This window comes from Cygnus atratus, chromosome 1 (genome assembly GCF_013377495.2).
Source record: "Cygnus atratus isolate AKBS03 ecotype Queensland, Australia chromosome 1, CAtr_DNAZoo_HiC_assembly, whole genome shotgun sequence".
NCBI classification, from domain to species: Eukaryota; Metazoa; Chordata; class Aves; order Anseriformes; family Anatidae; genus Cygnus; species Cygnus atratus.
The window spans coordinates 183187941-183331653 of NC_066362.1; the positions used below are offsets into that span (position 1 = coordinate 183187941).

Genomic DNA, 143713 nt, shown 5'->3' on the forward strand with positions numbered 1-143713 from the left:
TGTACTCAAATGAGAGGGGCCATACTTGAATAAGTGCCTCAGCCTGAGCACATAAATCTGTTTCAGACTGATACGCCTTCATGCCATTTCTCTGAAACAGCACAGGAAAATGAAAAACAGCTTTCCAATTTTCTGTTGGGACAAGTGCATCACTATAGCTACAGAAGTCAGATACTCTATTCCCATGAACGCATCAAACACACTAATCAAGCAAATCTCTTTATAGACAGTTAAACATTATGAATGAAGGTTTGTTATCGCTAAAGAATAATCCAATTTAGATAGATAAACAATGAGACTGACTTCTCACCTACACAGATTTGCTTAAAGCTAAAAAAAAGTTCCCATATTTTGATCTGAAAATTCTTGAACTGTCCCTTTCTGGCTTATATTTTTACTGTTATACACAGTCAGCAAAGTGAAACATGCATATTAAAAGTTGGTTTCTGTCTAAGAAATTTTGAAAAACACTAATTTTTAAAATCTAATAATAGACATCACAGACTCAGAGTGAGTCTTTCACTGATTTTATTATAGATATCTGAGCTCACTGTTCCTTGTAATATATGTGGTTTATAAGCAAGGACATCATAGAAGGTTTCACAGCAGCTGCTGTTGGTCTCTTTTGTGAAAGCCATTGGCTTGTATGATAAATCAGGCTGGAAGGGACCTGAAGAGGCCAACCTCCCATCCAAAGCACGGTCAGCAGTGGGGGTACACCAGGGCTCAGGGCTTTGTCCATCTGGAATAACAGGTAAGTAAGAAAGCGAATTGACAGAGTTATGGCTCTTGTCCCAGGAAGGTACCTGAAGCTGCAAGTGCAGGAAATTATCTTTCCGAGTAAATGGATTAACTTTTCCTCAGATTCAGAAGGGAACAGAAGAGACATTGCGAATACTTCTATCACAGATCACCCTCCAAAATAGCCTTGCAGCAGCATAGCTGTTCCTGTTCTTCCTGTGGGCTATCAGCTGATTTCAAAGCTGAATTCAGTGAAGAAATAACGCTGAGAGAATTTAGAAGTGTCAAGTGTCAAATGTGAAGTTCTGTCAGTACGACAGAACAAAACCAGTTTTGCAGACCCGAGGCAGAAAAACCATACCACACTACAGCTGAAAGGAATGCAGGAGGGATAGACCTGAAGGGGAAGTCTGTTCAAATATGAGAACTTAAAAACAATGATCAACAAACCTGTATTATCATTCCAGATTCCAGAAGTCAGTCTAAGTGATGGATCTCCACTGCAGAGTCTTTTATGTAATCAAACTAATTGGCCTGTAGAAGCATGGGGCAGGTGGAGACTAATAAGTTCATCTTATCTGTTACACCAGACAGGGTACTTGACTCAAACAGATGAAAGGCTGAGGTCTGAAAGGGTTATGTTGCTACAAGGAGAAGGAATTTGGGAGACTAAGTGGACAACAACTCTTGTTCAGTTGGATTTAATTCAAGTTGCTGTGTTGACTAGAGCCTAAGAGCAACAGATAAGATTGTAGAAGTTGCATTTGCTTGCGCCCATCTACAGAGGACTCCAGAGGACTCATGACTGGATTGCCTTAACATGAACTTTTTGGAGTAAATGAGAATCAAAAGGAAGGAGAAAATTGCCATTTTCCACAGTGAACCACTAGGGATCTGCAGGAATCTGTGGTATTCAACACATTCATAAACAAGCTGGGTAGGTGAGTAAACAGCAAGGTGGCAAAAATATATAATACCAAATTATTACTCAAAAGGGACTGAGAAGTAAAATTGCAGGTGAAAACCAACATAAATAAAGGTTAGTTTCAACCCAAACTTGGAGGATCTGAATCTGAAGGAGAACCTTACCCTGGCTTTTCAGAAGCTGAAGATGCCAAACATGAAAAGCCTGGAAAGCCTGGTCTTTAAATTCAGCTACTGCCTTACATTTACCTCACAAATTTGAACTTAGGCCTTGTTAGCAAAAAAAAAAAAAAAGGACAGTAGTATAGAAAAATGGTGGGATCTTGCAGATGTGAGAGTACAGAAAAATCAGTGCTAAAAGGGCTTGCAGCAAATGAAATATAGAATGCCTGTTTTCCCCAAGGCCTTCCCTTTACAGTATAAACACAGCAAAGCAAAGCTAGAGCCGAACCTAGGCCCACAATATTTGAAATGGCCCATCCTGAAATACTGTACTGGGGCTGTTCTCAGCTAATTGGCTCCAGAGAAAAGGAATACAAAAACACACATATAAAAAGGGAGACCTGAATTAAAGCATGAAGGGATGGGGGAAAACAGCTTTAATTTTTATTATCAGCATTCTCTATTCTGAAGGAGAAAGAAAACTCATCATTTGGTAGCATGAGCTTTTGATGAAACTTCCAGTAAACTGTAATATGACTCATAGCATAATTTCTTGGGCAGCATCTGTCTTCAAACGCTCTGGATGCGTAGGAGGAATGGTAATCAAGGAGTTTTAAAAGATGGCTTTTTAAATGACACATGGTGCACAAAGGAGAAAATAAGATGAACAAATTTAAAGATAGATGGAACAAATTGGAAGGCAGTGTGGATGGACTATCAACCCTTGGGACTAATTTTCCAGTTTTCTCACTGAAAATTTTGTAGGTTTTTAGATCAGTTCCATGCCTCCAGCTTTCTTTGAACACCTAGGTTCAAAATCTTTGGGCTTTTCAACATGGATTTAGAGACCACAGTGAGAAAACAAAGACAACTGGATTAAGCTAAAGGAAATCAAGAAAACATGACTTGATGTACGACATCTTAGTTTATGATTTCCAAAGGCTCAAGTAACTGGGGAGGACAGGCTTCATAATGAATCTGACTGAGGGCATTCAAGTGGGAGAAGACTATTCAGAAGTTCATATTTCAAATTATCTCAGCCTGATACTCAGAAGGCTTCAGAATGGAAGAAGGTGGTCACCTAGCCCAATGAATGGCTAAATGATAAAGAGAACAGGTCTGGTGATCCACAGTTAATCACTGAACTCTGGAAAATATCCCTAAATGCAAAATCTCTTATTCTAAACAAGTGTAACAAATGCCAGAAACATACGGCAGGATTTTTATCTCCATGACCAACCTTCTCTCTCTCAAAACTATCATCACAAATCCTGCAACCTTTTCAGGAGGATCTGAGCATGGATAAAACTCTCAAGGGATTCTTGCTACACAATTACAACAGTCTTTATCATTATAATCACTGTACAACAGTTCCCCATATGTTCATCATTTATTCCATCTGTGTATAATAAGGAATACATACTGATTTGTTTCTGGTGATGGGACAAAAAGAGCATAAAGGAGCAATATGTTTACAGAGTATACAAAACTTTCTGTGATTCTAAGACATCTAGCTCCTCTCTTAGGAAGAAAGCTTGTTTCCAAACCCAACACTGAGATGCCTTTGTAAACAAAGTTTCACCCTGAAGTAGCATTAATGTGCTGGTTCTCACCCACAGCAGTGTTATGTTAGGCAAGCTGAAACCCACACACAGATGGGGCCAGATTGTGGCCAGATCCTCAAGTCCAGATATAACCTAACTTGGAGGCAGTGCTGAGGGAAGGTTGTAGGCCCTCCAGAGGGCTCAGCATAGCACATTTAACTGCCTAGGGCTGAGAAGAAATTTCTGCCTTGGATATAAGCTATTTTGGGGAGTGTTATTGCAGATCATGATTGTGTATAACACCATTCTTGAGAAATTAGATTGCCTCATACCAGCCTGAACTGAAATGGGGAAAAAAAAAAAAAAAGACACGCAGAACATGAGCCCTCATATGACTTTTAGATAGTAGTGATAACTGAGAGTAGTAATGGGCAAAACATGGACCGGACATTGTCTAAGAATGAAATAACTGTGAAGAATTTACAATGTAATAATTGTGAATACTATGCGTTGTAGTAATGTGGTGAAGGGACAAGACGTAGAATGTGTGTAAATTGTCCATTTTGTTGGTGTTGTGATGATGTTATATTTATTTTGTTGTGTTTCTTTCTTTCTCCTTCCTTCCTTCCTTCCTTCCTTCCTTCCTTCTTTCTTTTCCTTTTTTCTTTCTTTTTCTTTTTTCTTTCTTTCTTTTTCTTTTTTCTTTCTTTCTTTTTCTTTCTTTTTTCTTTCTTTCTTTTTTCTTTCTTTTCTTTTTCTTTCTTTCTTTCTTTTCTTTCTTTTTTTCTTTCTTTTCTTTCTTTCTTTCTTTCTTCTTTCTTTTTTCTTTCTTTTTTTTCTTTCTTTTTTCTTTCTTTCTTTTCTTTCTTTCTTTCTTTCTCTTTCTTTCTTTTCTTTTTCTTTTTCTTTCTTTCTTTTCCTCTCTCTTTTTCTCTCTCTTTCTCTCTCTCTCTCTCTCTTTCTTTGATGCAAATGAACTTTGTGAAGATTTTGATGATTGCGACGTAAGAGTATATTTTATTGATAGTTCTTAAGTATTCTTTTCACAGAGGCAAGGGGAGGAATGTATTGGGTTTACATGACAAGGATTTGGTAGTGGGGGGGCTGCTGGGACATAAGCAAATCTGTTCTGATCTTTATAGAGACTGGAAACCTTTGGCCTACAAAGGTTTTCAGGCATGTTACTGCCAGGGCTCCATTTTAGGACCAGTTCTCTTTAATGTTTTCATAAATGTCTTGGATGCAGGACTTGAATGCATACTAAGTAGGTTTGCAGATGACGCTAAATTAGGAAGAGCTGCTGACTCCTTTGATGGTAGACAGGCCTTGCAGAGAGACCTGAGTAGCGGCTGAGGCCCCTTGGTTTGTTCAGCCCAGAGCAGAGCAGGCTGAGGGGAGGCCTCATGGCGGCCTGCAGCTCCCTCACGAGGGGAGCGGAGGGGCAGGCGCTGAGCTCTGCTCTCTGGGGACAGCGACAGGACCCGAGGGAACGGCACGGAGCTGGGACGGGGGAGGGCCCGCCTTGGAGGGGCGGGGCGTCTCCGTGCCCCCCCCCGTCTCCATGGCGACGCCGCGAGTCGCTTCCCTCCCTCTCCCCCCCCCCTCCCTCTCGTCTCCACGGCGACCGCTCCCTCCCCTTCCGGCGCCGACCCGGAAGCGGCGGGGCGGAAGCGGCCGGGGGGCGCCGCGGGGGGCTGAGGCGGGGGCGGATGAGCGGGCGGCGGGGGCCGCAGCGCGGCGGGCAGGCCCCGGGGCAGGCCGGCCGGCAGGTAACGGGCCCGCCGGTAGCGGGCCCGCCGCACGCACCGCGACCGCGGGGGGACGGCGGGGGGCTGAGGCCGGCCGGGAGGGCGGGGGCGGCCCCCCCCGGCGCCGTGGAGGGCCGCGGGGGTAGAGGTGGGGCGGCGCGGCCTGGCCCCGCTCGTTTACGGGGCCGGGCCCGGCTCTTGCCCGGCCGCTCTCCGCCCGTGCCGGCCGGGCGCCGGCCTGGGGGCTGGGCTCAGCGTGCGGCGGGGTGGGTGGGGGGGGGGGCGGGAGGCTGCTCGGAAAGCAGCGGGGATGGGGGGAGGCGGCTGCCAGCAGGTCCCAGCCGTGCCCAGCTCTGAGTCACTCCGCCGGTGTTGTCTGGAGAAATCGGTACCGCGGCGAAGGAGCTGAGTAAAGGCTCGGGGAGGTGGGAGGGAGCAGGCGGTGGCACCTGAAGGCATCCGCTCAACCCAAGGCTGATGTGGAGGGCAGATGCAACAGAAAGAATTTCCCCAAATTGACATTATGCACGGTGGGATTACTTAAGTAAACGTTTCACATATACTGGAGCACTGTAACGTTCAAATTTCAAAGTAAAATTGACTTCAGTTTTCCCCGTCTCTTCACTGACAATGCTGCTAAAGACAGGATTTAAAAATCAGAGCTTGTGACCTGTTTCTTTTTCTTTATACTTTAAAATGAAATGGCATAGGGACAGTATCTGAGGGCAAAGGCATCTAAGGGACACACTGGTGCTGTGCAAATTTGATTCGCTTTCTAATTGACAGCCTATTGTGAGTCAGTATTAAAATAACATCTCAAAACAGTGCTAGGAGGCACTGCAGGTGGAGGTGTTGTCTGTGGAATAATACCTTCATAAAAGCAAAACAAAAAAACTAATAGGGTATGCTAAATATTCTGGCCAGTTGTCATTAAAGAGTCAAGCATCTCTGGATTTGATGTTAGGGGTGTCTAGGTAGGCTGCTACAACAGAAAAGTGTTCTTGGCTATGGAATTTCAATTAGTTACTATTACTTCAGTATAACTAGCATAAAATGGTTGTGCAAATTAGTAGCAGCCATTAGAATAGGAACCTCTGTGCTTAGACTGAACAGAATTTTCTTGCTTTTGGAGGAGAAGATGCTATACGGATGAGATTTAAGTGCAATGAACCATTTAAGATGTGTTTGAATAAAGTGATGAGTTTTGTAGTGATATTTTTTTCTCCTTGATCTTTCAGTACCCCAGGTGTGACCATAAAATATGATTCTTCACCAACTGCACCAAACTTCTTAAGTACTTCTTTTGCCACTTGGTCACCTGGCTTCAACTACAATGGTAAGTTATGATTCAGAGAACGTATTTTTAGATCTTTTCCTTGTAGCCTATTACCTGTCTGCCTGATGAAAAGAAAGCCATTAACGTTTGATTTTCTTAAAATTCCGATTTTGCTTATCACTTCAGAGTTTTGTCACTTTTTTTCGGTGATGTTATCTTTTATAGCTCGTGAATACTTTTCCTAAATACTTACTCGTTGTTCATTGTATCACAGGAATCATCACATAGAGTGATGTGTTTTCAGTCATGTATAGTGTTAGACAGCTGGGTACAAAGTGCACATCCTTCTTCCACACCACTTTTTTTTAGTATTCTTCTATTGACAAATACCAGTATTACCATGGATTTTACCTGGCGTTAAGCAGTCAGTGAATAGAATGCCTGAAATCATGCAGTTATCCAATGGGCTTATATAGCAAATGTGTTTGTTTAGGTGTTCAAATGAAAATGTCACTTTAAAAATGCCCTGTGGTGATAGGTTGCAGTGAGTAATAGCACATCATTAAGTGCTTTTTTTTCCATGGACGGGGAGGAAATTTTGTGTTAGAGATACTGTAGGTGAATGGTAAAAAAAGCCTGAGTAAGTATTTTTCGAAGACACCACAAAGGAGTTAAATCCGTTAAAATAAATGCTATTGAGTATACTATGCCATGGGATATAGGGAAGCTTTTGCCAGGATGTTGGTGTGTTAGGTTTAGGCATATTTCTTAGCCTCTCTTGGAGGATATCTCGGAGCGGAGACTCTTTGTTTTCAACTACCTAACAGTATGTAATAAGAAACTCTTCCTAAATTGCAATGTTCTGAGTGCAAGATCTTCATTTCTGTCTTGTAGAAAAATGCCTGATCTTTGGCATCCGTGCCTATGCATTAAATGTTTTCTTCCTGAGCTGCCGTTCAGGAAAACTTTGGTCTAACCTTTATGTGGAGTTAGCAGCCAGCTTAAAGGAGGACAGATTTTCTATTTTTTTGTCTGTAATTATTTTGATTAATATTCATCATTATCTTTATTAGGCATAATTCCTATTCCCACTTTTAATTCTAGCTGCCTTTCATTGCTCTAACATTTCATAATGTAGCCAAAACTTTGTAAGTGTGGATGCTTGGTAGCGGGATTAATTACTGCTAATGTAGTTACACAAGGTTTCAGCTGCTAGGTTTAGTATCTCTGAAAGAATTTTTGAGCCCATCTTCTATTAATTCATATCAGTAGTAATAGAGGTTTTTGTGGTGGCTTTTATGTACGAGATTTTTCAGCTAACATTCTTAAAAAAAAACTGTTTATAATTTTTGCAGCAACAAGCTTTAGAACTGGCATTGGATCGTGCAGAGGTAAGGAATAGTTATTTGCATATAATGTGTTGGGCTCACACTTAAGAAATATAAAAATGCAGCTAAGAAAAGCAGGAGGGTGTGTTCATGTAAATGTGTGTGTGTATAAATAATGACCCATACATGTAACACTGGTTTTGCACAATTCTCACTAAAATTGGTAGGCCAGGTCATTGTCTGTTACCCATTGAACTGAGAATGTTGTCAGGTACAGTGATGATAAACCTTGCAGCACTTAGGTTTTCCCCTTTTGAAACAAACAAATCTGTGTGCTGTGAAATAAACAGAGCAGTACGGTGGTGATTGCTCTAAATTCAGAGACAGCTGGCAGAAATACGTGGTAAAATCCTGTTTGTGTTTTTAAGGGTTGCCCAGTTGGAATGAAAAGGCAAGTGCCTTTACTTTTCATGCTGACATCTGATGTAATGGCTGCCTGGAACACTATTAGTATTTTTTAATTAAAATTATATTTGTAATATGCAGGTCTATAAAATAGAGAAACCTGGTATAAGTGCAAAAGACAAGGATAAAATAAAAAACTCCCTCAGCTAGTTATATTGGGGAATACTTGATATGTAAATATTGTCAAGCCAGTACACATGAAATTGATTATATCTGAGCAAGTTAGCTTCAGTATGTTAGCACGTTAACTTAAGCAAATATTAGCTACTCCAATTATAAAATGTGGATGTAAAATCAAGATTTTGCATGCAAGCCATGCTACAGCCATGAAATGCAGTGTTTCACTGCTAAAATGAGATTCTTCCTTGTTACTAAGTATAGCATACAGTAGATCACATTTAGTACATTTTTAGTCATTTACCCTGTTAATTATTTACAGTATGCGTAGAACAATGTCCATTCATGATCTAAAGTTGCATGGTAGCTAGAATTACATTTCTTTGTAATTTATGTACTATATTTTAGTTTATCTCTTTCTTTTTCTTTTAGTATATCATTGAAAGTGCCCGTCAGAGACCTCCCAAAAGAAAATATTTATCCAGTGGAAGGTAGTAAGAGTTTTGGTATTTAATTTTTAAATAGTTTTTATTTGGTTTGATTTTTGGTTACGTTTTAAGCTTTTTTTTTTTTGTTGTTCCAGAAAATCTGTATTTCAAAAACTCTATGATTTATATATAGAAGAATGTGAAAAAGAGCCTGAGATAAAGGTAAGTGGAAATTGCTGAACAGTTTTTCATTGCTGTCTAATGGGGCAAGTTCAGAATAGACTTTTTCACTTGATTCCTTTATTGAAAAAAAAATAAAGGCTGGTGCCTGTAGTAGTTACTGAAGGCTAAGACTTCAGTAACAACAATTAATGACTTTTGTGGACTAAACTGACTGTATTTCATAGCATCATAATTCAGTTTGAAATAAGAACATGGTGCTGGGAGGGCTGGTGACTACCTGATAAACCTAAATCTGTTCCTAAAGGTAATAAAGTAGAATGCTGGCATAGGCTTGTGACAGTTTTACTCTTGAGTTGCTTTTTGTTATGTGAAAAAGAAATTTCAAAAGAACAGTCTAGAATGGAGAGGTGTAAGAAGTTTATTAGGCAACAGATAGTGCTATTAAAGAAATTGGGTAATATATGAATAGTAAGACCTAGTCTGGCTTGAGTGACCTGTTTATTCTGTTTCAGTCCTGCATCACTGACACATTTGCAAGCAAATGTCAAGCATTGTTGTCAGTATCACTGTTTCTGAATCATTTGATTAGCATGACTGCTGTGGAAAAAATGTGCAGACAATTTTTTGAGAATCTGTGCTCTGTTGTAAATTCAGTTGTTTTTTTTGTTTGTTTCATGGGATTACCAATGAACTGGTAAAGTGTTTTGTGAAATCTTAACTTAATCAAGGAAGCCTGACTGTGCTTAGCTACAGTAAATCAAAGGTGTAAGATCTGTGAGCTTCTTTGCTGAATTGTGAATATCAAATGGAACGAGAAGAATCAGCTGTGGAATCTGTTGTGTTGCTGCTTCCCATGGTGAAGTAAAAACCTATAGGAAGAGAAGCGGGCATGAAGTGTTACAATTATTGAGAAGCTGCCGTTCTTTTAATGGTTCAGATATTGTTAGTTTTATTTAGGGTATGATGCTGATTCATATCACAAATGTGAGTAAGATGTTAAGCAAAATACAGAGGTGAAAAGATTAAACCATCAACAGCAAATAAGTAACAAGATATTTGAGCAGCAAGGAGAAGATTGGGCTTGCTAGACTGGAATCTTGGAAAAACATAAGGTTTTGATACTATAGTTGTTGCTAAATCAGAAGGTGCTCAGCAAACTTACCCAACTCTAATAAAATTAAAGTAGTGAGGAAAGTTTTAGCACCACAGTAGGTGAAGTGGATAATTGCTGATAAAGATCTGAATTAAAACTTGCTTAATCTTTATTTAGTGGCTTATTTATTGAGGTATTGGAAGCTTATGATAGCAAAAGTTTCTATTTAGACCCCTTATTCACAGAACTAAGATGTGGATAGTTAACCAACCAAGATAGTTATCTTGGTCATATGTTGTGGATTCTAATTACTGAAAATGAGAAGCTCAAAGATTGAGGTGCAAAGTTGGGAAGACAGTGCTATTGTGAAACCTCATCCATGAGTATAGGACTGCTCAGTCATCTCAGTTTACAACAAGGAAATAGTATTCTGACTAGAGATTGGCCAATGACCTTATAGGTTTTGATATACAGAACTGTCAAAGCTTCTGTTCCACTACTGCATCATTTTGATGATACAAATTCTAAGTATGTTGTCCATTCAGAAGCAATCTTTTCATTCATACTGAGTGTTATTTTTCGGTTGTATCTTAACTCTTGTAATGCGACCTTTCTCCCATGTTCATGTTTCCTAGCCTGCAGTTTATTTGGTCATTTATATTCTTGTTTGCTTTTGGTGTGCACAGGGAACACCAAATTTTCCACACTCATTCACAGAGGACTAATAAATTACTCATCCTCTATTAGTCCAGTCTTCCCATTTGTTCACATGCATGCTAGTGAGAGTAGTAGTTATGTTGAAGTGATTCTCTAGAGCAATTTGTGTCCTTTAGATTCCTGTGCAGTATTGCTGTACCTAAATGTTGAAATAAATATAAAATAATTTTGGAATTGTTGTAAGCACGAATGTGTAAAGAGACTTGGGCTGTGGGCTGGAAGGATTTAGGCTAGGTGGGTAGTTGCTACTGTGTGGACCTGTTAGAGGGCAACATCAGTGAGCAAGCATGAAAATATCTCAAAGTAATGAAAGTTTCAGAACACTGTTAATGAAAATCACTGGAATTAAGTCATTTGATTTCCATGTTGGACTAGTACAGAAATAACAAATAGTACATCTGCTACTTTGCTGTAAAAGTGCTCCTAGGGACTGTTCCCCACACTGGCAGATGTGGGGAATGAGTAACAACGATACCTGAATAAAACAAATGGTGGTACATAATGGTGAGGGCTTTTTCTTTGTTTTGGTGTTGTTTTTTTCCTTGGTTAGTCTCTAACAATAATGATGCACACTGTTGGATATATTTGGGGAATTGTGTAAAATGTTATCATCTTATATATAACTAGCACGTGTGAGGTGATGAAACACTTGGCGATGATAATCTACTCTGAAGAAAACCAAACCTCATTAGTGTGAAACAGCCTTTTTAGATCACAGCATTCCTCAAGTTTGATCTGTTAAAGCTGATCTTAGGTGTTGCTTATGAAACTGAAATCTTTTGTGGAGATTCTGTGGGCCTTGTCTTTAATAGCTACAATAATACTAGTCTCTGCACTTAGCTAGTGGTTGCAGTCTTCTCTAAGAATCTGATTTAGATTCAATGAGGTCACAAACATCCTTAGGCTTCAGTATACTCCTTGTGTTTTGTAAGCAAATAACAATGCCTCCACAAAAGAAGGCATCTTCTGAATTGTAGGGTTGGGTTTTTTAGTCAATATATACAAAACTCTGCTTTGCTCTTTCAGTTTTCTGAAAGAACAATGCTTGTCACGGTTCACACAGTTAATTTTCACGTAGTTGATACTTCTGTTGAGGTTGAGAGAAAATAAAATTGTGATCTCTTTGACTCTGTTGAACAAACCATGCGAAGAGAGGAAAGAAATTGGTTCTGAATTTCAAGCAAAAATAGTCATATGTTCTTAGATGTGAAGAGATCACATATGTTTTACTAATGTGAAATTTTAAATTTTGAAGAGTTATTTAAAAAGTTGTGATAATCTTTAGGTTATAATAATATTATACTTAATTTCTTTATGTTGAATGCTTAATTCTCTGATTAAAATATATAATTGCATATTTATGTAAGAGAACAAAAATACTAAATAATCCTTGTTGCTCTTAGATCAGAACCTTGTCTCATGCAACCAGTCATATTTAATCTTCCTTTATGTGTAACAGTGGCCATGTAATTTCCCCTGGTAATTCCTGCACTGAGACTGACTTGTAGTTAGCTACACTGCTGCCATACCTTAGGAAGTCTTTAAGTAATGCCACCAGGGTTGGGCATCTTATGATTACTCTTTTTCCCCTCAAAGAATAATTGTAGATTTCAGTATATGGGTTATCCTAAGCATTCTGAAAATGGTAGACTTCATATAAAGCCATCAGAACTGCATAATTGTGGAATGAGTATTTCAATCCATACCCACCACCACCACTGCCTCTCAGTACCTGAGAAAAGAACATCTATGACATAAGAAACGTATGTGAAAACTAATTCTTAAATGTTTACCCTAAAGGAAGTATTCTGAAATAATTTGAGTATAAGATTTGTGATTTCACTTTGAACAAATCTTGACCTCTCAAAATTCTTCCTTAAATTATCTAACAGAAGAAAACACTTAGAAGGCATCTGCTCCCTGAAAATAGGAAATACTGGATACTCACTTTAAAAAAAAAAAAATCAAAAACCTGAGTCTGTCTGCTGTTTTTTTCCTCAATGCTACAGATGAAAGGAACAGAACAAGACAGAATTTTTTCAATTTTAGAATAGAAAAGTCATAGAATCGTAAAGGGTGCAAGAGACCTTCAAGATAGTCTGGTCCAACCATCTCCCTACCGCCAATGTCACCCACTAAACCATGCCCCTAAGCACCACGTCCAACCTTTCTTTGAACACCCCCAGGGACGGTGATGCCACCACTTCCCTGGGACAAGATACATACAGTGACATCTGTAACCCTCTACGGTTTTGAAAAAGTGATGGCACCAAAGTTATGATGGCTGTTCAGCAAACTTGCCATAAACTGATGACTCTGTGCAGTGAAAATAACAGACATGAAAAACCTTGAATTCTGTTTTTCTCTAATTACTGAAAAATCAGAGAAACTATGAACTCATGAGTTTATAGAAGATTATGATGGTGAGCACAGACAATCTCTTGTTAATAGCCAAGTTATTCACTTGTCAGGCCCTGCAGAGAATAAAAGATGTTGTGCAATCTGTTCTTGCATGTTCTATGCATTTGTAAAGTGATGCTGGGGTTAATGAAATATGTCAGAAGTCAAGGGAAGAACCTGGGGTGATGGGGTTTGAGGGGTTTTTTTAGGCCTGCATTTCATAAAGATGGTAAATACCCGCAAGAGCTTTTTATGGAGATGATCAATTTGAAGAATTGGTCAGAAGCTGTAAAACAGTCACGCAATGAAAAATTGACTTAAGATGTTATAGTGAGAGACAAGAACAGCAGCCATGATAAAAGATAAAATCAGAATTTTGTGCAAGAATGGTGCACTGTCAGAGGATAAGTTATTAAAGCTATGATACAAACATAGCTATGGATGGAGTAATAGCAAGCATAGCATAAAAACACTGTCTCGGTCTTCTTAGAGAGGAGTCACTCAGTATTCTTTATTCAGTGGTAGTCTTCATAAGTCACTGGAAGAGAAAGACAGCACCTGTGTTTTCTCTGTGCTGCTTCCCACCCATTCCACAGTCACTGCAGTGTGTTCACAGAGGGAGGAGTGCTGCTTTTCTGCTGATTCAGAGAGGGTTAGGAGTGTTAGCTTATTAGCTGATGCAGCCAAGGTAGTAAGTATACCTGCCGTGTGCCTCTGTGTCTGAATCCTTACAACACACTGTGGTGAACGTTTGAGAAATTTAATACACCTCAATCCAATTCTTGCTCTTTAAAATGGTTCCAGACAAGATGTGAGCTTAATACCCGCTCTGAGCTACTAGCTCCAAAAGCCAGCTCAAAGGAGAAAGGTCCTTTTGTGGCTATTGCCATCTTCATGCTTACTGAAAGGTAATTTTACGTGCTAATTATTTTTGGTATGCCATTTTTTGTACACCAAAACCACCAATTTATTCCAATGTCTTGGAGAAGCATTATTATTTTAAAACGTGCCTAGCATCCATCTTAAGAAATTTAGTTTATATGAATGCAGTGCCAAAAATGTTCTCAGGTCTGTCTGATTGTCCTTTCCTTTTTCTGGCCTTCTGTCATCCTTCCCCCCCCAAAAAAAAAGGGCAAGAAAAAACCTGCCAAGCCATAATTGGCTAACTGTTACTGAACAATAAAAATAAAATAAAAGTAAACCTAACATGTTGTTCACTGAGTAATATGATTAGCTCAATGTAATAATTTTTACAATTGAATTACCATTATATGTGTTACTTATCTTAGGTTTAATGAGCAGAGGCCTCCTGTAAAAATAATTTTTTCCTATTTCTTGTACATGTGAACAAATTTCTGGGGAAAAAAGGTAAATTGTTCTATAGAATTTTTTAGTGATTGCTAGACAGTTTAAATAATTCTGGGCCTGTGATTTCATGGAATAATGTCATTAGTTGAATAATCTTTTTTTATTAAGCTCATGAAAATAAAGTTGTATTAGAAATATTAACAGTATTATTAATAACTTCTAGAGGCTGTTTTAATTCTGTCCCAATGAGATCCAAATTGATTTATTTTTATTTGCTTTTTAATTTTTAAACATAATTTTACAACAGATAATTTTCTTAACGTGCCTTACATAACCTGGTGATCTTTTTTAAATCAAGTCTTACGTAATTCACAAGTCCCTTTCTATTTCCTTCCTAATACCATTGCACAACTAAATATGAAATGAGTGATCTTTCCAACATGGAAATGGAAACTTTTCCATCAAAAGATGACAGTATCTCAATTGTTAAGAATGAAGATATCAGAGGAGTTGAGAGTTGACTTTGTTTTCAAAGGGCAGTTACTGTATCCCAGGATATTTCATGCTAGGTGTAAGTGAAGAGGCAATAGCTCTACTCTGTACTCAGTGATTTTTCTGAAAATTGAAGCCGTGCACATAACAGAGGTGCTCCAGCCCTCTGATCATCCTCGTGGCCCTCCTCTGGACTCGCTCCAACAGGTCTATGTCCTTCTTGAGCTGGGGGCCCCAGAGCTGAGCGCAAGGCTCCAGGTGGGGTCTCACAAGAGCAGAGCAGAGGGGGCGAATCATCTCCCTCGACCTGCTGGCCACACTTCTTTTGATGCAGCCCAGGTTACTGTTGGCTTGCACTTGGCCTTGTTGAACTTCATGAGGTTTGCACAGGCCCACCTCGCAAGTCTGTCCAGGTCCCTCTGGCAGGCATCCCTTCCCTCTGGCATGTTGACCACACAGCTTGTTGGCAAACTTGCTGAGGGTACACTCAATTTCTTCATTGTCCATGACTAAGATGTTAAATAGCTCCAGTCCTAATTCTGACCCTTGAGGAACACTGCTCATGGCTGGTCTCCACCTGGACGTTGAGCCACTGACCACAACACTTTGAGGGCAACCATCCAGCCAATTCCTTATCCACCAGGGATGGATGGAGTGGTTCATCCATCAAATCTATCTCTGTCCAATTTAGAGACGAGGATATCGTGCTTTCCTTTGTGGTAGTTTGCATGATTTCTAAACTGTAAAAGGCAGTAAGATTTTAGTCTGGAAAAGGAGTATTTGCTTGTTAGGAATATTTGAGAGTAGTAAATACTTTGTTGTTGTTATCAAGCAGTGTATAATGTATAATAATGATACCAAATAAAATTGCACCATAGATTTGCAACACTGTAAATCTTAATCAAGGACCATTCTTACTAATTGTTTTGTGTGCACTTAAAATTTTTTGAATTGAAATGAGTGATTCTAAAAAAAAGGTGCGTAAGTATGTACAGCAATACATAATACATTGTATTGAATTCTGCTAAATTAAATTTAACTGGGCTTGTTTTGATACATACTTCAACATTAAAATAAATATTACTCAGATTCTGGCAACTGTTTTTAATGCTTCTAATTACTTGATAGTATTATGTTCATGAGCAATGTTTACTTTTAAAGCAGAAGCTGAGGCGAAATGTGAATTTACTTGAGAAGCTGGTTATGCAGGAGACGTTGTCATGTCTGGTAGTGAACCTCTATCCGGGAAATGAGGGTTACTCACTTATGCTCAGGGGAAAAAATGGTTCAGGTAATATTTTTGCTATTTAATTTTTAAAACTATTCAGAATACTTTGTAAATAGTTGGACTGTGTTGCTGTTGCATATATTTAACTGTTGATAATGCAATTCCTTGTTTAAAAATAAAACACCTGTACTTGAACTGCAAATCTGCATACAGCTGTGAGGCGCTTGTAAACAGTTTATAGCAGTGTACTATAAATCAATACGTATGAATGTTTTTGATAGCTTTCCTCTCTTATTTCCACCTAGCTTTGTATCTGTTCCCATTTCATCCTGAGTTCCTTATCTGAGTTTCTCTCACTTCATGTACCTTCTGCAAGGAAGAGTGAAAGAAATTATTTAAGTCTAGTGAAAGGATAGACATTCCATTTTGATTGCGTCTTCACGCTACCTGGTACTGTAGTAGGCAATAAGAATCTATAGTGTCTCACTTGGGAGCAAAAATTTGTTCCATTGAGTTATAAAGGAGCATTGCTATCTAGCTCAGTAAGAAAAAAAATCGTGTTCTGAGAACAGAAATGGATGTAAAAATTAATATTATGAAAAAAAAAGCAGCAATTTTAATAAGTTCCATAAGCCCTGCTTTGTTCTGTGGCAAGCTTGTTTTAGATTTCACATTGTTATAGTCTGAACTTGAAAGGCAAATGAAAAGCAATATGTTTTGTTCAAATCCAGATTCTGAGACCATACGGCTGCCTTATGAGGAAGGCGAACTGCTTGAATATTTGGATGCAGAGGAGCTACCACCAATTTTGGTTGATCTTTTAGAAAAATCTCAGGTTTGAAAGTTTTGTTTTTAAAAAATAAATTGTTTTGTACCTAGATAGACTTTGAACTACGAATCCTTCACATACGTGATTCCAACAACAAAACATGAAACACTTGCTCATTTGGAACCAAAATATTTAATGCCCCAAATAAATACTTGATTGATAACTATAAAAAGGTAGTTCATAAATACTTATGAAAAGGAAGAAAGGAAGGTTATGAAAAGAAAGGAATAGAAGGAGTTGCTATTATTTAGGCTGCCAGACAACTTGGATTCTGTGTTCTAGCAAAATGTCCTTTGTTCTGTTTTGTCATGAAATATTTGGCATGGGAATTTCTTAAAACTACATTGCTGATATATGAAAACAAAGCATTTGAAGTTTGTATGTTAGGTCTGTTTAGGTATGTTGACCTATGATCTTGTCAAGACCTACGATTTTGTCAAAATTAGTAGTTTTATCCATAGTATCAATAAATACTATATAATATGTAACAAACTGTACGGAGGCCAGGGCTGAGGCAGATGAGTAAATATTTGGGTATTTACAAGTTGCTCTTTGTTTCAACTAGGTTAATATTTTTCATTGTGGATGTGTCATAGCAGAAATCCGTGACTATAGGCAGTCTGGTAACATGAAATCTCCAACATACCAAAGCAAGCACATTCTTTTGCGTCCTACAATGCAGGTGAGAAGTGTTTTAAGTCATTTCTCAGTGTTACAGTAGTTTCCAGGCTTGATAAGAGCTGTTACTGAATATATATTAAGAACTCTTCCTACTTTGTTGAAAGCTAACTACAATTATGTCTTTCTCATCAGACTTTAATTTGTGATGTGCATTCTATAACAAGTGACAACCACAAATGGACACAGGTGAGTCAACAGTTATTTTAATACTTTACAGTGATGTGGTGAATGTACTTAATTTCATAAAATCTGATAAGCAAAACTGATATTCTGGATTTATTCAAACCGCTAGTGATGTGCGCAGTGGTGCATGCTACATGCACCAGAGAGTTGCTTGTCAGTAGTGTCTTTCCCTGAGATGCCACAGAAAACAATAGTTGTTAATAGAATTAGACCTTATTTTTTGGTAATGCAGAATGACAGTGTTGCAGGTACTCTAAATAGTTTACCTTACTTCATTTGTCTTCAATATAAAGCTCCAAAGCAGCAGTTATTGTCTAATTGCTCCTCTAGTCCTGCAGTTGCTCCTCTAGTGGCACTTTCCTAATTATATTATTATAGTAAAGAGAATCTTGGTAACTAGGATTGGAAAATTAGAGTTAGTTAAATGCTGAAGAGCATGGTGCTGGCAGTGTACTCATTGGTCTTTCAGACCCCCAATCTTGCTCAAATCCATTTCAAATTGTAATCTAAAGTTCCAGGCAGATAATCTTAATCGCACTGTTGCTAGTCCATCAAGATAAATCACTAAGAGAAAATTAATTTTGTTACCACTACTGTTATTAAAAAAAGAAAGGAAAATAGAACCTACTGAAAAATATTTTTTTTTGTTAGAAACCCCCAACCAAAGCTCTGTAACTTGTAATAACTGTTAGTGATACTTAAGTTTTGACTATTTTCTGTTGTTGAGTATCAGCAAATAATTTCTTCTATTTCTTTAAGATAATGTGCGTGTTATGCATAGGTGTATATTAACTTAATGTAAAAGTCTTCCTATTTTTACATTTATTAATAATTCTATATATTACAGGAGGACAAACTTCTACTTGAGAGCCAACTTATTTTGGCTACAGCAGAGCCTTTGTGTCTTGATCCTTCAATAGCAGTGACCTGTACTACAAACAGACTCCTGTACAACAAGCAGAAAATGAATACTCGCCCCATGAAAAGGTATTTCGCAGTGTGAAGCATGTTGAGACTCTTTCAAGTTTTTATGGGGTTGTTTCAAAGAAAAACATAAGCACTGCTCAATATCTACTTAAATACTTGGAATACTGGAACTAGTGAGATTATCTTATTTTCAAATGTTCAGTTTTGTAGTGTATTTCACTTAGTAACAGAAACTGCAGTATGCTTATTTTTGTATATCAAAAGCGTGTATGTTATTTTAACATAATACATAATATGGCAGTTTCGATCTTGTCCTTTTGCTTAGTTCATATGTAAAATGAGTCAAATGGCATCTCAGTATGAAGTATATAAATGGATGTGTTGCATGTTGTCTGATTCTTTAAAAATTATATAAAATTTTAACGCTAAACAATGAAATCAAAGGAATTATTTATTTTTGAGGTTTATAGGCTAAACAGAAGTGTTGGCAGATTAGAATCTTAATAGATTTATAAGTAATGTGGAACACGCTATGTACAAAATGTTGAAGTTGTTTAACTTCTGTGCCTGGTGGTTCACTTTTTTTTCCACAAAAGCTTGAAATGGTTTATTTTTTCTTAGTAAAAGAGGTGCGTTCATTCTGTGGAATGAAAAGTACTAATGGTCTGCTAGAATTACCAAAATATATTTAAAACTAGAACGCATTGACATATTATCCTAATGTACAGCTAGTGGTGCTAATTGTAAATAGACAAATTGATCAAGCTGCTCTTAAAAATTAGAGCATAGCGGTCAACAAGCATTCCATTAGAAAAGTACGCAGAGGTGTTAAATGGATGTCCCGGATAGCATTAATGTGCCAAAGGGTTGGGTTTGAGACAAAGAATGAAGAGCAGTTCCTGTATTTATAACTTCCTAGTCACGTAAGCAGTACATGGATCTTTTGGCAAAACTAAAATCTTCGGTAATATACAAATCTTATAAGGTCAGTAGCCTTTCATATAGTTAATTATTTTGACAATGTAATTATGCATTTCAAAAATAACCCCATTCTTAGCACTGAAACATATGAACAGAATACTAGTCTATTATTCTCAAAAATACAAAATTGAGTTTAAGTTGTACAGTCAAGAATTGTGATTTTAAATGAATATGGAAAAGCTGTTTTCTAGTCTCAGTGTTAATAGTATTTCCCTGCATGTTTTTGTGCTTGTACTTAGGCAGTGGGAAATTCAGTTTTGATGTTTTTACAGTCTTATCTGTTATCCTACCTTAGGTGTTTCAAAAGGTACTCAAGGTCATCTTTGAACAGGCAGCAGGAAGTAGGTCACTATTCAACGCCACCACAGCTCAGAATACTTGACTACTTACAGAAAAGGAAGGAGAGGAAAGGCACCCAGCAGTATGACCTCAAAATTTCTAAAGCTGGAAATGTAAGTGTTCTGAGACATAGGTAGGTGAACTTGTTAACTGTTTATTTACAAATTTAGTACACTAATACCACTTTATTTATCTTCCAGTGTGTAGATATGTGGAAGCGGAACCCTTGCTACTTGACTGCACCTTCTGAAGTGGATGTAAGTTTGGTTGTTATCTTTAGCAATTATTAGCAATTGTATTCAACATTGTATTGCATGAAGAAGGAAGTGACTGAAGACTATCCAGGATCAAACAACAAGAATTTTAAAGAAGATTTTAACATTTGAAATGAATTTTCTGTAGTGTAAGATAAAACACAAGCTAAGGTACACTGGAATACATTGCAACTGCAGTGTGATAGTTTGGATAAGACAAACAGGGCAAACTGACCTTTAATATTGTTGATCTGTAGGATCAATGTCCATTTGAAATTCTGTTGATAATACTCTTTTTTTTTTTTTCTTTTAAAGAGTTAAGGAATGTATTTTAAAAGGAGTTACTTCTCAGCCTGGTAGAAATTTTTCTTGACATGCTATTCTATAGGACATGTTATACTATAGGATACTATACTATAAACTATTTTCAATAGTTTAATTTTTTATATGGAGAATTCTAATTGAGAATTCTTCTGATTAGTCTGTGTGCATTCAAATCTCAGGGATGTGCACCTTGTTTTTTTGGCACTGTCAGAACATATACTGCTACCAGACAGTAGCGGTCAGTGGATTAACTGAGTTTGTAGGTTTGGGCTTAATAGGGGGTGGCAGGAGTATACATTACACATCGAATGATGCTGTAAGTTTGCATATGCTTTCTCTCCCTTTGTGCTTCAGCAGTGTTGTGTTTGACGTAATCAGAGTCTGGAGTTACTACTATTGTGAAATTCTATAGCCGTTCCACACTGCAGGCAGTGGTTTAAATATGTACTCTTAACAAAAGTGTGAAACGTAGCTTAAGTTTCATACATCAAGTACGATGTAACAGAATAAGTGTAAAGTCCTGAAGGTTCTCCAATTCACTTTTTCTGAAAACTGCATACAGAGATGAGGTTTTAGTCATTTTTGAAGACTCTCCTGTTAGCCACAGTTTAAAACAAGAAGCTGGACTAGGTTGACATTAACTCTGGCCCAAGATGACCATTGTTACTTACTTTTTGTTTTCTTTTTCAATCATCGTTTTCTTTAAGGTGGAAAAATATGCCAAAGTGGAAAAGTCTATCAAGCCTGACGACTCACAACCAACTGTTTGGCCAGCACATGTGAGTAATTTAGACCTTTGCCCAAACTTTTCTATCTCTAGTTAGAATGTCTTGTATTTCAATAAAATCTAAATAACATGGGGAATAGTCTTCCTTCGACCAATTGAATTAACCTTCCATGTATTATATAGACATAGAAAGTTTGTTACAGAAACTTGTGATTTCATGCAGTGATCAGTGTTGTAATTTTGTCAAGTTTTCCAGAAATGTAATGAAAAACACCTTTCTCTCAAGTAATCTCCCAAGTAACGTGCTGTCACTGTATAGTAAATAAAACAGTAATTTACAGGGAGCAAGTACTCTGATCAATAAATTGCTTTCCCCATGCAGGTACTTATATAAAGATTAACAGAAAAGGGCAGGTACTCATATAAAGATTAACAGAAAAAGGCTTCTGTCAAAATCAAAATAGTAAATTTTGAAAGAAATCATGAAATATTAAATACAGAAAGCCCCTTCTAAATTGTTGTAGTCAAACCTTAAGATTTCACACAAATGGAATGATTTGATAAGGAGAGGTCATTTTAATGTAATTAGACATACATTAGTTCATTAATTCTTTGTAATTTCTGAATTGATTTATCATTTTTATTAACAACATGTATCATGATATCCCTGTAGTTTCATATTACCAAAAAGTAATACTTCCCCATAGAACTCAATTTTCATCTCTGACTTTTTTTTGAACATTTTTGGCACTGCTGTAACTTATAGAATTCTATATATGTTTACCTAGTCTGGCTTTTGGTATCTTCTAACATGATTGGTTTAAGTTTTGCAGTACTTTTGGATTTTTAATAGATGGTAAACTTCTTTCCTCCCATCTCTTCAGATAATTTCTTCTCAAATAATTTTCGTTTTAGCAAATACACCCCATCTTTTATTTTGTTATTTATCTTTTGTATTGTATAGAACTGGCATATTTTACTAGCTTTTTCTCTTACTGCTTTTGTAAGACTTATTTGGTTATTTCCTTCTTCTAGGAAATAAAAGACGATTACGTGTTTGAATGTGAAGTTGGTAATCAGCTGCAAAAAACAAAGCTGACGATTTTTCAGTCTCTTGGCAATCCGTTGTACTATGGTAAAATTCAGACACTCAAAGGTGACGAGGAAAGTGACAGCCTATTAACTCCATCACAGTAAGTTATATGTTCTTTTAAAATGTGGTATGATGCAATAGATAAAAGAAGACAACCACTACTTACCATTTTCAGGTATAAGGATATTCAGGAGCTATAAATCTGATTTTAAGAGGTTTTTTGTTAAAAAAAAAATAAATAAATAAAAAAATCAGATGATAAACCTCAATTTTTTTTCTAACAAGAAAAAAGACATTCAACCAACATCATATCTTAAATGTTCTTTTACAGTAAATCTAAATGTTCTTTTACATCAAAGCAATATTTTAAGAAAATCTCATCGTGTGAAAATCTTAGTGTCTCATACTGCAAGACATTGTTAGCATGTGTTTTCCAGTGGTACTCATAATTTTGATCATTGCGTCAAAATCTGCCTGAAGCTGTAAAAAAATTAGACTTGATTATATTGCATTTACCCTTATGTAAAGAACTTTAGGCTAAGTAAATAAAGGAAAACAAGAGGTGCAAACAAGTTACCTCCTGTTCAAACTACTGTTTTGAATCCGCTACTGTTGGCTGCAACTCTATGAAGATTCTCTATTCTTAACTCTTTTTGGTGTGTCTGCCACTTCTTTGTGTGGAGGAACCTGTGCAGCAGGGTGTACCCTATAAATTTCAGTAAGGCGGGAAGCAGTTAGCCTGAGCAAACTGTAGTTCTGTTAGCAAAAAATTATTCTTATTGTTGTCTGGTATGTAATTCTTATATATTGTTCTTATTAAAATCTAAGGATCTTATACTTAGAGTATCTTATCCCTAGCATCTGAGCTATTTTACTTTTTTTCTGTACTTATTACTGATCTACTTAGAACAGCAGTGCTAGCTTACAATTGTAATAAGGCTGGGAATTAAAAGGAATATAAAGCTCTTAGCTGGTTTGAGGAGTTGTTTTTTATTGTTTGTTTGTTTGTTTTTTCAGGACGGGGGTGTCACTGTTCTAGTCCATTGTTTTTTAAGACATTACCCGTTGATGTACATCAAAATTTTTCTTCCTCACTATAAAACCATATCATAGGAAGTGAAAGGTGCAGAAGACGTCATTGTCTTACTAAAAATTAATACACATTTTGAGCTGGAGAAACTGAGAAGTTCTGTAGTGTTTAAAAAAATGATGATGATAATTTGAAAGCCATAAGAATTAAGCAAAAGAGAAATGTTTAGTTCTGGAAAAGCGTGAGGAGTTGGAATTTGGACAAGTGAAATCAGACAATGGAAACTAAATGTTTAAGTAATACAGGTAGGGCTGGTTTTGACATACCCACAGGACACTTATGTTTGTATTTGTGGGTGAGCAGATTGGCATCTTGATTGATGAATAACTTTACCATTGCTACTTTTCACAGTAGCAATGCCGTAGCAGTTATTCACTTCCATTTTTTGAAAATAGAAATACAAGAATTCCATATTCTGCCTTTTGTAGGTAATTTACTCTTAAAGGAGTCTATATTAGACAACATGTATATTGTGCACTGTTATTAAACCAAGTTTTTATTTCAAGTACTAAATACTCAGTCTATCAAATGAATCAAGTGTCTCTTGTCAGTGGGCAGATCTGAAAACAGAACAGCATTGATGTTCTTTCAGTTTGTAATTATAAAAACATTATTTTAGTACGATCCATGACTGAAAGTGTGTTATACTTTCTAAATTTCAGGTTCCTCATTGGTTCCAAGACTGATGCTGAAAGGTAAATTAATACAGGATATAGAACTAACTGTCTTAATGCCAAATAATAAATTTTGTTCCTTTTAGCTATTATGACTGTTAATGTTGTGGTTATGGAAACAGATGCTGAACAGATAAGAAAAATAAGAGGAGTTAATTGTTATAATAAGAAGTGGGAGATAATGTGCAATTCCTACATTTAGCAAGCAGGGAAGTATATAGGAAAGCAAGTATGTAAATACAGCTTGTCCCACTACCTAAGTCCTAAGCATGTTGTTACTTAGCTGCACAGTTATTCTTGATTATACAAGTAATTATAAAATTCTGAAAGCACTTAAGAGGGATTTCATCTTGAGATTTTGTATGGTAAATTGGCAATCATGGAATTGTTAATTTGAGCTCAGTGTGATATAGGACTTTTTCTTTTTTGTATGCTCTTCATTTTTGACTCAGCTTTCTTAAAAAAACAAATCAGTTTTCTAGTGTATTTAAGTCATAGAATAATTAGGATTAGCAATCCTGGCATAACTGTGTGGTGGCAAATTTCTTCAAATATTTGTCTGTAAGCATCATGTTACAGATACCTGTGTGCCTCTGCACATGAGAGCAGAACCTCTTAAAAGCACTCTCTTACAAAGCTGCTCACATGTTTTTGCCTTCTTAGGAGACTTCGAGGTGATGTACATGCCATAGCCATTCCCCACTACGTGGTTCTCTCTTCTTGTGTGCCTGGCAGGGAGATGAACCCTTGATTTGGTCAAAATATCAGTATTCTCTGTTCTAATAGATAATTTTGATCAATAAGTTACTTGCTTATTTTTTTCTCCTGCTTTCTTTGTGGTGATACAGGCTTTTGTTGCTTGTGCTGTAAGCTAAATTAGGGAATTGGTTGGCTGAAAACCAGTGCAACAGTAATATGGGGTTTAGTTTTAACTGGGATTCATTTCCTGATCATATTTGCCACTCTACACAAGTCCTCCTATCAGGAAAAGTAGGTGGGTTTCAGGGGCTAGTTCAAGACGTATCAGAGGAGGAAGGAGGGCAGCAGCACCTTTCTGAGTGCACAGCACTTTGTTACTCTGATTCCGCTGTAACTTTAAATTGTCTAGATCCTATGTACTGGAAAAGGCACATCTTGGGACCCTTGCCTACGGCAGCATATTACATCAGTGCTATACTCACATTTAGGTGCAGACTAATGGAAATACTCCAGCAGTTCTTCAGGCCATAAGCACCAGCTCAAAGGTCTTCAATTTGATTTTCAGGTCTGCTAGGTTACTTTACCACAGCCATGAGCCAAGTATACAGTTTTCCCTCAAATTACTAGAGATGTAGCGTTGGATTTCTTAGAGCAGTTCTGCATTTGTTTGCCTGATGCTGTTGATGCTTTACACTCCTGGGTATGTCACTGCTTGCTAGTCTCCTGTGATAAAATTCTGCTGTCCCAGTGCTCAAAGAAGAAAGTGTGGTCACTTGTGCTGTGATAAGTGGTTTTTGGATATACCTTCACTATGAACCTCCCCTGCTCTAAGGAGTCTTCATCTGACATAGACTTCAAGTTAAAGGAGGGTTGACTGTTCTATAAGGAACATAGCACAGGGGACACAGCTTTACAAAGGATTCTGGACTCATGTGGAGGAAATGGCTGGCTGACATCCCAAAGAACTGTACTGTCTTTTGGGAAGGGAACTGTTAGGTCTACTGTTTTGCATATTCCTCTAAAAGAGTGTTTCTTAAACTTAGATAAAGTAGTTTGACCGATTCAAGCCTACTGCAGGAAACTGCTTCATCTAAGCATTTGCAGTTGGCATTATCAAAATCAGTGGTTTAAAAAACAAAGAAACACAAAACTTTAAAACAGAATAAATCCAAGCACAGAACCCAGGAACATAAAGTAGAAAGATGGATATATAAAAATACGTTCTGTGTGTTTATCTAGATTTTATACAGATGTATATTTATAGATATATATTTTATGCATAATTATATATATATATGTTTATGTAACATCTGTAGTTAGTACATACATATATAGGTTCAAAGTTGTTGATCTTTAACTGTTTTTATGTATTTGTTTGTTTCAGAGTGGTGAACCAGTATCAGGAGTTAGTACAAAACGAAGCTAAATGTCCTGTGAAAATGTTTCATAATTCAGGTGGATCAGTCAATCTCAGTCATCTTTCTCCAGGGAAGGAAATGGAAGTGAGTTTATCGAGCTATGTATTTCTTTTATTTGCCCTTGTCGAATTATTAGAATAATCCTTGTTGTTCATATTTGAAAGTAAAATAACCTAAAAATTCATTCTGAATTAATTTTTAAGCACGTTGTCGTAATCATTCAGGGTGAGTATATCAGAAAAGCTAGAGGAAAGCACATTTCTTTTTGCTGTTGGGATGTTGTATCTTTTAGCCATGACTTCTTTTTTATGGCCGTGTATAGTACAGTTAGCTCCAGGGTTTTGTTAGAGCATTTTTCTCTGTTCAGATAAACCTTTCACGGAGCAGTATAGTAAAATGCAGCCATGCATTTTATAATACACATCAGTAAAACAGAAGTAGATGTAATAGCTGAGCTTTTCTTTTACCTTTATAATTTATTTTCCCCTTAATTTCAAGAGGAAAACTTTCAAAACAAACAAAACTTTTAAAGTGTATATGTTTTTGTATGCATGTGGTAGAAATTTCTGAATTCTCATGCTTGTGGTATTGCGCTGTGTTTTACTTCTGCTGGCTTTCTTGATCAGATTCAGTACTGTAGTGGTCAACTGTATTTAAGCTCCAACTAGTAAATGAATTTGTGACAGCTGGGGCTATTTGCTTTGCTGTGTCTTTGCTGTAAATACATCCTCTGAAGTGCTGTAACCTTGCTCTGAAAGAGGTGGTTCTTTGCGTCAGCCAGAAGAACAGTATGTTGAAGACTAGTTAGAGAGGAATATGAATGTTTGTGTGTGTACATGTACACGCATCTGCATGCGTGTCTATATATACTATACACACACAACATACGTACACTGTGTACACACACACACACACTGTAAAATCACAGAATAACTTAGGTTGGGAGGATACTTCGAAAAGTTATCTTGTCCAGCTGTGCAAGTCCCCACTGAAAGCTGGACCAAAGTTACTTAATGACTTTGTTTAATGATCTTGTCTCTTCTCAAATGGGGCATTTGTTTTTATTCTGAAAATGAAGAAGAGTTTTTCATAGAAGAAGAAAGAGTTAGTCCTCAGAGTCTTTTTTTTTATAAGAAAACAACTAGAAACACGTGGAAGGAGTTTCTCTTATTACTGAGAGTCAGTGGAGGCTAAGCTCTCCAGAAGGATCAATTCTGCACAGTAGTGGATGCTCTGATTTGCCAGCCCATGTTGATCTAAGTTAGGTTCAGCACTGGAATATTCTATTTGCTATACAGAGAGCCTGATTTTCTAGTTTCAGACAGTTTGTAGACTGCATGCTTTAGACACTATTTTCACTTATGGGATATATGGTTTATATGTGAAAATATAGTCTGTAATGGTAAATGTGTTTCACTGAGTCTTTTGATGATGTGAGCTGTTGAAATTATGAAATTATGTTGAATTTAGGGTCTGTTCTGAGTGACTAAGATTTACAGATTTGATTAGCTGAAGTTAACTTGTGTTTAAACATCCTGATAAGTATGTTATAAGAACAAACAATAAGGGAATACCTTTAATTTAAAGAGATTAAGGAAATTCTAATCCCATTGAAGTCAATGAGAAAACAAAGTGATTTGTATGCATTGAGGATTTTCCTGAATGTATTCAAATTCCCGCTCCCAGAATCAGGGTTGGAAATAGCAGATGATTACAGTTGGTGAATGAATGGAATGGTGTATTTTTTCAAGACCAAATTGTTATGTGAAGTGCATCTGTCACTTGCATTTGTGAAAAGTTACTAAGAAGGACTTCAGAATTAGGAAAAACAAATTCCTTAAATGTTTTTACTCAGTTTAAATTTTACTGGAACTTTAGAATTTCTTCATAAACTATCATGATCTAAAAAGAGTTAGTCCTAGGTTGTTTTTCAGATATGTACAAATCTGAAATATTTCAAGGTAATTTTGCTATGATTTTGAGAATTATAACACAAATTAACTGAATGATGTCTTCTGTCAAATATATGGAAGCTCGCATTATTGCTCTGGTAGTGTTAATTTCTCTTTCCTCCTAGCAGCCAGAAAGTATATCAGGCTCTGTTCAGTCTTCAGTACTGGGGAAAGGTGTAAAACACCGACCTCCTCCCATCAAATTACCTTCAAGTTCAGGAAGTAGCTCTTCAGGTAATTATTTATCGACTTGAGCATCTCCTTTCTGTGTTCTGCTTATTGTAAAGTGATATGCTGACTCTTCAGTAAAGTTTTATTTTTAAAAAAGTCAGTGTTTTATCTGCGAAAAGAGCTTTTCAAAGTATCACTTTGTTAATTTCTGACTGTATTGTTGTACAAATATGTATCCTAAAAAATACTTGAGTTAACTTGTATTCACAGAACAATAACGTACTGTAATTATGTTTTTTTTTCAGGTAATATTTTTAGTCCACAGCAGTCAAGTGGCCATCTAAAATCCCCAACTCCTCCTCCTCCTCCTCCTCCTTCTAAGCCACCTGGTCTTTCTCGGAAGCAATCTATGGATCTTAATCAAGTTAGCATGCTCTCTCCAGCTGCCATGTCTCCTGCGAGCTCTTCACAAAGTGAGTCACGACCTAAATTCTCCATTAAATCTTAGGCTTTTGCTTAAATGCTTCCTGAGATAAAACTTCTTAACCTGTGGAATGATGAAATTTAAGTGTACAGTGTACCCTAAATTGTATAAGTTGTGCAGCTTTAGGCAGGTCTCTTGTTCACTGTATGTATTTTTATGTTTATTGTAATTGTGTTCGTTTTTCTGTATATATGTATGCACCCTTTGTGTATACGTTTCAATACATTTTATGCAATTAGTATGATCTCCTCTTTATGAAAGGCTGGTAGATGATGTGATAAAATTCCAAAGTGTAGATTTTTCCTCCAGTGTACAAACAGTATGTTAGATCAGTTTGCCTTTACATAATTTAAGCATCTGGTTTTTTAAATGTTATAGGAGCTGGTGCAGTTGTATCTCTATGTATGTATATAATCTGATTAGTCCCAAGGTGGTGATACAATAAACGATAAGATGATTTTTTAAAACACTCCTGCACTGTTTTACAAATCATTGCTGATTGCAAGTGTGGTGGTGATGCTGATGATGATAGCACCATATTCTCAGGTGTTAAAAATGTAAATTTCAATAATAAATGACATCCTAGTTTAATTATTTTCATTAATACTGACAGGATCGTTGTAATCGTAGCTATAGATCATATGCAGTCTTTAAAATATGTATGTGTCTTGAGACGTTTTGTGAAAAGATTTGTACAAAGAAATCACAGCTGCAGTTATTCAATTTTTAATGAATTATTGTGTACTGCACATTCCAGTGTCCTGCACAGTATTATAATATGCTTTTTTCATTAAATAATTCAAAATCTGGATAGCTCAAAAGGTGTAACTTCTCTGCCTTCTTGTTTTGCACAAAGAAAAAATAGAAAGCTGACAAAAGTTTTCTTCTAACAGATTTACTCAGTGCTTATTTTAGTGCTATGGATTGTGTAAATCTACTGCTCACAGTTGTTCCTTTAAGTAAGGCCCTTATCACAACAGCTGGACATTCACATTTCTTTCCTTTCTTTCTGCAGGACATGAAAGCTTAAAAAAAAAAAGAGAGAGAAAAACACTTTGAGCTTTTTGCTTTTTTGTTTTTATTTCATTTTTGTATTGATGAGCTGTGCTTACTGCATCCACAACAAATACAGCTATACATACTACATTTAAGTAGACGGCACTACACAGTAGCTTTTAAAGATGCAGTATTATCCTCTGGTTCTTATTTTTAAAAGTTATTCTTTTTATTTGATCAAAATTTGGCAAATGGGAGTTTAGTTATCTGATAAAAATTTAGACTGACCCCCATGATTACTGAAATAGTATCTGTTCTTTGTTGAATCTGTTGTTTTCCATGATATGTTTTTTAACATGGTGCTATTGTGCAGGCAGTGCATATAGACTATGTGTTTAACATTTTAGGACAGAAACATTAATTAGGGTAAAATGGTCACTAAGAAATGGCTTTATTTTGGGTTAAGTATTACTGAATATAGAGTTATGACTTACTGTACGATAAATTATGGAAGAACTTAATGGAGGATGCAGAACAGTGTTTGGCTTAAAGAATTAAGGTTGGAGAACGGGTTTTTGTGTGATTATACTGCATCCTTAACAATGAGTGCGTGCTGCAACACTTGTGTCATGTAGAAATTAACACTTGCAGTTTAAGAAATGGGACAAATTGTCAGTGCTGAATAAGATTCCATTAACCTTATTATACAGAAAGGGACTGGCCTTTTATAACAAACTAGCACTTTTTATTTTTCTCAATGAGCAGGGTCTGGAACTCCTAAACCATCTACTCCTACTCCAACCAACACCCCTTCATCGACCCCACACCCTCCTGATGCTCAGAGCTCAACTCCTATTACCCCTTCTGCCACCCCTACTCCCCAAGATTCAGGCTTCACCCCTCAGCCCACTTTGTTAACCCCGTTTGCTCAGCAGCAAATGTCTCTGAGCCAGGCATTGCCTGTAATGACCATTCCTCTTTCCACCATGGTAACATCCATTACTACAGGAACAACCTCCACCCAGGTCATGGCAAACCCTGCGGGACTTAACTTCATCAATGTAGTGGGCTCTGTGTGGTAAGTGCTTTGTTACGACGGCTTCTTAATTTGTCCTGGGTGGGTTGGTGGTTGGTTGCTGGATTTTTTTTTGGCTGTACAGAATTGTTCAGCAGCCAGTAGGGTAGATATTTTTCAGAATCTGCAATACAAAAAGACCATTCACCTTGTAGTTCTGAATTGAAAAGCCACTAGAAGCTACTTACATTTCTCGAAGTTGAAAGCATCTAGTATGAGAATACTGAAAGAAGTCTATAAAGAAAATTGTACTTTGAGCTTTTCAGATGCATATAATTTAATTCCATAAGATGTGCCTCGATGTAAGTGTGTTTTAAGATTTTGCTCTTTAATGTTGAAAACTTTTTATTAATCAGAGAGAAGGTGGAATGTTGTATGCAGACCACTAAATGAAAAATGGAAAGAAATTCATTATAAATGTTCTGTGAATAAAGGTGTGTGAAATTTAAGAAAAGAGCAAATATGTTTTCTAACAATTTAATCAAATACTTAGGTTAAATATTCTTTGTAAAACTCATTTAGCAGTTTTAGAAAATAATGCTGCTGGCAGGTGTAGATTATATGGTATAAAGCGAGCTGCTTTTAGACTAAATAAAATTCTGTGGTCAGTATAAGATGCTCAGTGTAAGACACATGGTGTGCTTCAATGCAGGTATCAGGCACTTGATTTATTTAAGATGTTCAGCAGTTGATTTCTGTTGATTAATTGAAGAGACTTTTATGACGCAAAAGGAAAACACCAACCTGTTCCTTAGCTTTTTATTACTATAGCACAACCGTTTTGAAGACTGATCTTTCAGTGTTTCTAGAATAAAAGAACCACTTAAGTTTTATTTTCAGTGGATTATACTAAACAATCATTTGAGAATACGAATGTACATATTCGTTTTACACTAAGCATAATGATCTTTTAAGCTGCTTTGATGCTTTATCCACAATCCTACTTGCAGAAAACAATTAATTTAATTAGCAAAAGACAGAGGACAAAAACATAGTTACTCAGATTTGCTTGTACCACTTGGATTTGATGTGTTGTCTTTCCTCTTCTACAGTGGAGCACAGACATTGATGAGTGGTTCAAACCCTATGTTGGGGTGCAACACTGGTGCCATAGCCCCTGCAGGTATAAATCTGAGTGGCATTTTACCATCAGGAGGTCTGGTACCAAGTGCACTGCCCGCTGCAATGCAGTCTGCCTCTCAAGCAGGTTAGTGTGAATAAGTTGAAAAGCCATCCTTCAGAGAGGGACAGTGTAAAAAACCTACTGTGAGGACAATGGACCAAAGTGGCCATTGTGTGAATGGATTATTGTTTGATGACTTGAACTTAGGAACAACATAAATATTTTTGCAATCTAACTGTAAGCTATGATTGAGATTGTTTCTCTGAGAAACTGGAGTGGGGAAATGTACTCTGTACCCAGATTTGGTATGCCCAGCAGGATGTTTGAGATAAACTCCAAATTCAGATGCAATTTTGATAATGATGACTGCCAGAAAAGACATGGTTGAATTTAGAAAGAGGCCTCTGTTTTTAAATGTGCAGGGTATTTCATTCTACCACTGGTACTCCTTTATTCTAGACGGACAAGTAATTAGTTTGTTATTGCTTTTAAATATGAGTATATTAATCTGTATGTTTCAATATTCATTAAAGCAACGTTTATATTCTTTATTACATTTTCAGAAAAAAAGTAAACTAAGACAGAGAACCCTAATACATGATTATTGAATCAAAAGGATAGAAGGTACATCAAGGTATCCATCCCTTACATTCAGACAGTCAAATCTGTCTAAACCCATACTAAACTCTCGATAAATACCTTCACTGGAGAAGATTCCAGTCTCGTTCAGTAGCTGTTTGGAGTAGTTCATTATCTGTGTAAAATGTTTCCCCCTAATCACAGTGCATCTCCTTAATTGCAAATTAAATTATTTTTTCTCCTATTCCTTGCAGACGTGAAAAGTAGTTGCTCCCTATTTCTCTTTACTTTCTAAGTATCAGAAACATGCTGTCATGTCCCACATTTGTCTTCTCTTTCTGATAGGTTGTATTTTTCAAAACTTCCATAATCCTGTCACTCTTTTCTAGACTGTCCAATTTGCTCACATCCTTCTTAAAATGTGATACCCAAAACTGGACACAAGCCTGAGCTTGGCTGATTTACCACTGTGGAGCACAGCAGAATAACTGCATCTCATCTCTTTCACAACATTCCTGTTAACATTTCCCCAAGTGAGGTCTGCCTATTTTTATTCATATTTTTTTGCAACAGCATTACATGAACCTAAGAAGGGCTATACTGATTTAGGCCAAAAAGTCCATCCAGTTCATATTCTGGCTCTCACAGTGGCCCATTAGAGGATGTTTAGGGGAAAATTTAAGTCCAGGCAAATGTAAAGCAGTACATCCCTTGGTATACAGCTGTACCTCTTCTGGCAGTCTCCAGCTTTGAGACTTTCTCAGCTGAAGAATACCCATGTGGATCTTTTTGCTTAATAACCCTTGCTAGACTTCTGTTCTGAGGACTTGTCTAATTGTTTTTTAAGTCCTTTTGTATTTTTATTATCTACAGCATCTTGTGACAGTTCTATAAATGTAAACTGTGTGAAGAAGTTCTTCTGTTTGTTCTCTAATTTGTGGTACGGGTGATTCAGATCTGTTTGTGACTTCTGTAATTTCTCACATCCTTTCTTGCTGTGTAGATGCAAAGGGAGTTAACTCAGTTTTGTACTTGTTTGTCTTTTTGGAATTCACTGTCTTTGATTTTGGACCTTTTCTTCAATTCTTTATGAGCACTTCTAGTTCTAATCCTGTCCTTTCAAGCATTATCAACCCTTACCAGTTTTGTCACAGATTTTTACCCCACACTGTCATCCACATAACAAATGGGAGTAGGGAGCCGATCTAGGTCTGTGGCAGACCTCAGTGGGGATTCTGTTTGACAGCTACAGTTTTACTGGAGCATTTAAATCAGTTCTGTACCCACCTCACAGATAATTACATATACATCTTTTTAGTGTGTCTTTGAGGAGTGCTGTGTGGAATAATGCCAAAAGCCCTACAAGTCAGATGTCTCTTTGCAGGCACCCTTGTAGGGGAGTACAGTTGCTAAGATTTTGGACAGGGTTGGTTGTTTGTTACAATGATCAAGAAACTGGGAACCTGCTACTTCATTCTGTCCTTGGACATTTCTAGGTTTACTGAACAAACAGTAAAACTTTTCAAAGCCAGAAAGAGAATTGCTGAAAAAATAACTGCCACGAAATTCTCCATGTTCATCTTCATAGTAAATGCATACACAAGTTACAGGTTACATATACAATGTTTGACGGTGATAGTTTTCTTTCTGCTCAGTCAGCTCTTTAACTTTGAATCTGGATAACTGTGAACTTGTCAACTTCATGGAAAATGCAGCATTTGTGTTAAAGTACAAAATTTAAGCTTGCCAGTTTTCCAGCTTCCAAATGTTTGAAATAATCCCAGTGGAAAGGTGTATTAATTGCAATACACATATATAATTAAGTAAAGACTTCCTACTAATAAAAAGATGTTTTCTTTAACAGGCAGCCCTTTTGGTTTGAAAAATGCATCAAATCTTCGGCCCTTAAATCTTCTACAGGTAATTGATATACTTGGACACAATAATAATAATTTCTTACATTTCTTTAGAGACATGCTTAGCACTGCTTACAGTATTGGCTGCCACAGATCTTTGAAGCCAGTTGATCAAACCATTTACTGCAAATTTCATTTGCTTTTTTAAAACACTTAAAATGAGGAAAAAGTTACTTCTGTAAAGATATCAGGTGGAAATGATATTCTCAGCTCACAACAAAGCAGCTAGTTTTCAGTAACAATGTAAAAATGCTGACATTTGAATTCAAGAGATTAATCATAAAATACCATCTTCAGTTTTCTGGATTTGCCTAAGCTTTTATTGCAAATCATTCTTGAAACTAAAGTTGTGATATGAAAAGCACAAAACAGTACAGCAGAATCACTCAGGGTTACACATCCAAGGCCTAAAAGCTAATCTGAATTGCACAGGTAGGTGCAATAATAACTTTAAAGAGCTGCTGGTAATGAAAGTAGAAGTTTACATAAGATAGGATGTTCAAAAAGGCTTTAAATGTTTTATTTCCTCTAAGCATACATACAAATAGAAACTTGAGCAGAGGGTGCTTATTACGTTTGAGCTCCATTAAAAAGCAGAACAGGGAGTGGAACTGGGTGTAATTCCTGGATCTTGAAGTTGCCTGCAAGTTAGAGCTGCAGAGGTGCAGCTTCAAAATGCCACAGATGTTGCACCATGCTTCAGAAAATTGATATCAGTAAAAGATCATCTGTAGCTTTGCTGCTTCGTCCTGCCACTCCTGTACACGCCCTAGAAACATGGGAAAGGACAGGCACAGGAGGCAGTGTAGAGCTCTTCTTTAAAATGAACTGCTTGTATTTATGCGATTCCAAATTGAAGTATGCCCTGTCAGGCTACCTCTGATACTCAAAAGCCAACAGTAATTTGGCTGGAATCACTGCAATTAAAATGGGTTAAGGGAGAGGAATTGAGACTTTTTCACTTTAACGGTTCTTGCATCAGACCTTCAGCTTATTTTTTGGAAGCATCTATTAAACTTCAGTGACATACTCAGAATGTGAAACTACTATACAGTGCTTTTGAAGACTATCCTTTACATTTCCAGTATCGGTACAATCTCTGCTATTTTAGTTGAAATAGAATAATTAAAAAGTATTTTCCTGTTTAAAAAAAAAAATCCAGCTACAATTGATGCAGATTTATTTTGAGCATGAGGCTTCCTCACACAACAGCTGTTGTAAACCGATTCATTTTAAAGGATTTCCAAAAAAGAACCTCCAAGGAATACATCATTATCAATGTCACGTTCATCCTAGGACAGAGGGAAATGCAGCAGTTTGATTGAATTACGCCTTTTGTTTTTAATCTTCAACAGCTTCCAGGTGGTTCCTTTATTTTTAACCCACTCCAGCAGCAGCAGCAGTCTCAGCAGCCTACAACCTGTAGCCCTCAGCCACAGGGAGAAGAGGTGTGTTGCTAACAGCCCTCAGTCTGGGGTGCATGGAGGAATCAGTTTCTCCTGTTCTCACCATCTCAACAATAAAGGAGCCTTTATGCAACAGATCTGTAACAGAGAGGGAGGAAAGTCTTCCTCCAAAACCTTGTTGAACTGCAAAAGACCGCAGTGGCTTTGTTGCCATGGCTGGAGCTGGGTTATACTCCTTTATTTTTATCCTGTGTAGAAGAGCTGTAACAAAGCAGCTAAGCACTGCCTCACTCCAACATTAAAAGAGACGGCCCACTGTGAGTGGTGTAAAATTAGCCTAGTCTTGCTCTGTTTATCATAACTAGCAGATACCATAGACAAACAGAGAAGAAACACAGACAGGATTACCACTGAGTAACTAAAACTTCGTAGCTCACAACTGCTATGAGCTGGTGTATGATCTTCACTCCTGTAGTGTAACAAAACTGCTCTCTCTGCACCAGAGAAATAAATACATCAGTTGGCTTTAAAGTTATCTTAAGACACTTACCGTTCTGCTGCCTGTAATTAGTGTTAAAGGTGTTAATCACTGAAGCCTAAAGACTTGATGGAGACTGCTTTATTCTCAAAATGAAAAATTTTAAGTGGTTAGTTCTACCTGTGCCTAAAGGTCTTTCCAGCACTGGTGCAGCAATTTGGGAAAACCAGCTGCTCAGCTTCTGTGCTCTTTACAATCACAAGCTCTCGTCTTCCCAGACATGCAAGACTTTTGTTTACCAAATTGTCTCTATGGATACACAACTCGCTTTGTCGTAATTTTGCTTGTGCTGCTGTAGATTGTTCATAAATAAGATGACTCTTTAAAACATTTTCACGGTGTATAGTCTCCTGTGTCACAGGCCTCGTTCTGAAATGTGTGACGGTTTAATAGGAGACTTCCAGACTTATTCTCAGAATCCAAATGTCAGTTACTAGTTGGATTAACAAACTATACACATACATATATATAATTCAAGCTCATATTCTAGTGTTTTATTTTCTACATGCTAACTTTAAGGATATTTACACAAAGGCTGATTTGAGCCTAAGTCCTTTCTGTGGCAGAAAAGTTTTTGTGGAAGAAATCAATCTCTGTATTGGCTAACTTGCCATAAGGAATGGTTTTCTTACTACATGTTATAGTCCAGGGTTAAGGTTGTTAGGTTAAAATGAGCTATTATGAATACTAGATTCCTTAACTCACTCTAAGGACAAGAACGTATATGTTCACAGTGCTATAATCCAAGTGCTTAGTGGAAAAAACTTTAGTACCAAAAGACAAAAAAAAATTCTGTGCTACCACTAGTATACTTACTTTGTTCGTACTTAGGGTTGTTTTTTTCCAGATGCTGGTTCTATGACTTTGTTAGTCTGTCTTCATTGTCTTCACCAAGATGATGATGTATGTCTTGATGTTCAGTCTTTTGGCCGAGTTTACCTAGATCTTAGTGGTATTATTTCATGTGGTCATTCTAAAGAAGCATTGCAATTCCTGGAAATGCACCAGCTCAAAAACTCGTTTGTTTTTTTTTTTCCTCCTTATGACCGATAAGCCATGCAGTTTGCTTAAATCATGTGTAATATTTTATTTCTCTGCTATTTGGATCAGTGCAAGAAAAGGTCGTAATTCAGCACTCTTAATGTCAATAAACCCTAGATCAGGCTCCAGTAATTCCATTTAGTGTCAGGGCTACTTTGTTCTGAAAGCAAAATTTTAAAAGCAGGGTTCATTTTTTTTTTTTAATGACATTCAGGCATATATGACAATCTGAACGTGTGAATGTAAGTTTTCAGACTTTTCACGTTTTGATTATGATTAGGAACTTTGCATGTGGATGGTTTCAGGTGTCACCTGAAGGCTTTGCGGGTGGGGAGCAGGAGAGGAAATGCGCTAAGATTACAACCATAAACTGTAATCTCTACTGACTGACAGCAGGGAAGCAGATATCTGCATGGTACTTCTGAGTCACTGCCATAATTCTGTTTCTGCCAAACAGCTGTTTGGAAGCATTCGGCATCCCTTTGTTATACTTCAGTAGTGGCTACGTTGTAGCCTGTATCTACATGCACTGTAAAACGTAGAATTAAATGTTTTTAAATGGCACTTCAGAAGCTTGTCGTCACACTGGCTTTACTTATTTATTGGTACTGAGTTTGGTAATAAGGATCAAGCTTTTCATTTTTGCTAGGGGTCTGACCAAGGTCCATCCAATCAAGATCAGGCATTATCTGCCCAACAAGCTGCTGTTATTAACCTGACTGGAGTAGGGAATTTTATGCAACCTCAAGCCACAGGTATGTGCTTGCTGAGCCTCCTTTTGTACTTAAGTGTGTATGTTGATAAATTCACATTGAAATGAAGTTTGGTCTTACAGAAGTCTTAAAGAACAACTTGCTATTTATTATCAGCACATGAATTATACCAGAAATACTTCACTTCCACTACCAACGCATGCACTTCTCTGCTTTGTTTGGCGGTTAAGTGTAATAAATTGGTTATATCGCATGAGTAACTCACACTCGATACGATAAGAAAATACAGGAAAATTCCATGCCAGACTTCATTGAAGAATGTTTCTTTAACTGTGTGCTTAACATTCAGTATGAGAAACCTCTTTGTGTCTCCACGAGCACTTCATAATCTAATTATGTTCTAACTAACCAAGTATGTATATCATGTATATTTTATTCTGCACTGTTTCCAATTTTACTTAAACTAATTCTGTTGATCCTCCCTTTCCGTTACACTCTATTCCTATGTCTTCCTTTCCCAACCCTGACAAACTCAACCTGACCTCTTTGATCTGCCTGCTTTCCCCTTCTCCTTTCTTAGTGTTGTCTCAGCTTGGCTCTGCCGTGAACAGACCTGGGCAAAGCCTTCCTCAGCAGAGACTCCAGCTCTCTTCTGCCTTACAACAGCAACAACAACAAGCCTTGCAGCAGCAGCAGCAACAGATACAAGTAATCCAGCAACTTCGCTCTGTTTAAAAAAAAAAAAAAAAGAAAAGAAAAGAATTCTCAGCTCCAAAACAAAAAATCTCCTTTTTTTTAAAACTGTCTTTACAGTCTGAAATTAAAAAAAAAAAAAATTCAGACAAACTATCATGAAGGACTTGAAATCTGTAGTTTTCTCAGCTTGGAGCACTGCCTTTATTTTTATTCATTTAAGCCATCCACCTTCCTGATTTGATAACATTCAAGGAGTGCTTGTGGCACATTACTAAATAAGCTCTGCCAGGTGCCATTAGGATTGCAAAATAAAGACACTTGAAGCACCTGTAAGTTCCAGTGTAGCACAGCTACAGTCAGTATATACAACATCTCTGACAAAGCATTCCTTTAGCATTCTGTTATTCAGATGCTTTATGAAAATATTAAAATACTTTTAGCACACAGTCTTCTTGTGATACACAAAGAAAACACTACATATACAGAAAAGGTACGATGCTAAAAATGTACTGTCACCAAATGTTCACTGAAGTTGCTGAGTTACTGCAGTTACTGCAATGGAGAGAAAGGGCAAAGAAACAGCTGTCTGAGAACGTGTACAACGTTAGATATGCCCTCAGCAGGCTTCTGTGCCACTGGTGCTGCTTGACTGTACTCATTGCCCCAGTACATGATGTATTCCTTTTGTTAACCTAGTGCCTCCTCAGTTTATTTTTTTTCCACCTTCCTGTCATTCTTTCTGATGTGAAACATAGCTTTATAGCTAACACTAACAAGCTTTTTCTCCCCCTTCTCCTTCGTGGCAGCAGTTGCGATTCTTGCAGCATCAAATGGCTATGGCGGCAGCAGCAGCAGCACAAGCAGCTCACCTGCGACATCAACAGCATTCAGGCAGCCACTCAAAAAGTAAAAGGAAAAGAGGCACACCAGCCCCTCCAAAATCCTGAGACTTGCATTTTTTTTTCTCTATAAAAATTATTCAAAGGTGATTTTTTTTTTCCAGTTCAAAAAGGAGAAAGCTTAAAAACAAATCAGTGTTTTATATTACTGGTGGGAAACCGGCCTTTTGACATTACACTGAAATAAACTGGTTTTGGAAGCTACCCCTATATAACGTGGCGACTTCATTGATAAAGCAGCTAGGGTCCGGTTTCCTTTTAAGTCACTTAATTTTTTAACAGAATGTTTTATCTTGTATTTTTTACCATTCAGCAGCATTGTACATAGTATAAGGGTGAAAAGCATTTTAGAAAAAAATGAACTTTGTAAATGTAGTATTGGTATTTGTTTATTTAGTATAAAAAGGCTTGTGAACACTGTAACAAATACAATTTTTACAAATCCACTTTTGAAAAGATCTTGCCTTTTGTTCAGTTCGGCTTTATGCTTTTTATTACTTTGTCTATCAGCTTCTTTACTTCTTTGTGTCTTGTTATGGCTCTGGTGATACAGTCCTGAAGCTTGGCTCCTGTCAGAGGACTTCCACCTAAGAATCGAAAGGAACAATTTGATTTTCCACTTATGCTTCAGTTAAGTATCCTTACATGTGTTTTCCAAGTCAAGGTATTAATATAGTAATTCTCTCAACTAACTTTCACCTGAAGAGAGTATACAACTTCAACTATAGCCTCAGGCACAGAAAACAAACACGCTGAAGCTAAACAGTAGGCACGCTCAAGATTTGTCCTTTGCTATGTGTAGGATAAGCTATGACTTTTAAACATCAGTCATACCACCTCTTTCAAAATGAATTTCAAGAGTAAGTGGTTTAATCATTACTTAAGCAATCTGTTGTCATAAAATGCACACATTTTACAAAGAAAAGCAGCTATATAGCATATAGGTCAAGAAAAGACCATCTGCTTCATAGGTTCCTATGCGATGAGCTTGGAAGTACCTGGCTTATGGACGGAACAGAGTCTGTCTTCTTCATCAGTTACAATAGTTACTGTTCCAGTTGCTAAGTCTTCTTCTTCAGCAGTTGGATCAACTACGAGTAATGTGCTTTTGAAAGGAAAATATATGCAGACGTTAGTACATGATGTTCCTTAAACATGGCTGCAAAATACATTTGCTAATTAATTTTAATGTAGTGTTATAAAATAATTTTAGATTGATTTAGTGTTCAAACTCATCTGTGTGTTTTTTTTTTTTTACCACAGTGTACTAGTTTAAAAAAAAAGGGAAATAGTGTATATGTCTGTTAAAATACCAGCTGTCAAAATACAATAATAGTTTTATAGACCTGTGGTATTGCAGGAAAATACTGTTAAAACTGTTATTTGCAGTATGCAACCACTTACTTCATAGTTAAGCAAAGATGATGTTTTTAGGTGTAGCCTTCATTAATCTATAGCAGACCTTAAGGCAAAATACATTTCCTACTGTAAATTCACCAAAGTAGCTCTCAATTGTTTGTCAGAGAGCTCTAACGTCACTCAGACTGTGAGTAGTTCAAAAATGGTTACTGGGTACCTTAAGGAAATCAAAATAAGCTGTCAAATACATCAGACAATGCAGATCATTAAAGTAGAAAATACTAGTTTTCAAGTTAAAAATTGAGCAAACCAATGAAAAAAGGATATCAACTAAAAGACAACTTTGCACAACAAGAGCTTGAACTTCAAAAAGCCAAACAACAACACCCCAGGCTTAGTTTCTCTTTCAAAAACAAAACAAACAAAAAAACTGGTACTACAAACGTTTTGCTTCTGAGTTACGATATAGCCAAACAGACTATACCTGAAGTTTTCATGAAGCCTCTGTTCACGTGGGTTAACTAAATTTTGTGTGAGAGATGGATGTAATCAACCTACCAGCTACAGTGCACCTAGACTGGATGATTATGGCAAGTTTGGGGGGAATAGCAGTAAGGCTATATGCCCATTAAATAATTGGAATAATTTTTTGATTTAAGCTCATGGAGCAATGCGTAATTTTTAAAAAGTTTTCCTGGGTAATTTACACTTTAACCAACAGTTTCAGATTGCCCTTTTCAGCGCAACAGTGTAATAAAAATAACAGTCCTTAGCTATGCTACTCAAAAATGCTACTTTTTTATTCTACCCACACACGGTGTGCAGCATCAGTCCTGTGCAGCATGACAAAGGAAACCTGAACCCATCGAGAGTTGGATGCATCAGACCTGGCTCTTCATTTATGTACAGGTTGACTCCGCAGTGGTCATGCTGTGGAGCTCCTCAGTGCTCTGCACCAGCGCACCTGTAACTTTCTGCTTTGAATTCATTTGGTAATTACTTGATCAGCATTGGAGCTTAGCACTCCCCTCACCCCGTCCCACAGGTGAATCAAAGGGCCTATCAGTAATTTCTGTGAATACAGCTAAATGTGCCATAAATGCCTGACGTCTCTAAATATTTAAATGGATTGATAGCACAGTAAATATCGTATTTTTGATTCTCTACTTTTCTTCTATGCAGCAACAGAACACTTAAATAACATACTTACACTAATGAAGAGCCAATAAACAATTTCAGGTGAGGAGTCAAGTTATCAGATGGGATTATTTTGACTTCTCATAATCAGATTCTTTACCTACAGGAACAATGACTTAAGAGTGCTGGTCATACTTCATCTTGGGTAATTATGTTTTCAGTTATCCAAAGGTTTTATTGTTTTGAGTGGACCAGTACTTTTTACTTCCTCTGTTGACTAAACCCTTCATATAATCTGTTCAAAAAACTACCGTCTTTTATATAAGCTATGTACATGAAATTTTACAAGATTAACTCTATTAGTTGCGTTCATTTGTCTCAAGGATACTGCATCAGCATAAATCAATACCTTTTCCAAAACTTTCAACCCTAGAGTACTTTTATGCCTGTCCTTTAGGCTGGGAAACAGTTCTGCTTTAAGTCACAGGAGGAAGTTGGACAAACTTTTGTGTTTTTTTTGCTGCATACTCATTTATACTGCAGAACTAGAAATCAGTTCAGCGAGACACACCTTGGATATAAGAGCAAGCGAAACAGCATTGCCTGAACCCTCGTGTCCTTCAGCAGCAGTGGATGAGAAGTGCAGAAACACCAGTAGCATCCTCACGTTTTCACTATTTCTTTTAGATTCACAGTTGTTTTCATAAGTAAAAAACAGGAACTTACTCATCAAATATAGCAAAGGATGTGGCAACTGGATGCTTTCTGATAACCAAAGGATTCTTCTGTTTTAAATTAACTTCTGACAAACCAGTTTCTTCATTTATAGTAACAGATGGCAATTGGACTGAAGAGATGAAAAAATGACAATAGTAAAATATTAAACACTGCTATTTTCAATAGGCCTACAGATGCCCTAGACCACTGAAACATTCAAGCTGTCCTCTTACCATATTGGTAAGCCACTGAAAGCAGATGAGAAGGGGGTTTTGGTTACATTATTAGTGTTACATTTTTTGAATTCAAGGAAAGTGTTTAGCTTAAAACTAGCTGTTCATGTAACTATTTCACTTTTCTCTTGAAAGTAACATTCCTCCCTACATGGAAGCATTTTCTGCTTCCAAAATACTGTACGATTACAACACCTTTAGTCTCAAATTGAACAAAAAGCAATTTTTCCCCAAAAAATGCCTATAGGACATGTAAAAAAAAAAAAATATATATATATATATAGTCTCATCTCATGTATTTTATACATCTGTAGAAAAAGCACAATCCAATCTTAAGATAACTCTCACTCTAACAACCCAGTAATGCAGACAGGGAAATCAAGAGCAAATTAGCTATGGGAATTCAAAGGCAAGCAATTCACGCTTAGAAAAGGAAGCCTCTCTCTTAACTCTTTATGCTGTCTCCTACATGCGTATATAAACCACACCTTGTGAATAATCATATATATCTAGCATGCATGAAAACAGCTCTTTCAAACTATAACGCATGAAGCTACAAACATTGTGTTTTGACAAAATAAGCTGAGCTCCCAACAGCTTGTTCTGCCTACACAACACAGATGAACAAGGTAAGATGCTCTACTAGACATTAAAGTCGTTTGTGACCACTGCTGAAAGATTCCGATTTCTGAGACAGAACACACAGAATGGCTATTAATCTTACACGACAGCAAGAACATAAGTACAAAAAGATCTTACTGCCCAGCTGTTACGTATCTATGGAATCCTTACCATCAGTTCCACTCTGTATTCCCAATTTAGGAATTTAGGTGACAGAAAAAAGCAGACTTAAGGAATTGTGAAGCAATTATTTTCCCTCATGATTAAAAACTAACGTATTTCTCCAAGCAACAGCAATCAGAGTGTGTTTCTTACTCTAGAGAAGACTTACCATTTTTTAATGCTGCTAACAAAGCAAAGGCACTGGCATCCAAGATGTTTCCATCATAGTCCAGACATACGATGTCACAGTATAACACCCAAGCGAGCTATCAAAAAAGGTTTGCACACGTGAGTTATTACAGCAGCTAAGCAAATGGTGCAATATCTAAGAAAACACTGGCCACACAAACAAAGATACTTATTTCTTTCATAAGAACAAAATTTTACACTTTAGACCTAAACCAAGCTATGTAAATTGAAAAAACAACAAAAACAACAAAACTACAACCCCCAATACCTTCTTTAAAGTCTTAACCACCATGATCTTGCTAGTATGCCCTTCTTTATATGGAGGTACAACTTACCTTGCCATTTGCAATACACAGATCTTCTTTCGCTATTATCTGTGAACTAAAATAAAACGAGAAAGTAAAACAGCAAATAGAAAATTGTCTTGCAGAGTTGTTTGTGGTGTAATTGCAGTAAGATGGTCCTTACTTTTCAATCACATCCGCAATGAACTGGCTTGCTGCTTGAGCCTCTTCGCCAGGAGGTCCAGAGCGAAACCTTGTTGAACAGAGGGATGGCAGTTCTACATTTGGAACTGGGTAACAAAAATCATCAGTTATAAACTAAAGAAATCATGGCATGGGAAATCAAAAATAGAAATAAGACAATACGCACTTTTAATACCATTTTATGTGCTTCAAATGAAAGGCAAGACCAAGAATTCTTCAGTCAAGCCTTCCTACTTCTCCCCTCAAAAATAGTTACTTACATACGAGTTTGTACTAAAGAGCTTGTAGAAGTCTGTACTTGGAAAAGGTATGTTCCACAGAAAAGCAAATACTTGTACTTATCATTTTCTGTTTGGATTCCTTCTGTGAGTATCATGACCTCACACAAACCCTTCCCTAAGTGTTAAGCATTCTTAACTAGATCAAGCAACAGCACCATTTTCATCCCACTGCGTGACTTTGCTGGTATGCTATCTGCTTTTCATCAACCGTTAAAACGTGATGCTTTAGACTGGAAGCAAAAACATGCATAAACTTTTGTGGAAAAAAAAATCCACAGACCATAATGAGGTTCACCGAAAACAACATACTTTGGAGGTACCTTATAAAAAAGGGGATTTCACATAAGCTCTCTGTTCCACTGAATGATTTTATTTCACAAGAAACTGCACCGGAGTGAGGATGCTGGAGTTCTACAGTTCCCTGAGAAATAAGCAGTTTGTGTAGCCTTTTTTGTCTGCTGGGACTTCAAGACAAAAGATAACGTGCCTTTGCACAACCTTGCATGGCCCAATCTTTCATAGATGAACTACCTTTCTTCCCTTAACAAACATCCCTTGCTGAGGGTTTATCTTCAATCCCGGTCTGGAAACAGGAATGAGAAAGTAGCTTTGCATAGAAAACTCACAAGCAGAGCAGGGAAATTCTGAAATTTCTGAAGTACCACTTCCTGAATGTCAGTTTGAAAACTGATTTTATGGAAAGTAATACAGCTTTACCCAATTTCTTTCCCTAAAGAGGCCTTCACAGCACGCTTATCTGTCCCATCATTACTTTTAGCTAAAGCAATAAAAAATCTGAGTAAGAACAATACCAAAAAGCTTACCAATATATCCTTTATTAGCAGAATCTACCGCAGGTGCAGCAAGTTCCTGGAATAAAAAAGGAAGAAATGAAGAGCTGAATTTTGTTCAGAAAGATTTTCCAGCTATTCTAAGTATGAAGCGTCATTTTCTTGCCAGTTATCATTGCAGTTAGATTTACAAGAGCTCTTTTTCAGCAGTCAGTTGCAAGTTCATAGGTAGCTAACCGTCTGTATTTTGCCAATGGGAAAACCTCTCACTGCATGCAGGGGTGTGAAGTGATTTATCTCAGGGTTCATGGCAGGCCACCAGTAAAGCTGAGGCTACAAGGCACTTCACAGTCCAGCCAACTAATTACCAATCCACTTATTGATCAGTCTGCAGAAACTCTTCAATTCCTGTCTGTTATTTCTAGATAAAAGCTCTGTATTTTTGTGCATATCTTTCCCCATATGCAGTACACACCACAAAAATACACATTCTCAGAATGTACAAGCAGCACTAGACAGTGAAATAATATTATCTCTGAGACCCGAAAGTAACTCTTGAAATAATGTAATTGTATCTGACTGGCATATTATTGTAATTCGTCAGGAGATGCATTCTACAGACAAATAAACAAATTCAGCTAACAGCCAAGTTAAAATCAAAACCAACCATACCGCTTTAACTCCACAAATTACTGTAGTATTTCCCAGTTTCACCAGGGCAGACCCATCCGCAGTTGTAATTGAACCTGAAGAGAAAAAGTGCAGTTCGATAAAATCTTTCTTTCATTCAAATTAATTAACATCCGCCTTTATAAAGTGCTTAATCTCTGTCATTTTAAACTAAACGCAGGCTAAGCAAAGTCTTGATGAATCCAGGATGGGAACAGATCCCCTCTCTCTATCAAACAGTCAGAATATTGGATTATTAACATTCTTAAAATTCAAGCTAAGGATTGATGAATCCATTATCCAAAATTTACTACTAGCGTTTTCTCCCAAAATATTACAGATTAAGCTTGCCTCATTATTAGCTTGATCAATTTTTTTCATGTACCACAGATTGTGTTTTGCACATTGATGCAAACTTGAACTAATAATATCCTTTACATTAATAGCAGTCAATGCTCTACTAGATGAAAACGTACCTTTTACCACACAAACAGGTAAAACAGCTCTAGATCAGATCCTATCAATGGAAAACTTTTAAGCCAGTAATCAGGGACGGTTATCACCAGACTACCTTTTCACTGACTTAGAGCTAGACCTCATGAAAAGGCAACACTGTACAATGGCAAAAATCTGCAGCATTTGTTTCAGCAATAACCAGCAATCATTCCGTGGTGGCGCATGCTAACCTGTATATTTCTTTCAGAAACCACAGCAAGGTCTAAGAAAGGTAGTTAAGGCCTGCTGCTCACTGCACATAAGGCATCTTGCCTCTACTTGAGCCAGCTGCTCATCGAGCTTAGAACAAAGCGCAGGCTCAAGGTGCAAGTCAGCACCTTTCAAGATGCCAGGCATCAGTTGTGCACTGGTCAGGATGTGGACAGACGCTGTCTTCAGCATCCAGAACATGAAGCTGCTGGTCTTAGAAGGAGCCACACTTCTAAGACCACCTAAATTTTGCTGTGCGTAGCAGCCCGGGGCAGGACCAGAGAACAATGCTCAAAGATATTACTGTACCATGCGTTCTTTTTAATGTTTGTTGGAACTATAAATAAAAATTCTTCCTCTTTCTTGTTTCAAAATTCAAGCACCAAGAAAACTGATCAGCAAGTCATTAAAGGTACTGGCTACTGCAATGAGAGATTAATAATACCCACATTATCATTATTATTCCACTTACCTATGTTGACAGTGGTTGCCCGGAATTCACCTAGCTCCCTTCCATCAGGTCGACAGTTCTCTTTCTACACAGAAATTACAGATTTCAAATTAGAAAACATATTCTTATCAAGTAACACATCAGACATATTTTATCAAATAACACATCAGTAAGTTTATATAAAAAGCATTCTCCATTTTGGTGGAAATGCACAGCTACAAAATTGCTAGGAAAAGCTCAATCACATTCCAGACAGTTTTTCATCAACAGATGCCCTGTTTATGGTTGCAGGTTCAGGGTTTTTTTATTTATTGTAACTGATTTAGAAAATAAATATAACAGTAGATTGATTGTCTGTTTCAAGGATAAGTACTACAGGCTAGATTCAGAAACTTAAACTGAGAGTTTCTACCTGTATGCGTTGTTTGGAGTTTTTAGGCAATTCCCATCCCTTAACTCCGCCTAGCGGAGCTCTCAAAATGAACATTAGAGTGAAAACAAAACAAAACAAAACAAACTTCTAAATATTGTCAGTCAGAAGTTGTTCAACAGAACCTAAACCTTCATTAAAAGCAGCACAAATTGGTTATGATTCACATTAGATCTGAACTATTACTCATCACAATTTCAAGCTTCTCAAAATCAAAATTTTGGTTCAATTACAAGAACTGAAACTAATGGCAGTAATGCTGTACTTATTTCCAAGTCAATACTATTTTAGTGTAAAGCATACAGGAAAAAAAAAGGCTCTCCTTCATAGTTTCAGTGAGCACAGTTAGTAGCAATATTTTTTATTACTTTTAGTAGCAACTGAAAGCCAAGTCGCTTTGCACTAGACACAAGCCTGCACCACCACCTTGGTCAAATTTAACGCAGATTCCTTTTGAGGCCAACAAAAGCATTTTCACATCTGGAGTTAAACAGGAACACAACCTGCCACGGAAACAGTGACAGAGACAGGAGGAAAAACAAGTTCTGAAGAGCTACAAGCATTTTTCCCCAACTCAGTGAGCTGTTTTTCCCCTACAGTTTCAAGTTTCCATGCAAATTAAAAAAGCTTGAGTACTCAAGAATTGCTTGCAAGCAATTTATACATGCACATCATGTTTTACTCACCAAAAATCTTCTGTAATATTCCAACGGTTCCACTGTTCTGCAATAAATAGGAAAGGATGTTTACACACAAGCTTCCAAGGAGAGAGAGCAAAAAGAAAAAGCAAGCGCTATCCTACAACAACAAATAATCTAAGAATCAAGATGGCTTGCAAAGCTGCTTAGCAATATGAAATACGAATATGAAAGACTTGGAAACTCTAGACTGATCTAAGAAATAGTAAAGATGAAGAAACAAAGCTTTTTTGTCATTCATTTTCCAAAATACTTCTTCTCCATAAGGAATCTGCATGCACATACACCTAACACAAGCTACTAGCTTTCACCTCAGTAATATTAATTAAATACCTATTAGTTTTAAGGTCAAAGTGAATGTTTACTGAAGCAAGAATATAGAATTTTTTTGAAGACCTGCAGAAAGGGTAATTTTATTACAGTATCTAAAATATTTGGTAGCTCAATGACTGCATTCAGACGCACAGAACAGTTTAACACAACTACATGAAATGTTATATTTTTCTTTGAATCTTTAGGAAAAAATAAAAACTGCAATAAATGCTTCATGCTTCAGTTAAGAAATAATTTATGTTTATTATTACTCAAGATATTGCCAACATAGTTACTGCATTGTTTTTTTAAGCACACAACATTAATGTAAAAAGAACTCATAAGTGTTGTTTCAATATTTGAACAAAGCCTTCTCCTGTTTAGACTCATAGAATCATTAAGGTTGGAAAAGGCCTCCAAGATCATCTGGTCCAACCATCCCCCTACCACCAATGTCACCCACTAAACCATGTCCCTAAGCACCACGTCAAACCTTTCCTTGAACACCCCCAAGGACGGTGACTCCACCACCTCTCTGGGCAACCCGTCCCAATGCCTGACTGCTCTTTCTGAGAAGAAATGTCTCCTCATTTCCAACCTGAACCTCCCCTCGTACAACTTGAGGCCATTCCCTCTAGTCCTAACTCTAGTCACCTGTGAGAAGAGGCCAACCCCCAGCTCCCCACACCTTCCTTTCAGGTAGCTGTAGAGAGCAATGAGCCCTGAGTCTCCCCTTCTCTAGACCAAACACCCCCAGTGCCCTCAGCCGCTCCTCACAGGACTTGTGCTCCAGGCCCTTCACCAGCTTCGTAGCCCTTCTCTGGACCCGCTCCAGGGCCTCGATGTCCTTCTTGTAGTGAGAGGCCCAAAGCTGAACACAGCACTCGAGGTGCGGCCTCACCAGAGCTGAATACAGGGGGACGATCATCCCCCTGGTCCTGCTGGCTGCACTATTCCTGATCCAAGCCAGGATGCCGTTGGCCTTCTTGGCCACCTGGGCACACTGGCGGCGTGTTCAGGCGAGCATCGTTCAGCACCCCCAGATCCTTTTCCTCTGCACAGCTTTTGAGCCGCTCTGCCCCAAGCCTGTAGCGCTGCATGCGGTTGTTGTGACCCTGCACTCAGCCGTGTTAAGATGCAGGCACTGACAGCGGCGCCGTTACACACACACACGTTTTATAACGTGTACCCAGAAGGAAATAAGGGGCCTCCGGAGCAGCACGCTTATCCCCAGGGAAGCCGGCACACGGAGCCCCCGCGTCTCATGGGGGCTCTCCGATCCCACCCCCAGCCCCGTCACAGGGGCCAGCACCCCTCCGCACCCACCCACCCACGATCAGTCGCGACACCGCATTTCCCGATCACTCGCGACACCCCATTTCGCGCAGCAGGCAGAACCCACGGTCCCAAGACAAGGAGAGAAGCTGCGGGCTCCCCCGATCCGCCTGCAACCCCCGGGGGCCATGCCCAGGCGGGGCAGAGCCGCGAGGGGCCGCCCCGGCACCCCGCGCTTACTTGAACGCTGTCGCCATGCCGCTGCCTTTCCCCTCCCTTCCCTTCCCCGGGTGTGGTTCCGGGGTTGCAGCGCCCAGAAGCCTCCGCTGCCGGCCGCCTGCCAGCACGGCGGGGCGGGGAAGGGAAGGGAAGGAAAAGGAGATGGCGGCTTCCGCGTGGCTGTAGCCTCGCCACAGGGCGCCGAGCCGCTGCCTCCCCGCCGCCGTGGGCTATGGCGCTGCCGCTGCCCCTGCCCGAGGCCGCAGCGTTGCTGGCCGCCTTCCTCCTCCTCCTCCTCCTCCTGGTGAGAGCTCCCGGGGGTGGCGTGGAGGGCTTGGGGTGTGTGGTGTTTGCAGCGGGGGTGGGCTCGCAAGGGGTGTGATTTGTCCCGGGGGTTGTACGCCTCCTGAAGGCACCCGCAGTGGGGCTCCTGTCCCAGCCGCTCAGGGACAAGGAGTGTGCTTCTCTGCTGCGAAAATGGGGAGCAAGGTTGAGCATTTTCGCATGGAAACCGAAATTCTGCCGCACGCCACCTCTGCTACGTCTGTGGTGCTCCCCAGGACCTGGGGAGACAGGTGCCAGCTGTATTTCGGCTGTGCATAGAAGTGCTCTGACAGAGGCGTGCTGCGCTCCAGAGTAATGCCACCGCTTCCAGTGGCTCAGTGCAGGACCGGAGGCAGCGCCAGCTGGCTGACAGATTATTTGGACAAGGTGCGGCGAGGCTTGGACCAACCCTTCGAGGGCATCCAGAGTCGCAGTTGACTTAAGACCATCTCGTCTAACTGTTAACCCAGTACTGACAAGTTCACCGCTAAACCATGCTGCCAAGTTCTACATCTACGTGCTTCTTGAACACCTCCAGGGATGGCGGCTCAGCCACCTCCCTGGGCAGCCCATTCCAATGCCGCACAACCCCTTCAGTGAAGAAATTTCTCCTAATAGCCAGCCTTGGGGTTGTTGTGCCCCCAGTGCAGGACTCAGCACTCAGCCTTGTTGAACCTCATGCAGTTGGCCTCGGCCCAGCCTATCCAGATCCCTCTGCAGAGCCCTCCTACCCTCGAGCAGATCAACACTCGCACAAGAAAGTTCAGGTCCATTGCAGTTTGGTGGATGAAGCAATGTACTATTGACTCATCTCATTACTGAAATATGTTTGGTTGCCCCTTGTAGCGTATTTAGCAGCTAGATAAACCTTTAATACATTGCTGGTGTATAAACAATGTTCAAATATTTTCTTGCTTATCTTTTTCATCACAGATTTGTGTGATTGCTCACATAACTGCCGTAAAAATGCCAGCCCTTCACCGATACGAGGAAGAAAAATTCTTCATAAACTCTGAAGGCAGGAAAGAATCTGTACCAAGTATACACGATCCCCCCACAAAGGAACTCTCTGTTGTTGTGCCTTCATACAATGAGGAAGACCGGTGTAAGATTTTTCTTGTTTTGAGAAAAAGAAGAAAATCTATCTGTTGTTCCTCTGATAATGCAGAGGTCAGTTTATGTTGGCAGTAGACTCTAGCACACCAGATTATGTATCTAATTTTCTACACCCTTTTCAGAAAACAGTCCAAGTACACTGAATTTCAAAATTAAGATATTGTGTAATTTGATTGTTGCTGCTAAAAGTAGGATGGAGCACTTGTAGGAATCTGCTTTATTTTGATAAAGTATAGCAGGATAGCTGCTCATTGCCCCTGTAGTTGCTGTAAAGCAAGGTGTATAAACAGACTTTTAAAATTAATTTCAGACTTGCTGTAAGCAACAGCAGCAGTTTCAGACAAGCAGGAAAGGGATGATCTGATGGTTTTGATTCTGCTGTTTGGCTTTTGGTTTGGTCATATATATGAGGACATAAGACTAAAAAGCGAAGTCTTTCCAATGTGACAGAAAATGTCAAGCTGTAGAGCTGTAGTTGTGGTTGACATGATAGCACAAGCACGTTTCTGTTCTTGGTGAGTGAAAGTACCAGGCTGTTTGGGATTCTCTTGAGGGATGTTGACAAACAACGTGCGTCTGGACACAAAGTAGGCCTGGCTCTTTCTTGAGTCCAGTGCATTCCTCAGTTCTGGTTCTCATATATGTGCTTGCAGTAAGCAAGAACATAAATATTTCATGTGCTTTTCATTTAGTTGTCTCGCTGGAGACAGAATAAGCGCTGGTGATGTGCTCAGGAATGAGCATATCCTGCAAAGACAACCGTAACGTCGAATGTCTTTCTAATGTGCAGATAAATCAGCTGCAAAAATAGCGTAAGTTTGTTGGCTGAAGCATCACAGCCAACAGCCTTAGTAGGAGAAGGCATGGGACTAAGTAGCATTAGGAATTTCTCTGTCAGTTGGCTTAAATAGAAGAAAGTCAGTGCTGGTTTGCAGGGTCAGTCTTGGAGATTATTTTAATTTTTTCTGTAATACTACTTAGAGAATTGCATTTTAAAATGGAAAGTGGGTTCTAATCTTTAAAACAAATTTTTGTTTCTGTCTTACATGTGTGATTTTTTTTTTTCATTGTTCTTGCACTCAGAAAGAATGGGGCTTAGAATTGCAGGTGCTAAGCTTGTCTGCTGAAGCTGGTGTGGCATGAAGAAAGCAATTTGCTCATCTTAGCTTTGGGGTTGTTGTCAGCTTGCATGTACAGATGCTTTTTGGTGTTTAGCATGTTAAAATCTACTAACTTCATTGTTGTGTTTTTCTTGTCTAGTACCTCTTATGATGGATGAAGCTATGGATTTTCTGGAAAAAAGACAGGTATTTTCATTTTGCATTCAAAATATATTATCTTTATTTACTATATGTAATAAGTCTGTGATCTATTCACTTTGATTTTTTTGCTGTATGTTAAATAGCCACTTGGAAGTAACACTTCTGTCTCTTATCAGTTATTTTTAGATTGAATACTGGAAGGCATTTTTTTAATTAAATTTAATTACTACTATATGATGCATGCGATCTCTCCAAGATGGGGACTAAGGATTAATGATACATTTAACATTCTAAACTATAAAATTGTTTGTCCCAAACAGTTTTTTAAACATGTGTTCTTCATTAGGGTTGGTTATTTCGGTAAGAAGCCTCTTGTGGGTTTTGTTTGGTTTGTTTGTGTTAGCAGTGATGTTGTTCTGAACTTTCATCTCTTATAAATTAATTTTTTTTTAGTAATAAATGGTAGTTGAAGAACAATATGACAGCCAATATAATGGAACAGGCGTCAAATGTGGCAAAATTCTTTGACTAAAATTGCTACCGTAGCAAATTTACTGCATGATGTTGATGCCTGTCTCAACATGAATAGTTGAAAACTGCCAGAGGTAAAGTATGCTGATGTTGAAAACACCTACTATGGACTTCAGATATTGGATGAAATGCATTTTTTCTGTTCTTGTTTTTAAGAAACGAGATCCTTCATTCACTTATGAAGTAATAGTGGTTGATGATGGAAGCAAAGATCAAACCACAAAGGTAAGAAAAAGAAGTGTCTTTCCAAGAAATCAGAGGTATGGATTTTTACATTGCAGTTGTGAAATAATGTTTTGCCTTTACATTTTGTTACTTGAAATACTTGACGATTCAAATTCAAGTTCCTGAATACTTTCTATCATTGTCCTACCTGAATGATGGATGTCACATATGCATAAGCATACACATATAATTATTTTTTGAATGCCAGTATTCTTAACTGGCTGATGTGCTGGCCACACAGTTTTTTCTGCTGCTGAAATTGTAAAAATTCAAATCTTAGCTTCAATAAACTTCTAAAATATTCCATATGTGCACAGTGATGTGAATAAAAACTTAAGGAAACATTAGAAGCCTTTTAGAATAGCAGATTCGTACTGTAATTGACAGAATGGCTGATACATTGTGTTGCTCTTTACTGTATCCTTTGTGGCATTGTTCATTTTAAAATCCCTGTGACAGTAACAGTGCTTTCAAAATAGTTCTGCATTCTTCTCCTCCTACTTCGATGAATGTCACTGGAAAGGAAAGGTGGCCAACTTGGGATTTTTTTATTATTATTTCTAACTACTGCTTGGTAGACTTTTGGGTCAGGTATTAACATGAATGCTGCTTTTTCATTTTCTTCATAAGTTTCTCAAGCTTAAGCTTGTCCATTAAGTACTGTTCGTATATATTTGTTGACTTTGCATTCCTTCTAGTATCATTTCTAACTGAGTGCACTGTGGCCATGGGCCTCTGGACTTGCAAGGACTTGTGGCAGCTGTTAGAAAAGATTAGAGGAAAAAGTTCATTTATTTGTTCTCCCATAGCATGAAAGAAGTCTGCACATCAATGTGAATAGGATTTTATATCACTGATTTTTTTTTTAAGACCACAGAGAGCAGCAAGACAAGTGAGAAGTAGGTAGCAGCAGCAAAAAATACATATTTTTTGATTAAATATTTGTGTTAGAATAAAAGGTCTGAAATAGTGTGATGTAAATTACATTAGTATTGTGAGTCTTTTGGACTTGAGTGAATGGGGTTTAGAATTGCTCGGAGGAATATCCTGTTCTACTGAACATGCCTATCTTCTCCAGTCTTCTTTTGTTGACTGTGAACTGGTTTTTATTTCCCCAGACTCCAGCAAACACTGGCAATGTATTTGTGGAGACTGAAGTGATTATAGCTATGTGCTATTAAATTAAAAAAAAAAAAAAGAAAGGGTGAGCAAATGTAAACTTCTACCTTGATTCCTGTTTTTGTTTTATGCTCGTTTTTTGTATGTCTATCAGGTTGCAATGAAGTACTGCAAGAAATATGGAAGCGACAAAGTGCGAGTTCTTTCTTTGGTAAAAAATCGAGGGAAAGGAGGAGCAGTCAGGATGGTAATTTATACTTTCATCTCCTTCTCTGTCTGAACTACCTGTGCCCAAATATGCAGAAGGTAGAGCTGTGCTGATCTACACTATGATTTCAATATATTGACAAAATGATTGCCAGAAAAATGAGTATAGGTTCCATGAATTAAAACAAAAACTCTTTATAAAAGAAGCTTATTTCAGATCTTGGAAACTGTATTTTATTCCTGGGAAGAAAAATTACAGAAAAACTCTTTTATATGGTGATTTTGTGTGTGATACAGTTTTGCACTTCGTAGTGTGTAGTGGGGCTTCATTGACAGTTTTTTTTTTTCCAAAGTCACACATGCTCAGTTATGACAATATATTTGGCAAACCCACCGTTGTTTCCCTGTCTGAACCCCATCAAACATTGTCAAAGATCTCTGACCAAGAACGTGACAAAACCTGCAGCATCACGTATGTTTTGCAGTGACACTGTGACTTAAGACTTATTATTTCTCAGAACTAATATAAGATTCTCTCTTGAATTCTCCTGAAAAAAATAGCACTGCATCCTCCTTTCCATAGTTAAATGACAAAGGAAGGCTGTTTAGTGTGGTGGCAACTGCTAATTGCTGCTTTGTGCTCCCCTGTTTAGCTGATGGTAGCAACTTGTCATGTCTCACAATTTTAGTTTGCAAAGCTTTTAGTTTGCAAGCTTCTCTGGAGATGGATTGTTAACTTTTCGTGTTTGTGCATTCCCCGTCATTTTGGGACAATGTGCAGTGTGTGAAGTCTTTAGATGTTGTTACAATATAAATAAATTGTTGTTAGTAGCAGAATATTAAGCCTGGCCTGTTGCCTTGAATCTTTGAGATAGGACTGTTCTGGTTGCTACATCAGGTGTTTGCAGTCTTTGCAGCTAGCTTATGACAAGTACTGATTTGGAAGGTGTAGATTTTTATTGACTATTTTGATCGCAGGGTGCCTTCATTTCTCGAGGGAAAAAAATTCTTATGGCTGATGCAGATGGAGCTACAAAATTTGCAGATATTGAAAAAGTAGAAGAAGGTCTAAAAAATCTTCAACCGTGGCCTGTGAGTATAAACTCTCTGTATTTTAGTTTAATACACATGCATGTAGATAAATTTTTATAATTCTCTTTAACTTAAGCTCTTTGAGATCCAGTTGAAAACATAGGTGTCAGTCTGAAGACCTCGCGTTTAGAAGTTGTGAGAATGGGCTGCAGGAAGTCGCTTCCATGGAGTTCTTACCTCCTTGGCACTCACTGTACCTATTTTAACGCAGCACATAATGTTCTATTTACCATTTTTCCTTTGAAGTTGTTACACTCTGTATAAATACCATGTTTTATTCACTTAAAAATAGTGTTTTTGCTTAGTTAACTATAGTATTCTTATCTGATGTCATCCTATATAACTTTAAGGGTGCATCTTAATTTCCTTCTATTTTTAGAGGTTTTATTTTCTCAGTATTGTTTGTTTAATGACAGTATCTGGAAGAATTCTTGTTGTAAATACCAATTCAAAAAACTGTGAAACAAGTTCCTCCTTGGATAGTCATTGTCTTTCAGGTGCTTGACCTGAAAGAACTGAGGTTTGTTTTCATGAGCCTAGCGCTTAAGTGCAGAACAAAGGGGGTACATCTGGCTAGGTTCCCAATATGCAAGAAATGATACACAGCCTTCCAGTGGGAACTCTCTGATGGCTGCACCTGTATAAAGGGCAGCGGCTGTCCGTGAGTGTAGGAACGCAAGCACTGGGGCCACCGGGTGGCAGTGTTTCCCTGATGCTTTTCACTGCTGAGGCGGCAGCAGTTGTTGCTGGTTCTCCATCGTCAATCCCACACTCAGATACAGCAGATTTGGGGGATTTTGTGTCAGAAGTAGTAGTGTGAGAATAACTTTAAATATTCTATTTTGATCATCTCTTTTGATTTAATTTGGGGTTATATTTGTGACTGAAACTGGGGTGTTTTACTTGTTTGAAGATAGATCAGGGCAACAAGTATTCTGTTATCCCTTCACAATGTAATATCTAAGGGAAACGTACATTATAACTTTAGGAGCCTTGCAATGCTCACTGCATATCTGTGTTTAGTACATTTACTGTATGCATACTTCAGAGGAATGATATAAACTAAGCCAAATATGAATAAATTGTAGCAATCTGTATGTACCATATACAAAATGTAATAACCTTTAGATGATCTGTTAGTTGTAAAAAAGATTTATTTTAGCCTTGGAATACAGCAGTAGAAAAAGTGCAGCTACAGGAAGCAGGAAAGTATACGCCTCTGAAGTTTTTATTATACTGTTATCATTACTCATAAAGGTTTCACGTGGAGATTCACAGAAAATTCCAATGATTCAGCAAATGTTAGTTTAACTAATAATTCTTTAATTTGAATTCCTGCACAGAACCAGATGGCTATTTCCTGTGGTTCTAGAGCTCATCTGGAAAAGGACTCAATAGCAAAGGTTTGTTTCCCTTTCTTTCTGTGTACTAGTACTCAAAATATTTCCGTTATTTGAATCTGCTCTACAGGTTTTACAATTAAATAAGCAAGATCTGTAAAAGAATGGAAGCTGAAAAATAGAAAACGCTTGCCATGAGTGAAGCATATGCTCCGTCACATAAAACGGATGTGTTCTAGATTTCAGGCACCACCAACTTTGAACTGGTTTCAGTTAGTGTTACGATTGAAGGATTCAGTTTTTCTAGTTGAGAACAGCTTACAAGCAGAGCTTCAAGTTCTTGACTTAACTGGTTGCTAGAGACCATTCTGGTTTCCTGTCATTAGGAAGGCACAGTCTGCAGAAGTTAACATTTTGTGACTGGTGAGTTAAAGCTCCTACAGTGGAATGGTCTCTCTTCAAGTGTACGTTTTCTGCCAGTAGTGGTGGAGTGGGAGGCAACTGATGAGTTCACTTTCATTGATTCTCTTCCACAGCAGGAGCTTGTTATCTACAGATCTTGAGGCCTGTTCAAAGTGAGTTAGGGATAATTAGCAATAAACTTTGAAGAGTATCTCAATCAGTGGGAAAGTACTGTACTGTAATTTTTCTGTATTATAGTAAAATTTTTGAGTTTGTACTCAATCTACTGAACAGTCCTGTTCAGTGTGTGGCTCTTGTAGAATAAACAGTGATGCATAGGCACAGTCTTATCTTGCATCTGGTTTTCCGATATCTTGGCTGGCAATAGTTGACAAAGCACAGGCATGGAACTCGTATTGCAACAGACGCATTGCTGGACTAATATTTTTGAGCATCGTTAGATATGCTCATCGTGTTGAATATTCTCAAGAGTAAGCTTTGTTTATGCTGATGTTTGATAATTGAAACTAATATATATATACCCAAATACTAAAATCCTTAAAAAAGTCCAGAAGAAGTTGTGCAGCACCTGGTAGATCTTTTTTCTTCCAGTTTATCAGGTGGCATTGGAGCAGTTCACTTGAAAAGAGTTCTTATAAATACTGGTGTGTATATGTCAGCATCCTCACCCAAAAAAAAAAGGAGGAAAAAAAAAAACAACACACAATTTTCACAAATAAGAATAAATCTTTGGCATGGAACTTGCATGCCTGTGGGACAGAATACACCATTTACAGTTAGCCTGTGAGTCCTAGAAATGTTGCTACTACATGAAGACCATGTAGCTAGATGGAGACCATGTAGCTCATAAATTGGAGCCCACAGAATTCCTTCCTGCTGTGTTGAGGCACTGAATATACATGAACTTTCTTCAGTGCATTCATATTTCTTAGCATCTTTGAAGGGTCTTGCTAGGTAAGGGAGAAGAATTGGAACAGCACTTCATCTTTTAATGCAAAAATACAGTTTGCAGGATGAAAGTATCCCTCCTTTGCTTCTTATTTCTCCCCCTATTTCTGACTTTTTGATGAGGGAATCATCAACTGATTAGGTAGCAATGTTCTGTTTAAAACATGTAGCACGTTTCATCACCCCAGCTGTCCCCAGTCTGGAAATGAGGGACTACCATACTGGGAAAAAACTGCTGAGTAGGGCAATAGGTATTAAAAATAAATAAATAAATAAATAAATAAAAAGATGCAAAATAATGTTTGAGAAGTTGGGATTTCTCTCTGGGCATAGTGGCATCTAGAACAGTAGAATGAAGCTGTGATAAGAAGCCATATGGGATTTATTAAGACCAGAATTTCACCCTTAAATTAAGTCTCAAGACATCAGGATTTCTGTTCTGCTTCTAGAATTGTTAATGCACTTTAATGACTCCATAAATAAAGGCATAAATAGTCCTGAGAGCAATGAACATAACCCAGGAGCTCCTTTTTGCAAAGTAAGTGCACGCTATTACAAGATGGCAGTCACGCAGCCTCTTAGAGCTTTCCTTCTGGGACTAGTAAGTAGTCTTGTGTTCTTGGTCACAGGGTGGCTCACCTTCACCAACAGAGCCAAAAAATCCACACCATATCTACCATTAGCTCAGGGTGAGAGCTCTTTTCTAAGAGGCACAAGGTATGAACTTTAATTTCCTTAAGCCAAAAGCCGTTACATAATAAGCTGAACATCTTCCCATTTTTCAACTGAGGTTTGCAATTATTAGCTTTAAAGGCATCTCTTATCACCCAGAGATGTTTAACAGATGAATTGTTGGCTCATAAAGATTTTGCGTGGTATTTGGCTTGCTGTCTTAAATACAATCATCTAAATTCAGCTTAATTCAGCAGTGAGTTCGGAAGTGATTTGTGGGTCTGAGTCCTGTTTGTTTAGGAGCTGTCTTGAACACAAGACTAGGAGTGATCTCTGCAAACCCAGAGGCCAGCCTCTGGATTCCATGGACAAACACATTTGTGTGATTATTATGTCAAGGGCAAAAGTGTAACCAAAGAATAGACTGTGAGAACTTGTAGCAGGAGCATAAAATATATTTGCAAAAGAACAGAAGAGGTGACTGGAACATTGCTGGAAATATAAAATTAAAAATTACCTTACACAGCAGCTGTTACTTCTGTCCTGTTTGTTACTTGGTCCATCACATGCTGAAAAAAAACATCCATTCTTTAATTGCATTCCTTTAAGTGCCTTAACACATTGTGTGTAATCTCTGGAGATCATTGAATCTTTAAGGAAAGAAGTGTTTTGCAAACAACAGATGCTCCTGTTTTTTTGTTGTTGTTTGGTTTTGGTTTTTAGGAATAACAATAAACTTTCAAAAGAAATGTTTTGGAGTAGCAGCTGGAACCTGGGTAGTTTTTACTGTATATCCTTAAGAATAACAGTCTTTATGCAGCCCTGCTGGCTTATTCTCCAGTGTCGGTTGTGTTAACTTTTGAATTTGTTGGACTTGTTCAGCCAACCAGACAGATACACGCAGTGGAGTAGAGGATGTAGCATGCCATTCCACCTTCCTCCTTCACTCTCCTCTTCCTGGTACCCCCAGTTCCCCGGAAATCACAGACTGTACCGCTCAATCTGAGTTGAAATCCAGGTTTGGGTTTCTGCTGTGTTTGGTTTGGTATTGTACAGAATGGAAAGCTGCTCTGAATTAGGGAAAGCAGCAACAAGAACTTGGACTTTTCATATCCTGTGCTTATATTCTAAGCATGAACTTGACCGGCAAGTCGTTCCTTTTCAGCTCTAACTTTGTTTCACTGTAAGAATCAAAAAGTTCTGGCTTGCTTCCAGTGCAAAACAAAAATATTTTACAGCCTTTGAAAGCCGTCACGAAACATGTTTATTGTCCTACAAGCCAGCTCTGTTGAAACGCTTCACTCATCACATAAATGAAGCCATCTAACTTCTTGTCTTTTTTTCACAGCGCTCGTATTTTCGAACTCTTCTTATGTACGGGTTCCACTTCCTTGTATGGTTTCTGTGTGTCAAAGAAATCAGGGATACGCAGTGTGGATTTAAACTCTTCACCAGAGAAGCTGCCTTGCGGATTTTCTCAACTCTCCATGTAGAACGCTGGTAAGCTCTCTCTTTTTGTTGTGTTTTTTTCTTTTCCTCATTGAACATTGTTTTGAAAAAGTAATTCCAGCATTGCAGCTACTATGAAACACGATGTCTGTGCATAAATCCTAGCTGTCCAGTTTCTTGATGGATTACAGTACTACTTGTATAGTAAAAATACCTTGGTATTTGCTAGGAATTCTATTTTATTCTTAAGATCTACTTCAGGAATTAGTTCATTTCACTCTTTTTGTGAAGATAGGGATAAGGGAAACAGATGGACTTGCTAAGTTTTGAACTAAGTTTTGACTTTAAAATAGCATCCGATGGAAACTGCAGGAAGAATTGTAAGACCACGTTGCAGAGGTTTTGGATAACAGTTTACTCCTTGATGCCTTGCTAGTCCATTTTACTTTGACATGTGGTGTAGAAAGAGTTTTGGAGTACTCAGAAGTAGTACAAATTGGTTTTGCCTTGTCAGACCAATAGGTGATTGATTAGGAGAGTGGACTCTTCTCCTCTCCACGTCTAAAAGAAAGAAAACCCAAACAGACTTTTTTTTTTTTTTGGTCTTATATTCCATTACTTATTTCCGAGAGTCCTCTCTCCTTTTACAGATATGAGCCCTAAAGGCAGAGTAAGAAATGGGGAGAAGCTCGTATTGTGATATGGAAAGTTGACGGTTATTAATCCTATTCAAAACTTAACAAACTATTTTTATGCAATACAACCTCACAATTGAGTGTTCCTTAACCAAAGCATTTTTCCTAATGTCCATATCTGACAAGATATTGGTAATTGCTAAAGGCTCAAAGAAAAAGGAAATACCTTTATTTTCTGGCTGGAATATCTAATGAGAGGACTACTGATAGATCTCATTAATTTAAGGCACTAGAAAATGATGCATGATCTATGAATTACTTTAGAACTTTCTTTATAATTTAGCTAGAGCAGTTCCCTTATGAGAGTTATAGTCATGACTATTGTTGTGAGACTGAAACGCTGTTTCCCCATAAATACCAGAGTTTCTGTAAACTTCCTAGTCCACAGTTATTGCTCAAAAGCATCACGACAGTCCCCAAGTTTAATTATCATCAATCTTTTCAAATTATTGTGTTCATACAAAAAAATCTCTCACAGGCTACTGCTTGCTACAGGGAGCAGAATTGCTGACCAGTGTTCCCCAAAAAATGCCTAATCCCACAGTCTCAGTAAAATCCATTGCATCTAGTTTTAGGTTGAGTTTTGGCAGTGGTAGTCACGCTTTATCACTCCTAGAGAATGGGCTTGTGAAGGTAGTGTTTGAGCACACAAATTTGATGCGTATGATGCAGCTTCTCTTAAAATGAATCTGGAATTTTGTGTGTCCAGCATCTGCAAAATCGCTTTCCTGGCTGAGAGGTTTCCTGATTGCCATAAAGAAAACCATATCTGAGCTAGAATCTTTATTTGTGCTGCTAACTCCAACGCCAAACATGATTTATAAAATTGTGTAAATTTCATATTCAGGAATTTTCTTAATACATGGCTAAACATGTATCCATAGCCCAGAAGTGCACATCTCAAAATTATCCTATTTAACTTTACTCTTTAAGCAGTTCAAGAAGGAACACTGAAAGGAATGAATTAAAACAATTATTTTAATCTGTGAAAATGCAATCATCAATTTTATGATGTTTTAAACTGAGTGTTTTGAATGTAATTTTGCTTACTGGTCAGACATACAAGCAGTGTTCAACTTCTTAAAGAAGAGCTTTAAGATTTGTTCTGCCACTTGTATTCTCTGTCAGCAAAGGAACAAAAGAGTAAAAATAATTGTGCTGTATGCTGTCACCTGTACCCCACTATCCAAGAATACAGGCACTGATAAAGGGATATTGCTAATTTATTTTATAGTAATTTTATTGCTAGTGTGGAACACACCAGCACTTCAGGACTTGGTGTGCTAATACATTGTGCTTTTATGTGCTGCTATAAAATTAGACTTCAGTACTTGCTTTTTTATTTACAATAATCCATAAACTAATCCCGTAAATGTTTTCCTTTTTATCTGAAACTTACTGGTTCATGAAGAAGAATATTTTGTTAGTCAAAAAAAAAGAACAGCTCAAATTCTTCCAAAAAGCAGCTCTTCAGATACTTCCAAGTCACAAATCTGCCAAAAGTAATACTTTTATTTATTTATTTATTTCCTTTAATTTTCTGCCAAAACAGGCAATATACTGTCTGCTTTTTTACTCATATGTCTTTCAGGCAGTTCTTGTGCTTCCCTCACTTTATTTTCATACCTATTGGCTAATTTCAACCAAATCTGACAGAACAGTAAAGATCTCAAGATGAAAGGCTTTGCCACTGCTGAAGAAAATACTACAATATTATAATTATACAATACTAACAAAAGTTAGTCTTCAGCTCCATAGCTAACATCCAGCTTGTGCAAGTGGAAGCTAACATTGTAGTGCACAAAACAGATTATTGTCCCTTTCCCAGTCAGTATTTGCAAGATCTGGAAATAAACTGGGGGAGAAGGAAATAAGCATGTGGGAAAAGTGAGTATATTAAAGGAAATGGTTGTTTTAAGTGAAATGTCTGTGGTGTACAGACAGTTGGGACAGCTGCAGTAGGAAATGGTATAGAGACATCAGCCATTCATCTCACAGGACCATGCACTGGATTTCTTTGTATTTAATAATGTAATAATCTGAAGTAATCCAGTAGTAGAAATTCCTTACTTTAAATAAAACTGGCTTCTGATATGTTTCCATCACATAGCTGGTGTGTAAAAATGAAAATAGAAACTGGTTAGACGTTGTGGCATGGAAGTTCTGTCACCTGGTGAGTATGAAGCTGTCAGAGGAAGGACTATGGAGCCTTCTTCCTACAGCTGCCTGATGCCAGTATTCAGTATTATATAGTATCCCTAACTGGGTCACAGAACAACTCATTCATACTGAGATCATTGGCAAGGAATTGGAGAGAAACCTCCATGTTGATACTGGACAAGAGGCTCCGAAATCTACATTTATTACCACCCCTCCATCACTGCGGTGGTGTTACTTGATATCTAAAGAAATCAGTTGATTCTGTTTGAATCTTAAAATCTGTTTGAATCTTAAAATCCCGTTAGTTAAGTACTGAAAGAAGATTTCAGTTCAGTGCTCAGATACTCTGGTAATAATGGAGGAGAGTGCTGGAGAATGCAGCAAACAAGCAGCATTTAATAGCATCGTATCCATCCGAGAGCAAGCACCATGGTCATAGAGTCTGTTATGGGCTTCCCTGCTGCTGAACCAGCGTGTGGTAAGCTGTTTAAGAGAGTGACTGCAGGTTCTGCAAGAGCCTTTCTGCTCAAGTTTTGTCAGGCTCCAATTTCTGGAGGTGCTACGGAGTTGAGTGAATTCGTACAGGAGGTCATATTTAGACTAAACACTGATATATAACATATTTAATAAGATCTTAATATGAAATGGCTATAAAATTGGTTTTCTAATAATCCCTGCCTGAATTGTTAAGTTAATTGCTCAGCTAGAATATAAGTACGTGCACCCAAAGGACTGGATTTCCTTCCATCTCATGTAGAGTGCATCTGCTTGTCACCTAGCATCTGAAGCAAAAGAACAAGGGACAATATTAGGGTATCATTCATTTCTTTCTAGTGTAGGCCTCTAAAATGTGCCAGATGAAGTGTGGCCAACAAGTGCCCATTTCCTGCCTCTGACTACAGAGGGATGCTGGACAATTTGTACAGAAGGAGCTATCTCTGTAGGTAACTGGAGTTCAGCAGGGTAAATTCCACTCACGGTGTCACAATATGTAGGAAAAATGTCAAGTTGCTTGTGCATCAATTGCATTAAAAATACAAAACTATTCAGTAAATCCTCAACATCGTGGATTAAGGTGAAGACTACTAACCCAGTTTTGTATCTGAGGCAGGTCAATTTCTGGGCCATATGGGCAATGTTGGTTGTTTCTGTAGACAAAAAGCCCAGAGAATTCTTCCCTTCAGAAAAAGGAATTCAAGTGTCTTTGCATACCAGGGAGCGTAAGTGCTGAATTAGCACTGGGTAGCAGTAGACTGCACTGAAGTGCTGGATCTTGTCAATACTGCCATAAGGCAGAGCAACACTTATCCAAGAAATAATACAGGTGTTTTGTCGGTATGTCTCTCAGCAGGCTGATAACACACCTCACTCAGAGAGCGAGTGTTAGGAGCACAGTCTCTTTCTTGGAAACTGAAAGTCTCGCACTCTGACTCCGGTCAATGTAAGCAACATAGCTATCCTGCTGCTAGGCAGGAGAGAACGAAAGATTTTTGTTTCCATACTTCGATTGTTGTCAGAGACACCAAAAACAAATGCTTATGGTGTTTTTAGTGTTCGATTAGCACCACCTTTAAATGGAGCCTTGTGTTTCCATATCCACCTGTCACGGGAAAAAATTGGAAGGGGGGTAGCAACAGGACAGGACATCATGATCTTCATTTATATGATCCTGTGTCTGCCTTTGACAGTTTCAGTATTAATTTAATCACGAGGAAATAAACAAATTTCAGCTGCAGTAGAAATGAAAAGCTAGTTGCTCAGACCTCCACATTTTTCTGCTTTCATCATGCTTTTCTCTTCCAGTTGACACTGAGTTGTGTATCACCTCTTTAATGTTAAAAATACTAGAAAATTAAGACCACAGTTGCCTTCTTGCTATGCTGAATTTAATTTATAGATGCTTATATTTAGGAAATCTTAAAAGCAAACTGAAATATACAGAGAAAGATACTGTTTTATCGTTACAGTGATGAGAATCATAACAATTTTTCAAAAGAGACCAAGATAGTTCCTGGAATATTTTATTACTCGAACTCTAAAGTTCAGAAAGCATTTGAAAAATTAATAGATGCTGGAAACTGTTTATATTTTTGATACTGAGAAGTCATGCTTATTTTGTACACAAGATTTTTTTTTGCAAGTGTTTTCTTCTTGTGTGTAACTGTTCTTTGGAGAGATGGCTGTATGTATATGAATGCAAACTAAACGTTCTTGAAATTTACTTTCTACATAGCAAAGTTTTGACATTAGTTTGAAATGAGAGCAACCTTTTGAACAGAGAGCATATGCTTTGTGTTTTAGGTTCTGAATCTGATTATACCACTAATCTATTTTTCACAAATGGATGGAGCACATTTTTTAAATTAAAACTTAAAAGAAAATTAAAAGAGGTATTTTAAAAACGTAATAGAGATGGTTGGAATTACTCACTTTCAGATTCCAAAAGAAGCTTTACTTCTGCATCTATAGTTTTGACCTGGAAAAGTGTAACTTTCTATGTTAAATTATAATGTGCAAGAGGAAAACCGGGAAATCAATTGCCTCACTGACAGAATTTTCCTATCCAAAATTTGATCATTGATATTTTTGCTGACTACAAAAAAAAAAAAAAAATTTCTTCCAGCCAGAATTTTTTCTTTCCTTACACAGAAGAGCTAGACGTGGCAGCAGTTATTATCCTACGTGGAATACTGATAAAATGAGAGGAAATTCAAAAGACAGTTTTTGTTCTGGCTTGATTGACATAATTTTGTAAAGTAGCAATTTATAATGATATTAAGCAACTTAGAAGATCATTGATTAGCTAAATTGATTAGATTAGAATATTGATACAATAGATGAAAATGTTATTACTTTTGTCTAAAAAAATGCCTTGTGCACTGAACAAGCCATTTTTTCACATTTAAAACACACAAATTCAGTATAAAGAAGTCATGTTTGCTTCTTCAGTCTATCACTAACCTCTAAATGTGAATGTGTAAAAAAAAATTACAGAAAAAGAAGCGTTCATTGCTTAGATAAACACAAAAATGGTATGGAAGGACTTTTTTCTACCTCTTCAGCATTGTAGACGAACACAAGCAGTGGAATGAATTGTTTTTTCCTGTTTTTATGCATGTCAAGTAGAATTGTTTATGGACATCTAATCAACACAAAAATATTTTGCTGTTACAACTATCTCTGTTTTGTCTTGTAGAAGTAAAAAAAAAAAAATCCTGCTTTGAGCAGGCACATGTGGGCTTTCAAAAGCCCCAGTACAGCTGGAGCATGACGGTATATTTCATTCTTTCTTTGGCCATTGAAAGTTTTGTCTGCCCTTTAAGAGTTTGCTGGAACAACACATCATCTTAATTATAGAAAAGTTCTAAATTTCTGTTGCGATGGTATATCAGAAGGCCAAATTTTGATATTTGAAACATTTAGTATTGGACCAACAAAGCCAAACAGCAATTTCAAAATAATGATTAAATTTTTAGGATAGATATAAGTTGAAACATTTTGCAGGTTCAGTTTAAAAGGGACTGAATTCACCTAAACACCTACCAACCTGGTGTTCAACCGAGTTTTAGCCAGCATAGCCTTAAATTGTAACTTAATCAGAAGTATTTAGCATAAACACAACCACACGGAAAAGTTTTCCTGTGTTTTATACTTCATGTTTGTGTTAATTAACACATAATGGAGCCACTGTTAGAAGTAGGTGGGGAAATGGTTCACACCGTGTATTTTGGGGTTACTTCAGGTACTTAAATTAGAGCCTGAACTTTCTACGTGATCAAGGAAGAGCATTAAGCATTTCTAGGAATTCATTCAAGCTAGAGCCAAACATAGGTGCTCTGAACTGTGTTCCACGCCCAGGAGGCGCCTACATCTGCTCTCTGCAGGAGGATCCCCTGAAGTACACGGTGGGAACAACTCCCTGCTATTCCCAACAGTGGTTCTGTCACACGTTAACTACTCGCAAGTGGCTGACGTGCTGCTTCATGTCAAAGCGCGTGTATTGCACTCATCAGCTCATCCACTGGTGTTGCTTTGATCTCTAGAGCTGGCTTCAGCTAATATACCCACGCCGAAATCCTGGCTAGGGAAACTGAGTACTTCTGTACTGCCTGGATTTGGTGGTCTGCAGTCTGAGCATAGCGTCGTCGGTGTACTGAGTACTGTACAACCCATATTCCCTCATTAACTCTTCTAGCACGCATATGGTTTGTGCTGGAAGATGGCGGGGAACAGCTGAAGGAAAGCAGTACCCCAGCAGCATCCTACAAAAGTCATTCTCCTTTCAGCCTCGAATAGAATACTTTATAATTCAGGATATGTTCACTGTCACACAAATGACAACCACATGTAACAATATTAGCGTTCAACCTGATTAATTCCTGTCCTTTTATACTTTGAGCACTGTAGTTTGCCAAACTATTTAGTGTTGCTGTACTCTGATGTATATTACTGACATTCCGGTAATTGGTTGTCCATAGGAATTGTTGCAAACAACCATTAGTTCACCAGGCTAATACTTCATGGAGTAATATTTTTAGAGCAGTTCATATAGTATAATTCATCAGACAATTATTCTGTGTCTCTTAAGATTTTTAGTCAGTTAAGTAGTATGTATTGCAAAATTAGATTGACTCTTAATACACATGACTCATAAACATTCAAAGGTGAATACATGGGTTTTTGGCTTACAAATATAAAATGTCAGCAAAAAATCAAGTAGTACAATTTCAGTAAAAGAGACCATGGCATAATTAATAAAATAATATTCAGCCCTAATTTAAAGAAAACAGCAAAATGGCAAGGCTGTTTGGCACAGATTCAGTTAACTGAGGAAAAAAAAAATACATACATTTATTACTGTAACTGTTTTTGTGACAATTAAAAGGTCTGCGTCCTAATCAAAATTGAATAATGGTTCTAAATTCTCTATATAAAATATCTAGTTTCTGTAGATAATTTCTGTTTATGCTGCCTTTGCATGTTTTAATGCTGTTCAGAGTGGTATCAGTAGTTCTATTTACACGTACTTACCGTGTGAATTCAGGTTGATGCGTGTTTGGTAACGATTTCACCAGCAGGCCTGTGTGCTTCACTGGGAACCTATGTGTACGTGTCATACCTGACTAATTACTTCAAAGTCGCTTCTCTTGCTTCTCTTGTTTCATTCATTAATAATTTTGCAGAAATAGCCTGCACTGCTTGAAAGGAGAGGGTGGATCGAAGTACAAGGAAGTAATGTCTGAATTTGGCTAGCCACCTGCTAAAGTATGTCTTTTTGCTTGCTCTTGACCACCTTTCTGTCCCACAGCTGTTGTACAAATGGAAGTACTAGTGGCTAGAATTCAAACAACACTTGAAGCATGAAGGAATTATATTATTTAATTATTTTATTGCATACATTTTCTCCAATGGCAACAGATTATTATTTTTTTCTTGTTTCAAAAAACAATTGATTTGGAGTTAGCAATGAGAATTTAAGGAGATTCTAAAAGTATGAAGTTATGGAGAGAAAATATGGGTTAGTGTTGAATTGTATTTGACTGCCTCACAGCAGTATTTTCAAGACCTATACAAGTTGTTCTGCAACTTCTGTTCCACTGGCTTCAAACCAATAGCTTGGCTAGAACACTTCCAATTCCTTGACCTTCAAGGTTTAGTTCCCTGGGAAATTAACTTGTGTTTGAATATATCTTGAATCTAACAGAAATCAGATATGGATGGCCATTGATAGTTTTCTTCTAATACAGACTAATATCTTTAAAAATCGAAAAGGTGGTGATTTTTGTTTTGTTTTGTTTTGTATTTTTATTTTTATGAGAGAGGAAGTCTTTAGCTTGAATTTCAATGACCAGCAAGGAACAAGAACAGCCCTACTGGTAACTGAAGACTGCAATGGGAGAAAATAAAGACCTAGCAATCAATAAATTTAAGAAATGTAACCAGCATCACCAAAAGCTTCATAATTGTGATTTGCATTCAGTCTTGTCAACAGCAACTACCGGTAACTTCGTATGCTGATTTCTACAGAAGCATTATAAGCCACCGTTGCCAAAGCACTTTTCTAATACTAATAGCCTCAGTGCTTCAGGTTCTGAGGGACTATTTGAGCATATACTTGTAAGAATGAAGCACACAATTTTCTGTGCAGAGAACAGTAAGGATTAAAGCTTATTTTGGAGAAACTAGACAAGGGGGTCAGATGACTTAATTAGCGTAGGATCACTTCCCCAATTCATTTTGCTGCACAGCCTATGAACAATTGTGCAGGGAAAAAAAAAAAAAAAAAGACAGGTCTTTAGGGTTTTTATGTTGTACATTAAATGGTCACTGGGTAAAGTACAGCTGTTGTTCAGGCTCTGTTACGTACACTACCTTCTCAAATCACTTCTGTGCTGCTGTCTTTATTCTTCACTTAGAAAGTTCAAGGAGGAAGTATCATATCAGCATAAAAACAGTGGGTAGTCGTCCTCTGATGAAAGTAGTAGAGATGTAGATTGACATTGCACATTTGACTGCTTGGTCTTCAAAATTTTCTAAATCCTGATTGTGACAGAATGAAGTGAGCAGTGGTCTGAGCTCAGCATGACACACACCTTCAGAAACAGAGTGCAGTGAAGTATTGTTTTCTGTACGTTGGCTATTTTCTTACTCATTCAGTCAAGGAAATTATTTTCCCTTTCATGTGCATCAGACCTGTAGGGAATTGGTACGAACTTCATAACTGAGCACCAACCTATTTTAAATTATGCTAAGGAGTTAATTAACAGTACCACCACCTTCCTTCTGGAAATAAATATCACTCTATATTGCTATTTCCTGTTCTATTTCAGGGCATTTGATGTAGAACTTCTTTACATAGCTCAGCACTTGAGAATACCTATAGCAGAAGTTGCTGTCAACTGGACTGAAATTGAAGGTAAGGAAATGGTTTCTTTTCTTGGCAAGATTCCTTAAGTGTCACTCCCAAATAAAATATCTGAGGGTCTTCCCAGAGTGGATCGTTTTATCCAATTTTGATAGTACACAACCTTCTTTCCATAAAAATTTTGAATTTCATGTCTGCCCGCCTTCTGATATGGCATGGTAGCACAGGAAGAATAGGTGAATGGGTAACACTGGAGACAAAGATAGGTAATTATACTGCTAGGATAGAGTACTACTTCAGCAAGTCCTCTTGCAATAATATGTTAATAAAAATAGTGCAATTGTAAAATGCTCTGCAGGAAGCCTGACCATCATTGTTTATTGATTCAGTTCTGTTTCTCTGTTTCTCCTTCCAAAATTCTCAACCTATCTATTAAGGTCTCCTCAAGAGCACCCTCTCTTCTGAAGATTTTGTTTAATTCTTTGAAACTTACACAGAGATCTCTGTTACTGGGGTACTAGAAAGAATAGTTTTATACGTTTCTCAGTAGCAAAAACAACTTAAGAGGTACTGCTCGTTTCTGCTTGCTTACTTCCTCTGATCAAATGCAGTTCCTTTTTTTTTCTATAATATTTTATTTTTAAGCTGAATCTTTTCTCCTCAACAAAACCCCTGAACAACAAAAAGTATAGTGAACTGTGATGGTGACAAAGGGTGCAAGCAAGTAGAGAACATCCTAAACCAACTTTACGATAAAAGAGAATATTTTCTTTCAATACGGTTCCATTTGTGCCACCTAGCACTAATGTTGGCAGAGATGGAAGAGGAATTGGTTTCATGGTGTGTGTTCCTTACCTTGCCTGAAGGCTGGCAAATTCGTGTTACTGCCGTAAGAGATAGGGAGGTTATTGTCTTTCAAATACAATTTCCAAAGACTTTCCAAAGTCGTTCAGAAATCATTTGCTTAACTATTGGTATTCAGGTTCCTATTTATTTGAAGAAAGTCCTGTTGCAGAGAATACTGTGCATCCTGTGGCATACATTGAATTACTGCTGCTGCCACTCATGGTAGAGTGTAATTGCTATAAGGCAATATATTTTTAATATATATTTTTGTAATATTTTTTATGACAATTAAGGTGTAGGTGGTAGGGCTGAATGTGCTGAGAATGCAGAGGTTCATGACTAGTAAAAGTATGTTTTGCCATTGTTCATTTTTTCTAACAATGTCCTTCTGATTTTCTTCTTCATTAATCACAGGTTCTAAGTTAGTTCCCTTTTGGAGCTGGCTGCAGATGGGCAGGGATCTTCTTTTTATACGACTGCGATATATGACTGGTGCCTGGCAGCTTGAAACAAGAAAATGTAATTAGGTTATTTACATTTTCCAAATGTATTATTATACTTAATGGAACATGAGAACTATTTCAATCAAGTTAAATGGTGATGAAAGCTGAGGTAATTCTTCATTGCTCCTGCTATATGTTTCCTTTTTGCAGCATGTACGTGTTTTGTAAGATTGTCAACAGGGAATTTCTACAATGTTCTGAAAAGAGAAAGCATTTCCAAAAAAGATTTTCTTATCTGGTAGCCAGGTTTTTATTTTATTAAATAGTACTTTTTTAACATGTCTTATCAACTCACTCACAGAGATATGTCTGCTCTTGTCTCATCATACATTTGGAATTTCTCCTAGTGAAATTTATACAAATTAAAAAGAGGCACTCTATTCTACAAGGTGTGATACTGCGTTGTGAATGACCACAACCATTTATTTCTGTAGTATCTGGAAATATACAGCCATATTGCAACTTGGAATGATCAATCATGGCTCGCTCTAATGTGTATTTAGATTCAATGTTATGGGAAACATTAAATGGTTTTACTGAGTTTTAACAGTAATGTTCATAAGGCTGTTCTAAGGACTTTCAGTAGTCTCTTGACATTCCAAATGTTGTTGTCTGAAGCTGAAATAGTTTGTCTGAGATCAAACTGCAAATCGCCTCTAGACTATAGGAGTTCCAAGAGAAAGTACATTTCATTCTAAAATGTTGTCTTTTATAAATATGTTTTGTTCATACACACTAATTAATACTGCTGAATAATGCTGAAGGCTAGGAGCCCTTGGCATCTCCGAATGTGTAGTGAAAAGGGTATGGAAAACTAATGCAGAGCATGCAAAAATGAGCCCCTAGGCACACTGGGGGCCTGTGCATTGACAATGCACATTTGAAGTTCTCGTACTTCAAATGAGATCAGAGAGGGAGAGAAAGATCTCAAGTCTTATTAGTAGTGCCATACATTATTACAGTACTCAATTTCAGTGCTTTCAGAACAGTTGTGGACTGCCAACAAAGAAGGACAAATACAAATGTGAACAGATTTAAAGAATGAAGGGTATATGGTTGTATTTTCACATTTTTAACTGGTGATTCTTCTTATGTCTTCTGCAATGGTGTACTGCAATATTTTTTGCTTTTGTTAGGGTTACCTCAGTTTTCTGTAAATTTAAGTGCTGGAATAAATTCTCAAAAATATCTTTGATTTTATTTTGCAGATTTTACTGTGTCTGAGTTCACATACGTCTCTGTCATTTCTGTGGAATCAATCATGATTCATTGCTGACATTGCTTGAATAGAATACGAGCTTCTCAGTTTTGGTGAAATAAATTGCCCTGATTAAGCTTGGACAATAACAGCTCTGGCTATAATTAATTCAAGTTGCCAAAAGCAGCTCTCAAAAGCAGATTCCTAAAATTTCCCTCGTCTTATCTTAAAATTGACTTTATTTTAAATTTTAACCTACGTAGTTCACCTTTTTCAAATGATGAGACTTAGGTCATGCATTGTTTTCTGCATGGTAAGTAAACATCTGGTGACTTCTTCTTTAAGAAATTCTGCTTTTGTGTTGGATGTCAAAGCTTGGAAAGGGGGTGCTAAGTTTATGAATTTAAAAAAAAGTAGTATATTCTACAAAGCTTTTTTTTAAAAAAAACTATGCAGATTAACGCTCCAGTAAATCTCTCTTTATTGAGCTGTCTCCTTTAGCAACTGTGCACAGGTCATTCCAACAACAACACCAAAAAAAATTATCTTCCAACCTGAAAGATGCAGAGGTAAGGCTAGATGTACCATATTTGAGCTTTCTGGGGTTGGACACTGGAACTTGTTGGCAGGGAATTCTTTTAAGGGAGAAATGGGAATTATCTCAGTAAATTTGAGCCCTGGATAAAGGTCACTACACATCTTCGTAGTCCAGAGTCTGTTCTCTGTCTTTGAGGTCAACAGACATGGCACAGGTCACATCCAAATGCCTACGTCTTCCTTCCCAGCTGCCTTTCAAAGCAGGCTTGCCACATCCAAACTCCAACATCTGTTGGAGTAAGTTCTGGACCCACACTGACTGCCAAACTGTGCCTGAAAAATACTTTGAGAGCATGCTGACAGGCATGGGCAGCTAGGGGACACCTAGCACAGGTTTAGTTTACTTGTACAGGTGTAGCCTGACACACTCCATTGCAGTGGGGAGAAAAGTTGAACTGGGAGGGGGGGAAAAAAAAAGAGTAAACTGGGACAGAAAGAGTGTGGGGAGAAACTGAAAAGGAGGCCAACCTGGGGCTGAGACTGGAAGCCAGTGAGTGAAATGGAAGATGGGAAACAGACTGCACGAGGAATGGGAAAGGAACAGCAGTGGACTCAGCAAAAAGAGTAGAGCAAGGGAATGAGAAAGGAGACAGATCAGTTAAGGATGGAAAAAACAAACATTGCTGATGAGGGAAGGGGAAGCTTAAGGGGTTCAGTAAGCCAAGTCCACCACAAGAATAAGGTTAGGACAGAAATGACATGGTTTAAAACAAGTAGGGACTGGGGACAGAGCAATTTTCAGAGTCTGGAACTCAGGTTCCCTTTCTAAGATTCTCAGTTGTTATCTAACCTCTACAAAACCCTTTGGCAAATCATATCTCATCTTTATGTGCTAATCCATAACTGCCTGCTAGCAGGCTAATCCATAAATGCCTGCTAGCAGGCAGATTATTGTTCCACCCCTGGTCTCCGAAATCTGCAGTAGGCCTCCTGGTCCCAGTTCTGAACAGCATTAAGGAGCAATGAAGGAGTCTTTCACAAAGATATGGGAGACTATACATACCAAGCTTCAATATAAATTCACTTTTCAGAATTAGAAAGCCAAGTAGGAAGAACATAGGAAAAAAGTAGCCTTTCTGACATTTTCCCACATTGCGTATATGTGCTATGAGGAGATATTTGCTTATATAAGGACTGTTTTTCCTAAATACGTATTTTTAGTTCATTGGATTGATTCAGGAATTAATAAGTTGTATGGCAAAGGCAATTTGATTTGAGACCTTCTGTTTATAAGTTGGAAGTTTGGATAGTGTACACATGAGACAAAGGATAAAGAGGAACAGTATACTCTCCTTTATCAGCTAAAGTTAAAACAGGTGTATGTTTTTGTTTTTTTTTTTCCCTCTTGGTGGAATGGTCAGTGCATCCAAAGAGAGTGGTACGACACAGATTCAGTTCCTCTGTTGTTTAAGGGAACCCAAGCCCAGGCTGTCACAGGAGCTCAGGACTCCAGCAGTGCTATAACAGAAGCTTAGACTCATGCTTGGTTTTGGGATTTTGCTCGGTTATCAGCATTCCTCTAATCACGTATTGTCAGCCATATATAAATACCACACTTCTGAGGCAAAGGTGTGCCTACTTTGTAAAACCCAACAAAGAGCAAATAAAAGATGAGCACAAACTGCCTTTGCACTGTGAAAATTAAAGTGCATAGGAGCTTGTTCACAGTGAAATTTAGTGTGTATGAGGAACTTAGAAAAGATTTTACCATGGCTTATCCATGTCTTCAGATCAGGCTACAGCACAGCAAAGATGTTTAATACTGGCAAATTTCAGATTTGGGTCAGAGCTCTTAAGTCCCCATGCATCTTGAGACCCATATCAACATACAGATAAACGTTAACTTAGTCCATATATTTAATGAATGCAGAGAAGAGGAAGCACAATGACAAGTATTCACTTTTAAGCAAATGTGAAGGATAATAAGATGTCTTGAAAAGAAGCTACACACTGGCTTATGGATTTTTTACATGAGATGGCCACGTAGCAGAGACACAAATTACAGTATTTAATAATCCCAACGCAAAGACAACAGTCTGTGACACCAGAACATTTTACACGAACCTAAAAGTTTTATGGAAATGTCAGGGGCAGAGTGGTGGAAAACATAACTCACTTAGAATTGTCAGAAACCAGATCCTTTAAAAGTTAATACATCTAATACAAGTCTAGCTATCAGAGATCAGAGATGCTTTTTCTTTGTATGAAATATAGAAAGTCATTCACACCCTGATCTTCCCAAAGCATTTACCTTAAAAGGAGGATTTTTTTTGTGTTAAATCTGTAAGTTTTTAGATTCAGCTAGTGACTCGGTGTAGTTTATTTCCAGTATCTGCATGCATCTGCCTGAGCCAATGGGATGTTTGGAACCATGTATCTTGATTTTCCCATGAAGATCACATCAGGTGACAACTTTTGGACCAGATCCAATACGTGACTTCAGAAGTTAACCATCAAGATCCCGGGTGGGTGCCTGCCCTTGAGGTTACTGGAATCCAGAATCCCGAACGAGGCACCTTCTACCTGCGTGAAATACCGCATGCAGCCTGCCAGCAGCCTGCTGGCTTTAGTCAGAGTTGTCTAATAACAGCCTGTTCAGCACGCAGGGAGATCTGTCAGCTCATTGCACAGCCCAGAACCTTTTTCTTAGGGTAGGGAGGAGTAGAAGCCTTTTAGAAAATCGGGCTGAAGTTTTCCCTCAACAGAGCAGGAGCCTGCCTACTGCTCTACTGATCCAAATCTGTACCTAAGGAATGGGAGACCAAAAGCAAATTCCCACGCTGGAGGGAGACCAAACCCATCTGTCCCAGGGGGTGTTCTCTAACTGCCTTCTGTTGAAGCTGTTCCACCGTGTGCTGTTGTGCATAAAGCCCAGCAGGGAAACATGACTCGACCTCATTTATCACAGTGCTTACCTCAGGCTGAGGAAGATCTGGGTGCCAGTCTTTCTCTCTGGGGTATTTACTATTTACATCAAAATCAAGGATATGTTTCTTGCGAGTGCTATTCTTTCAGGCACAACATACTTCAGCTTTGTTGTGCAGCAACCCCAGAAGCAGCAGAAGATGCTCCTAGGTACTATTTCAGAAGCAGCTGTGCTGGTTTAATTACACACGGCCGTAATGAGGAGCTTTCCAGCTCCCTCTACACCTGTTCTGCGGCTGCTTGGAGACTCCCTCAGGCCAGTTCAGTTCACTGGAATGGCAGGGTGCCATCTTCATTTGTTTTCCTTCTGAGATCCTTTTCTGCCATTTCAGTGACTCAAAATGACTCACTGTGTGCTCCAGCAGGCACACGGTAAAAAGCAGCAAAAGGAGGACTTCCCCTTTTGACAGCTATGAACTCACCACAAGCTCAAAGAATGATTTGTCACTTGCTGATGAGACCTCTTTTCTGAGGTAAGAAATAAAAATTTAAATTTCTTTTTTTTTTTCTCTTTTCAAGCCTAGACAAGAGCTGAAGGTGCAGACCTCCAGCAAAAAAAAGTCCTGGCACCACCTCTTGATGTATCCCAAAGCCACCGCTTGGTTTTATGTAGTACCACAACACGGGATGGGAGGCTCTGGTGGAACATTTGTAAATTGTTCCTAGCGGGAGAAAGGCTGATTGCTTCCAGTTTGATGTAGTCCTACTCAACTGCAGAGGTTGTGTAGGGAACCAAAGTTGAGCCTAAGTAGATTGCTTCCCTCATCGCAAAGCCTGCCATTCAAATCGTGCCTAACTTTTCTTCATTATTCTCTTTATAGACTTGCAGAGATACAAACAGTCTCACAATTTGTATTTCAGTGGAATCTGAACCTTTACTTTTTCCTCCTATCCTTGCTTTTGTAGGGTTGACCCATGCAGACACAAATCTTTCGGATTACTCATGGGCTCCTGCATGATCCAGCCATCCAAAGAAACGCCAGAACAAAGTAATTTCAGAGACTCTGCTACATTCTTATCAACATCAATGCTTTCCTAGTTTGTGCCTTAAACAAATGCAGATATCAATTCTTAAGAAAAGTTTTTAATATACCTATGTAAAAACTCACTTTTCTGCACTACTTACTAACACTTCATAAGGGACTTTTTCATTGAGTCTACTTCATATCAGAGAGTTTGTCTTTGAACAACATACAACAAAAAAAAAGTTATCTAAAAAGGTTCAGTAGTTTACACAAGATTTCTTTACCGTTACCATTTTTTATCACAACCGAAAGCAATAGTAACAAAATCCCCTGACACGCACTTAGTTTTTTATCCTTAAAAAACATTTGTTAACTCATGTTTTAAATTTGATTTGGAAAAACAAAATTTTTCTCTTTTTACTCTCAGACGTGTCCTGCTGATGTGCAGTGTGTTTTCTAGAGGTTTGCTCAGTAATCCTAACTGATTTTGGTTAGCATTATCCCAAAGCAGGGTAACTCTGAAATGAATAATAACACAATTTTAATCAGTTTTCAGCCATATAAAGTACTCAGAGATCACTACTGGGGAGTGTAAACAGCCAAATACAGAAGACAGCTCCAGTTCGTTTTGCAGAACCACACTCCATAAGGTACCGATTTACAACTCCCAAAGCTCCTGTGCAGACTTTCCAAGCACCACCACTACAGAGAAGTCCAGGTTAGTGTTTCACCAGGGAGAATGAAATTATATTAATATGTATAAGCACACACAGCAATACCTCCAAGGCATTGACTAGTCCCAGCCAGTATTTTAGCTTGAATCCCTCTGCTAATGTTTAAGGCTCTGGAGACCTATCCATAATTATTTATGTACCTATTGTCCAAGTGTTCCTTGGCTTCACAGTCATCACGCTGACTACAAACTAAAAATAGTCCAAGTGAAGAGACAAGCAAAGACAAAAGACTGCAATGAAGTTTCTGTATCTCAGTGTTTATTACTTAAAATAACATCTAACCTTATTTATGATCCGTGTATGTTACTTAGGGATGCAGTGGCACGTCTGTTATAGCTCAAGGGGCATGAATTAAAGTAGTGTTCCAGCACTGCTGAAGTCTGCACCCTGTCAGCTGAACCATAAGTTATCTACCTCTTTGGAACAGGGATTCAGAGGTTAAGAATTGGATGCTGCTGTTGTGCCTATTGCGTTAGCCAACAGCACATAAGGGAGTCTCGACCACGCTAGCCCAGGGGGTCATCTGGGCTCAGGGGAGAAGATACAGACAAACCTTTGTTTCTTGCTGGAAAAACAGATGGTATTTTTATATGACCGTGCTGCTATAATAGTTGTGAGATCATAGCTGAGAAGGGTGTGCTAGAATATGATTTCATTTTTTGAAGATCTATCAGAAGGGAAAGAGCTAAGTACTCTCCATTTTCCTCAATATTTTTAAATCCATTTTGCTTTGCATACATCCATTCATTTCATAGACCTGTTTATCTGTCCTGACTCCCTTAAACAGATGTTTCCCTGGCTTAAAAAACAAACAAACAAACAAAACCAAACAAACAAAAAAAGAAATCCAGTTCCCCCTTGTTTGGATTGCTTGGAGAAGTCGTCCGAGTACTAATACACTTGCAGGTAACAGTGAATCAGTCTGTAAGATGACTATTTGCCAGATTCTTATACTACACACACACACACAGAGCCTTGGTATGTACACATTCATTAGTGCCATGGGTAGATCTTATTTTGCCAAAGCAATATGCTCCATGTCTCTCTTTCTGCAGAAGATGAACTCTTGCTGGATGTGGAATCCACGGGTAGGAATACTCCATAGCTGCCAACACCAGCACATTCTTTTTTGAAGAAACAAGTTAAACTGCCTAGCACATTTCAAACCAGCAAACTGGTCAGCACAGTAGCTCTTCAATGCACTGCAGACGCGTAACTGCAGTCATGAGAAATAACCTGATGTATTTTAGGCAAATGGGAGCAGTCAAGCTGCAGCAGCACAGAGCAACGCAGCTTGTGGGTCAGCCAGGCACATTGGCCACCTGCAATGTAATGACCTTATCGCTCTCTCCAGGTACCTTAAAGGAGGCTGTAGAGAGGTGGGGGTTGGTCTATTCTCCCACATGCCTGGTGACAGGATGAAGGGGAATGGGCTAAAGTTGTGCCAGGGGAGGTTTAGGTTGGATATTAGGAAGAACTTCTTCATGGAAAGGGTTGTTAGGCTTTGGAATAGGCTGCCCAGGGAAGTGGTTGAGTCACCATCCCTGGAGGTCTTTAAAAGACGTTTAGATGTAGAGCTTAGTGATATGGTTTAGTGGAGGACTTGTTAGTGTTAGGTCAGAGGTTGGACTCGGTGATCTTGGAGGTCTCTTCCAACCTAGACGATTCTGTGATTCTGTGATTCTGATTCTGTAAGCATTCTTACAGCAGACCCCTAGGAAATGCTTCAGACAAGTCATGAGGAAAGCCACTCGAATAGACTTCCAGCAGCTCCCAGGTATTGCATCGGGCCTCCCAAGTCTCATACCTTTTCTAAGGGCTTGTTATACCATCAATAAACACTACTCGGTCATAACCTCTCTAACAGACTGTGGGTGGTTATCAGTTGTCTACAACTCTACCACTCTTCCCAGCACTGCCATACAAGCAGCAAATTATACAAATAATTTAAAACTCAGTCTCTTTCTATGCACACACTTAGTATTCAAGAAACAGTTGCCGAACAGACATGTCCTCCAGAAATGGCATAGCCACAGGTGTTCCCTCTTACCTACATGACCTTAAGTCCCTCTCAGGTCTATGCCTTTTCACCTGTCAGACTCTACCTTCCTTGTGTCTTCATATTCTGCTATCAAGATTAAGATCACTGTCCTCCTTTGAACTTTCAGAAGTTTGTTGTTTTAGTAGAATGAGCTTCAAAATCTAGACTGAATCCAAGCCTTTGTTGCTGGCATGTTCTGTACAATATTCTTTAAGAATGAGGTGACATTAACTCTGGAATTCCCATCTGTTTTTTGCCATGTTCTAATGTTTCATCTGGGGTTATTCTGAGTCTGTATAAAGATCCCGTTACAAAACAAAGAGAAATACCGAGTGTCAGCTTTTGGACTGGAGATCAGAAGAGCTGTTTGAACCACAGGATGATGAAGAGTCATTCAGCTCTGCAAACAGTTTTGGCAAATTCATTTTACGTGGTCTCTGGAAAGCAGCTTTCCACATGTGGGACAAATCTTTATCTTCCTATCTTCATTAAGTAGAGAGAGGTTTAGCTATGGGAGTCATTCAATTATGTCAAGGACAGGCTTCATCCTGTAGCCACATTGCAACCTCAGTTGCACAGACTGTCATGAGCTACCCTGCTGCATGCACTCAATCATCTGCTGTCAAACCAGGAACCAGGTCAAAACCACAAGGAATTTCTAACTCTTTTTGGCTGACTAGGTCTGATGCCATTTAAGGTCTCAACATCAGAACTGCTGATAACTTTTGTATCTTGTTGCCAAAAAAACAAAAAACCAAAACCATATCCATGGCCATCTTCCAGTCTTTAAGCCAAGTCATAAGTTTTGGAAGTGCTAATCCACTGTGTCAGCTTTTCCTTAGTAGTTTTACAAGTCTGGCTAGATTCTGCCTGGTAGAAGCTTTCGTGATAATGAGAGTTTAAGCACAGATGAGGTTAGAGCAGCCTTTAATGTTTTTCAATCAAACAGTAAAATTCTGGTCTAAGAAAAATGTTTTCTGGTGTTATGTCTAATTCTACTATTCTTGATAATTTATTTTCTCAATAAAATGCTTCATAAGGACAGGAACAGAAGAAAAATGACCAGTTTTCTGCAGGAGTGTTGCAGTGGGACTACAAAAAGCACCAATTACTCTCATCAAGGAGACAGCAAGCAATCTCATTCAAGTATTTGCTAGAAAGCTACAGAAGAAACGGCTGACTGCACAGGAATATGTAAGATTTATGCAACTTTTGTGTGCACTATTCATAGATTCATGCATTGCCTCAACTTACATGATACGTCTGAAATTCTTACACCCACACCTCTATTTGCATATAGTGCAAGTGATCCCGTGGCAAAAAAATATGGACCTTTTTGGTTCACTTATCAAAGGAGTTAATTAATGGTACAGCTAACTTCCTACCCTGTATGTTGCCTTCTCCAGATAATAAAAGAGGATCATGATAAAGTCCCAAATACAGAGTCACTGCTCAGGTACCCTAGAAACGAGTTCCACCTGAAGAATCATGCAAAGGAGAGAGAATGGGACTGCACCTTACACTTAGAAAACTAGGAAGAAAAGGAAGAAAAATCTAGTGCAAGGCCCACTCCATTCCCCCAAACCATGGATGCTGTACCTCTAATACTGAAACAGTTTCAGAGAAAACAGTGAGGGAAGGTTGCTCTTGCTACATGCACCCTCCCCCATCACAAAGGAATTTCAGGAGTGGCTTGAACAGACCTGCATGTTTAAAGGAATCTAATTTTACATCTACTGATTTCTCTGGGTTATAAAATAATGAAGCATTCTTTCTATTCCTGGAAAATTCTGATTTATTCAAGATTACACAGTACATCAATCTATCCCTAGTCTGGAAGAAGGGCATGATAACTTATTTACACTAAAAAAAAAAAAAAAAGACTTCTGAATTTTCCAGTGTTAGGGCAAAAGATTTGAATATGTTGGAATAAAAGCTCCTCACAGTGAATAACAAGCACTCACGGGGGGGATGAAGTGATTTCATTGACCCCGTTTACCCTTTCTGCAGGCTGCTCTAAAAATCCTGGGGTTTTAGCTCCTCTCCTTTCCATTAATATAAGCATTATGCATATAGCTCAGTAGGTGTACAGTCAACACCAATCAATTCCCAACACCAATTCCCCACTTTAAGGATGTTTTATTATGTGCAGTGATTACTTTGGGGAGAATACTTTTGCTACTAAGTGCAAATCTAATGCAGTTGCACCAGATTGAGCAATGTGCAAGAGCTTTTATTTTTCCATCAAGCAAAATGTTTTGTGAAAACATTTGCAGAGTGGTCATTCATAAAGCTCAGTCAGATAACTTCAGAATTAGGAAAAGTTAGAAGGCATGTAGACTGATATTCTCAACTGTGCCTGGACAGTAATTTACAAGGATGCTGAAAGTTTCATAGGAAATTCACATTCCTAGCTCCACAAAAAATTCATTCTTTCATTTGAGATTCCATGTTCTTCTGGAGACTTGTCAACATTTTACTCCTAATTTGATCTGCATTTATATTCACTCACAATTGAATCCCATACAGTTAGGACTGTATCCTGTATAGATTAATTCTTCATTCTCAAGGAAGAGACCAGATCAAAGTAAGCAATGCACATACGGTGGCAGTTTTCTCTGTAGACAGTAAGACAGTTAAGAGCTTCAAAATAAATTGGCTTACATTTCCTATGGCTTTGCTTTACACAGCAAAAAGGCTTATAGGAAACATTCACTGGATGTAAAGTCAATGGCAAACATTATCTTTCATAACCAACAAATAATGAAATAATATTTAAAAAACAAACAAACAAAAAAAGATGTAATCATAATTTTGCTAAGATACAAACCTGACAACAAAATGTTATGTGGCAACACAGCTTCATAGTTGTAAATGCCACTAAGTCAGAGGGAACAGACCCTCACATACAAGAAACTCAACAATTGCCAGAACAGGCACTGCCACCAGTGTTTTGTTTTCTGTTGTGAAGCAATATACATGCACACTGCGTTTCGAATATAGATGTCATTTAGTAAATTGATTGTATTAGTGCAAGACTTCTCAAGTTTTATGATGCCATGGATTTTTCAACAGCAGGGAACAGTCAGTCTCGCAGATCTACTACATTTTTGCCAGAAAGTAAAAGGCTAATGACTTGAAATATGAATGCCACAGTAAGGCATATGATTAATAGCCACTGAGTAATAAAATCATTGCTGACAAAATATGTCCAATGAAAAGTTTAAATCTTTTCCAATGAAAAGTTTAAATATCCTCTTGGGAAAGGAGTCCTGGGTCTTGTTTCCAGTGCTGCAGATGCATTTTATTCAATGACTTGACAGGCAAGTGTTGTGAAGCAGTTCCCAGCACATGGACGAGAACCAAGAATCTCCATTCTCAAACATGTTCCTCCGTAAAAAAAAAAAAAGTACTTCTGTACTTCTCCACTTAGTCTGTGTCCTCAAGAGTCTTGCACCTTCTGCTGAACAACAGCCCAATTTAAACAATAGCTCAGTGGTACCAAGGGTTAATTTTTTTTAAGCTAAGGAGAACCCAGAACCTCTCTGCTCCGTTTTGCTGTAACCATTACATTACTGTAGTAACACAGCCTCTACTTCCTACCTGCCTCAGAAGATGGTTTGGTGCTCACTTTCCTACAACGAGGTTGCAAGTCCCTTGTTAAGCCCTCTTGCAAGTCAAGTGCCTCTTGAAACACACCTCCACAACATGTGTTTTCTAGCAGCTGACTCCAAATGGCTTTGCTCCCCTAAACATAAAAATGAAACCAGAAATTGCCATACAGTTTCCCTACCATCAGTATAGAGAGAGAGCCACGTCACTAACCCTGTATGAGGCTACCATGTAGGCATCAGACATGGGGAGTATGGGCCAGGTGAGAGACTCCAGCTTCTGGAGTGGCTGACCCCACCAGGAAAGGCTCTTGACCCTGTCAGTCACACAGGGAGCCAGAAAACTGTCCCCTAAGGCAAAGATCTGACCTGACACCTAGAGACAGGGGGTACCACCACCACAGCCTGGCCCCTACATCACTCCTCTCACATCCCCAGTGTCCTTGACCTAGGCCTAGGCCTGGCTAACAGGGCTATAGAAGGCTTTAGAAGGAGAAAAACATCCAGCTTTTCTCCTAAGACTGCTGCCTTTTTATCCATTCTCCATGCTTGCATCGATTGGCCTCCTTGACCTGATACGGCCTGCTATGACTGTAACTCTCTTTTCTGGACCAAAACCTACGGCTGCTGCTCTCCTCACACCAGGATCTCTGAATCCTTATTTCCCTATATTGCAGCCTCTCCACCTGCATTCTCCACAACATGGAGGCTGCTAGGTAAGACAGTGAATTCCTCACACAAACTGGTGCAGAAAGTCTTCACTGATTTTATCTAATCCAGGAGGAAAGAAGGGCAGCCCCAACCTACCACCACCAGTGGCACAGCAGGCCCTTGTCCTGTCTGAAGTGCCACCCCTCTAGGAAGCCTCCCAGTTCCCAGAACTTCCCCACCCACCCTTCAAAACCCAAGTAAGACAAAAATCACTCACCCCCAGCTAGGATATAAATTCCTGTGCTGATCCCTGGACACCTGCAACCTCGTTTTCCTACACAGTGGGACTGATGATGGTGTAGATCATTAAGGGACCTAGGTGCCCTATTGCAGGCACATGTCAATACAGGCTAACATGCAAACAGCATTAGGTGCACTGCTGTTAGCACAGCAAAGGGTAACTGAGTTGTAGCACTGCTGCAGTACATATTAAATATGAGGCATCATTGCCTGGGACCTTGTATTTTACACAGCCTTGTGATTTGTTATCCACACCAAGGCAGAGGTGCCCAGGCCACATCATATTTACTCTCTCTTAAGAGCTTAAGAACTCTGGTTTCCCTAAATGTAAATGGAGAGTTTGAGGAAACACAAGCCTTTGATGTGTGTGGGGAGATGTAATGCATTTAGGCAGAATATTTTAATTATGTGAATTACAACAGGGCAGCCTGCTCTTTTTCTTTTTTTTTTTTTTTCGTGCTGAGTCATTTCCACTTGGACTCTGCAAACATGGAACCATGCACCGAGTGTTTAAGCATTTGGAATAAACTATTAATGCTGTGCTCTAGCTTTGGCATGCCTTAAACAGAGAAAAAGAAATCACTCATTTTCTTCTTTATTTCCCTGAGCTTCTTAGTGGCCCCTTTGGGAGAGACTGGAGCTAGCTGATCCTACATGTTTGAGATACATGGTGCCAAGGGCCAGTGGGCTGACACTATCTCACCCCATTCCCAGGAATGACTTCTGAAACGTCTCTGAGGCTTTCAGTTGCCATCCAGTCTCACTTGTGTACAAAATATGGAGAGATGAGTCAGAGCAATTTCTTGCCCTTTATGAAGAAAACTTGATACCTTGTGCATAGTTGCGGTATCTCTATACACAGTTTACATACTTGCCACCAACCTAGTTTTATTTTTTTCTTTTGAGTCTTTTGATATTCTTTTTTTCACAAAGTAATTTTTCTGCTGAAGTCTAGCTAAACGAGGTGTTTATTCAGCATCTGTGCCATCTAAATATTTACTAATGAAGATCTTTTTAAAAACTTTTTCCCTCAGCCACTAGGCAACGTAACTTTTTCCATTTCTTTGATCCTGAAGCCCCCCTTATTTTTAATTATTCTTTGCTTGGCAGCTGAAGGAAAATGTAGCAATATATACCAAGCCCTTCCCCACCCTCCCAGTTAACAAAGATACTGGTTGTAGATCAAAGAATCCATCAGAACAAACTGCTTCCTATGCAATAAGCCCTCTGTCTCTGGAATAAGCAAGTTTATCTTCATTGTGCATTCCGATAAGATGTTATTATAGTAGTGACTTTAATTACATTTCTCATTATTACATTAGTGCGCAGTAACATGGGGTTTCACTGCATCTAAATGTGATAGTTTGTAGAATATGGTGCCTTTAAGTCTTGTGATAGAGGGAAATAAAACTTCAGAAGCCACAAAACAAACAAAGAATGCTTCATTTTATAGGCATTTGACCAGAAGTACCTGTGGAAGGAGTGAGAAGAATTTTTGGAATATGCACTGGAAGGCAGAAAAAGATGAAGAGACATAAAAAGACAACAGTATATGCACCACTGTACATCCCTGTCATGCAAACATGGTAAGATTCTAGAAAATAAGTAACTGCTTCATGAATTAAGGGATAGATACTTACTTTTTTTGTCCCAACTTTGTATAGTGATATATCTGGAAGTATATTTTTAGTGACACATCTTTAAATGTTCACCTATTTTCCTACATAGGAAAACAGTTGCTTCTCCTACTATTATTTTATGGTAAGACCAGAAACTGTAAGACTAGTGTGCTATCTCAAAGTATTTTGTGTTAGGTATTGAGTGGGTTAAAAAATCTTTGTAGGTATAAAAATATTCATTATGATTTGTATATTTTTGCTGTCTAAAATATTAATTGAATTGATATTGTTAAAAAGATTTTCATGTAATTCAGCTTCTCTGATAACTTGATTAATTGCGGGGCCTGGTATTTGCTGCCAGGTGATTCCCAGGGGAGTGAATTTATCACATGCTTAATCTTGCAATCTTTACTTAATAACTGCTTGATCTATAACTTATTGAAAAATGGTGGTAGTGCCCATAAACTGCAGTCAATTTTAAAATCAGGGTATAAATTACCAAACGCATCTCCCTTTGAAAGGCATAGACCTTCAAACAGACCACTGCTAATGGTTCTACAGAGTAGAAATAACATCATGATCTCCAAGAGAACTGCTGTTAACTTATTTCCAAGGAGTGGATTGGAGCGCAACAATTTTCTTCTTGGAGCCCCTAGGCAAAATATTCAGTCGGTCCCCAACTTGTTTTAAAGCAACCACATGGTAAAATGGTGCATTGCTTGACCCCTGTTGCTTGAAGCAACTATAAGTTTACGAGACTCTTTTTACTTCTGCCAGATAGTGAAAATACAGATAAATCTGATCCATATAAATCAAGTTTTTAATTAAAATACAGTGAGTTTTCTAATACAAACGGCATTTTCCCTTCTACTCACTGTATCCTGCTTTAATGCCAACACTGCACAAATAAACTGTGCTTATCAGTAAAATGTTCTTGTCTGTCAAATATTACTATGTTTTTTCCCTCTCATTATATTTTAAGTTTTAAATAGACTAGTTTATAGAGATGTCTTTTTTCGCCTGGAAGGCATATATACTGTCTTTGTTTAAAACATGAGAGTGTTTTAAAATAAAACATTATTAAGGAGATGCTTGCCATCAACATTAATTGTGAACATCTTTTCATGTTTTCATCTGGAGAGCAAAGTTTGTGGACAGCATTCAGTGAGGAGAGTCTCAAATGACATTCCAAAATGAGTCTTTGCATATCTTTACAGAGATTATCCTTTCTATTTTGAGACGTTTGTTAATGAGGTAAGTTCAGAAGAAGGTGGGGGAAAAAAAAAAAAAGCAGAATGTTACCAACCTACCAACCTGTTGTCATGACTAGTATTTTTTTCCTTTCTACAGCAAAAATATGAAGAAACCACATGAGCTTCTGAGGATCCAAATAACCATGCCTCCTAAATAAACATACAAGGATTTTCTAGGGATCACTGCTTCAGTATGGCTGGTTTATAAAGATGAAATACATTGAGAAATATTAAGAAGTTCTCAGGCTACTAAGGTAATACCTCCAAATGCCAATCCCTTAATATCATAAGGACAAAAGCATTTGCTATCTATTTTGCACCAAAGTTCTGTAGGTGGAACGAGTTCAGCTGAATTTCGAATGGAAAAAGCCCAGCATGAACAGAACTTAGTAGGTTAAGCTGACCATGCTCTTAAAATATACTTCAAAACATGTTGGTCTTCTTCGTACCTATTCTTCATTAAAAACATGGCCAAATGTCTACAGTCTCACTTTTAAACGTACTTCCAGGAAGGGTCAGGAAGGATATCCTCTCAGGTTAATAATGTCACATGAAAAGTTCTGCTAAATAAAGATTACTTTCCTAGCCCCCAAAATTCTGTCTCTAACATGAAACGAGTATGTGTTAGACTCAGTCTTGACTTGTAGAGAAATCTAACGTGAAGTTAAAAGAGATTGCTTAAGTGCAAGGTATTGTGACTTGATTTTATTTGTGACATGTAACCAGACAGCCGTACATGTACTTGGTAATATAAAAAAACAAAAAGGAAAAAGCCAGTCTCACAAAGCTGAAAACAGTTAAAAGCTAAATCAGCTGAAAAGAAAAAATAAATAGCAAAGGGAATAATAATTAGGAAGTGCCTAAAACATTCAAGGAGATGCTTTAAAAACCACAATCCAACTGAGAACAGAGGCAATTCTAGTTAACAGAGAACAGACAGATCAGAAGGGGTACGAATGCAAATATAGGTTGCACTTAGATCTTAGAGGTCTTTTCCAACCTGAATGATTCTATGATTCTGTGATTCTACAAAACATGGGAGACAAAAAAGAAATAGAGATTTTAGGAAACAACAAAAACCAAAAAACAAGAAGGTGAATCAAAAGAAATCCACGGCTAGCAGAATTAACAGTAAGGAATGAGTTAAGCATCTCAGAAATTAAGTCCTTTGAACAACAATTAATATTGTTGCTGGAAATGATACTACTGGCTGGAAATGATGGAACTGTGAGTAATGGAGCAAAGACCATTCAGAAAGTATCTGAAAAAAACCTGAAATTGATACATTAGGTATCATTACATGAAACATTAGGTATTATTAGGCAAGCTAATATGTTTTCTCTTTTAGCAGTAGTTGAAGATGATGATAAAAAGCGAAGTCTAATGTAAGTCACTGTGAAATCATCAGTTCTTTATACCTTGCTCTCAAGAATTTTAAATGTGCAGGCTGAGGAGCTCTCTGACCCATGTGCGTTGTTTCAACAGGTTTGGGAAGGCTGGAAAAGTTAGATTGGAAGACAGCTAATATCATATCAACATTTTTAAGGAGATAGATGGAATGAATGAGGTGATTAACTGTTCATACAGGTCTTAGTTATTAAAATTAAGGGGGGACAATGTGAGTAACACCAGTCAGCAAAAAATATCTGGTGAAATTAAAACTGAATTACAAGTTTGGCTGGTAAAGGAAATGGGTCTGATATTACAGACTTTCCAGAGGTATTCAGCTTCATGCTACCTGACATTTTAATTAGGAAATTAATGTAAGCTGTATTGAATTTGTATTACTCTAAATTGATTAAAAACTGACTAGATCCTAGGTCTGAAAATGCCACCATAAATGGGGAAAATTTTATCAACCTGATGGGTTTTTAATGAGGGCCCAAAGAGATCATTTCTTAACCTTGCAGTATTTAACTACGTTTTTAACAATGACCCAGAACTAACTATGAAGTTGATATAGAAAATTTTGCTAATGACACAAATTATGGCTTCGGTAAAAAGGGGAGAGAAAAAATTCAGGGGACAACATAGTCAGATTGTAAATAGGGCAGGTGAGGACCTCCGGACCACTCCATCTCTCCCACCCTGTTTCCAAGGAAGGACCAGGTAACAGACTGTTAGCTAATCTGCTCTTCTATGGGAGAGATTCTCCCCACTGATAGGGAATTTATTCCAATATCTGCCTGTAAGCCTGGTGCAAGAAAACAGTGCATGTTTCTGCATGCTTAAAAGTAAGGTGAAGTGCAAGAAATAATGTAGGCAGACACATGAGAAGATGGGGAGTCTAACCTGGAATCTAAAGAGCTTTTGGTCATCATCTCAGCCAGGTATTCAGTGATAACCATTGTTCTTTACAGGAAGGATAAACCTAACCATGGAACAATTTAACAAGGCTTGTAATAGATTTTCCATCACTAAAGACTTCAAAATCTTTACATTTTTCCAGAAGATTTGCTCTAGCTCATCCATAGCCATTGGCTTTGAAGCCAAAATTCAGGGAAGTCTCAGAATCTCTGGGTACGTGTGGAGTCAGAGGTTCCCTTTGCCTCTGGATGTTTGTGTATCTTTATATATTGTATCTTTAAATACTGTTTCTTTTCTTCCAAGCAAATTTTCAATGACAAGAAAACTGTTCAGACTAGTAGGATAAAGAGTGGAATCAGGTGAAATGGCTGACAGTTCCTCTGAATCTTCCCAACATCAGGCATAATGTTCGGAAGGTGAAGTAAAAGCAAGGAATTACACCGGGTCTTGAACCAACGCCAGCTGAGACTGAGACTTCAGCCAGGTCAGGCAAACTGCAGGGAAGTGATTTCTGATTACACATTTCAGCCCTTGCTGGCTAAACAGAATGGAAACAGAATCCTTACAGAATTTACCTTCTAAGGTTTACTAAGTCATCAACATTGTTATGCAAATGTACAACAAATGCAAAGGTAGCTGTTGTGGTTTAAGCCCAGCAGGCAGCTAAGTGCCACCCAGCTGCTTGCTCACTCTCCCCAGGTGGGATGGGGGAGAGAATTGGGAAGGTAGAAGTTCAGGAGCTCATGGGTTAAGGACGGTTCACTAGGGAAAGCAAAAACCACACACACAAGCAAAGCAGAATAAGGAATTTATTCTCTACTTCCCATCAGCAGGCAGGTGTTCAGCCACTTCCAGGAAAGCAGGGCTCAGCATGCACAGCAATTTCTTGGGAAGACAAACGCCATCAGTCCCAATGTCCCCCCTTCCTTGTCCCAGTTTTATTTCTGAGCATGATACCAAACAGTATGGGATATCCCTTTGGCCAGTTTGGTTCACCTGTCCTGGCTGTGTCCCCTCCCAGCTCCTGGTGCATCCCCAGCATCCCCGCGGGCAGGGCAGCACAAGGAGCAGAACAGTCCTGGCTCTGTGTGAGTGCTGCTGTGCAACAACCAAAACATCAGTGGGTTATCACCATTATTTCTACAAAACTCCAAAACACAGCATTGTGTGAGCCTCTACAAAGAAAATTAACTCTATTCCAGACAAACCATGGCAATAATCATCCCTTATTCCATACTGTTTATGTCATGCTCAGGTCCCACACTTTCCAATGCATCCACCCTTCAATTAATACACTGATATCATTCCCTTAGTCTAAGGACCACCCCTGTGAAATGTTCTTAAAATGTCCACTGAGTTGTTTTAATCCATGACTGAGCTTCTATCTGTTGTGGTGGTTGCTCAGGGCAGGAGAGGCAGTGAGCTGCATGGAGTTATGGAGCTCCAAAGCCAGCTCAGGTTGGGTCACTGCTGCACTTGAACTGTCTTGCAAGGCTCATCCTCCACTGGTTTGAGTGGTTCCTGCTGTAGGACTTCCTGTAACATGCAACTCAGGTCATGGGTTGCAAGAATTTAAAGGTATATCCATCACAATCTCCATCCCTGGTCCCTTCAGACCAGGCTACACGGTTTAACATTGCAGTGAACTCCTGCCCTCGCCCATGCTCCAGCCTGGGCTTCTCCATTGGCCACAGACCCTTAGAGGTGTGCCTGCTCCGGGATGGCCTTAACCATGAGCCACAGTCCCTTCAGAGCTCTGCCTGCTGTGCCGTGGACTTATCCATAGCCACAGATGCTTTGAGGTATTCTGGCACGGCCTTATCCACAAACTCAGACACCGCAAGGTATACCTGCTGTGGCATGGACTTATTTGTGGCCACAGAGGCTTTGAGGTGCACTTTGCTCCGGAGTGGACTTATTCACGGCCAGAGATGCTTTGGGGTGTACCTGCTCCTGTGAGGACTCATCCACAGGTCACAGTCCTGACCTGAGGTCAGTCTGGAGTCCCAGTGCAGTACAGTACAGGAGTCCCTGTCCAGTACAGCAGCACAGGGACATGTCTCTGTCCTCTTCCTCCACATGGTCTCATAGTTTTGAGGAGGATGAAAAAGACCATCAACAGGAAGATCTTGTAGTCTGGGATTTAGCCATATCTCTTTGAATAAAAAGATATCCCAACAACACATCATTCTGAGCATCTCAGAGTCTTACTTTCTGCAGCAGAAAAGAAACACAGCATGAATAACAAAACAGGTTGCTGGACCTCAATCCATTAAAAACTTTGGTGGTCTAAAGTCAGGTCTTGGTATGTGGATAAAAAAAAGAAAAAGAAAGAAAAAAAAAAGGATATTAGATGATGACAACTTTCACTGGAATTACTTCAAATTTATGTCCTTGTAGCTCAGAGTAGAATTTGCCCCTAAAATCTTTAATCACAAATAATATGACTTCATTCTTATGCAGCTGCTTCAGCAGGTACTTGCATACACAGAAGAACAATATCTTTAGCTCAATTACAGTGCTGGCTAGAAAAAATCATCCTTTCCAATTCTACAAATTGCATTAAATTCAGTTGCAGCCAGTTTAAATGTTTTTCTGAGTCTTTTTTTGGTTGGTAACTGAAAGTTTATCTTCATTTGTCCGTATCAGCCTGCTCATTTACCTCTTGACACCTCTTTTGAATCTGGATGAAAAGTGCCATGAAGCTAAATGACAAATTTTGGATCTTGCTGGTTGTCTGACCCAAAAAAGGACAGAATCCACATTCTGGTGGCAGTACGTGAAGCCACTCAGCCTGTTCACCCCAGTGCTTCCCAGTATTTCTGTGCTATTATTACACAGCAATATTTCTGTGCTATTATTATACAGTCTGCTATTATTATACAGTCTTCTCAGGTGCTTCTTGTTACACGTCCACTCTACTGATTCCCTTTTCTCCTTCTCTCCCTTTAGTCGTGCATCTCCGAACCTGTCTGCCTGCCTCCATCTTCAGCTTCTCTGAATTTATAGCTTCACTTCTAGGGGCTGAAGCAAAGCATAGTGAGACAATAGTATTTCTGATGTCTTTGCTGTGAGGGAACAGAGAAACCAGCTGTCCAGCACAGTCTCTGCAATGCTGCATTCACCAACTTGTTGCATAAGATAACAGCTGCTTTTTCCACCTGTTTTTCTTCTGAGAACTAGCATCTTACGCCACAAACATGCAGAAAATTGATGTGAGCAGCATGAAGCATGTTTGTACAGAACAAGTGTCCTATTCTGCCGGTGCTGGGAAAGATGTGTGGCAGAAGACTCCCTGATGGTTCAAGTGTTTATTTAAAACCTGATACAGATGTGCCCAAGCTGCTCAGACCTCTGTTTGGATAGTGATATCCTCAAGCAACCTGTGAAAAACTGGGTAAACTGAGCAAGCTTGAAGCCTCTCAACAACACAAGCAACATCAGACTTAGCCAAATCCAAGGATGAGGGGCTGAGGCTGCTCTAGCCCTACAATTAGAGAGAAGGGGAACAAAAGGAGTGGAGGTAGGCATCCTGACATGGTTTGATCTTGTTCATGCACCCACTGAGGGATGGTGATTGCTTCTACTTGAAGGAGTCATCCTTCTTCTTTTTCTCAGCAATGCTGCCCTGCACGTCTGGCTCCACCCTCAGCTACGGGAACAACTCCTGCTTTCCAGGGCTCTGGCACAGGCAAAGCAGGCAGCAGAACCACAGCTATGTCGCTGTTCCCAGGAATCCGCTGCCAAAAGCAAGTGTCTGCTTTGTCTTTGCCTAGAGAAAGCCCACGAGGAAAATGTAACTCAGTAAATCCGTGGTGCTGTGGCTGGAGTTTTTCTCGTGCCCATGCCAGCACACTTGGAGTGGATTGAGGTTATCTCCACAGCAGGACGTACAACACTGCTGCTGCAACAGTTATTTCTTGTTTGGTGGTGGTGGACTGTGCCAGCACTTCACTGGAGCCCTGTAACAGTACATACACGGAGTAGATGTACTTACAGCTCTTGGGAACTTGCAGTCCCTTCCAAGTGGAAAATTCATTTTATTCTATGCATATTACACAGTGTCTGTGCTGAAAAAAAATAATAAAAAACAATAATAATAAAAAATAGGAGCCTTCCTTCGTTTTCACAGCTTCATCCAGTCTTCATAGTTTTCTACATATTCCTTTACTCATGTTTTTCTTTACAGAGCTATCCAGCATAAAAAGACAAAATGCAGACCAAACCAGGTTTTGGTTTATGAGTAAAGGAGGTTGGTTCATGTTTTAGAAGATAGGATTAGAGAAGGAAGGTTATACTGTGTGCAGGTCAAAGTTGGGCTTTTTCACTTACAAGGGGCAGGATAGGAAATCAGGCACTTAGGAGGGATAACAGCACATGAGGAACGGAATTAGCAGAGCCTAGGCGGGGCAGGTGACTGACAAGTGATGAGCGACACCAGCAGAAGAAGGGTTAGAGTAGATCCTGAAAATGAGAACGCAGGATTTGAAAGCCACGTGGGCAAAGATTTGGTCTTTAGGGAAGGGATTTAAAGTGTGTGTGGAGAGAGGGGAGAAGATGAGCTGTTATATATGAGCCTTGCTCCTGAGAAGATACATAGGTCAATAGGTTAGCAGATGACAGGTAATGCCAGCATATATTCAGCCACTGTAATAAAACAGTATAACCTGAAATACAGCCATATATGAAAAATTTGTATGATTGGTAGTGTATCAAATTCTAGAAATCTGTATACTCACTTGACGTCTTAACTAGACTTTTTCAACATATTGCAGTTAAAATTGGCACCACACATGAATGCAATCTAGCTGTTTTACAAATCTGAGTCTGACTCAAAGCTACTATCAAAGTAAAGATTTACAGACTGACAGAAATCTAGGCAGTGTCCGCCTGCTGCTGTCCCCTCCTGGCTGGGGCATCTCCAGTAGCAGAACTGGCATTTTAATTCACACCACCAAAGAAGATGGGCTGGGGATAGCACAGTGGGTGGGAGTGTAGACCACCTTGTTCTGCCTCCTCTTCGCTGCCAGCAGCACTTGTGAGAAGATGAATGAGAAACCAGAAGTTTTAGCACCTGGAAGAGATGCAGTGAGATTTGGCAGAACTCAGGTATGAAAGCCCTGGGATTCATGACCAAGTAGTCATGCCTCAGAAAGTTACACACCACACCTCAGCTGAGCCACCGTAACTGTCTGTGTCTGGCTTTACTCAACAGCAAGCATGAGCCAATGCACCTTAACCAGATTTAAGGCTAGCAGGGCAGAGGAGCAGAAACCGAAGGTTTTTTGGTTTGTTTGTGTTTTTTTTTTGAAAAGAAGTCTGCATGGTGTGCAGGCTGAAGGAGGGCATCCTCACCTACATGGCGCTCTGTGGCAGCACCACCACTTGCAAGGGGAAAAGCACAGGATTTAACAGAAAGGTCTAAACAGGGAGCCTGACTGATAGGTTTTAGACCTAAATACGCAACTCCTCTATCATAGTGTGGATATATTTGATGTGATAATATTACTTTCCTCATAATCTTTCTACAGATTGATGTTTTAAGTGCATAAGTTAAAAATAAACAGCATTGTGGATGTAAAATCTCAAGTCACGCCGAGTTAGGATGTGTGATTGGCACTTCATAAATGTTTACAGTGATTTATAAATAACAGCGTCTCTTCTGCCACTCATCTGTCAAGAAGTCTCCTGCAGGAGAAGGGAGACAGCAGTGGGGAAGCAGCTGATATTTTAAGATGTTTTGGACCAAAGTGGCAAAGAGAGGTATTCAGGGAGTTGCATTACATCCCCCTTCTCCCTCACAACCCTCACACACACATGCCTTGATGAATTTGCACTGCGGAGCTGTAATTCCATTGTGGCTTTCTGATGTCTACACAAACTGCATTAGCTTTTCTGTCATGTTTTACAAGGAAAAAAAATTTGGCGAAAATGTCAGCAGGATGATATCTTTAATCATATTTATTGATTGACTTCAAAAGGCTCAGTGCAATTTAACTGGAACCCTCAATGCAATCAGAGGCAGGTTCAGCCAGAACCTATTCCTAGCATCGCCTAGAGCCTTAAATTCACAAGTACCTTTTGTCTCTGGTGTCCTCCTGTATAAGTGGCCGTAGTGACTGGACTTACCCGATATTTCTCTTTCAGCCTGTTCTTATTACAGATAATCCAATATGCTGTCCAATACAGCTAATCTAGCATATGGTTAGAAATGGTTTGCTGTTCTCTGGCCAGTCCCATGAACCGACAGGACCATTCAAAGCCCCTGTGAAAGTATTACTAAATCCTATTTACAAAAAGTTTTATTTCCTTGCATTGCTGTTAAAAGCTGAGTGGAAGTCCTATGTGACCGGCTCGCAAAACCACTGGTCGGATTTTCAGGACGGCAAATTCAAGGCACAGGCTGCTCGGCCAGCGGGACCCCAGCAGCTGTCTCCCATGGGTGAAAGCTGTGTGTGTGGGGATTTCTGCAGGACACAGTGCCTGGGTGACTGGGTGACAGGAGAAGCTGAGGCGGGAGCCAGTGGCGTCCCCTGAGCCCAGGAGGGCCCGGACCCGGCCTCTGCCCCCAGCCCCGCTCGGGACCCCTATGGCGGGGAGCTGAAATGGCGGCGCCTCAGGGCTGGGGCGGCTGCGGGTGCGGGACAGGCAGAGAAGGGATGGGTGGGGTGGGCTGGGCGAGGGGGTGAGCTGTGAGTGTGCGTGAGTGTGTGTGTATGTGTGAGCGTGTATATGATTGTGTGTGCGAGGTGGGGACATGCTCATGTGTGCGTGCGGGGCGAGAGGTCTGTCGGGGCAGGGGGCAGCAGCGCCATGGGGTGAGGGTTCAGTGTGGGCGGTGGGGGTGTGGAGGGTGAGCTCTGTGCATGTGTGCGTGAGGAGTGAGCGAGTGTGTGAGGAGTGGGGGTGCGAGGAGTGGGTGCGTGAAGAGTGCATGTGTGTGTGTGTGTGAGGAGTGAGTGTGCGTGAGGAGTGTGCATGTGAGGAGAGAGCGTGTGAGGAGTGTGTGGGTGGCAGTGTGTGTGTGTGAGGAGTGGGTGTGTGTGTAAGGAGTGGGTGCATGAAGAGTGAGGGTGGGTGTCAGGAGTGAGTGAATGCGTGAGGAGTGTGTGTGTAAGGAGTGCATGTGTGTGAGGAGTGAGTGAATGTGTGAGGAGTGTGTGCGGGGGGGGTGTTTGAGGAGTGAGTGAGCGTGTGAGGAGTGTGTGCGGGGGGAGTGTTTGAGGAGTGAGTGAGCGTGTGAGGAGTGTGTGTACGTGTGTGTGTGTGAGCAGCCTATGTGTCTGTGAGCAGTGTATGTGTGTGTGTGCGCGCGGGGCGGGCGGCGGGGGGGGAGCGCAGGGGCGGGCCGGCGGCCGCGCTGCTGCTGGCGGCGCTCCAGCGCGGCGCACTAATACAGGCAGCCGGCTCCCGCCTGACTGACGCCGGCCGGGGCTGCTGCTGCCGCTGCCGCTGCGCCCTGGCCCCGCCACCGCCGCCGCCGCGCAGCTGCAGCCCCAGCCCCGCTCCCAGCCCCGCTCCCTCCCTGCGAGGCACCGAGACCCCAGCCCGAGCCGGCGGCAGGTAAGAGCCGGGGCTCCCCGCCGCGTCCCGGGGCGGGGGCCGCGCGGAGCCGTCCCCCCGAAGTTACCGGCGGCGGCGGGGGGCAGCGGCCGGTGCCGGTGCCGGTGTCCCCGCGGCGCTGGGGGGCCGGGAGGGGGCCGGGGCGGCGGGGGCAGAGGCAGAGGCAGAGACAAGGCGACGCCAGGGCTGCGAGCGAAAAGGAGGAGGAAAAAAAAAAAAAAAAAAAAAAAAAAAAAAGCGTTTTTATGGATGGCTGAGCGCTGACAAGCCTCCCCGCCGTTATGATTGCTTTCCTTCTGGTTTAAGAAGGGGGGGGGGGGGGGGGGGGAGAAGAAAAAAAAAAAAAACCTAAAGCAAAACAACAACACAGAAATCCCCACATGACACGTTTGGGAATAGTTTTCCTTTCAAAGGTTGCTCGCTGCTCAAGAAATGCCGCTCCTGGACACGCTCCCGAGCAGAATTTCGGGGATTTGGTTGTGTACCAAACGCCGTCCTGGGTTTCGGCTCTGCAGCCGAAACGCTGGCTGGTGCTGGTTACCAAAACCTAGCAGCCCACCCCATGGCAAAGCCAGCCCCATCCCAGCTGTATCCCCTTGCCCCCACAAAGCCAGACCCATCCCAGCTCTATCTCCGTGCCCCCGCAGCTCTGAGCCTCGGGAGCTCAAAGTTTGGCTAATTTGCAACAATTCCGATATTGTGTGGCAACTGCATTTTCCTCCTTTGATTTTATGGGTAAATTAATTTGATGCTAGCCAGGGCTGCTTTAAAGGACGGCTTAGTGGGAATAAAAATAAATGACACACGCTTGCATGCTCACAAACACACACACACGCTGTTAATTACTCGCATTTTATAGATTAATGAGGAAAAAACTCAGCCCAGAACGGTCAACTTCTCAGTGAATGAACTCTCCCTGGGTAGCAGTAGGAAATGATGTGCACGTCTTTGGAATGTGTTCAAGTTTGGGGCTGTTTGGGAAGGACACTGCAGATAAGGCAAGTTTCGCTCCTTTGTACCTGCGACGTGGAGGAGCGAGGGGCTTTACCCGTGCGCCCGTCCCTGCGGTAGGAGCGACCTGCTCGTCTTCGGGAGCGTAAGCTCGAGAAAAACGCCACAAAATTCTTCCCCTCAGCAACGGTAGGACAAATGCCATCACTCCAACAAGCCTCATCCGTTTTAATCCAGCCAGACAACTCCCTTCGTCCAGATTTGATAAGTACCGGTGTCTGGCTGGTGCGTGTTTGTTTCCTGCTAGGTTTTAAAACAGAGGCTGGGAGTGTATTTTTTTTTCCTATTTTAAATATTGAGTTAATTTGACATAGTGGCTAAGATAAACATGAATTTTATCAAGAAGTATACATTGTGTTACATTTACTGAGTTGTGCAGTAGTTTCCTTTCTTGTCTGTCCCTTGTGATGGAGTTAACAAACATTTTCTACTTCACCATGTCACAGGCATATAAGCTGATAAACTGTAATTCTGCAGAAATGACTGAAATAGGGGTCGAGTGCATTTTACCACGCATCCTGGTGGTAATCAGGATTCGTGTGTTGATAGGGGCTGGAGACAGATGCTTTTATGCACATGCAGCAACTGAAACGAACACGCACCAAGGTTTACTCTGAGCTGTCAGCCGCACAACTTTGCGAAGAAGTTGGGCACTAATATTTTATTAATGCACTTGTCTGAAGTTAAGAGGCACACGCGCGTATGCCAAATATCCACAGAAGGTGGAGAGGAGTGTAGAGGAACTGGGGAGCTGCTTGGGTCTGGAAGCTGCTTTCACATGAGTTGGTAGCAGTGCCCCGTGCTGCCTTCGCTGGGGATGGAACAAGGCCTAGCGCAGTAAAATAGGAGCAGGGAAGTGTCGGCATAACGTATCACATAACATCTGGACAGTTAATCCTCCTTTCTCCCCTTTTATTCTTTTACAGACTTGGTGCATTTCACATTTGAATCCTTAGCTATCTGCTGTTATCAGCCCGGCAGATAGAGTGTCATCTAATCCTCTGCTGAATGCTAAAGTGCTGTAATTCTGATGGCCAGGCTAATCTGTCGCGATAAAGTTTTATTTTTCCATTGTTAAATTCAAAGGACAATGACTGCTAATTACAAGTGACCTCTAACCAAAACACTAGCTAGTGTTTTATCACCGGTGCTGATACTTGCTAGCAGTATTCCGGCATCAGCTGCACGAGGCACCCTGCTTCAAAGAAACCTAGCAGAAGAATTCGGGGAGCCAAAAGGGGGGGAAATACATGTGCTCTAGGCAATTTGCTGCAAAAAAACATGGTGAAAGTGTACATAGATTCTATTTGCTGTGCAGCATATCTATTACAGATAATAATAATGACAGGGATGGGGAAGAAATAATTAAAAATTTCACTTAAAATATTTATGATAGCAGCACAGCAAATACATACATACCAAAGGCTGTTATGGTAGACTGCGTGGTTTCCTGCTGCAGGCTGGTATAAAGAATCATTAGAGTTATTGTACATTAACAGCCAAAGACAGTAATAGCAATGACAATTTGAGAGAATCATTGCTTTCCTATTACTGTCTTTGAGGACTTTTGTTGTAAGAAACATTAGACTGAATACAGTGTAATAAAATTAATTTTTCAAAAATATTCTTTATAACGTTGGAATGGTAATAGCGTGGGAATTTTGCAGATAAAGAGGCGATTTGAAGAGTTTAGGGCTCTGTGTAGTCACTAGAGTAGCTGAAATACTTGCTGAGCTTTTGCAGATGAGGGGATCTAATAGACTGCGGGATCGGAGCCCAGTCCGAGATCCTGATGGGTATACGTACACGTTTACATCAGAGCAGGTGACACACTGTCTGCCCAACGTTTTTTTTGTGCAGATAGCTGTGATTTTTAAACGGATTTTTCTACAGGACCACTTGCAGGTTTCTGCAAGAACTGTTGCAACATCCTAGACAGATGCACGGCAGAACAGTTTTCTGTGAGGTTCAGCTCCTCTGGACAAGGGCACAGCAAGGACACCGTGGAGGTGGACACGATTTCCTAGCTTACACGGTCGCCACTGTAAAAACAGAAAGCAGAAAGGAAAAGAAAATCTGATAATCGACCCTGTGGTTTATCTTTATTTATTTTTGAGGCAGCATGAAGCTCTAGGTGTGTTTCTCCCTGGGAGGAGAAATGCCATGTCTTTCCTGCATCCTTCTCTCCAGAACTTGTTTCCTTCCCACTCTTCTTCATCGTCAGTCACACCACCATCCTTCCCTCTGCCAAACTCGGCATCATCCTTTGACTGCTGTGTTTCCTCACAACTCTTGGTACTCCCAGATGTCTCCTGCCACTTTTTCTTCACGTTACTTCTTACATTCCCCCCTTCCTTTTGTTTGCAGCTGCCAAAGCATTAGTGCACGCAGTGGCACCCTTCCAGCTCGATACTGCAACCTCCTGTTTCCCAACAAGCTCCCTTCTTCCACCTACGTTCTGTTCCCAGGCAGCACGACCCCTGCCAAAACCCCGTATCTTTTGTTTTCCTTTCTGAAACGTCTCTGCGCAGACTCCCGTTCTGGAGTCTTTATATACTCCTGGTTTTTAGTTAGGCTTTGAAAAATTTCCCCGCTTGCACGGTTCTCCAGGACTATTGGCCTCGGTCCTGCGGTCCACTGAAAGACGGGAAGGAGGAGGAAGGAAAATGAACAGATCCTTGGGTCATTACAGTTTGTTCTGCTTCAGGCTTCCTTTCACCCTCATTACCTGGCTACAATAGGAGCAAGATTGGTCGCTGCTTGATAACTGTTACTCTCTTTGTCCTGCCCCGTATTGTACTCGGTCATGCAGCTGCGCTGTGAGGAGCGCGAGGCAGCGGGCTGGTGGTGGTGGTACCCTTTCCAGAAGGTGGTGTTTGCTCACAGCAAAGCTCCGTGTAATTAAGAACACTTTATAATGCAAATAACCACGCTGCTGAGGTTGGTACACTTAAACAATGGTTAATCATTTTGCAGTTTCTTGCCATGCCTTCCCTTAGTGAAAAATCTTTTTATTTATTTTTGGTAAAGCTTTCCTGTGGAGCGTTCCTCATCAGGAGAGGTCCGAGGGCTTTACAGGGCGGTCCCAGTCAGGATACCTACATGGCAGGTGCAGAAATCAGGGCACCCGAGGGAAGACCAGTTACAGGATGGGATCCCACATGCTGGGCTCAGAAGGGACCAAAGGCACCAGGAGCTCATGTGGCTTTTCAGGACTCCTTTCTGGTTACTTGCTGGCCTGGCCTATCCAAACCTACTTGTCTCCATCAAATGACTCCAGCTGCCAACGTGCAGTTTCTTACCCCGCAGCGTGTGAGGTGGATAATTTATCTCTTTAATCGAGAGCTCCTGGATTGCTTCATGGAGGGCATGAAGCCTCCACAGGGCCATCTAGAGTAGGGAAACTGAAATTCGTCCCTGTGTGAAGCGGCACCCTGCTGCTGCTTGTCCTGCAAGGCTTCTGCTGGGGCCTGGGCTTCTTGGTGGAGACCTGTGTGGGGTCTTGGGCAGAGCCGAGTGGTAGGAGGGGAGAGGAAGGGGAGAAACAGAGTCGGGATGTTCCCTGGGCTCCTGGGGTGAGCTTGCAGAAGAGATACGTTTCTTCTGAAGGCTCGGGGCCCTCTTTCTGCCCTCTGCTTGGTACCCCGCGTTTTCTGGAGCTGGCTGTTACCACGGCATGTCATCTCGCATCTTAAAGGGAATCCGGCCCTCATTTTGTGCTCCCAGGCCCTAACGTAGGCATGTGAAGGCTGTTTAATCTCATCAGCAAGCGTTCTGCTTTGCGGAGAAGCTGAGCACCCACATCTCCGGCTGAAGTCGCCGGGGCTGGCCAGCCGTCTCCTCCTTCTCCCCCCACAGGAGGGAACTAGACAGACAAGCTCCTGCTCCTTTTGTTCCTGGTGCTGCCGTTGTGAGACAGCTTCCACGGAGAGTCCAAGCACATCCAGCTACTCTTCATGGAAAACGCCTCGGTGCCGTCCCTTGCGAGCATCGGCCCCTTGTCCAAGGCAACCCCAGCCGGTGAATCAGATGAAATCCGCTAACACCAGAGCCTACCTGTCCTCCACGCCTATTCTGAACAGTTTTAGGCCGGTGGATGCTCCTCCCTTCCCCCCGCAGGGTTTCAGGAGCCGCTGAGGGCTCCATTAGCGCAGACGGCTGCGGATGTCGGTGCGGGAGAGCCCATACGTCAGTCTGAGCGCATTAGCAGCTTCCCACAGTGAGAGCCTTTTAGGAGAGACACGTTTGCATGCGATATGGTTTGAAGGCAATGAAATGCCTAGCGTGATTTCCCTGGAAAACTGCTAACGTGGGGAGTTTGCGTGCGTGACATTCCTCCCCCTACGTGGAGGTGGCCGTGGGGAGGAAGGAGAGGTGGCTGGCGGTGCAGCTGCTCCCTCCTGGGCCCGCTGGAGCTGCTTCTGGAGGTTCTTCCCTTTGAGCCCTTTATTGACCATCTGTGTGATCTATCGATCTGTATTTCGCTCGCCAGGCTGAGTGGGGGATTCGGTGAAACCTGCAAGAGGTGCCTGCTGCGTTAGCACCGCGATGGAGTCAGTGACCCCCCGGGCAGCCCACCCGAGGTGTCGGGATGGAAGCTGCAGCCAGGACCATGTCTGGGTCTGCTCTGTCAACGTGGGGCCGTTACAGGGCACAGATCACTCAGCCAGCTCGCAGTGTCACAGGTTACCTTTGGCTCTGGGATGTTGGATACCTGGCGCAGCTGGGCAGCAGGTCTCAAAAATGCGAGATGCATGGAGAAGCAGGCACCAAAGTTTCATCGCCAGGATGAGACCTTGCAGATCTGCCGAAGGGAGCCAGCCTCCCTTCCTTTCCGTGTGTCCCAGCAGGAAATGAAGGTGTTAGGCACCTGAACACCGCAGAGCTGGGCCTCAGATCTCCTGCTAGGCAGATGGCGTGTGCTACACAGAGAAAACAGTTGCCATACCCATTTCCCGTGCACGTGCTGTAAATGTACAACTCGGGCTCAGAAAGTGCATTCCTCTCTAACAGCTCGAGACACTAAACTTTCAGGATAGCCTCTCCATCAGACCTGAGTGCCAGATCCTAGGTGAAGCAGCTGTTCTTCAGAAGTATCCTTACTCGCAGCATTCTTAACGTCTAACTCCAAGCAAATCCTTTCCCTAAAATGTGTGTTTGGGAATTTCTCCAAGAATGCCAGTGATTGATAACAAGGATTACAGGATCTGATTAGTGTGGATATAAACTTCAGGCCAGCAATGAAGCTGAAATTCTTTTCCAGTCCCCTTCTTCCTTTGTGAAGTGTTTGTTCTGGAGGCACTTGGCTGCGTGCTTTGTATTAGAGACGAGTCAGCGTTTATTTTAAAAGCAGGAACTCTATTTTTTGCGTATTTCCAACTGTTCCATTTTTAGAAACACCGATGGGTTTTGCTACAGTTTCACTGGGAATGGTGGGTATGTGAAGAATGCGGGACCCAACTGTCTATAAAATGGGGATGACCAGAGCGACGAGAAGATGTGTTGGCTCCCCAAGGCAAGTTGATGCACCTCCCCGTCGTATCCCGCTGCCTTCTCCCACTAATACGTCCTCAGAGCTTCCCCGCAGCATGTTGACTCCTTGGGGGTGTTATCTAAGGAGGGGAAGGCGGTTGGGAGATGGGCGCTTTGTCAGGGCTGCCGGTCTGTGCCCGAGCAAAGCAGCCCCAGGAAGGGATAAGGCAGGGGCTGGGTGATCGGTTTGTCTTCCTGCCCGCGGGGAGCAGGGCGTGGGGCAGAGCAGAGGGTGTATCCCTCCGGGATTGCATCTCAGAGACTTCGGTGTGGCCCAGCCGGGGAACGCACTGTGGTTGACTCCATATAAACATCACAGCCCCTGGTTTCCTTTAAAAATTAATGCCGAGGAAGGAAGCGCGGTCAAAGAGAGATCACAGTGATAAGTTGGTCCGGTTTCGTATTTTTGCACAGATTTTGGTTGTGGTAATTCTCTGTGGTGCCTCCACATATTGTGGGCGATTTTCAAAGGTGCAAATTAGTGAGAATTTCCAGTCCTCTGCTTTCTCTGTTTTTTTGTTGTTTTTTTTTTTTTTCAGGTGAGCGTGTTTATCCTGAGCAGCGGGATGCAGGTAGCACTGCCTGAGTTAGCACAGGGCTCGAAACCAGCGTAACCGTGTTAGCGTAGTGCTGTGCCTGAACAGAGAGGCTCACGGGCTTGATTATTATAGAGGGCTGCAGGGCTTTCCAGTCCCTTCTTCCTCCCCAAGGCCAGCACAGCTATTCCTGAAGAAAGCTGGGTAACTCAGAGAGCTTGTGGGTCTCCTCCTTAGGGATCTCCAAAAGCCGCCTGGACGTGGCCCTGGGCAGCCTGCTCTGGGTGTCCCTGCTTGGGCAGGGGTGGCATCGGGGGCCTCCAGGGGGGCCTGCCAGCCTCAGCCAGCCTGTGGCTCTGTGATCTGCTCTCTCAGACCTCCAACAGCAGTAAGTATCCCAACACATAGCTCTCTACTGTTACACATTCTCATGTGGACATGAAATATGGATTGCTCCTACCCTACTTGCAGCAGCCTTTTGCACATTCGCGTGCTGTCACCACATCCGTGTCCCTCCCTTCTTCCTCACTAACGCAGCTTTGCTGATTGCGGTACCCAAAAGATGAACTCGTTCTGCATTCAGCCTGGGGCTGCACCATCTCAAAGATGCACTCGCTCGGAGTGGTCCCACTACGGAAATTAGTACATCCTTTCCCAGTTAGGCACCACGGACGTACCAGAAGCGAGCTGGGTACTTAGTTTTCTTTTTTGACTGAATTTATGCCTCAAACACAGCCACAAGTGTTTGCCCTGTGGAAATTTATGTGGCTGTGTTAAGCTGTACAGCTCATGTGCCTGAATCTGTCCTCCTTTATAGCAAACGAAGATGTGTTACTCCTGTCGAGAGAAGCCGGACTGTGCTGAGGTAATATCTGAGTGGTTCCACAAGCTCAGAGAGATTATGTGGAAGTCACAGACGTTTAGACACTGGCATCAGACGTTGTCCTCTTCTAATCCTGGAGGCACTGAATGCAGCGAGGGCTCCGCAGTGTGGAGGAGTAGCCAGAGAGGCACGAAGCGCTGTGGGATTTGTCTTTGATATCGATGGCTTCGCTCAAAGTTCAGCGCAGAAAGGCTTTCAGACCAAAGCTGAAATAAACAAGAAAATGAGCTTCAGAAGTTTGCATTATTCATTTAAGCTTATAGGAATAAACAATGAGATGCTGCCAGGGCTGTGTGAAACATGGGTAAATTTGAGTCTCAAGTACTTTACCTCATATCATTGCAGCTGTTTTCAATTGGAGCACTTCAGGGTCAAACCAGGAAGAAATTTGGTTTCTTAATTAAAAGCAAAAAAAAAAAAAAAATCCTTCTTTACATCCTATTTAATTAAAACCCTGGGTGTCAGGTTCTGTGGTTGTGGAAGAACTCGGTAACAATGTAATGAATAATTCATTCCCTGTGTTTTGTTGGGTGCAAAAGGCAGTGGTTTTGGATGGGTTCATAACAACACCCTCGTCTTTCTGGTCCCCATCCCAAGAAGGAGCCCGGGGGATCCCAAATTATGCCGTGGGTGCCACAAGTGGAACATGAGTCTTTTCAAGGTGATTTGCATCTGTCAGGAGTAACACGGGGCCGCTGTTCCTGAGCCGTGAGCTGCCTGCTGGAGCAGCAGCACGTGTGCGTGTGTGGCTCACGTATGCATTTCCGTGGCACTCTGCAGGGGTAAATGCATGCATAAAAACCTCCCCTGCCCTGCTCCGAGCAGCTGTGCCTGCGAAATCCTGTGCCAGTGCCAGGATTTCTGCCTCAGACTCAGGATGTGTGAGCAGGCCCAGGGCAAGCTTGGTGAGGTTCCTCGCTCATTTGAGACCCAAAGTATTTGTAAACAGTCTTTTATTTCTTTATTTTAAAACCCTTTCCCCCCGCTGAGCTGTGGAAGATCCAGAGAGCAAACAGCAGTGACAACGTGACCGAGGAAGATCTTTGCCAGCCTGCAGTCTTCCGTCCGCTGCAGTACGCTGGCTGCTCTCAGCTGGGCACTAAATTGATTTGAAACCAAATCAAGTCTCAATTACAGCAATATCAGCTCTGGGAGAACTCATGTCCTTTTCTCTTTCCTAGTAGGTAGAAGTAACTAGCTCAGTGCTAGGTAAAAATAACCGACCGCGTGCGTGTTCACAGCATTCCTTCTTACATTGTTTGACTGAAATAATATTCTCCCGTCCAATTCTGTTGTGATTTAGTCACCGAGCTGCAGACTTCCAGCTATAATTGTCTCGCTGTTCCATTTTCCAGCCGCGTGCAATCTCCAAGAACTGTGCAGCTTCTGTCTAGACGACCCTCTGAGAAATCTCCCTCTGTGGCCTGACTTAGCTGTTGCAATGACACCGAGCCTGATGATGTCAGCCATTTTCGAGACTGATAGCCGTGCCTCTCGCGGCTCACTTAGCCGAGGCAGGGCAGAGCCTCGGAGTTTTATTCTGACACCAGATGCATGCCCACATCTGCACAGACGTGCACACGCACAGATACGCTTTTGAGGATGGCTGGGCACCGTGCTGGTGTTGTGTTTTAAACCTGTTTTCACCAGCATCCCTGCAGCACTCCTCTTTGACTTCTTGCATAGAGCTTGAAGCGAAATTTAACGAGGACTGATCCAATTCCACCGCTACGCCCACTGAAATTAAATTATCAGGGAACTTCAGCAGCACAGTGACCTGCGCAGATGTTCTGCCAGGGGATGATGCAAATCCTAGTGGCACAGTGGATCCTTTTTGCATGAAACCAAATCTAAATTTCCCCAAACCTTTCCAGAGTGGAGGTGTCGCCGTGCTGTCACATGAGATACAGAGGAGGGTCAATTTCCATGAGCTCTGGAAGGAGCCCCTCGTACTGGCTTCAGCAGGACTCGGCTTGGGTCAGGGAACATCACATGATGTGTAATGTGATGATCAAGTGTACACCACAGTGATGGTGTTTCGTCTGCTGCTCTCCGATCGTGGTGTGTCGGGCTCTTCAGCAGCACAGGGAAAGTTACTGTAGAGGAGTTCCTGGAGGAGCACGTTTCTCCTGTTGACCTGAGGGCCTACAGGCTAGCTCTGCACTGCCAGGTGAAAAATGTGCTTAGGAGCAGGAGGAAGTATTCCAGTCCCCTCTGCTCCTGTCCGTAGCAGTCATTCACATCTGAGGCGGGACTCATCTCGCCCAGCGTTCGTTGTATGCAGTGCTGGGTTTTGCTGATCTTTTTCTGGGTGGAAATGGAGTGGAGAGCTCTGTGCCATGCACACACACGTATTTCTCACGTATGTATTCAGGGATTTCAGGGTGACTAGGTCAGATAGGAGTGTCAACAATTTGGACGTGTTTATGTGGCCATGTAAATTCTACCCCAAGGCTGTCTCCAAACCAGTAAATTAAACATGCCTGGTACTGTTCTTGGCCTTGAGGCCAACTGGGAGGGAGACACTTGCTTCCATGCACTAGGTGTCTCGTCCTCCAAAACAGGGAGGCTCTATGCAAACTTCTTATTAGGAGTGAGCCCTGCTCCCTGCTAACTCCTGAATCGTGCACAAGAATTACGTGAGGGACTGCTACTCGGCACAGATCAAAGCCATTTCAGGTACCGTGGTAACAATTTACACTGTACATAATCAAATTCTCATGCTTAGAAATGTTCCCCAGCATTGTTTAATCTACTAGCTTAGATGTAGCTAAGGTGGGCACCCAGTATTTAGGGAGAACGGAACAGGTGAGCTGGGCTGAAACGTTTCCAGTCCCACCTTTTCCTCTTCCTGTAGACCACAAAAACAAAAAGGTTTGGTCCATGCTTACATGCTGTGTGTCTTCTGTCTCTCCCATAAAGCAAGTTTTAAACCTTGGGCTAAACTCGGCAATGGAATAAAGACTTAAGGCATGGAAGACTGACCATGTTTGGTCTTGGCTAGTCTCTTACCAGCCAGACAAAGTTTCCCATGTCTTCCAAGAAGAAGGAATCGTGTTAGTTGTCCCCTGAATGATGTGTGACTCATACGACAGTACATCATACTGTCGCTGAAGGAGATAGAGGCAACCAGACCAGAACTCCCATCACGGTACGGCCAGGGCACGATACATGTGGTGGGGGTGTGGATCACAACCATAACACTTCCCTACCCCTCTGTGTTCTCTAGTGGTGAGCATCAAGAAACAAGACGGGTCGTCAGCACGGCGAATGTGTCCAACACAGCTTTAAAACCTTCCGGCATCGGAAGTTTCCAGTTGGGTGGGCAAGTTGCCTGTTAGAGAAGGCACGCAGTTTAAACAACTGCTGTCCTAAGAGATCATTAAAATGAAATTGTGAATTAACATCTCTATCTTTACAGCCCTGGAGCGGAGTGGCTGCCTAGGTATTTCATAATGGGGTATCTAAGCCTAGCAACACATGGCTTCGTCGGCTGAATAATATGCAGTATTATGTAATTTAATAACATTAAACTAGGATGCTCTGATAATTCTATTATTTGAAAGCTGTTTAATGTATTTAATTGCATCTATATTTTGTATGTCAGTTGGATTTGGGGCGAAAAAGATTTTAGAAGAAACTGGGGGGAGAACGATAGGAAATTGTGCAACGTACTTATCTGAGACTGCATCACATGGACTGCAAAGCGCTGCTTTTGCTTTTATACACATACCCTTGGCGACTCTCCCACTAGCAACAATAGTGCTCAGACTCATACTGATGTCACTGTTGAGTTATTTAATTTGACCGAACGAGATTAATGTGTTTATTTAAAACCTCGGTCAAAATGGAAAAGAGGCTCGGGACAATACTTCTACGTGAACACGTTATGTTTTCCTCTGATGATTGCAGCGTTGCCTTAACGTTATCGGGGCAGCTGTTGACACACACTAACGCCCGGGAGACCCCCGCAGATAAGAAGCACCGGCCCTTTTCCCCTGCTGCAGAGCCTTCTGCACCAGCGCTGGTACCTCGGGCATTCATCCCAGCCTCTCCTCGCTTCCTCTTGCTGCTCTCAGGGCTGACCCGCAGCCATCCCAGCCCTGTTTTTATTTTCTCGTGTGAGGATGGGGTTTGGCAAAGGCAGCCACCGGCAGGCCCTCCGCAGGCTCCGATGGGCAGCAAGGGACGAGCACCTGGGAGGAGCAGGGGCTCTGCAGGCTGAGCCTGATCTCACAAAAGCTGGGGCCTGCCGGCCCCAAAGTTCATCCGCAGTATGTTTTACAAACAGCTCGAGGGTTTTTTCCTGGGATAAATCATTCTGAGCTCATTTCTTTCTCACTTGTTCCCTCTAAGTGTCTGGAATAAACTTCGGCTCTGATTCAGTGGCAATAGCAACGATCCAGTTAAACGCTCCAGGTCGTAGGATTTTTACAAATACAGAGGGAGAAAGAAGTCGAGGATCTGAAGTTTCTCTTTGCTGGGACAAGTTCGGGCAGTTCTGTGGGGCTGCTTATTGATTATTGACTGGTGCAAGTGAGGTGCTTGTTGCCGTACTCTGGCAAGAGCCTCTCTCAGTGTCTAATGACAATCAGACATATACACAGAATAAAAATAAGGAAATTGCATAACCCTGACCCTAATTCTGTGGGAGGCGCATGAAGCAAGGTGGGTCTGCTCTCCCTTCCAGTTCTGTAGTCGTTCTGTCCATATTTGCACGCTACCTCCTGTCCCCTGGTGCTTGGGGTGTGAACCTCCTGGTGGAGCAGCAGCCACTGCTCGGGTTTGTGACATGCCAGGGCGGCACCTTCGTGCTCTCTCTCCTTTGGGGTCAAGTGCTTCCATCTCCCCTGCTCTGTGGAAGTCCACAGAAGTTGGGAATTTGAGCCCCTGCCCTCACCACTGCTGCTCTCATGGAATGAGAGAATGTCCCCAGTTGGAAGGGACCCACAAGGGCCATGGAGTCCAACTCCTGGCTCCACACAGGACCACCCCAAAATTAAACCACGTGTCTGAGAGCGTTCTCCACGTGCTCCTTGAACTCCAGAGCGTGCTGCAGGGTTGTGTGGTGCTGAGGGTGTCAGACCCTGCTCAGGAACCAGGCTTTGGGACTGGCCTCCTGACCAGTGTCCCCAAGCGCCCTTTGAACTCTTCTAACAGCTGTGAATTTATGAACACCGCAGAATAACGCGGTTTGGGAAGCCCTGCTGCTGCCACCACCAGGCAGCATCTCTCTGTCTCCTCGGTGGCTGCATGGGGGTGAGAAGGACCTGCTCTTCCCACGGAGCTGCTGCTCTGGATGCATCCACTTAGCAGCTGCCTCCATCTCCCGTTTCAAGTGCTTTGTGCAGTCCTTTGGACTTGGTATGCACAGGGGGTCCGTGAACTATATTTAAAGCAGTAAATAGCTTGACATACAAGGACGTTTTTCCTCAGAGTTCCAGTCAGTGGAAATATGTCATTTTCAGCTAAAATTAGACTGGCTCCAGCTACATTAAGAAAAGGAGAAAAAAAAAAAGTAAAATAAAAACAACGAAAAGCCCTCAAGAACTAAACTCTTTCTGTTGGACTTTGTCAGAGTAGCAGCTCCTAGTAGAAACAACCCAGGATCCATCCAGTACAGTCTGTGTCCAAAAGCCTGTGATTTTCATCCAAAAAACTTTGAATTATTGGAGACAGCCAAACAGACTGGCTGGGCAAACAAGGTTTTCTCTTGCAAAGTGAGACAATGTAAATAAGCTTAGAGAATAGTGATAGATCTTTCAAAGGCACTAAATGAAATCTGGGAGTAGTTGAATTTTAAAAGAATTTCACAGTTAATATTGTACAGCTCTTGACAAGCAGGGTGAGATTGGAGGGGCAGAGAAGGAGTTGAATACAGAAAAATATTCTACTCGTTGCTCCCATACAATCTGATATTACAGATTTAATTCTGTAGAAGATGCATGAGCTGAACCTACAGCTACCAGCACAGAAAAAAAAAGCTACATTTTCTTTCACAATAAATACACCCCCAATCTGCAACAATTTGCCTATTGCATTAAACTCTAACTACAAATGAAAGTGACTGGACACTTTCTGAGGCACAGCTCTAAAATGAGTGTGGAGGATAGTGGGGAGGAGAGACTTGGACCCAAAATAAGCAAAACCAAACAAAAGCAGAACAAACAAACAAAAAAGCAGAAAATGATTGAAAATTAAATGCAGATTTTGAATCATTTCTCTTTCAAAATATTCTGTTGAAGGAACAATGAAAGGAGTGTGTGAAGCTTAACTCTGTGTTGTGTTGTTATTCCAGGCTTCATCAGCAGTTTCTTGATGTTCGGAAAGTTCTGAGACCCACCCTGTCGGACTACTTGTAACCAGCACCTGAGACTACAAAATCCTCTCTTGGAAGGAAGCGTCCATCACAATATTGTAAAAACTCTGCAGGCCTTGCAAGGCAGGAGAGTGATTCGTGCTTCCGTTGACACTGGTGTGTGATCTCTGCTTCTTATGCACTCCAGCACCCCTATCAGTTCCTTGTTCTCCTTCACCAGCCCCGCAGTGAAAAGGCTGCTGGGCTGGAAACAAGGAGATGAAGAGGAAAAGTGGGCAGAAAAAGCTGTTGATTCCTTGGTGAAGAAATTAAAGAAGAAAAAGGGTGCCATGGAAGAACTGGAAAGGGCTCTAAGCTGCCCGGGTCAGCCCAGTAAATGTGTCACGATCCCACGTTCCTTGGATGGGCGGCTGCAGGTGTCTCACCGCAAGGGGCTGCCCCATGTCATATACTGCAGAGTGTGGCGCTGGCCTGATTTACAGTCTCACCATGAATTGAAACCACTGGAATGTTGCGAGTTCCCATTTGGCTCCAAACAGAAAGAAGTGTGCATTAACCCCTACCATTACCGGCGGGTGGAAACCCCAGGTAATTATATCACCTCCAAATGATTCACATCTCTCCATTAGCTCTTGTACTGGCAGGTCTGTACCCAGTGCATCCTAACGAGTCCTCCTTTGAGATCTGAAGAGGCGGACTCTGTTTGATGGTGAAGGACCCTGGCTCTTTCCCGGCCCAGGGGCATCGCAGTCATGGCCACCTGCGGTGAGGAGCTCCTGGCAGGGATCTGCGTGTCCTTGGACCCCCGACGGATCTTGTCCAGGGTGCTGAAAGGGAGGTTCCTTTTGTGGACATGGGTGCTGGCCATCCTCTAATCCTCTCCCAATAGACCGGGGTCACTGCTGTGCCCATGGGCATGAAGGCTAGGCACCAGCCTGGTCTTACTACCTTGTCTGAAAACCAAAAATTGTCTCATTGATCCACAGGAAAAATGTATAGCTCTCTCTGTATAGATTAGAGTTGCAGTAAGATGGCTTGTTTTGCCATGGATGTGAAACCAGCTCAGTTGACTCCTCTTAAAATGCCTGATGGTATGCCTTCAGTGGGATTTAATGACCTCAGTGGGTAGTTTATGTGGAATAAATCCCCCAAGTTCTCATAAAACTTTGATTTTTTTTTCCACTGATGGTCCCGTTTAGACTAGACTTGGTCAGTGTTGAAAACTTCTGACCTCACTGAAGGGTCATTTAGTTGGGCTTTGTGTCAATGAGACAGCTGTTACAAAATTGTAGTGTTCACTGCTGACTTCTGCAGGGATCTTAGAAAGCAGGGCTGGTAGAGATCTCGAGCAGTCAACCTTTTCCCCTCTCCCCCTACTCCCAAGACAAAGCTAATTGCCAGGTACATTCCTGACAGATGTTTTTCTAATTAGCTCTGAAAATCCCATGCGATAGAGGCTCCACAACCTCCCCAGGCAGAAGAATCTATTGCTTTGCTCTCCTTGCAATTCAAAATGATTTCTAATGTCTAACCTAGCTCTCCCTTGCTGCCAAAAAATCGCAGTAATTCAATTTACTAATGGATACGGTTGGTAAGTGTATACTTATTATTCTGTGATTACTCTTTGTCTGGCATGAACTTTACTCTGAGGTGACATTAGGATCAGATAAGTGAACTGTGGGATGTTTCTTTTCACACAGATGAAATAAGGGAGAGACATTTGTTAACATTTGTTAAACAGGGGCTGTTCCCCTTCCTGATAGTCCACCCACTGCAGCAGAGCTGTCATTTTGAAGTTGTATCTGAGCTGCTGTAAACATTGTCACGACTAAAATTTTACAGCTGCAGGGAGTGGTGCACGTTGTCAACAGTTTTCAGTGGAAAGAGCTGATCTTCTGCCTTGCTAACGTAAACTCTTCAAGAAACTAAGAAAAGATGCTCATAAAATATCCCATGTTGTGTATCTTTCTCCTTGAAAGCTGCAGTCTCTAGTGCCTTCTCATTTCTTCTGGTGTAACTCCAGCGTAGCTAATGGAGTCTCCTCAGCGCCGTGGCTGACAGCTCTGCACGGGAATGTTTTAAACCCCCGTCTTCTGATCTGGTCAGTGCTCACCGACAAGAAACAGTGCTGGGATGACCCAGCAGCTGCTAAAGGGCTTCCAAGGCTGAAACTCAGAAGGTTTCAGCTGTGAATATGTCCCTACCATTTAGCCGGTGGAACAGACTGGCTGTGTCTGTACTAGTAAATGGAACATGGCCGGGCTGCAGGCCTGAGTATTGCTGAAATGCCAGCATGCTCCCCGGCACAGCCTGACCCACACGAGACACTTTTGGGCACCTTTGATGTGACCACCTTGTTTTGGAGGGGAAAGAGAAACAGCTTACAGCACTGCCAGTGGCAGTAACGCAGCTCCAGGCCACTCAGAAAGCAGTGCTGCAAATGGAGGGATGAGGGAAGAGAAGAAATGAGCTTGGTGGGGAAGTCGAAGCAGTGAGATTACCACAAAAAAAGGCTGGGAGCGATCAATCTGTTTAAACAGTCCTATTTTTTCCTACAGGAAATCTTCTACATGTAGGCTGTTGGTGATCTTAGGCTTATGTGGGATTCTCTGAACCTCATCCCAGCGAGTTAAGGGATCTACCCATGAAACTATTCAGCAGCACATTTATTTACAATCCAGTAGCCAACATTATTTCCATACCAGTGTCTGTCCTTTTGGTGCTCCCTTTGATCACTGTAGTCTGCCTTGCCAAGTCAGCCCCTCTGTGGCCAGGTTCGTTACCTTTTATCCAGAATGAGTGAGTCGTGTCCAAGATGGAAGGGCCTCGTCCCTTTTCTAATGCCCTGACAGATCCCTACACCCCTATTACCAGAGCATGTGTCCTCAGGCTGCCCAGCCACATCACGGTCTGTGCTGACCAGTGCTGCACAGGCTGTGTGACTTTCGTTGCTGCTGCAGGCGTTCTCAAGTGGATGTCCTCCTTGCAGGTCTGCTGACCACAGGTGCTGTCTAGAAAAGAAACAAAAAAGATTTCCTCTATTTGTGCAACAGCACAGTGCAGGTAGGGGTTAGGCCACCTAGCCTAAAGGAGATAGACGTGATGGTTAGACTCTGATTCCCCCTTGAAGAGCTTGTCAGAAGTCTGAATGTTTCATTTTCAGTAGAAGCTGCAGTTCTGGAAAAACATAAAGCCATCTAAACACTCACCTTATTTTTATATGAGATCATTCATGTGCATTGTGGCAGTAGACAGCAGGAGCCTACGTGAACTTAGACCAACGGACTGCTTTCATCAGCCCCCTGTAGGTCTGCAGTCTGGTATCTTCCCAGTTAGAAGACCACCTGATGATCTTACTATTGGCCATGTGTCTGACGTTTGTGAATGGTCCTGGGCATAGCAAACAGGTGGAACAAGTGGGTCTCACCAGAGGATGGGCCTCGGAAGGTAGTGGACTCTGCAGAGATGGGCTGATGTGTCAGAAAGAGCGCAGATGTGGTACCTGGAATTAAATAGTGAGGCAGACAGTTTGCGAGCACCTGAGGTCACAGGCTCAATAACTACAGTCAGAGCCAGGTTTCTAGCAAGAATTGTTGCAGCTGAGGAGAACAGGAGAGAACCTAGAGCAGGAAAGGCAGTGGTGGCAGGACTTGGGACATGTCTCTGTTTGCCTTCAGTTGAACAAAGGTTGTCAAAAGATTCTCTTTGCCCAGAGAAGCTGTGGATGCCCCATCCCTGGAGGTGTTCAAGGCCAGGCTGGATGCGGCTTTGGGCAGCCTGGTCTGGTGGGAGGTGCCCCTGCCCATGGCAGGGGGTTGGAACGGGGTGGTCTTTAATGTCAACTCCAACCCAAACCATTCTAAGGTGATTTTGTGGTCTTTGAACACTTAGGGATGCACAGAAGGAAGGATCCTGGCTCTTAATAGCAGGTAGAAGAAAAAGACCCCGCTGAGTGGCAAAATGCAGGTAACTTAGGAGGACAGGCTGGCCCTGATGCACTCAGTCACTCAGTCTCATGCCTCTGGTCACAGTTCCTTCAGAATGGTTGAGCCCTGGAGAGCGACCTCCGTTCCCAAAAGAACAAGGAGGACAAGGCCCTCAGGGGTTTTTTTTTTTAAGCCACAAACAAACAAAAAAATCTCGGAATTCCTCACCACCACAGAGGCCTCAGCCCTCTAGGCAGCCACAGAGCAGTCAGTGGAAAGATTGAGTGAGGTCGCAAAAACTGTACAGCGGAGCAGAAATGAAGAGTGCCCTGGTCAGAGCTGGGAATGAGTTCAAGGCCTGAAAATTCCTCTTGCTGACTCACTCAGGGCGAGTCAATGGCTTTCCCTGGCAAGTGCTGTTCACACATCTCGATTCTCAGCCCTCATTTAGAAAAGGAGCTGCTCCGAGTTCTCACAGGGCTGGGGAAAGCTGCTTCCCCAGCAGCGGTACCCATGTGGAGGTGCCAGCACTGCTCAGCACCTCTGCTGGGTGCGAAGGCATCACCGGAGTTCCCTGTTTGCCAGGGCTGCTGGTCCAAGCTGGCCAGGCAGCAGGGAACCTGGCAGGCATCGCACCAGTGTCGTGGAGCAGCAAGGGGAAACTCCAGAAGCAGCAGCTCACAGCCCGGAGCTGCTCACAGCAGCAAGGGATGGCAGGGATTTAGCTGACCAAAGGCACACCTGCAGTGGTGGCGCTGCCCTTGTCCCCGTATAGAGCAGAGGAACTGAGTACTAAAGGAGTTTCTCTCTGCTGGCCGTAAACACGTTCATGGGGGACTGGGTAACACATCTCAGATGTGAACTCCTATTTGAATCCCACCTGGGAAGTCTGAGGAAATCCAAAAAGCTACAGAAGAGGTGAAGAAACAGAAATAGGACTTTAGAGGGTGGCAACAAAACATTTGTCCCACAGGTAGGCATGCCAGAGGCTGAAGGGAAGAAAGCAGGCTCCAGAAAAACATCCCTGTGCTGGCCAGAAGCTAATTAGAAAAATTTGGGGCCAGAGAAGGGGCTACACATAGTCTCTGAACAGGAATCCCAGCGCCTGTGTTGCCAGGCAGGTAAGAAGTTAACTTCTATAGTGAACCTCTGTCATTGCTCCAGTTTTGTATATGTTTTTAGTGCTTCACTTCACAGGTGACAGGCAAATTCTCAAATGGCACATGCCCGTGGCTGGGCAGGAGCGTGGCTTAGCCCTGGCCCAGCATCAGCGTGGTGCCCTGAGCAGGGTTCTGAGCTGCTGCTGGGACCAGGCACGGCTCCTCCTGCCGAAACAGCCCCAGCTCTCCCAGCAAGCAGTGGGTGCTCATCTCCCAAGGAGGGTGTTCCTGCAGCCTCTTCTCATGCACATGTTTTGCATTATCTCTGTTTGCTTTATAGCAATTATTCCGCTCTTTCATTACACTGGATAAACGAGAGTTCGCTGTAATTAAAGGTGCTAGCTAACCTACCTAAAAAGAATCGGCCTTACCTAGATGGAGCTTTTGGGCCCAAACAATATGTTTAAACACGTTCAAACAATATATTTGTGTCAGCATTTATAACCAAGGGTGCCCGTTGCTGTTTGTTTCCATAAGCTGGTAAGGATGGACTGAAAGATTACGTGATGCTGGGTTTTAGGCCAGAGGAACTCGACACCAGGTCAATCAATAGAAGCCTGCAGGATTGTTCCTGTTGTTGGGACAATTCATCCTTGTCACAGTAACCCAAATTGCCTCCTTATCTTCTTTTCTTGCTTTTAGGTCTTGGGGATTCATTCCCCCTACCTGTGTTTAAGGCCTTAACAAAGGCAATTAGGTGCTGAATGAGCGAGTGACTAAAAGAGAAGTCTCGTGGTACATGAAGTGCACGTTATAGGTTATAGGTGCTATTACCCCCTCCTGCAAGGACTACAGAAGGACCCAGTTAAAGCCCAAAGCTGAACTCCCATGTGCAGAAATATTTAGCAAGCTTCTTTGTGTTCCAGCCTCAGGGCTACATCTTGTAGGTAGGTCACCTAGTAGGGTTTGCAAAAGTGTTTTGGCTCCAGTTCTGCTCTTGCTCCTGATCTCCTGATTGGCTTTCACAATGCAGCAATAATGTTACAGCACAAACAGTGTAAGATCCAAGTGAAGAGACTTAGTGAGGAGAGATGGTTTCTTCTATTAGACCAATTTTTACACAGATGAATTTGGCTTTCAGTTTTCTGACCTGCATTTTTCACGTCCCAATTATCAATCATTGACATTTGTCTCCTCCTGCTAGATCTTTTCTAACGATATTGCAAGAGGTAGATTAATATTACTGCAATATTTCAATTGCCATTTACATTTCATTTTAAAGATCCCACTGTCTGGCTGGCAGCATTTTCAAGTACCTGAAAACCTTTTAAAATCTAGTCTCCAGATTCTGGTCTGTGCTTTTTTTTTTTTTTTTTTTTCCAATCTGGTGGTAAAATAATGCTGTGTATTGCAGAGCACTATTAATCGATATTAAACTTGGCTCTGATTTTGGCAAAATCTGATTATAATATTTAGCAACCCCCTGATACTGTCATCCCTTCAGGAAGGAAAATAATTTTGAGAGGGAGAAATGTGCGTGTTGCATTTCTGTAAGAGGGTTGTGTGCACATGCTGTACATGTGAAATTTATGGTACCTTGCTTAAGTCAGGAATGAGTCCATATTTTTCACATGGAAATGTGGAAACTGGCTACAGATCTGGAATAAAAAGTCCAAAATAATGTTTTGATTCATGTTTTTGGGCAGGTTCGTTGCTGTTCAATGACTTGTATATAGACAGCAATATTTGGGTAGCATGGAATATGGCTCTTTTTGACTTACAAAGAGAGTTACTCTCAAGAGTGCAGTTTAAACTGATTTTTTTCTGTTCTTGTTTTTATTTTCAGTCCTACCTCCTGTACTCGTTCCAAGACACAGCGAGTTTAACCCTCACCTCAGCCTCCTTGCCAAGTTTCGTAATACTTCTCTGCACAGCGAGCCTCTGATGCCACACAATGCCACCTACCCCGATTCTTTCCAGCATCCTCCGTGCACCCCTTTTCCATCATCACCCAGCCACATGTTCTCCCAGTCACCCAACAGCATCAGCTACCCCAACTCACCAGGAAGCTCTTCTGGACCAGGAAGTCCCTATCAGCTCACAGGTAAGAATGAGCTCTCAGACATCCCAACAGAGGCTGTTGAGGCTTTTGCCAGGGCCTGGGATCAGGAGCCAGTTCTTTGTGCTCCCTCCAGACTGTAGCTACAGATTGAAATGTTGGACAGGATGGATTTGGAGTGGGATTTCTTGGGACTGTCTCTTAGTATTGTCTCCCTCCTTCTGATGGAGGCTCAAGGAACTAAGAGCTGTAGTCATTCCACTCCTAGCAGTGCCTGAATGAACTTTCATGTTTACTGTAAGGGAAAAGTTCAAGAGAGGAGCAGGTGTGCCGGGCCATCCTTCTGTCCAGAGCTGCCCATCCAAGCTTCAATCCATGGAAGAGAGCATTTGCAACACCTGAGTCAGGCACCTTTAATGAAGGAGGTCAGGATAGGGACCTTTAGAAACTCCAACAAGAGAGACAGAATAAAATGGGGAAATCGATACACAGCAATTATTTTTAATATATGATGATCCCACTGACTGCAAACTTCAGGAAGTTAAGGTGTTTAATAATCTGGTCCAACACTTGGTGAAGCTACCAGGCAAATACCCATGACTTTGAAACGTGTTTCATTAACTCCACAGTTCCAAATTCAGCAGGGTTAAGTCACTCAGGTTGTTTGTGTTGTGAACTCCTTACTTGGTACTGCTCTAATCACCAAAAATCTAACAATTCTTTTACTGTTAAATATACAAAGAAGGTGTCACACAACACAGCTGAAAGCTAACTTTAATATCAAAGCATGGTTGAAATTCACTTTTGCACTTTGTCGTAACTCTGAAATAGTTTCAGCGATCTCAGCTTTTTCACAAGGATGAATTCAGGTCAGAACCTTGTAGAGTAATGTTTTAAAGCATCAACTACAAAGCATTTAAATTCATGTCCTTAATGATATGTCTGTTTTTATTTTAAGTGCAAGAAAGATGTTTATTTTCACAAGGTATTTGTAGTATTTTAACTTCCTTTTAAGCCGGACACTTTCAACATTTTTCCCTTCCCGGTACACTCAATGGATTTCTGTTCATTTCTTCTCTAGATCTGTAGTTTAGATTAACTCATACTTAGCAACATCCAAACACTTTAGCGAGTAGTAGGACTTGTTTGACTTCTCCCATCTTTTTCTTTCACCTCTCTGTAACCGAGCTGGATTTAATGGAGCTGGTTCTGACAGGTAAATCAGGACCATTGCAAAGTACATAATGACTCTGACTCGTGTGATTTAACTGAACTTGGGACCTAGCAAAGCTACTTAAAAATGTAAGTAGCTCAACCTGAGCTTCAGTATGTCACAGCACAGTGAATGCTGATAAACATAATTTGCCTGTGTAACGATCAGGGATGAGCTATGTAAGGCAAACTAGGACTAGATCAAGAACCTTGAGTGGGATGGATGACACCAAATATAGATGTCAACAATGCAAATTTCTGCATCTGATGCAATTGTTTATATGCTCTCTGTAGTCAACAGAGAAAAATAGGCACTCCTAGAACAAGATTAATTTCATCTTAGGGTGCATGTCTAACATAGCTGAGATGCACCATGTCTGGAAGTACCCATTTTTCTTTAGTGAGTAAAGTTCATAGTGACTATCTTAGGCATAGACATCAAAATATGTGGATAACCACATTATTTCTTTCTGTAACTTGTATTATCTTCCACAGTTTCTTGATTTTGTTTTATTGTCCCAGCTTGCTGCATTTTCTGTGGGAGGGTTATGCCCTCTGTATGTTAGGAATATCATATTGTGGATGAAATTCCTAAATCATGAACGCTGCTTAAATACAATTAATAACATTCCCATGCAATATGTATTAAGAAGTTTCAATGGTTATCCTATGAGACAGTCCACATACATCCACGCTGGGTGAAGTTGCTGTGTTTCGAGGGCCAGCCACTAGACGCCATACACAAGAGGAAATTTCAGCCTGGAACTGGGTTAAACCCTGGACTTCTCTTAAAGATACCCTTAGCCCTGCAGGCTCATGTATCACTGTAACGTGCGCATAGGCCCATTGAGTTTCTGTTCACTTCATACTTACAGAGTTTATGTAGTGAACATTGGTGTTTTATGATATGAAAAATAAGTCACTTTTTGTTTGGCTTCCTAAAGCCTCCTGCCTTTCTTGAGAATCCCCACTACAGAGAGCTGCCTTCCATTTTCCAGCTTACTGTGCCATAAAGGAAACAAAGCAGGGTCTGGGCAGGTTGTGAGTTGGTACTTTTCCTCCACATTTTTTCTTCATTTCCATTGCGCTTTGATGGGAGACTGAACAAATCAGAAGAGGGCTGTATTTCCCTTCTGGGACAGAGGTGAAAAGGACAAATCTGGAGGGAGTTTTGCCAACTCTCACTTTAGAAGGCTTTCCATAGGCCTTCTTTATAGTCTGTGAAGAAAGCGAGCTTTCTCCCAGAGGAGCAATTACAGTTAGCTTCTGCTCTTAAATCATCCTCTGCAAGGATTTTACATTTAGGAGAGAAGTCTGGAACTGAAGGATCAAACTGCTTTACTTTCTTAGTGTAACAACTTGCGTTACCAGAGGACTTGGCAGGACAGTGCTCTGGGCCTGAGGCACTGTTGTGACTGTGCCTCCTTCTTTCAAGTGTACCAAGTCCAACACAACTGCCCTCCCTCACCATTCTTCCTGAATATGTTTTGGTCTTAATTTGGATACTGAGATCAGGTTCAGATCAGGGCTTTGTTTTGAACCTTTTCTAGCTAAACAGTGCTGAAGAAGTGGTAAGTATCCACCAGGAAATGCTGGGGAGAATTGACCAAGGTATTGATTTCGCTGTCTTTTCTTTCTTTTCTTTCTTTCCTTCTTTCTAACAGTGGAAACTCCGCCCCCACCTTACCATGCAAGAGAAACTCCAGGAAACTTAAATGGGCGGTCAATGGATGCAATATCTGAAAGCCAACTAGTGCTGTCTTTGCCCAATGGAGGTAAATCTGCCGATGGAGAAACTGAAAGTAAATAACTATTTGTACTATTCTTCAAAGAAAAATTGTTAAGCAAAAAAAATATTATTTGAACTAGAAGGTTCAATGATCTGTAATATTAGGTTTCAGACAGTTTTGAGGGTAAGGCTATGTACTAGACATGTCCATTAGCTAGCAGAATAGGATGATCTAAGAATTCAGTGACTTATGTGCAGAGTTATGGAGTTTAGACCTTGCTTGCGTCCATGGATTACTACAATCAGAAAGTTGTTAATGAAGGCAAACACTGTTATCTACAGTGTAAAGACAACGATATCAAATCAAGGATGGAGAGGCAATACAACACAAAAGAGCGCTATCAGTATCTAAACTTTCTTTATCACCTTTAGTTCTGGTTTTCATGTACTTTAGTCTTACATTTGGGAGCTTTCTTACTACCATCTTTGTGTTAATGTTACGTTACTGACTGGCTAGAATGGAAAAGGAGATATTCTAGTGAAGTACAAAGAGATTTTTACAGAAGGCCAAACTCTATGTCCTCATATAAAAAATTCTGTAGTGGGGAAGTGCATGGCTGGTTAGAGTAGAAGGGACTGGGATATTCCTCCCCCCTCTCAAAGCAACTTAGTGACCTCTCCAGTATGTTCTCTGCTACCTCCAGACTAGTAAGGCAGGTGATGCTGCTCCTCCACCCTTCAAAGGCCACTGGTGCAGAGCAGCATGGGGGAGTTGAGTTCCTTTGCTGTGTTTTCCTCTGGCTCCCTCCTGCTGCAAAAGAAAAATCACCATTGTCCTTGTAGTCCAGTATATTGTAGTCCTAAACAAATGTCCTTTACAGCATATGGACTGAACTCTGTGCACACACAAGCACATTAAACAAGTAATGCCAGGCTTCTGAAACATGAAGTAACACGTATGTATCAGAGAACCAGAGGAGAAGCAAGTTGAGGATGGTAGTGTTAATAACAGATGAGTACACAGAACGGCTGGATAATTACTAGTTATCAGACACCAATATTTTAAAGTAAATTGTCGAGATTTTAATCTCCTTACCGTAATTTGCCATCTCTGATCACTGCCATAGTGAATCTTAGTTGGAATTTTATTAGAGGTTGAGCACAAAGGTGCTCTGGGGGCAAGAGGTCTCACATGCCTGTGGGAGGCAGGCAGGATAAAGTTTCCCACTAATTCCTGCAGGACGAATGAGGCTCAGAGATTGTGTTACGGTATTGAGTCTTCGTCTCTGAGTTAGAAAACCTGGGCAGGGTTTAGATCCGAAAGAAATGACCTTGATGACATTTCCACTTACAGTCCCACATGGAAGCAGAAAGCCTCAAAGCACGCAAAAAATTTGGGGGGGAGTGATTGATTACTTCTGAACTTCAGCGTTTGGTACGAGACTGAAGGCTTGGCTCAGTTTTGACTTGCTTTGAGCCCATCTGTCATCCCTAGCTGCTGCTGGTGTGCAGAACAGATGTATCCCTTACTATTTTCAGTGTAGAGATTGGGTCCCAGTTCAGCAAGGAATGTCAGCATGTGCTTAATTTAATGCATTAGAGTTATCACTTTTAAGAACAAGTGGGACTTCTCAGAGGCTTAGGGTTAAGCTGGTATACCAGCCCTTTTCACATTTGGAGCTTCAATCATAAAATTAAGAAGAAACAGAAGCTGCTGTTGAGATAAAGCCTGATATAAGTGACTGTTTAGAGGAAGAGCTGGGAGGATGAAAGGGGGGGGGGAAGGGAAAAGAAACAGAGAATGATTGCTTAAAAAAATATTACTGAGAGCTGAGCGGCTGATTAATTTTGTTTCCTACAGATTTTCGGCCTGTTTGCTATGAGGAACCCCAACACTGGTGCTCAGTTGCATACTATGAACTCAACAACAGGGTAGGGGAGACTTTCCAGGCTTCCTCTCGAAGTATCCTTATAGATGGATTTACAGATCCCTCAAATAACAAAAACAGGTTCTGCCTGGGACTGCTCTCAAACGTAAACCGCAATTCTACTATAGAAAACACCAGGAGACACATAGGAAAAGGTAAGAGGAAATCCCTTCTCCTTGGGAGTATTCAGAGCTTGAAAGAGCTATACATTTCATTAACAAATCTGGCTGTGTTTGTCTTAAAACCAAAGCTGAGATTACTTCTGAAATAGAAGAAAAGCAGCTGATTCTTTTGTGACTGGATAACAATCAGCAGAGTAGCTCCTTACAAAAGCTATTTACTTGGCCAGCAAAGAGAAAAATGTTGTTTATAGTTGTATGTTCTAATTTAGCAGTATGTATTTTCATTTTATTTATTAGAGCTTCTGGCAACTGGGAATATTGCCATTGAAATGCCACTAAAAGGATAATTGTTGGTGCCTCAGGGCTGGTTCTCCTACCACCAAATAACAAAGGGAGATGAAACACTTAGCAGTTGAGCTATTTAGCTGAAGAACTCTACAAGAGTTGCCTTTGTAGCTTTTTCCCCGTAGCAACTTAAGAAAATCAGTCCAACCTGATTCCTTTCCTCATCAACTTCTCACTAGAAAAGCCAAGTTGTGGATTCTGCCTCCAGCAGTTCTTCTGTGCTCCTCTTCTGGTGTGTGCACATCTTGTGCACACCGGCTCATAAGCTACTGGTGGCATGTAGGATGAGACCTCACCTGGATACACATGGATCCACACACTCCACCCCAGCTCGCTAGGGCTGTGTAGGGCCTGATATTCACCCAGAATTTATTGTTGTTTGCGGCGGTGAGTCAGAAGCCCTGTGTTGGCCACTTCTCTGTGCAGATGAAGCTTTGCCTGTTCTGGTATATCCAGTCTAGACTCATTATCTTGCCAGCCCAGCCTCTCACCAGTAGCTGCCTGGGAATGGATTCCCTACTGGGCTAATTAACTCTAATTGTTCCACTCCTATTATCTTGTCAACCTCACCTCATTTCCCAGGCCTGGAGCAGTATTTTAATTGGCTCTTGATAGTCTAGTGTTGAATGACTGTGTACGAGGAAGGTCTGAGACAAATGTGACATAGTTTTAACAGACACCAGTGAACCTGAAGGCTGGTGCAGGAGACGTTGTGCTTAGCTCTTGCACTTTGCTCCAGAAGGAAAGGAAGGACCTGTGCTGGAAATGTGCTGTGTGAAGCTAGTGTGATGTGTCTAGGACAAGTGTCACATAGTAGTTTGTTGTGATGTGAGCAGTGGAAATGAGTTGCACGTCTAGTTCTAACTTACTCAGAAAACAAGGCAAAGCTTCTCTATCAGCATAAGCTGTCAAAGGGGTGTAGATCAAAGCTGAGCCCGGCCCTAAAAGAAGAACGACAAAAGATCCCGGTCAAAGCTGTCATTTGAGGATGTTACATCCTGTGAATTTCTGCCCCAAAAGAGGAAGAGATAGAACAGGAAGAATATGAGGTAAATGCTAATGGTCCTCATCCTTTCAAATGTGAAGATGTGTCTTCATTGATTAAAAGTCCTTTTAAGTCTTACGCTAGGAATCTGCCCAAGGGAAGGGAGCAGGCTGCCCAGAGAGAAGCTTAGTATATCTGAGATCCTTAATTTTAATGCTCTTCCCTGTTTATGCAAATCCTAAAAAAACCATGTTCAAGTGGAACAGAAGTGGCACCAGTACAGGCCTGCAGAAGAGCACAGAGCAGCTCCAAAAGCCTGGAGTTCAAAGGCATGCTGGACAGATGAAAGCTACTGAAATGGATACAATTGTCACATGTTAACAGGGGAGAAAAAAGAGTGAGTAAACAAGATTAGTTCAGTAGGATAAGGATATGCGATTGAATTGTCATCTAGTGTATCAGCGTGAAACGGTTTCCTGGAAATACCACATCAAAGCTAAAAACAATCCAGAACACAATGCAACATCTACTAGCAATTGGACCTGTTTCAGCAATCAGACTTCAAGGACAAAAAGGGGACTTCTGATCAGAGTGGCAAAAAGATGTGGATGCTTGGAGACTGCCGAACCTCCTCTTTCTGCAGAGAGCAATGAAATCCTGCTAAAACATATGGACCCTTGATTTGGCCTTCTACAAATACTCATTCAGCTGGATGCCTTCCTTCAGGGTGCTTGTCTCTAGTGAATGAATATCAGAAGAATGGAAATGCACACTGACATTTCAGTGCTGCTGTATTTAATGCTTTTTAAAAGTCCACAAGGAAAAAGAAAATTATAGCCTCTGCTTTCAGAAGTTACTTTTGTGTTTTTGTTATTGCAGTTTGCAGTTTGGGTGATGCCTTTGAAAACATTATTTTTTTCTTTTTTCTTTTTTGGAAGTTGGGTACTCAATATATTCTGAAAATCCAGCCTTTAAAGCTTTGCACCTAGAAGTGCAATCACCCTAAATCAAGAGTCACACCTGAAGATTTGAGATGTGGCGAACGTTTATGTCCTTGTTCTTCTCTCCTTACCCTTTGCTCTCGCTGTTTATTTCAGGAAGTTACATGGACTCCATCAGGGTCAGCTAGAACCTTTGTGTTTTTAGTATCTAATGACCTTCACTTTCATCCCCCGTCCACAGAAAGGAAAGGAGCCACAGGTCACGTAATAGCAGCCGCAGAGTGCACCTCCCCGTAATACCTGGCGCAGTTGGACTGGAGCTGGTGACTGGCCTAATGGAGTTGTAGTCTCGCCTGTGTTCTCAGTGCAATAGGAGCTTGTGCTGCGAGCCACACCTCCCTGTCACTCACATCTAATTTGAGATCTCGTGGGTGCATAGAAGTAAAAGTCAAGTGATGGCTTGAAGACAGACTAGGGTTCCTGTCTGAGTCACTCTGGAAGTCTATGGGAGAGCATATTTTTCCCAGATCCCTTTCCCACTCAACCTGCTTTTCCCCAAGCCTTTCCCACTTCTCTTCAGAGGCTGTTTTTGTTTTCAGGGTGTGCTGCTGCCCCTTGCTGTCATGACCACAGAATCAGGAACAGAGGCTGGGAACATGTAACCAGTCTTTTTGTATGAAAGACAACAGGAATGAAGAAAATTGTCTGAATTATTAAAAAGCATAGTTATCACTAGCTTTGCAGACAGTCCACTGAGGCTTTGAATGTGTACATTTATATGTTAGAGTTTGAATGCCATACCTGGGAGTAGGGAGGATTTTATTATTTTTAGTGGTGGTTTTTATGAGAAGAAAGGACTGTGTTCTTCTACCACTCTAGGACATGGGAGGCATTCATCTTGTTTTCACAGGATGACTCGGTCCCCTTCAGGGTGTGGTTTCATGCTCACATTTAAGCAGTCTGGGTCCCCATGGCTGTGCGGGCACTGAAGAAGATCTCACTGCAAATAAATCTTTGTTGTTTCCTTTTGTTTGTTTTTAAGTTAGTTTTCATTGGGTTCAGTTCCCTGACTTGGGTGGCTGCTCAGTCCCCAAGCTTTGCTGCCGGCATGAAAGCAGGTGTGGGAAGAAGCAACAGGAACAGAGGGAGAGCGAGCCTTTTCAGCACCAGCACAGACTTCCATCAGTCTGAGCTGGCTGTGAACCTACTTTCTGTGGTGGATGGAGTGAATCAACAAGTTGTGGTTCTTCTTATCATCTATCAGCTAAGGAAGGCATCTACACAATTAGCTTACACCGGATCTCTAACTTTAAGGTTGTCAAATTGGGCTAAGAAAAGTTCTCCCCTTGTTTGATGCCTATTTTCATGCAAGCAGACATCCAAGGGGGGGGACCGGAGTCCTTGAATGGATAGAAGTGCTTCCATCTTCATTTCCCCAAGGCATGGTAAAAGTTTGGGAGTTTGTGTTGGTAAGGCACTCAGGCACTGAGAAATCCACCAGGAAATCAGTCCGTTTCTTGCTAAAGGTTGCTTTGAACAGGAAAGATCTAGTGAGTAAGTCAGGGACATGCAAATGTAAATATGTGGTTCTGATGTGGTGGATAAAATTCAGAAAAGGTGTTTTTAAGTGCACACCATGCTGTGTTTGAGCTGCATGAGATAGGATCCGGTAGTAGTACATAGCGTGCAACGAAGTGGGTCTTGGTCAGCGTGCCTGTGCTCAGACCAAATAGATTTGGATGTGTAATGCGTAACAGACTTGTCAGTTCTCTGACAGATCTGATCCGTGCTTTGTATATGGCTGACATATGTTTGACATTTTGTGTGTGTATACGTATGTGCGTGTGTGTATCATAAAGGTCCGTGCTGTTGGGTTAAAGAAGTAAGCCAATATTAACTGAGAAACAAAGCAAAATATACTAAGATTTTTTTTTCCTATACCAGTACCTTGAAATAATATTTTTGACAATTTCCTCTTAGTGCTGATGGGTCCATTGCACAGATACATGGATATACACAACGTTTACTGTCTTTTAAAAGCCATGGTGTAGGCACTGAGTGCCTGGGATGATACTGGGCTTGTATGTCCACACCAGTGAAATAGTTAAAAAAATCATAGAAACAAACTAAATTACTGATATAACGTATTGTGAACAATGGAGGAATAATACCTGTCTTGTTTTCTTTTTCGAGGTGTTCATCTTTACTATGTCGGCGGGGAAGTTTATGCTGAATGTGTCAGTGACAGCAGTATTTTTGTGCAGAGCCGCAATTGTAACTATCAGCATGGCTTCCACCCAGCCACTGTCTGCAAGATCCCCAGCGGCTGCAGCCTTAAGATCTTCAACAACCAACTCTTCGCCCAGCTGCTTGCCCAATCAGTCAACCATGGCTTTGAAGTGGTATATGAGCTGACCAAGATGTGTACGATTCGAATGAGCTTTGTTAAAGTAAGGCTTTTTTGTTTTCTCTTGCCTTTCTAAAAAGGACAATCCCATCACTTGCTAGCTGTAGTGCAAAACTAGACCCTATCAAATCTTTCCCGAATAGGAATATGCACCCAAGCTGCAAATTGCATTCCAGACTGCCTGTTTTCTAATTTTGCCTTAAACTTGTCTTGTAGGTGGTTAAAATCAATACCTTGAAACTTCATAGACTCCAAAAATAAAATTTCCATAGGCTTATGTGGAAAACAAGCAGAGACTGAACGGTGGTGTTCCCCCACCGATTGCATAAGGAGCTCAGCTTAGATGGACTCAGCAGCGTGTAAATGTAGCATGTATCTTAGGCAGTTGTGATTTGTCCCATTGTTACTGCTTTGCAATGGAGCTTGGTAGAGCCACAGATCTGAAAAAAATGTCCTTATGTCTCCAGACCAATTTGCAGACTCACTGTTACTATAAAGTTGTATATATAGAACTGTATACATATGTATATGTATATATAACTGTATATATATATATATATAGTCAAGAAACACTAGCTCCTCCTTCATCTCCCACTGAGCTTGTTGGGAATTGTCATTGTTTGCCACCTCTCTGATCCCTGGCTACATGTTGTCTTAATTCCTGATCACCAGCCTCACTACCAGAAGGACTTGTTGCAAGCAGAATACAAAACCCAAAAGAACAACTGACCTCCCCCTGTTATTTAGAAGGGAGCCACCAAAGCCATTACTGTTTCCATAAGAGAAGACATTAGTGTCTTTGAAATCTGAATTTTGCAATCTGACTTCTCTGTGTGCAACATATCAGCCTCTGTGGGAGTTTCTTAAGTCTCTGAATGGTCCTCTAAGTAGAATGAGATCTCTTGAGCCCTTTTAGCACTTAAGATTTACTTGGGTGCCTGTTGTGGCATCTAAACCCCAGAGAATGGTGAGTATTTCAAGACTGTTTACAGATGTGCTAGGCTAGGACTTCCCATAGTGGTGCTGGGAAGAGCTGGCAGCAATGTTCAGCCTGCAACCTAGGGAAGTTGCACCATTAGAAGCAAGTCGGCCCTGTTAGATACCATAAGAAGTGGCTTGAGTGTGTCCGTTCGTCTTGCAGGTTTGGTTTTATACAAATGACTGAATCGAGCTGATTGAATTCACGTCTAAGATACTACAAAACTGCTTGAGGCTAAAGCCCAGTCCCCCTGTATTCTGCAAAGCAGATGAGTAGAGTCCCAGGGAGCTTTCTGGCCCTGACTCTTTCCAGCCATCGTTGGGGACCCATCAGCTTAACTCTCTAAGAGCATTAAGGTGCCCTGTAAGTTCTCCCAAGAGTCCAAGCCAAAATCTCCGTGCTTGTGACCACACTCTTGCTTTGTTCTTGGGAAGGAACTGACATCTTGTTCACACGCAAGCATTAGGGGAAAAAAAAAAAAAAGGAAAGCAAGAAACCCAACAAACAACATTTTCTTTAATGGAAGACGTGAATGGGCATGTTGTTTGTAAAGGCAGTGTAGCCAGTTATGCAATATCTTCATTATCTCAGCAACTCAGGGGCAGTCTCTTTGATGTGTTATCTGCCTCCAAGCCCAGCATGGCAGCAGAAGTGGTGGCACTGATGCACTAAATAACACTGCTGCTGTATTATCACCTTGCTTTGTTGAAACAATAGCAGCCACTATAGTGCCTCAGGCACCAGAAGACCAGTGCAAGGAGTTATTTTAAACCTTTTCCCATGACCTTTGGAAAATGGCTATGCAAATGTCACCCAGACTCTTCCTGGCCTGTAAAAAAACCCTTTCCTGTATTCAGTTTTCTCAAATTATTTCTCTCCCAAGGTGTGAGCCCTGGTGTGTTTAGTTCAGGGACAGAAACACTCTTGGGCAATGGGTATGCCGTGGGCAGAGGAGCATATTGTATGTCAAACCCCAGGAAATGCCACACACCACGAGACCCTAGGTGCAGGGCAGTCCTGTGGCTTCTCCCCAGATTTGTGTCGAGGTGCTGCTGGGCAAGCTGAGCCGAAGGGCTCAGCCCTACACCACCAGTGCCCGAGCTACCAGCTGGGAGGCAGGGCTGGGCAGGGACCAAGTCGTGAGAAACTTACCAGGACTGTATCACTCTCTGGAGGCAGGACATGGGACAGGGAAGTGAGGCTCCTGTCCTCTCTGCTACCCCTGGTGTGCTCATGGAGCAGCTGGGAGGAGCTCAGCCCTCAGGCACTTGTGAATGTATCATCAGCGAGAGCAGGTAACAATTTCCATCCACACAGCCCTCCTGATAAACCTAGCAAAACCAGGTTGGCTGTTGTCCCTTCTCCACAGGTGAGACAGCTGAAGCACAAACCAGAGAGACGGAGACCTTCACCAAGCGAAGGACTGAAGCCAGTGCCCTCCTTCCCACATTCCTCCAGGTTTTGGGGCCGGGGGGCTGACCCAGCAAGGCTTGGTAATGTTTCCCAGTGCAAGGCAGCTCAGTGCAGCCCAGTGCAAGGCAGCTTAGTGCTTCGGGACGTGGCTGGACTCTGGCTTTTGCCCATGCAAGGTGGGAAGGGCTGGCAGGAGCAGCAGGCTTCCTCAGCTGATTGCCCCATGGTGAAAAGCTCACTTCTAGACTCCCCCTGTGGGTATCGTCATCCTCTTCCCATCCTCCGTGCAAAACAACAACACAACTTTGCAGGCTGTTCTCATTTTATTCCCATCTTAGGGGAGCTCCACCTCTGGGTTCACGTCAGCCCTGGGGCTGAAGGAGGCTCCCTGCACCTGGGGAGCCTGTGTGATCTGCTGTGATCTGCTGTGATCTGGGGGAGCACAGGGAGCCCTGCCCCCGGGCATTTCACCCTCTGGCAGCTCCGGTCCCAGCCGGGGATGGCACCACAGGCAGCAGGGCTGGGGAAGGGGACTGGAAGTGTTTGGGAGCTGCCAGCAGAGGGAGATGCCCGGCCACCTACACGGACTGCCAGACTCCTCACAATCAGGCAGGTTGCATTTGCAACCTGTAATTCCTATCCCTACAGATTTTCCGTCCTGTTCGTCGAGGGAGATGCATCAACTCCTCTGACACTTGCCCTTCTGGCCATGTTTTTTCCCTGCAGCTGAGGATTTAAGACTCTTAACAAAGTCAGAAGCCTGACAACACTCAAAGAGTGGCATTTTTTGCAAACATTTTCAGAACATTAATCTGAGTTGCCTATGAAAACAGGCCCTTTCTAGCCTGATAAATGTTCTGCAGGGCAGAAAAATGCTCCCTGATTAAAAGTACTCATTGGGCTTTGGTGGGTCCATGTCTTCATTTTCTGCTCTCTGCCCCTTTTCTCCATTAAGCACAAATGAATTTTATCCAGACCACTTATTATGGCATCTTGTTTTGGTGTTGGTCCTAGTTTTGCACGTGGGTGTCTAGAGAACTGGCTCCTAGCATCCTCAGTAGTTTGAGTTGTTCAGCACTCTACAATTTAGGTACCTTTGGTAAACGTAGGTGTTAATGTACCTCCATGTCCCTTTCTTATGACAAAAATATCACCCCCCCCTGACTAGCATAACTGTAGGGTTCAGCTTCCCTGATCAGTGGCCCACAACTATAGAGCCTCATCCTGCAGTGGGACTGCATTTTGCGGATTGCCCTGTGGAGATCTGAGCTCTGTTTTGTAAGGGAGGCCAGCAGTTAGCTGTGAGACCTCGGGCTCTTCCTTGGATCGCTCAGGTTTGTGTGAAATTACTGTGCACAAGCGTCGTGTCTCCAGAGCTTTGGTATTGGGCTGAAGAGAGGAGAGCAGGAACTGCTGGGTCAGGTGCTGAGCATTATGACATCTTTTCTGTAGTTCTGTGCTGATAAAAACATCTGGCTGGTCAAGTCCCACGGCACTTTGTTGACGCCCTCACACTGTTCAGGGAATTTACACAGGTGGCTAAAATCGATCTATCTAGCCAAAACCCTGGCAGAGTGGCTGCCTTCTTACCAAGCAGACACTGTGCCCACTTGAGGTGGGGACTTCTGGTTCTTTTTGCTCCCTGCTAGCACCCCATGCCCACCTTCTGACAGGAGCTCCATGTCCCTTATCTCCCAGAAGGAGCTGGAGAAATTACTGCAGGATTTCCCACAGCAGACAGCCAGGAATTCCCGACATGTTCAAGGATAGAAAACCTATGGAAAATGCCGATACATGAGTTAAGTTTAAGGTAAAGGAGATAGGGCGAACCTTTCTGGAAGCTTCCAAAGGCTTAGACAAATACCTAGAACTTTGAGAGTCTCAGACTAGTGGGATGCATCTCTGCTGATAAATGAGGCAGTGCCCGGGATCATTACCAGTTCCTGCTAAAGTGTTATGACAGGGCCTGGTCTGCGTTTTGTCTGTGCCAGACAGCAGCCTGGCAGACTTGCGTGGCACGTCTCTGGAGTGCCAGCAGCAGGGGCCATTCCCTACAGGCTGTCTGCAGGCACCCGAGCTCAGAACCAGGCCAGTTCCTGCCAGTTGGTCTCAGCACCTGCAGGTGTCGCGAAGCACTTCTAATTCAATAGTATAAAGTTCCTGAGAACTGATGGTAATAACCTTAGAGAGGCAAAGTTTTCAGAGAAAATTATCCCTAGGACAAAGCATTATATCCTGGTGACTTGGGTGATGGGCTACCTGCAGTTGTCCTAGACCGACAGCATTGGATTTGTGATTTAATGTTGTATTTTTTTTTAAGTCTCACTTTTTGGCCCTTTGATGCTTTTGTAGGGCTGGGGAGCAGAGTATCACCGCCAAGATGTTACAAGCACGCCCTGCTGGATTGAGATCCACCTGCATGGACCATTGCAATGGCTGGATAAGGTGCTGACACAGATGGGCTCACCTCATAACCCCATCTCCTCAGTCTCTTAGGAATCATCTCTAGAAGTCCCTTAGGATGGATGCTATTGCAGGCAGTGGCTTATAGGATTTCCGGTGAACAGAAGCTTCTATATGTAGATGTATGTAGATGTAAATATTCCTATACATAGTCTACTCTCCTATTTTTTTTTTCATGATATGTTTTGTGGTTTCTAGTTACTCTGATGCCAGTACAATAAGTTTAGAAATTCAGGTATAGCATATCTGTTCTCTAGTACAAAATAAGCCAAATTCCTGCAAAAGTGTCGAGCAGTTTCTGTGAGCATCTTCATTCCCCAGCCACGCCAGTAAACGGTGCGAATTCTCATCACTTCCACGTGGATTCAGAAACCTGGCTGTAGCTGTTCCTAGTAGGTGAAATTCACCCCTCTGCAGGCAACCAAAGTCAGATCTCGGCACCATTTATATCCATTGTACATCCTAATTTCAGGTCTAAAAGAGGACCTTAAGTGGTGCACAGGACTTATGCGTAGAGATGACTTTTTTCCAGTGAATTGAAGGACTAAACAGCAATTCCAGTCTGTCTCCCTATGGCAAAGCGCGATGGGACAGCAGATCCTCTGAGGAGCTGAGACCCCTGTCTCCCCTAGGATTTGGCAGGAGGAGAGAGCCCTCGGGATGCCTTCAGCTCTGGAGCCTTATCAGAGCATTCTGGACACACCTGAGTAGTCTGATACTCTTAACACAGTAGTGTATGGTACTGCTGCACTGAAAAGCAACAAGCTCCTAAGAAAAAAAAAAGAGAATTTGAAATATATGCCTAGAAGTTTAAAATCTAATTAACTTCCAGTACTTTTTTTGCAAAGTACATACATACTTGCATATGTATCCGGCATGTAAACTGAATCCTATCCATTATACAGTATTGATGTAGTTTGTTTTAAAGTTAGGACTAACTGTAGTTAGACTACTGTGCTGATATCAAGGGTACGTCTAAAAGGGACTTGAACTGTGATTCAGAAAAAGGAAATGAAGTGTGCATTGAAGAACTGAGTAATTCATCTTGGGATGGTCTCTGCATTGGGAACAGGAAGCCCCACGCTCACAAGATGCACTGAGGAGGAGGCGTGAGCCAGTCACATCTATTGCCTGTACTGTGCCCATCCTCAGGAGCTGACCGAAACACTTGGGTTTGACAGAGGGGGCTTCCCTGTCAGTCACTTCGTACATCCCCATGGATGGTTCCTCATCTTAGAGACAGGCTTCATCATCTGCAGCGGTTTTGCCTCACCTGCAGGGAGTGGCAAGGCAGTGCAAGCCACGAAGAAGCAAAGAGTGAGTCTAGGTGCAACCCTTTTTTTTAAAAAGCTCCTTGTCTGTAGTCCTTCCGTAAGCAAGAAAAATTACTGTCCATACTGTCACTCACAGAGACAGCCTTTCAAAATGCTGTTCACCTGGTGGCCTTTTCTGAGGAGGCAGGTGAAACCCTACTGCCTTTTGGCAGTCCCTGTTACCTTGCTGAAAGGGTACAGGATTAGCTCCTTCCAGGCCACTGATTTTTTAATTTTTTTTTTTTCTGTAAGGGTCAAAATGATAATTTCTCAAATCTCACTCTTCCTTAGAACGTACTAGAAGTATATTGAGAAAAAATGTTTTACAGAAAGTTTCTTTTCCTCTCACACGATATCTGGTGCTACACGTTTTACTGCATGATTAGAAGAGATGCCTGAAATCTTCAGGTCCATCACATATGCACACCAAATAACATTCATTGGAAAGACTTTCTGTGTCTTTTAGATGCTATGTAATACCTGTTATGAGGTGGTAATCATGAACAGAGCAGAAGAATGAGTAAAATAGAGGGGTTACTTCCTTTGAATGCACCATCAGCTGCCTCCAGCATTGGTAGAGCACAGAAGGATAAGTGATCGTTAAGACTGAGCAGTATTTGCAGGTTTTATAGAAAATTTGTAAATGTGAAGAACCCTATTCTGTCACCATTTGCCATCAGTAGTGTCATTGTGGAATAGGAAAAGCTTTACAGTGTCCTGCAGCAATGAAATCCAGTAATAACGTTACACAGAAACTCCAGGCATGCCATTTACTGCTTAACAGACTAGAGAAAGGCTTGGAAACAGACATTTTCCTCAGCTCCCTCTGTCTTCAATCTCCCTGATCCTTTATCCTAAATTCATCCTTGCCTTTTAGGCTGAAAAACTCCTTCCCACCCAATATATAGGGAAGCCTACGGGTTGCTTTTAGACATCTCCAGCACTGTCATCTTCCTCCCAGAGAGCAAAGGTGGCCTTGCTAAGGTGCGTCTGCTCTTGAACATCTCCAAAATCCAGTTTCCTGTTGATTCTTCAGAAGAAAAATTACGGTTAGTCAGTGAAGAGAAGCAGGTTTTTCTGAGGCATCATTCGTCTCATCATAAGGTGTTTCAGGCAGGCCAAATACACCACACCCTGAGCGTGATTTTGTGTGCCCACTGCGTGTAAAGGGAACGTATGGTCACTAGCTCAGACATGGGCTGCTACATTGGACATACCCAAAAGCAGGAGAGGTTGGCCCCTGGGGAGGTGAAACAACTTTCACAGCCTGGCAGTGATGCTTGCTTAGTGAGTGTCTGTGTTTTTAAATGGAAGTTGGTAAATTCAGAGCAGCTTTTCCTTTCCTGTATTTCTACTCTTTTCTCTAATCTTCATGCAGATAGCCCTTCTGGCTTCACTGCAACCCATGCGTGCATCTCATTAAAGGCAGTCACCTTAATATTTCTCTTACTCGTAAGTAAAGCAACAGTGACTTCTGAAGTGTGGTTCTTCTGACCTATTTGAAATGTCTACATTAGGATGAGATGAATCATGTAACTCTGCTGAAAGTTGGATCAAAGCACTGATTCTGGGCGATCAAAGCCAACGTCCACCTTGGAGCTATTAGCCTTTGGGCAAGCTGTTATCACTTTGTGAATGATTTCTGATTTTGGTGGCCTCTAGAGGCTTAGTCCCAACCAGGCTAGCCCCACTGTACGAGCTGCTGTGCAAACAGAGCAGCTGACAGCTCCGTCCCGGGAGAAGGGAAGAGCTCATCATGAGGGAGAAGTAGTAGCAGTGGATGAGGCAAACAAGTAAATAGAAAGATGACCACTGCCTAGATGCAGTGATAAAAAGTAAGGCTACTAAACCATTTATTTCCTTTTCTTTCTGATCAAAGTCCTCTTAGAGTCCTCTCTTGTATACGAATTGAGATCAATTAAAAATTTGGTTTTCTCATAATTTACAGCAAGGTAACTTTGTATCTCACTGTAACGAGATCCAAATATCTCCTTTTGGAAGGAGATATTTTCTGCTGAAAGATCTTCATGAACCTATCAACCTACATTCAATTTAAAGCCTTTAAATGCACTCATTAATAGTTTTGAGATGGACTTCCTTAGAGATTTAAAACCACTTACTAGGAGACTGCTTAGTTGAAGGCAGCTTTTTTCAAATGTTTTTGCGAGCCATCAACAATCCAAACCCTCTTGAAGGTTTCTGTGGATAAGTACCATGCATCATCAGGCAGTGATGGGAGTTTGATCAAGCAGTGGCATAAAGCACATCCATCATGGTACCAGGACACTAGTTTTCCTACTGAGTAGTCGAGAGACGACTGCTTAATTGCTGCCAGTTCTCCAGCAGCACCAGTATTAATGTGCCATTTGCATCCAGAGGTGACCAAAGCAGCTACAGCACGCTGCATGAAGCCGTTCAGTGCCACTGTTGCTGACTGCTCAGGCCCCTAACCTTGCCCTGTAACAGATGATCAGGGACATGGAGCAATGGCTGTAGCATTCAGAAGTGCAGCACATGCTTTTTCTCCCCGTCAAACCCTTCCTTACAGACAACCCAGCTGGCTATGCGTGATGGTGTTTTCACCCAGAGCACATCCAGGCAGCCCCCGTGCTTTGAAGGCTACACTGAGTTGACTTTTCGCAAGGGCTCTGCAGTGTGCTTGCCATTATTCCTGTAAAGCCACAAGCATCTTTACTCCTCATCAGTATTTCGTGTTTTGCTATGCTCAGTCAGTGTTAGTAACAAGAAGGGGAACCGTGGCCCCGAGTAACATCAGCAGGAGTCAAAGAAATTCCTTCCATGTCTCCAGCAAGTGCTGTGCCAAGCCTTTCAACACCCTGAGCAGCCTCTAAGTGGTCCCTGTGTTGAGCAGAGCATCGGAGTAGATGCCCTGCAGAGATCCCTTCCCGTTTACGTTGCTCTGTGGTTCTGTGCAGACACCCAGTGCTAACGGGCTGCCACAGGCAGGAACTCTCTGCTAGCAGAGCCAGTGTCAGGATGAAGCATGTTTATTTATCCTCAGCTATTTTTTCACGAGTTCATTACAGGACAGAGTTGCTAGGTATTAATGTTCCCTCAGTATAAAATCTGCGCTGGAAACACCTCTCACTGTAAACATCATCTCCACTGCACAACTCTTAAAATGGAGCAAATCAGGCATTTGTGTCTAACTTTATCTCATCTGCCCTTGTTCCTCCTCGCTTCTGACATACTTCTTAGCCAATAAGCCTTGCAAATCAGAAAGTCTCAGCAGTGACCGAGGAGTTGCACAAGCCACTGGCTGTGCAGAGGCAGCTGAAGCAGGGACCATCAGCATCTTGGCTGGATGGAAACAATTCGTAAAGCAGCTTGACAGAATTTAGTAGTCTTTGAAGGGGTCTCAATTATACAGCCAGTTTTCTTGGCGCATTGGAGACTTCTCTGGTGCAGCTATAGTTTTTGTCAATACTTGAACACTGCATAGTGCTCAACACGGGAAAGGAACACTGCAATTAATGTAATATTCACCTCTCCTCCTGACTCCCCATAACCTAACTTAGTGAAACCAGAAACAGACACAATAAAAAGTAATGTCATAGGGTGAAGTCATTAAATATCATTTTCAGAGCTGAGAAGTGCTGCCCAGAGTATACGTTTATATCATCACAAACCTACTGAACACAGCATGTCCCGTGTGCTCTCCAAGCCAAAGGTGAGTTCATTGCTCTGGAGAAGCCAGAAGTTACTTGACCATCCAAACCAAAGCCTTTCTAGGTCAGTGTGCTTCCCTGAGAGCATATAAGAGGTTAGGTCACCATCCGTTGAAAATGAGACTGATGGTAGAGTTGGTCCCATCTTGCAGTAGGGAGGGAGATTATGTGAGGCTTTAGCTCTGTGAACAAAACACTTCTCAACCTTGAGACTTCACTGCAGCCACTGAAAGAGGGCTGCTTCTTCTTGGTGCAGCTCTGGGAGTACCTTTCTGCAAGGCACAAGAAGCCTGAGAGGGCATTTAGTCCTTGTTCAGCAGAGAGAAATCGCTTAGTGTCTCTAGTGCAGACTCTTCTGCATGTGCACCAGCACAGGACTTTAGTTTGTACTGATCACCAACTCTCAGGAGCTCCAGAGTGGCCAGGAGTGACCAAGATCCTGTTCCCTGTTCACCCCAGGGCTTTCCAAACAGCTTGCCTGGGGGCGCCTTATGTTACATTGCCATACTGATGCCACATTTACCTGCCAAGGAGGTGAGATGTCTGAGAGCCCTGTCAGGACGATGCTTCCACTTGTACCCAAGCCATGCTTGCAAACTTGGTGCCTGTACAGCTAATGAATCTAAGCTGCAGGCCACGTCTCTTATGCAAGGTAGACATAACCACTAAGTCCTCCAGAGTCAGCTACTCTTCCATTATAGCCAATGTGAACATTTGCAGCTATTTGTGAACGGTTTTTAGATCTCCAGTCATAGTGTTTTTATTATCCATGGATGCTGCTATTTTATATTCCGTGTTAGTCTTCAAATAATATTGCATATGAATAGCATAGGAAGAAATAGACCAACCAGTTAATAATTTTAAATACAGACCTCATCAGCAAAGAAAAGCTAGAAAAAGAGTTGGTAAAGTCTGACCCCTTGCACTTTCACTGTAGTGAGCACATCATCTGTTTCAAAGTGATTTTTTGATGCTAAAGTGTGTGTTACATCTTACTAATTCACAGTTATGTCCATGAGATGCTTTGCAAACAGGAGAGCAAGGGAACAAACGTAACGACAAGCAGAGATAATGCACCTCTAGATACATTTTTTTCACTTATTCAAGTAATTGGAGTTCATTTTAATTATTTATAATACTAAGTACAAGTTAAATGTACCACAATGTATTTTCTACAAGCAATTCAGTGTTAGCAATTTAATCCCTCATTTCAGTATCGCCTCTGCCATTCAAATTGGGCTGAGAAGTGGGACAAAAAAAAAGGAAGAAACGGGCCTTTTTGGGTGGATCAATGAAGCCATAATCTTGCAAAGATGTATGTAACCAAGGGGCCATAATGGTGGATTTGAGCAAGGTCTGTGTTCTTTGTGTTAAGTACTAGCTATCAGTCTGGTACAAAAAAGGGAAACGTGAAACACACAAAGATTTAATGGTACCACTTCTGTCTGCAAACAATTCTGCCCTCTCTCTTTTCCATCACAGTCAAGGCAAAACTTCTTCACCACTTGGAAGAAGAAAGTAAGTAGTATTCACAGTTAGTGATATTCTGTACAACAGTGTGGATCACTGTGTAAATAATGCTAGTTGGACTCTTGCCTCTTGAGAACAAGAAATCTGAGACATACTTTCAGGAGTCTGCGAGATCAGGGCAGCTCAGAGTCCTCTGATCAGCCCCAGAGTACTCTAACCCGTGCCCTGGCATATCAAGAATACAACTGCTAATCAAGTGGATGATTTCACCAGTTATTCCTACTGCTGCATCTGCTTTGAGGCATCCTGAAGTCAACGTATTTAGCCTGATGTTTGAACAGTACACTTTTTAACACACTCCATTTTCTTTGGCTGGAACTATTCTATTGTAAAAGGGATTATTCACGTCTTGTGTTTTACTGTTAATAAAGTATTTCTGATTTAAGAACTCCTTCTCTTGTTCCCTTTTTTCCCCCCTCTTTGAAAGAGATTGGCCTCAGTGAGCTGTAGATCCCAGTTTGATTACCAGTAACTTTTGAAAACAGAGCTTTTAGAAAGCCTTTATTCATACAAGTATGTCTTTATGAAAGAGGATCAGAATGGGATGCTAAACACTACGAAATAGATTGAAAATTAATATGGCATAAAATCTGCCTGTTACAGTAATAACATGTATACCTCATTAACTTTCCTGTGGTAGATGTGAAGATGCGAGAGGTTGGTTCCACTTACTTTCACATGAAGCCAGCCAGACCCTGGCAGGCAATTAATGAGTAGTAGTGATGCTGCCATATGACAGAAGCTCTAGCTGTGGACCAGTAGATCTGCATTACCTGAAAGACAGATTTGCAGTACTGCAGGTCACAAATCACTCAAGGAAAAAGGTAGGTAGAGTAAGAATGTACTGTTCTTTGTTATAAAAGTCAGGATTTAATCCTCCTTAAATTCAGAATTTGGGTTCTGCAATAGAAGCGTGGGGGCGTTGGACACGTAATGGTCTTGGAGCCATGCAGACGCTGCTGGGGTCACACATCCCCTGAGAACCCCATCTGACACTACCTGAACAGGACAGCCCTGTTATCAGCACATCTCCTGATGTCTACACCAGGCTGTGAGGCACTGGTATCACATCACTGGAAGCACAGGACAGCTGAGATGCACATCTCTATGCAGATCTTCAGCAAGTTTCACTTGTTTTGAGGTAACTCATTCAGCACTGTCTTAACACTCCCTGTGTCCCTTTTCTGCCTTGTGCTGCCCCAATGTCTCCACACCAGCTTCTAGTTTGCCTTGAAGCTAACTTCAGAGTTCTTCCGAGAAATTTAGGTTAGTGCATGAGAAGCAATTGAAATAGAAGCTCTTCTTAAATGAGTCAAAGGAACCTGCCCAATGAAAACTTTTCAATAAAACACATTTCCTAGAATTAGCAGCTCTAAAGAATTGTTTCTAAAACAATTACATCTTTTTGCAAATAACCATGGGTCCAGAGCAAGGTCTAGGGGCTGCCTGGTGGATTCACTGCTGAGCTGCTGGAGAGACCTGTCGCGTCCGCCTGTATGTTCCAGTGACCCCGTTCATCTCAAGCTGCTGTGGAGGAGGATTGAGAGGACCCATTTGTGCTGCATGAGCCTGGGTGAGTGCTATGTGACTATTTGGATGCTGGTACATGCATTGTCTTTTGAGCTGTCTGGCCAGCCCACCCTAGTTTCGTGTGCGTCTGTTCGTCTGTCAGAAATATGTGCTACCTCTCAGCTATGGCTGAACCTGAGAACACAGACCAGAGGCAGATTCACATCTACCAGGCTGCAATAGGAAGGTCCCCCTGGGTCTCAACACCTGCTGAATTTGGCTATCTTCTAAGAAATATGTGGTCTACCACAAAACTAGGAATTGTAAATGTGAGTAGTATGCACTGCCTCTATCATTGCCCACAGGAAAACCCTAGGGGGATTAAAAAAAAATAAAATGTGAGCCTTTGGTTAAATCTCCTTTGGAACCAATCCAGGGAAAGAAAATCCATGGGGTATCATTGCACCAAATCAACTAACTTATATTTGGTTAGTTTCCAGAAAGACATCAAAGTTTGATGTACATGGAGAATCCAACAATTGAGTTGCTTGTTCCACAGGTAAATGATTATCAAGTTTGCCTAAATGTGGTTGTTTCCATCAGATCTATTGCCATAGCGATTTATAACTTACTTTAGATCTGAGATCTGATAAAATAAAACAAGAATTCTGACATGCACATGTGCGCTATAGTAGGTAACAGGTAGTTGATCCATATGAAGTGCTTGCAAAATGCACCTATACAGTTTACTACTGACAAGAGATTCAGGCATTGCACTGAGTTCTGATTTGCAGATGCTCGTACATCTCATAGTTTAAGGAACGCATATGTGAAAGTTTCTTTGAGATACTGTCAGAAGCAACTGCTGTGAAATCAACACCAGATATTATCTCTGTAAATTGGAACAGATACCAGAACAAAATAATCACCTGAATATAAATCTCACCCTATAAAAGTTATTAGTGTCAACATGACTATAGATTCAACTTTCACCTTTTGCATTTTCTCTTCCACTTCATATTTCCGTTCCTGGTGAAAACACGGGCCTGCTGCTCAGTGGGCAGGACACCTAATAAAAGGACACAAAAGAGGCTGAAGTACCTAGTACTCCTTGTCTCTGGGTTTTCTCTGGTAAGACTTGTCCTCTCCACTCCCAATTCCTCAAGCCTGCTAGCGATGTCCAAGAGTGAAGCAGTAACCAAAGGAGAGGAAGACACAGTTAGGGACTGCTTACGCCACTCAGGACACGCACAAGTCCTTGAGACCAGATGGGATGCAATCACAGGTGCTGCAGGAGCTGGCCAGTATCACTGCATGGCCTTACTCAACCATTTCTGAAAGGTCATGGTGACCAGGGGAGGTTCTTTATCTCTAGAAAAAGGAAAAGATTACACCTTTCCTCAACAAGGGAAGAGAAATCTAGGAGACTACATGCTGCTCAGTCTCGTCTCAATTCCTGGAAAAGTTATGGGGCAAATCCTCCTCTGAGCCATTTCCGAGCCCATAAAGGATGACAAAGTGTCTGCGAACAACCAGCAACAA

The 143713-nt window shown here is 41.1% G+C and overlaps 4 protein-coding genes and 1 long non-coding RNA gene across 16 annotated transcripts; 4 read left to right on the forward strand and 1 right to left on the reverse strand.

The window, feature by feature from the left end:
- Positions 1-5018: 5018 nt before the first annotated feature.
- Positions 5019-40408, forward strand: SUPT20H (SPT20 homolog, SAGA complex component). 11 transcript variants are annotated; one of them, XM_035542857.2, is made up of 23 exons: positions 5019-5140; positions 6358-6455; positions 7751-7786; positions 8738-8796; positions 8889-8955; positions 16088-16217; positions 16886-16989; positions 17549-17665; positions 17797-17850; positions 18695-18834; positions 20051-20207; positions 20295-20351; positions 21380-21451; positions 22435-22592; positions 24245-24277; positions 26340-26457; positions 28451-28559; positions 28802-28969; positions 30742-31054; positions 32104-32258; positions 34618-34673; positions 38304-38409; positions 39870-40408. In XM_035542857.2, the coding sequence occupies exons 2-23, from the start codon at positions 6453-6455 to the stop codon at positions 39971-39973; spliced, it is 2316 nt and encodes a 771-aa protein (XP_035398750.1). In that variant the 5' UTR covers positions 5019-5140; positions 6358-6452; the 3' UTR covers positions 39974-40408. The 11 variants fall into 11 exon arrangements, with proteins under 11 accessions (XP_035398750.1, XP_035398752.1, XP_035398757.1 ...); XM_035542859.2 differs by having other exon boundaries at positions 39873-40408; XM_035542864.2 differs by having other exon boundaries at positions 30985-31054.
- Positions 40334-50822, reverse strand: EXOSC8 (exosome component 8). Its single transcript, XM_035542870.2, has 11 exons — positions 50721-50822; positions 48882-48918; positions 47787-47850; positions 46613-46686; positions 45974-46019; positions 44849-44954; positions 44716-44761; positions 44361-44457; positions 43185-43305; positions 40961-41067; positions 40334-40549 (listed from the first exon to the last, which is right to left on the reverse strand). Exons 1-11 carry the CDS (start codon positions 50735-50737, stop codon positions 40434-40436), a joined length of 831 nt encoding a protein of 276 aa, XP_035398763.1. The 5' UTR covers positions 50738-50822; the 3' UTR covers positions 40334-40433.
- A 19-nt stretch (positions 50823-50841) lies between these two features.
- ALG5 (ALG5 dolichyl-phosphate beta-glucosyltransferase) lies at positions 50842-73662 on the forward strand. The gene is made up of 10 exons (XM_035542869.2): positions 50842-51003; positions 51957-52128; positions 53400-53446; positions 54089-54157; positions 55431-55523; positions 56462-56575; positions 57919-57978; positions 61307-61458; positions 71093-71178; positions 72388-73662. Exons 1-10 carry the CDS (start codon positions 50932-50934, stop codon positions 72498-72500), a joined length of 978 nt encoding a protein of 325 aa, XP_035398762.1. The 5' UTR covers positions 50842-50931; the 3' UTR covers positions 72501-73662.
- Positions 73663-81882: 8220 nt separating this feature from the next.
- On the forward strand, positions 81883-89009 carry LOC118246066 (uncharacterized). Its single transcript, XR_004778066.1, has 3 exons — positions 81883-82130; positions 86952-87084; positions 88468-89009. It is a non-coding gene; the product is annotated as an uncharacterized LOC118246066 (long non-coding RNA).
- Positions 89010-98097: 9088 nt separating this feature from the next.
- On the forward strand, positions 98098-134900 carry SMAD9 (SMAD family member 9). Of its 2 annotated transcripts, none has more exons than XM_035542871.1 (7): positions 98098-98240; positions 112501-113109; positions 119394-119651; positions 122483-122620; positions 124409-124630; positions 129062-129318; positions 134020-134900. In XM_035542871.1, exons 2-7 carry the CDS (start codon positions 112698-112700, stop codon positions 134161-134163), a joined length of 1431 nt encoding a protein of 476 aa, XP_035398764.1. In that variant the 5' UTR covers positions 98098-98240; positions 112501-112697; the 3' UTR covers positions 134164-134900. The 2 variants fall into 2 exon arrangements, with proteins under 2 accessions (XP_035398764.1, XP_035398765.1); XM_035542872.2 differs by having other exon boundaries at positions 98137-98240; positions 122483-122593; positions 134020-134798.
- The last annotated feature ends 8813 nt before the right edge of the window (positions 134901-143713 follow it).

Coding starts and splice junctions, on each gene's coding strand:
- EXOSC8 (XM_035542870.2), bottom strand. Junction 44,955..45,973: donor TGCTAATAAAGGATATATTG/GTAAGCTTTTTG, acceptor TTTGTTACCCAG/TTCCAAATGTAGAACTGCCA. Junction 43,306..44,360: donor GTTAGCAGCATTAAAAAATG/GTAAGTCTTCTC, acceptor TCATCTCTTCAG/TCCAATTGCCATCTGTTACT.
- ALG5 (XM_035542869.2), top strand. CDS start 50,932: ATGGCGCTGCCGCTGCCCCTGCCCGAGGCCGCAGCGTTGCTGGCCGCC. Junction 53,447..54,088: donor ATTTTCTGGAAAAAAGACAG/GTATTTTCATTT, acceptor CTTGTTTTTAAG/AAACGAGATCCTTCATTCAC. Junction 57,979..61,306: donor AAAAGGACTCAATAGCAAAG/GTTTGTTTCCCT, acceptor TTTTTTTCACAG/CGCTCGTATTTTCGAACTCT.
- SMAD9 (XM_035542871.1), top strand. CDS start 112,698: ATGCACTCCAGCACCCCTATCAGTTCCTTGTTCTCCTTCACCAGCCCC. Junction 122,621..124,408: donor TGCCGATGGAGAAACTGAAA/GTAAATAACTAT, acceptor TGTTTCCTACAG/ATTTTCGGCCTGTTTGCTAT. Junction 124,631..129,061: donor CAGGAGACACATAGGAAAAG/GTAAGAGGAAAT, acceptor TTCTTTTTCGAG/GTGTTCATCTTTACTATGTC.
- SUPT20H (XM_035542857.2), top strand. Junction 17,666..17,796: donor TTTTGCGTCCTACAATGCAG/GTGAGAAGTGTT, acceptor CTTTCTCATCAG/ACTTTAATTTGTGATGTGCA. Junction 26,458..28,450: donor CTCCAGGGAAGGAAATGGAA/GTGAGTTTATCG, acceptor CTTTCCTCCTAG/CAGCCAGAAAGTATATCAGG.